Genomic DNA, 144,179 nt, shown 5'->3' with positions numbered 1-144,179 from the left:
AAGTTAATATTCAGATTTTGGGGGGTCGTCTTATAATCAGGGTCGTCTTATAATCGAGCAAATACGGTATTCAGGAGAATACAAATATTCTCATGGGGCATTGTAGTTTTTAAAAAATATTTAACCAACTTCATGCATTTTAGAAGTTTCATAAAATATTTTATTTTTTTTTGAGGGGGGGGGCTGTACATCATATTTGTTCCATTACGTAAAATTCACCTAAAGTCAGCTACCAAATGAAAAGCCAAAAAAACCCACAAAAACTATTATATGTATATTCCCTGCAATGGGAATGGCGGGTAGCGGTGTGCACCACTACTTTATTCATGACATTCCATGCTGACATGATAGGGTTTTGAGCCACTTTTTTCAGGATGGCATAAACCGCCATGAAGGTCTTATTGCTCCATAACATGCAGGGAAAAAAAAAGCAAAAAAACAAAAACATTGGGTATTTCTAAACTCAGGACACATAGCAGAATCTATTTAGCAGTTTTTTTCATTAGTTTTTGCAGATAAGTAAAAGATTTTTCAAAGAAAAGTGAGAAAAAGTCATTTAACAATCTTTTTTTTTTTATATTAAATTAGATGATATGATAAAAATAATGGAATCTAAAGAAAGCCCTGTTTGTCCTGAAAAAAAACAAATATATAATGTGTGTGGTTGCACGAAATGAGAAAGAAGAAAATTACAGCTTAACAGGAACACTGAAAAAAGTTAAGAGCCATTGTCCCAAAATGTACTACAAGAAAGAAACGGTCTTGTCATTAAGGGGTTAATTGCAGGTCTCAGGAGAGTCTGGATAGACCCTCTTGGAACCTTTCGATTTTCAATGATTCCGGCAGTGTCAGGACTGGCACCACCAGCAGAAGGTGCCCGAACCCCTGTTTGGGCATTCTCCATCACGCTGGATCTAATGCTAGCTCCTGCTGACAGAGCAGACCATAGGCTGCCGAATTCTACCTGTGTACCAGCAGGAAAACAATTGCCAGTGCAAAAACCATAGGACATACTACATCTTCCATCACCTAGGACCCGAGGTCACTAAGCAATTAAGCATGCTTCGAGTGTGGCAGATAGTGGCCCATGAATTATTGTGCAGGTAAAAGGAAAATTGATTTTACCAAGTACAGAAAATCCCAAAAGCTAACAACCCAGAGAAAAAAAAAGTTTAGCTATTACAGCAATACCATGATCCAAACCATTTCCAAATCAATATGAACTACTGCACTCAGTCACCAAGCGAATATTTTTGAAAATATGTGGGTAAATCTCAAACATGTAGTGTCTGCCAGGCAACCTTTGTTTAGGAATTAGAAGCTTTCTGCAAGCAAGGGTGGCAAGAACAGAAAAGTTAACTTGCTAAATTCAGCTATTTAATATAAATGAAAATAAAACTTGAAGAAATATATGTCAAGATTAACAGAGTCTGCAGCAGACATTAAAACATATTTTCACATTTTACAACTAAAATCAGGAAACTATACATGTAGCAAATAAATGCCAAAAAAAGGTAAAGCAGTCATTGTTTTGAAACAGAAAATATTTGAGAATACCGTTTTTAAAGAGATACTAGTTCAGTTTTAGTTGTGCCGCATGTATACACATATATGAGCTTCTCCAATCGTCTGTGGATTCTGCTGTTCCTGGCTGGTGGAGTTCCTAAGTGTCATCCTGGGCTAAGGAAGCAGTTTTTTTATTAAAAATTGGTGTATTTGCCAAACATAACTTTACATAAAATATTGTTCCAGCACTCTATTTCCACTAGCTGATTCTAGCAAGTTCTAGATAAGCAATCGCATTCGTAGAGAACAGTGGTTTCGGTTTCTCTACTCTTCCAGGAATCCCATATTCATCGAGTGTCTTTCTAATATCGAGTCATAAACACTGACCTTAGCTAAGGTAAGAGTGGTGTGCTGATCTATGGATGTCATTATAGGATTCTTTGTGACTTAATGACAATGGTTTTCTCTGAGGGGTTTTGACAAAATTAGCAACCCCTATAAAGATACTAATATCCCAAACCGTATCCATTTTTTCGATATTGCTCTGGCAGTGGTTTGCCGGATCCGTAGAGAGCCTTAGAACTGGTTATGTAGCACTATCCAGATTCATATGTTTCAACAACCATTTTTTATATCTTTTGAATGTGGTGTAATAGCTTTGGAACCTTTGGAATGTTGACAGTTTCTGATGACAATATTTTTGGCCATGTCATTTCACTGACAGGCACATATGCTACTTGAAATGTAGAAACAGAATTCCCAGCATTTAGACACATACTGACAAAGATGTAGCAGTTAATTTAGTAAAAATATTCTAATATTCATACATAATATGTATATGTAAAAAAAAAAAAAAAAAAGGACAAATCTATCAAATACAGACTGTCACAGCCTCTTGTTATGTGATCTGTTCTGAGCATAAGGTTGTCAGCCCCACTTGACAGGCTATATTATAATGGAATCCTTTAGCTCCTTTGAGCAGGGACCTCCTTACCCCTTGTTTCTGTAGGTTGAATTGTTGTGCTATATACTACTTGTTATGCCCCGTTTACAAATTGTACAGCAAATGCTTTGTTATTGAGGAAATTAAACATTTGCCATATACTGTAAAAATACACAAAAATAATAAAAAATATAGTTTATTATGAGCAAGTGCTAAGATTAGCACTGTATCTTCCCAAAAATCCTGACACCAAGGGGTGTCTACGTAAAAAAAATGAATGGTTTGATGGGGTAAATTGGAGTGGGCGGGTTCAAAGATAGGGCATAGACACAGACTGACTAAAATGGGAAAAAAGCACACTTCCCAAATGTGGCCTTTTAGCCCCCAAACAACCAGACAAACTCATGCATGGGTGGTATCACTGTAATCAAAAGATGTTGCTGAATGCATGGTTTGATCGGGTAAACTGAATTAGTTGGCTTCAAAGATGGCCCACTTAGGACATAGGTCAGTAGGACCAGATGTAGAAAAACACGCACTTCACCACCTAAGCAACCCAACCCACACATATATGGGGGCTATAACTGTACTCGGGAGATGCTGCTGAACACATATTGGGGTGTTTAACAGAGACATATACCAGTAGCTGTAAATCCATGCTTGAAGTGCAAATTTTTCACAAAATAAATTACTACCACAAAGATTGACAAAGGGTGGCAGTAGAATTAGCGCATGGAAAGTATTAAAAAAACAGCATTTGAAATAACTTGGGGCGTCTAGTTTTCAGAAATATATGGTTTGATGGGGTAAGTTGCATTGGCCAGCTTTAAAGATACCCGAAATAGCACATGGGGCCGAATGACCAGATTTGAAAAAAAAATTGGTTTTGAAATTGCAAGACGCTACTTGTACTTATTGCCCAATAACTTGTAGAAAAAAAAAAGGAAAAATAAAAACATCGGGTATTTCTAAACTCATGACAAATAGTATTTAGCAGGTCTTTTAAATAAAAGTGAGAAAAGGTGGGGGGTTTTTTCAATTTATTTACTTTTAAAAGGAAAGTAGACGATTCGATTTAAAAAAATAAATAAATAAAAAGCACTGCCAAAGTGTTAACTGCCTTGGTCACAAAGGGTAAAAAAACCCAAAAAACAGCCTGGTCCTTAAGGGGTTAAAAATACATTTATAACATACATCTTCCAATGAAAACACACCAGAATGACTTTTGTAAAAACATTTACAAGGCCAATCAAGTTGCCAACTTGGACACCCCTTCTTTATATAGATGTACACTATGTACAGTAAAGTGAAAGATCAGCCACCATGTGATAAGAAATGTCTCTGTGATATGAGCATAATTGAATTAACGTTTTCAGAATTATCCTTAGTATCTGTACTATTGTTTTATATCTTCCAACAGCTGAGTCAACGCAGGGATGGACCCCAATGATGATTTGCATTCAATGGTCACTTTGGATATTTCCTATATTAATATAGAATATTGCATCATATTTTCAATGGTGTTGACTTTTTTATCTAATATACTTTACACTCTTTATTAACCCTTTCATCTCCATGGGCAGTATATAATAATTTCCCTCTTATTGCCAAGTTTACTTTTTGACTCGCTTCTTTATTTGTGCCCTGTATTAATGGGTATAGAGAAACCCATTTCTCAGCTTGTGAATAATCAGGTTTTCAGAGCGGCAATCTTACATTTGCACTTATGTCAAACACAGACTGACTGCTCATCTAAAAAAAAGGCTGCCGTTTAAATTCTCACGTAAAAACCTAAAACTCGGATTTTAGTATGTGTTGCACCCATGATGAATATTAGTATCTATATTATTATGAGGTTATAAAGCAAATTGTGCAGCCCACATACAGAATCCATACAGACACACATTGAAATGTGAACTAATTAACACAGAGAACGCTGTGTGAAGTTATAAGCAGATCAATAGAACAGAGGCTTGCATTATATGAATATATAATAAATGATTCAGAGATCCAGCTGGTGTCAGACACAACAAGCCAAAGTACACTGCTGGAATCGTTCAATCTCATACGAAGCCTCCTTTCCAAAGGATATGTTTACTTCTGTTACAAGCTACTGCATCAAGCACTCATGGGCTTGCTTTTGTTTAAACAGGAGGAACAAAGCAACTTTAACCCCTTCGTGACAAAGGCTGATTTTACTTTTTGTACCCTTCGTGACAATGGCCGTTTTAACATTTCTGCGCTGCTCGTGTTTAGCTGTAATTTTCTTCTTTCCCGTTTACTGAACCCACACACATTAGATATTGTTTTTTTCAGGACAAGAAGGGCTTTCTTTAGATGACATTGTTTTGATTGTATCGTATTATTTACTATTAAAAAAAGTATAAAATATGGTGAAAAATTTAGAAAAAAATGACTGTTTCTAACTTTTAGTTGAAAAATCTTTTACTCATCTATAAAAGGTAATAAAAAAACCTGCTAAATAGATTCTACTATTTGTCCTGAGTTTAGAAATACCCAATGTTTTTATGTTTTTTTGCTTTTTTCTGCACGTTATGGAGCAATAAGTACAGGTACCGTTTTGCTATTTCAAAGCCATTTTTTCCAAATCTGGTAATTCTTCCCCCCATGTGCCATTTCGGGTATCTTTGAAGCCGGCCAATGCAATTTACCCCATCAAGTCATATATTTTTGAAAACTAGACAGCCCAGGGTATTCCAAATGCTATTTTAACCCTTTCCAAGCACTTATTCTACCATCAGCCTTTGTCAAACTTTATGGTAGTAATTTTTTTGCATTTGTTTTTTCACACACATTTTACTTTAGGTATAAATAAACAGGTTCTGGTATATGTCACTATCAAAAAACACCCCAATATGTGTTTAGCAACATCTCCTGAGTACAGCGATACCTCACATGAATGATTTTGCCTGGCTGTTTGGGGGCAAAAGGGCCACATTTGGGGCATGCACATTTTTCAATGTTGCACTTTGGCATTTGGGGATCCACTGCCCATGCCCTATTTGGTACATCTTTGAGCCGGGCCATTTCAGTGTGCCCAATAAAGCTATATATTTTTGAAAACTAGACACCCCAGGGTATTTCAAATGCTAGTATTTTAACTCTTTCCATGCACCATATCTACCACCAGTCTGTCAAACTTTGTGATAGTCATTTTTTTCCATTTGTTTTGTCACACACATTTTACTTCAGGTATTAATTAAAAAGTTCTCGTATATGTCACTATCACAAAACACCCCAATATGTGTTCAGCAACATCTCCTGAGCGCAGTGATACCCCACATGAATGATTTTGCCTGGCTGTTCGGGGGCAAAAGAGCCACATTTGGGGCATGCACATTTTTCAATGTTGAACTTTGGCATTTGGGGATCCACTGCCCGTGCCCTATTTGGTACATCTTTGAGCCGGGCCATTTCAGTATGCCCAACAAAACCATATATTTTTGAAAACTAGACACCCCAGGGTATTTTAAATGCTGGTATTTTAACTCTTTGCATGCACACATTTTACCACCAGCATTTTTTTAAAGTTTGCAGTAGTATTTTTGTGTGTGTATTTTTCCCACACACACCTACTTTATGTATGAATTTACAGCTCCTGGTATATGCCGCTGTCACACGACACCCCAATATGTGTTCAGCAACATCTCCTGAGTACAGTGATACCCCACATGCATGGGTTTGTCATTTTTGGGGGGAACTAAAAGGCCACATTTGGTACGTGTGCATTTTTCTAATTGGAAATTAGATGTGTGGCCATCCTTCCCCCCGTGTTAATTGGGACCTTGTTGAACCCGGCCAATTCAATTTACCCCATCAAATCATACATTTTTTAAAAGTAGACACCCCATGGGCATTTAATATGCCAGTATTTTAACTCTTTCCATGCGAGAATTGTTTTAAGCTAATATGCTAATTTTAGGACTTGCTCACAAAAATATATTTTTTATATATATATTTTTTTTTTTGCCTTTTTTTTTATTTTTTTAACATTTTTTTTCAACTTGAAGGTTCCCCTGATAGTGACATCAGTGGGAAATTATTTTTACATTTTACTGTTTTTTTACTATTTTTTTTCTAATTATTATTAATTTTATTTTTAATTTATTTTTTCTAATCACACTGTGATTAGAAAGCTGAGCTCCATTGACTTGCATGGTTGAATGCAGTACCTATATTCAACCTGCAAGTGGAGCCAGAGTTCTCTAGAGGGTCTGGAGACCGTCTAGCGAACTCTTTAGACTTTGTTTCTTTATTGAATTTTCCCGGACCGCCGCCATCTTGCCGCCGCCATCCAAAGGTAAGTGTTTGGTGTCGCTGGATGCCTCCTGATCGAGGCATTCCAGCGACACCATTTAAGTTTAGGAGGCGATCGTTGATCGCCTCCTAAACGCTTTTAAAACGGGCGTCCGCCGCCATACAAAGTATGGCGGATGTTGACGCCCCGGGGAGGGGCCAGAGATGGCCCCTTTGTGCCGATAATGGCGTTGCTGAATGCCTCGAGGTCGAGGCATTACAGCAATGCCGTTTCGGTGCAGAAAGCGAAAATAGATCGCTTTCTGCACCCGTTTAATGACGTGCCGGTCCTGGCACGTCATTTGTCGTTATCGACATGAATTTCCGTGACGTGCCCGGACCGGCAATTGTCATCAAGGGGTTAAAAAGCCAGACTGTACATACAGGGTATGAAAATAAATATTACACAGTAGCTCACGGTACTAAGTTAAAAAGTTACGACACAAAACTGAACATGCCCCTCATTTCTTACTGCTATTGATTCGTCTGACAATTCTAGTTTTGTCATACCCTTTGAATGTACGTGCTGTAAGATGCAATTGTAAATTGTCGAAGCTATATTATTAAAACATTATATTCAACTCATTCCTGTATAAAAACATTGGCTATAAGCAGAAATTATGTGGAAATCAGCATGCAATTGATTTTAGTGTGTGTGTGGGGGGGGGGATACTAATCATCCAGCTACCCTGTACAAAATGCTTTCCATTTGTTTTGCATGCTCAGTCCAGAAAGCAAGGCTCAAAGACAAAAAATGCATTTTTCACTCACCATCCCCGACTGTCATTAGGAAACTGGAAATTCGTTGTGAATGGAATCTCTTCAATGTTAGCCACTGTTTGAGGGTACTGTGCTGTTGTGTACCTAGGGCAGCATAAAGACACTGCTGTGTGTGTGTGTGTATGTGTGTGTGTGTGTGTGTGTGTGTTTCAGTGTGACCCCTGTCAGATCTGCAGTTCTTGTGCTGCAGTCACCATAGCAAGCTTCTGAGTCTCTTCAAAATAAAAGTCTCAGATCTAGTACAAAAGGTTGTTTTCTTCAGCCAAAGCACAAACCACACCATGAATACATTCAGGTCCACCCTACAAAGACTGAAATCAGATTTAAATCTTCTAGGCTTATGACCGTTTGCTTGGACAATGGAAAATATATGGATATAAGATCAATACAAAAATGATTTAGCTGCACACAGTAATTAAAACAGATTTTTACCACCAAATAAAAATTTATTTTTAGGGGGAGGGGTTTGTTCAGAGGGAAAAAAAAAGTCCCCAAAAAACGAGAAGTAAACTGCCAATTAGCACATGCAGCTGCTTTAGGCATTACAGATGGACCACTAAGCCTTTCTTTACTATTCCTTTAAGGAGAAAACAATGTTTTGCTAGAAACACACAGGAGGAGGATGAAACCGTTTTACTTTAAAAATGAAATGACAATACTACTAAGATCCCTGGGCTCACATTAGCAGAGGACAGCCCAAAAAAATGTATTTCAGCAGAGCAACTAGACATTACATTGACTGCTGCTGTTTGTGACTGTAGTGTATTAGTCCAATGTCACTTACATAATAAAGTGAATTATGCCCATTTCATATAGGTAGCAATCTAGATGCATACAACCTTGAACAGTCTTTTCCTTTAAGAATCCAAAAAGAAATGTAAAATAACCTCATTGTCAGATCTCCAGCAGTATCCCATAACACAAACATTTATATCAGTAGTAATGTAATGGGATAAGAATTGTAATTTAGATTAGAATGTTTTACAGATTGCTTTGGGTTTACCTACCAAATGCAATTTAAGCCAATTAATTTTAGTAATGGTTATGTTTGCCAACTCAACACCTAAGAGCACTGAAGAACCTATAAACCACTGGGTGTCTTGGGCATAGGTTTAAAGCTCTTTTATCATGGAAATTCAACTTTATTTTATTTGATCGAAAATTATCTTTTCTTTATATAGCACCAACAGTTTACGCAGCGCTTAATACAATGCATATATACAAGGGGTATGACAAGACAAGAATGGACAGACTAAGACAAACAGATACATTAGGTGGAAAGGGCCCTGCTCAAATAAAAAAAAAAAAAAAAAAAGTATAATTGCCCCAAATGAATAGTTTTTAAGATATTAAAGGTTTTAAACATGACCCCTCTACCATATTTTTCCTCTAGCTTTAACTAGTATTCTGTAATTGGTCTACATGTAGAGAACCCCTCCCCTGGGCAGACAGTTCTGTGCTTCTATGGTTTCCTTTGTCTCCCTCACACCAAACCCTGTCTGCAAAGAATCAGCACAGGAGGACAACAGTACCACATTCCCTATATTAAAAGACACATACGGATGTTTACGTACAGTAATTCAGTTTATATACATAAATGCATACCTAGCGTTCTCCAGTTATATATCATGAGCTTCCCAGTGGGAGTGATCAAGGTGTGAAAGATACACAATCCTTATTATAGGATTTACACAAGCATTTCATTCACCTGTTATGGACAGAGGTGTTTTTATTTTTTGTACCTTTCGTTACAATGGCTATTTTAACATTTAGGCTGTGCTCATGTGTAGCTGTAATTTTTTTTTTAATCTACCCAAATTATATTGTTTCTTTCAGGACACAAATGACATTCCATTATTTTAATCATATCACCTCATTTACTATAAAAAAAAAAAATAAAAAAGAAGGTTGAATGAAAAAAAAAAAGACTACATTTGAAAAATCTTACTCGTCTACAAAAGCTAATGAAAAAACCTATTAAATAGATTCTGGCATTTGTCCTATGTTTAGAAGTACCCAGTTTTGGGTTTTTTTGCAACTTGTATAGCAATAAGTAGAAGTAGCATATTGCTACTTCAAACCATAGTGGGTTTTGTTTTTTCTCAAAACTTTCTGCCCCATGTCCAATTTGGGACACCTTTGAAGCCGCCCAATTCAATTTACCCACATCAAACTATACATGTTTGAAAACTAGACACCCCAGGGTATTTCAAATGCTAGTGCATAATTTGGGAGAAGGAAGTGATACCTAATCGCTTTCTAAACCGGTTTAACCCCTTGACAAATTTCGTTAATGGTATTTCCATGAGGTGCCTAGGAAGTCAATTGTCGTCAAGTGATTAAAAATTAATTTAACTTTAAATTATCTCAAACTAAGGTGGTAGATCCATTTAGTTCTGAACTGTGTACTCAAGGCCATTAGCCAGATGGTACAAGTGCTCCATTAAGGCAAAAGTTAAGTATTCATAGCATGTACAGAAGTTCAATGGCTGGCAAGAATATTTTTAATCATGCAGGAACTTTTACGGTTACACAAAAATTAAGCAAAATATAACCAATTTTGAACTAAACAGCAGGACACTTTTTAAAAAATAAAGTTTCTGCATGAAAATATAAGGGTCCACAGAATTCAATAAAATACATACCCAGGTTTAGAAACAAGTTAGAGGAGGAAACAACTCCCTCTTCTCCAGAACTTGGAGACATGAGAATGTGCAGTGTTTTTTTCCCATGCAGCTGAGGCTGAGCCCTGACATTTGGAAGCTCCGGAGACTGCTGTAAACAGCAGGAGGGGGGGGGGGCTACATAAAAAGAAAGCACTGTGAAAAAAAACCAACCAATACAGCTTGGCAGAAAAAGTCACAACCTGTTCCCTTGCACAGATGTTAGACAGAAGCCAAGTAAGTAATTGTGAGCAGTAGAGATGGCTCCATCAAAGGCTGCCACTGAATGCCTACAATCTGAACCCTTAAGAGGTGTGTGTGGATATCATTTATTCATTTTAATATGATTGCTAAAACCATGAGGACTACAAGAACAGCTGCATGGGGCTAATAAAGGGAGGATGTTGCGCTGAAAATGCCATCTGTGGGGGTGCTTTGAGGAAATAAACTGTAGTCTTCCAAAAAGATCCATACCGCCCGAGTAGTATGGACCGAGTATTGCAATAATATCTCCCCCCAAAAAAAGTTCACTTTTCGGAGCATTTGCCGTTTCTTATGCTAGAGGGCTAATAATGATAATGAAACATTGAATCTGAAGGCCATTTTTCCTGATGTAAAACCCAGTTCTTAACCAGCCCTTGTTCTTGCCTTAGATTCAGGATATCTTTATGCCCCTAGTTGGGAACCTTATGATTATATAGCTTGTAGAAAGCCTTATGATTCAATAGCTTATAGAATCACCTTTTCCCAGCAATAACAAAGTAATTGTTTGCTGCATGAGTTTATCAGTCTCTGACATAAGGAATTTTGACCCACTCTTCTTTACAACATTGCTTCAGTTAATTAAGGCTTGCAGGCATTTGTTTATGCACAGCTCTCTCGTCCAACCACAGCATTTCAATCGGATTTTTTTTCTTTTGTCAGACAGATGGCCTCACATCTAGAATACTTTGGTATACAGAGCTGTTCATGGTCAACTCAATGACTGCAAGGCTCCCAGGTCCTGTGGCTGTGAAACAAACAAATCATCACCCTTCCACCACCATGTTTGACAGTTGGTATGAGGTGTTTACGCCAATAGGTTTTTGCCAGACGTTGCACTGCGCATTATGGCCGAAGATCTCCACTGAATGCTCCAGACAGCAAAAACAGCTAACACTTTTTATAGAGGTGGTTACACTTGCTGATAATTAATCAAGGGCATTTGATTATCAGCACCTGCTTGCTACATGGCATCTTTATTCCTATGGAACCAGTAAGGGCGGTACCTAGTTTTTCACATACGCCTTTTCCATTGTTTTTTTTGTTTAATACATCATGACACGGTGTAATATGTCATGTGTTGTATTTACCCAATTTTTAGACGTAAAGAACAGATGATTGTTAAGTCCTGATATGTAAAATCATATAATTCAAAGAGGGCATACGTTCTTTTTTACATGACAATCACATCTATAGAAGCTACTTTATTTCCATGTTCTAGTTACTCTCTAGGCTCTCGTCCTTACCTTTTATCTAATTAGCTTTTATAGATTATAAACAGCAACCCCTCCTCATGTTCTAAATGATCTATTCTTTCTGTATAACTCATATCATGGAATAACATCCCAATCATTTTGTTAATTACACCATGTCTTATCAACTTCCACCAAATCCATATTCTTACTAGTTACCAATGCTGCAGGAATCTCAGGCATTCCATTAGCTGTGGGTATTTATGCACAGCAATCTAAACCTAGTGGGCTTTTTTTTCTCCAATCTGTGTGTCCCAAATATAACAACTATAATCGTGTTCCCCTGTAGCATTCCAGTGCCCCCTATCACACCAATTTGTGTAGTGCATTGTTACCTGGTAGAGATGGTATGTTAAATTTCAGCATGACAAGGGTTAATTTAATTGTATACGAATGTGATGCCAGAAGGTTTTACAATGTGAATTCCTCTTTTGAAGCCTGGACTCCAACCAGTGCCCTCTGCAAGGTGTGAAGTGTTACAGACTAGTTGCCTCTAGGTCTTGCTTCAATGCTCCAATACACTGTTTTTGCAGCATGCTTACACCCGTTTGGTAGGCCTCGTATTATACATTTGTATTATTTGAGCCTGTGACTAGCTTAGCGCACCGACATTTTTTTCTCCCTGTTTGCACATATTTGAGGTTGTTGGCTCCTCATTAGTCTGGTTGCAGCTTGCTGTCCAGGGGTTAATAGGGAGGAGGTTTAATTGCACCTCCCCCAACACATTAATAAGGTTTTGGTAGCAGTATAAACTGCTTTGTGTGCCCACTATGTAGGAGGTGAGCGTAGGTTCTCACCCTATTGAGAGTGTGCCTTGACGTGGCGGGTGAGCTTAATTATGCTTTGGCCAATTCATATAACCAAAACCTCTCATTTATATTATGTTTATATATTTGTTGCCAACTTTATTAGGGTAAGAAGCGCAGACAGTCTTTGTTTTTTGGATGACTAATCTCAAATCGTAGATAGTGGATTCTTTTGTTATGCTAAGTGACCATTTATTCTAGTATTATTTACAAAACATACATTCAAATAACCCACAGATTAATAATCATGTGTCCCTTTGCGAGTACAAATACAGCTAGCACAATTTTGGAAGGAATTATGAAGTCTGGGGTATTGGGTCATAAGTAGCAAGCGTGACATATCTATCCAAATTAACACATGCGAGAATTATCTCTAACAAGCAAGCGAGAAAATCAAATCTCAATTCTCTATTTGGACAAGAATTGTTCCACAACACAAGGGGGGGGTCACTTAAGGTTTCTATAGGTACACCTTCCCTCCGCTTATACCGCCTCTGGGTTCGCTTGGAAACTTGAGATGAACTGAAAATGTCTAGTGTGCTTACTAGTAAATTGCCATCTTTCCTTGCTTGAGCCTTTCAAATGAGTAGTAAGGTTTTTCTGTTAATTTCTCAATGTTATTTTTATTTGTTTGGTGTAAATCTGTTTATCATTGTTTTTGTACGCACCATGACTTGTTCATAATAAATAATCCTTTTTATAAAAAGTTCTGTCTTTGTCACGTTACCTGATTAGACCGTTTTATTGGTAATTTAAAATCGCACAGATATCGTGTCAGAATAATGTAATTTGCTTAGGGGACCAAGGCACCCCATTTACAAATTGTCTTGGTGACGGCAGCATTATTTTTTTTAACTTTTTGCCACCAGAACGGTCATGCTTCTAGAAGGGTGTGCCTGTGAGCCCCCTCTACTAGTTTAAATGCCTGTTTATAGCACCACGCACTAAGTTAACTTTACAGTTCTATTTCTCCAAATAGGACTACTGTGGGAAATAAAGCCAAATCCCTGTTTATAACACCACTTTCCTAGCCATGGATTAAAATCCATAATACTAACTCTTCTGATCCGGTCTCCAAATACACAGGTAAAACCTCAGAAGAAATACGGAATTTAAGGAATTTTTCATTGAGAAAGAATACACCACATCCAGTCCGGTTAATAATGGGAGAAAAAAAGAACAAAGACTTTACACCTGCAACAGGACGTAATATGAAATTGGACAACTACATTGAAAGCTTCCGCACAAGAGTAGCATCCCTCGCTACCACACAACAGAAAAAATTGCTACACAACCTCCTACCTCCAGAAAGAAATGCCTTGAATAATTTAATGAATAATAAAAAAACAATCATCAAGCCAGCTGACAAGGGCGGATCAGTAGTCATCATGAACACCCAGGACTACATGGCAGAAGGAAATAGACAATTGGCAGATGAATTCTACTACAAAAAAATTGAACCAGGATCCCACCAGGGAATATACAGAAGATCTTATCAAACTTATCAGATCCTTCTCAAAACACATGCAACAAGAATTGGAAAATCTTGTGCCTTCAAATCCTCAAATAGGGACTTTCTACATGCTGCCCAAAATCCACAAGCCAGGCAACCCAGGACGGCCCATTATTACAGGTATGGGAACTCTCACTGAATCTATATCTGGCCTTATAGAAAACATTCTTAAGCCCCTAGTTATCAGCACTGAGAGCTTTATACAGGACACCACTGATTTTCTCAATAAACTGAGCCAAGTTAGTAACCTTCCTGCCAATACTATACTTGCAACCATGGATGTGGAGTCTTTATATAGCAACATCCCCCATAAAGATGGTATTGAGGCCTGCATTAAATTCCTCTCCTCCAGCAATGCCACACAAAAATATGATAGTGAAACCATCGCCAAGCTCACAGAATTCATACTGACACACAACTATTTAAATTTCTATGACACTACCTACAAATGACCGGGACAGCCATGGGCACCAAAATGTCACCGCAATATGCCAATCTTTTTATGGCTGATTGGAACAGAGATTACTAGCCACTCACCCCCACAAACCGCATAATTACCGTTACATCGACGACATCTTCATAATATGGACAGAAGGAGAAGAAAACCTTTTAAAATTCCATGAATCTTTCAATTCATTCCACCCATCTATAAAACTCAAAATGAATTTCTCAAAAAACAGTGTGAGCTTCCTGGACTGCGCCATAACTGTCACCTCCGGCTTTCTTCACTCTTCCGTGTATAGAAAACCCACAGACAGGTACAGCTACCTTCACAATTCAAGCTTTCATCCCAAACACACTAAACAAGGTGTCATTTACAGCCAAGCCATCAGATACCACCGTATTTGCTCTGACACTCAGGACCGAGACAAACACCTGGGCGCGCTGGCAGAGTCATTTCAGAAGAAGGGCTACAAGGAAAAAACTATATAAAAAAAAATTAAATCTGCTGTAAGAACACCACGGGAAAGGCTTCTAGAATACAAAAAAAAGGATAACACAAGCAGGATCCCTCTGGTAGTTACCTACAACCCAACTCTTGAAGAAATCCGCAAAATTATTAAAGACCTACAGCCGATACTCTCAGAAGACCCCATACTGAAAAAAATATTCCCTCAGCCCCCAATACTGGCATTCAAACAACCACCAAACCTGAGGAAAAGATTAGTGCGCAGCAAACCGGCCCCAGAACAGGAGCATACACACAGAATGGCACTGTACCATGCAACAAATCCCGCTGCAAACTTTGCCAACATTAGGGCTGCAACTAACGATTATTTTAATAATCGATTAGTTGGCCGATTATTTTTGCGATTAATCGGATAAAAAAATGCAATTTTTTTTCAATTTAAAATAATGTAATAAAAAACATACAATTTACACTTACATCTCTTTATTGCAATGGCCGCTCTCTATTCACCTTCTTATTTTACTGACATAATAAAAGCTACAAGAACCCAAACACTGTTTCTCAAACTAGGTTTGAATGCAAAGTTATTAGTAAATATTAATTCATATGTTAACTATTTTTCATATTTAATAAAAACTATGAGAAGCCTTGTTTAAATTTTTTTTTTATTTAACAAACTGCCCCCGGTTATGCACATCTGACCCCCAGCTTGCCACTCTGCCCCCATATATGCCTTATACCTCTTATATGCCAGATTCCACTGTGCCCCCTGATATCCCACTGTGCCCGATATGCCTTATACTCCTTATATGCCAGTGATATGCAACTGAGCCCCCTGATATACCTTTTACCCCCAGAAAAGTTTTATGCCCCCCCTGATAAGCCTAATATCGATATTCCTTATACCCCCTATATGCCACTGAGCCCCCCGATATACCTTTTACCCCAGATATGCCTAATATCGATATGCCTTATACCCCCTATATGCCCTGAAATTCATAATACCCCCCCATACACCACTATAACTCACCCATACACCACTCTGGCTCCTCCCCCTCCCATACACCACTCTGGCTCCTCCCCCCTCCCCCCTCCCATACATCACTTTGCCTCCTCCCCCCTCCCATACTCCACTCTGGCTCCTCCCCCTCCCATAAACCACTCTGGCTCCTCCCCCTCCCATACACCACTCTGGCTCCTCCCATACACCACTTTGCCTCCTCCCCCTCCCATACACTACTTTGCCTCCTCCCCCTCCCATACTCCACTCTGGCTCCTCCCCCTCCCATACTCCACTCTTCCTCCTTTCAGCAACGGAGGTTCACAAGATACCAGGGAGCCGGGTAGAGAGGCAGAGTGATGTATGGGAGGGGGAGGAGCCAGAGTGGTGTGTGGGAGGGTGGCTCCCATACACCCCTCTGACTCCTCCTCCCTCCCATACACCGCTCTGCCTCTCTACCCGGCTCCATTACTGACAGGCACTTTCACTGCAGCTTCATAGAAGCCTCAGCGTAAGTGAAGGTGAGTAACGGAGGCTGTCTGTGCGATGCAGACCCCCACCGGCTGACAGAGAGGATGATTCTCTGTCAGCCGGTGGGGGTCTGCACGATGCGCACAGCCAGCCTCCGTTACTGCCCTTCACTTACGCTGAAGCTGCAGTGAAAGTGCCTGTCAGTAACGAGTCGGGAGAGAGGCAGAGTGATGTATGGGAGGGGGGAGAGAGACGGAAGTGAGAGACCGGCCGTCAGTGAGGGGAATCCAGGTCCCCTGCAGCGTTGCGGGGGATCTGGATTCTAGTGTCATCCGGATTATATAAGGAGGAGTTTTTCAGAGCATTTGCTCTGAAAAAAACCTTTATAAATCGATAAAAATCGATTCGATAAATCGATAATGAAAATCGTTGACAACGATTTTCATTATCAATTATATCGATTAGTTGTTTCAATCCTAGCCAACATTATATGTGACAGCAACACAGCCAGTCACAACAACAAAACATACATCAAAGATTCTTACTCATGTACATCGGCAAACGTGGTGTACATGATACAATGCTCTGCATGTGACAAAGGGTGCTACATTGGAGAAACGGGACTTAAACTGCACCTTAGAATGAACCTCCACCGAAGCTCCATCAAAAACCATGAGGAAGAAAAATATTGCACCCCGGTAGGACATCATTTCACACAGAACAACCACTTCATCCAAAACCTAAAAATTAAAGTACTCGAAGGAAATTTCAGAGACTCTCAGGAAAGAAAAACATTTGAGATGAAAATGATTACACATTTTAACACCATAAAAGAGGGACTTAATGTGGATTCTGGCTTCCTTACACACTACCAGAACTTCATATGAACTTCATCTAAACATCCAATGTGTGTCTAATTGCTGTTATTATCTTTGATGTTTTACTGTGGTTATTGGTTTCCCTAAGTTTATTTGTTCTGTCCCTGGGTTATCTCTCTACCTCTCTGCATTTCTCACATCCAGACCTATTATTTACGACACCCCACTCAACCCCCCCACCCCCACCCTTCTCTTATACCATCACTTGTTTTAAAGTTGTAACCTCTATCATGTTGATTAGTATTGCTTCAGACCTGATGAAGGGAGGATAACTCTCGAAAGCTTCTCTTTTTAATATTATGTTAGTCCAATAAAAAAGGTATCACCGCATACTCTATTTTTTGACATCGTGTGTGTATATATATATAAATATTGTTATTCCTTTTTTCCCTATTTTGGTGTGTTACTTTTAATAAAAGTGTGGTTTTTTATTTATTTTTTTAAAGGAGGGTGGTCATTTTCGGTTTCCGTTTCGGCCAAGTGAATCCTGAATTTTCGGTTTCGGTGTATCCCTAGCACACACAACACAAAATATAGTATTTTAGGTCAGAATTAACATGGACCTAATTTTATCTAATTTTGCTTGTACAAGCATATAATAGTTTTGGTGATATGTATGGATTATACTATGAAATAGGAAATGTGTAATGGATCAATTTTTTTTAATTTGTTGAAATTATCTGTGGGTGCCCATCTCTATATAATTCTATAGGTCGTACTTTGAGTGTTGGGGGACACCAATCTTATGAGCCAATTGCGTTATTTTAATATTTAACAATAGTGGTTGACAACGTAATTTTATATGTCCTCTAGCCATTTATATTCCCTGCTTAACCCCTGTGGGACAATGGCTCTTAACATTTTTCAATGTTGCTGTTTAGCTGTGATTTTCTTCTCTCATTTCGTGCTCCCACACATTATATATTGTTTTTTTTTCAGGACAAACAGGGCTTTCTTTAGATACCATTAATTTTATCATATCATCTAATTTCCTATTAAAAAAAATGATAAAATATGGGGATTTTTTGTTAAAAATGGAAATGTTCTACTCACCGTAAATTCTTTTCCTTAACACCTTAAAGACAATGGGCGGTCCCAAAACCCATTGAAAACAATGCATTTTGAGCCTGTATATGTACAGGCTTTGTCATTAAGGGGTTAATACAGTGGCAGTACGAGAGGGTACTGTTCCTTCTTTGTGGACAAGAAGACTAAGGGATTTAAAGGGTTAAATAGGAGCGAACTCCTCCTCCTTACCCATAAAAACCCGCTTACCCTGAAACGCTCCAGTAAACAACAAGAACACAAAACTGCTTGCAAAAAATAATGTATTCAGTACCCAAGGCAGGGAATTCCGTACTGCCACTGTATTAAGGAAAAAAAATTACGGTGAGTAAAAAATTTCCATTTTTCCTGCCATACAGTGGCAGTACGAGAGGGATGTAACAAGATCCCTGAAGAATGGGTGGGCAACAAAAATACTCAGGATACAACTAGCTTGCAGCACCTTACGCCCGAAATCCCCTGCAGAGGATGAGAAGATGTCTAGCCATTAGTGTCGAACAAAGGTATTGAAGGATGACCACGTAGCCGCCTTGCAAATATCCTCCGGGGAAGCGGAAGCCTTCTCAGCCCACGAGGCAGACACAGCCCTGGTGGAATGGGCCGTGACAGGAGAAAATAGAGGTAGATCAGATAATTGGTAGCCCATATGAATAGTTTCCATGATCCATCGTGACAGGGTAGCCTTGGAGGCAGCCTTACCCGCTGAACGACCAGACCAAGAAATAAACAGCTGGTCAGTGGAACGGATGGAGGAAGTCCTAGAAATATATAACTCCAGGGCCCTCTTCACATCCAACATGTGCCATTTAGCTTCCTCCGTAGAGGAGGGAGATGGAAAAAATGATGGCAGAACCAAGGGCTAGTTAACAGTGGACTTGGCTAACACTTTCGGAAGAAAGGAAGGCTGCAGGTGGAGAACAACTTTATCCCGATGGAAGATGGTAAACTTCTTCGAGGCTTGTATTTCTCCCACACGTCTGGCGGACGTAATGGCCACTAAAAACAGTCTTAAACGACAGGGGCTTTAATGAAATCTCTTCCAAAGGTTCAAATGGAACAGGGAGAGTGAAGAACCACAGTAAGATCCCAAGCCGGAAAATAAGGTCTCCTCGGAGGATGCTGAATGGTAATGGCCTTAAAGAATCATCTAACCAGTAAATGAGAGGCCAGGCCTTTCAGAAAAAAAAAAAAGAGCCGAGATCTGACCTTTTAGGGTCGAGACACTGAGGCCCGTAGCAAACCCATCCTTCAAAAACAGCAAAATAGAGTTGATGGTAGGAGGAAGAAAAACAAAAAATCCTTTAAGGCATACCAGAGAAGGAATTTCTTCCAAACCCGAAAATAAATCCTTGAAGTGGAACCTCGAACAGATTTCAACAGTAAGTCAGAAAGATCATCCTCAACACCTTGATCACGAAGAATCATCCTTGCAGTAGCCAGGCCGTCAACTCGAACATCTGGAGATGCTCCAGATGAAGAGCCCCATCGTCCAACAAGTGATCTGACGGAGGTAGTTCCCAACTCGTTAGGCTTAGATGTTGTAGGAGGGAGAACCAACTGCGGTTTGGCCAGTACGGTATGATGGCTAAGACCCGGGCTCTGTCTGAACGGATCTTCTGGAGGACACAGGGAATCAACGCAACTGGAGAAAACACGTATCCCAGACCGTCCAGGAAGTCTGGTGCATCCTGCCTGTTGAGTGAGGTGAAAATTGGAACCTTCCTGTTGCGCCTGGATGCCATCAAATCTATGTCTGGAAGGCCAAATCTTGACACTAGGGAGGTGAAGGTTCTTTCGGTTAAGGACCACTCTGCTTGTGACCATCTGAGCCTGCTGAGATCGTCCGCAATGGTATTGTCGCAACGAGTAGCCGATATGACTTCCAGATGAAGCTGGGCCCAACTCATCAACACAGTACAAAGAACCTGCAGGCTCCTTAGCCATGTACCCCCTTGCTTACGTACGCGACTGTTGTGGCGTTGTCCGACTGTATCCTCACGGCACGACTTCCAATTGGATTCTGAAGGCAAAAAGGGCTAGAAAAACTGCCTTTAGTTCTCAATAATTGGATGAACGAAGCAAATCTTCCGGAGACCATCTGCCTTGCCTGAAGTGACAACTGAAATGGGCGCCCCATCCGATACCGGAAGCATCTGTGGTAAGGGTTACCCAGTTTGGGGGACGATAAGAAAGGCCTCTGGAAAGATGAGCCGACATCCTCCACCAGGTAAGTTGGGCTAAGAACTGACTCGAGATTGTTACGTCTAGGTTCTCCTCTCGTCTTGACCAACTTCGTAGAATATCCCACTGAAGGGGACGCAGTTGAGCTCGTGCCCACTTGACCGCTGGGATGGAGGCTGTAAGAAGACCTAGGATGCTCATGGCTTTCCTGATAGAGCAAGTTGGATGTAATTGAAGGGACCTGACCTCTCTTTTGATCTTCCTGATTTTTACGGATGGTAGAAAAAAACGTTGAGAAATCGAATCCACCACTAGGCCGAGAAATTGGATCCTTTTGGAAGGTACAAGGTTGGATTTCCTTCGGTTGATAATCCAGCCGTGATCTTCCAGAAACTGCATCGTGGTGGCTAGATCCGCCCGGAGCTTCCTTGAAGATTCGGCCTTGATGAGCCAGTCATCGATGGCAATCCCCTTTTCTCGCAGAGATGCCGTCAATGGACACAGAATCTTTGTGAAGATCCTCGGGGCTGACGACAGACCGAACGGATGCGCCGTGAACTGGACATGATGAAAAACTCCGCCTATTCGGATTGCAAACCTGAGAAACTTTCTGGAACCCTCTGCAATTGGAACGTGTAGGTAAGCGTCCTTCAGCTCCAAGGTTGCCATGACGTCTTCCTTCTGATGCAAACGGGCGACTGAAGAAACGTTCACCATCCGAAAGTGGCGATACGGGATGCAGCTGTTCACCTTTTTTTAGATCCAAAACGGGGAGAAAGGATGCGTCCGGCTTTGGGTCTAGAAAGTCTGGAACACACTCCTTGGAAGCGTTGTGAAGCTCGGAGTCTCTCTATTACCCCTTTTGAAAGTAGAGATAGGCAGGCCAAATGTAGAGCCAAATTTTTCAGAGGATGGATACGAGGATACCAGGAACTGACTTTTGGGAGGAGAAATAAAAACGATCCTGTACCCCTCTGAAACGATTTTCCGAATCCACCCGTTTGTCGGGTGTTCCCAAACATGAGTGAACTGCTGCAGCCTTCCTCACACTTTGTCAGAATTTTCCCTTGTCTTGTTTTTTTGGGACGGTCCTGGAATTTTCTATCTCCATAGAAACTTCGAAAATTCTGCGACCTGGAAGACGTCTGGAAAGGTCTGGCGGTCTTGTACGGATATCTCCTATTCCATCTGGAATGTCTATCCTGAGGAAGAGCCCTCTTGGTTTCCGACATTTGTTTGATCAAATCTTCCAATGGGGCTCCGAACAATTTACTCCCTTCAAAAGGCAAATCACACAGGGATGCCTTGGAGGCTGTATCCGCCGTTCAGGATCAAGGCTCTACGAGCCACAGAGGATAAACCCATATTTTTAGCTGAAATCTTTACCATCTCTTGAGAGGAATCCGTAAAAAGACTATTTGATAATTTCAAATTTTTTAACAGTCGTGAAATTTCAGACTCTTGATCGTCCGGCAAGCATTCTTTCAAGGCCTGTATCCAATAACTGAGCTCTAGAGACTGCTGCACTAGCCACAGCAGCTCTGCATTGCGCACCTGACGCCTGAAATATACGCCTGCAAGAAGTCTCTACCCTTCTATCCATTGAGTCCTTAAGGCCGGAGACTCCTCCAATGGGAATGGTAGTCTTTTTAGACAGCTGAGCTATGTGGACATCAACCTTGGGGGCTCATCCCAACACTCTTCACTTTGGAGCCGGAACAAATGTTTGAAATGTCTGGAGAGAAAAGCCAGCTTCCCCGGGTACTTCCATTTTCTTTCCAGCTTGGGAAGAACAGGAAACCCGTTGACCTTATCAACCCCTTCATCCGATAAAATTTGAGTCACCTCCTTAATGTTTTTGCGAAGCTCCTGAGGAGGAAAAAACGCTTCATCCTCAGAACTGAACAAGGTAGTAAAGCCTGAAGATTGCGAGATTTCCCCTGATGACAGATCTGATCTGGAGGATGACCAGGATCTCTTGCGTTTGCGGGAAGATTTTTCCGAGACCCTGGATTGAGCTTGAGCCGCAGAGGCCTGAAATGCCTCAAAGGTCTGAGCTAGATTTTCCTGGAACCATCCCAGGAACGATTGTAAGTCTGTTTATCTTTAGAGAGTTGTTCTGCCGAGCAAGCATTACACATCTTTTTCCTGCATCCATCAGGAAGAGGGGTAGCACACTCAGAGCAAGCCGCATGCTTTGATTTAAAAGTGGCCTTTCTAGGAATGGGAGCAGGTTTCTTGCCTTTAACCCCCGGAGAAACCAGACTAGACATCTGGTAAAGAAACAAATTTTTTTTTTATATTCTTCTGGAGGAACAGAAAAATTAAGGATAAAATAAAATAACCTTACCTCCAAATCCTCTGAACCACGTGGGGGGGCTGGTGACATGGTGTCCTGTGCTGAAAAATGCCCATGCAGACAGGACTCAGCAAGAGCTTTTAAAGATTTGAATTTGGCGCCCTCCAGAAGATCCGATTCGCGTTTCAGGGTAAGCAGGTTTTTATGGGTAAAGGGGAGGAGTTCGCTCCTATTTAACCCTTTAAATCCCTTAGAGTCTTCTTGTCCACAAAGAAGGAACACTACCCTCTCGTACTGCCACTGTATGGCAGGAAAAAATAACTTTTCCTCACTTTTTAAAACAAAAAACTTTTACTCATCTGCAAAAACTAATGAAAAAACCTGCTAAATAGATTCTACTATTTGTCCCGAGTTTAGAAATACCCAATGTTATGCTTTTTCTGCACGTTATGGGGCAATAAGTACCAGTAGCGTTTTGCTATTTCAAAACTATTTTTTCCCCAAAGCTGGTCATTCTGCCCCATATCCTATTTCAGGTATCTTTGAAGCCGGCCAATGAAATTTACCCCATCAAACCAAATATTTTTGAAAACTAGACACCCCAAGGTATTTAAAATGCTGGTATTTTAACCCTTTCCATACACTAATTTTACCACCAGCCTTTGTCAAACTTTATGGTAGTAATTTTTTATTTCCCCCCCCACACACATACTTCAGGTATAAATTTATCGCTCCTAGTATAACAAACAACTCCCCAATATGTGTTCAGTAACATCTCCTGAGCGCAGCGATACCCCACACGGTTTGTAGGGTTATGTGGGAGGTAAAAGGCCGCCTTTGTGAGGTGTGTATTTTTTTGCCATTTAGACATCTGACACTACTGCCCCATGTCCCATATTTGGGACATCTTTGAAGCCGGCCAATTCAATTTACCCCATCAACTCATGCATTTTTTTTTATTTTTTTTTTTAATACTAGACACCCTATGGGCATTTGTAATGCCAATATTTTAACTCTTTCCGTGTGGGAATTTTTGTGACGATAAAGAATTGTAGGACTTGCTCTTTACTTTTTTTTTTTTATATAATCACTCTGATTAGTGAGCTGGGCTCCATTGACCTTGCATGGTTGGATGCAGTACCTGCATCGACAGTTCTCAAGAGGGTCTGGATAGACCCTCTGTAAACTCAGATCTATTGTTAATGCCATTGTGTGAATGACGGCAACGTCATTTACAGGATGGCACTTGTGGTTGCTCTTCGGAGCAATCACAAGGCTATCTGGGAAGCGGGTAGTGTTACTGACGTGCCTCGATATTGAGGCATGTCCGCAACACAGTTTATGCTTAGGAAGCGATTCCGTTCGCTTCCTAAGCTATTTTAGCCGGGCGCCGCTGCGGCCATTTTTCTTCCGGGGAGGGCTTTCCTCCCCGGACCCACGGTCGGCCTCACTTGTGAGGCTTCCGTGGATGCTGCAAAGCCGCCGTTCGCAGCGAAAACTATGTACGGGCTTTGTCATTATCACGTTGCACGGCAACCCCGTACATGTACGGGCTTTGTCGTTAAGGGGTTAACACTGCATTGTCCACCTTAGTGATTAATAATCAGCCATTCTATTGTTTACCACAGGTAGTATCAAAAGGAGTCAGTGTGTTTAGATTAGGCTAAAATAACCAAGATAGAACACATACAAATGGCTAACATGCAGCCGTCTGAACACCTACAAACACACCTGTTCAAGGAGATTCTAAACTTACCATTAGAGTAATTTAGAATCATACTTCCAGATTTTCTTACTTCATCAAACTTTGAAAATATTGCTTGTAACCTGCAAAATAAAAATATATATATATTTGTAAACTAAAGACCAAAGTTGTTAATGTTGCATTTTTCACAGTACAATCAAAATGTAGCCATAGAAAGTAAGCTTGTAACATTTGGAAAGGTGTGTACACTGCATAAGTTTCCTGGTATATACCATGACTTATTGCATAGAATCCATAATTTAGAGACGGTCAACACATGCTTCTGGGACATAAAAAAATCTGTTCATTTTTCATTAAACTACCTTATGTTAGAAATTACGGGCATTTTATTTATGTTTATAAATTAGGGAGGAGGTATTTTTCTCTGTCATAACACTCAAAGGGGGAACAAAAACCATAAGGGGAGGAATGTTATACAGTAACAAAAAACATTTCTACTATACAACTGGGTTCCCATGAACTACAGTGAATCAGCTTAGCCAAGGTGTTTAACCCCTTGATGACAATTGCCGGTCCGGGCACGTCACGGAAATTCATGTCGATAACGACAAATGACGTGCCAGGACCGGCACGTCATTAAACGGGTGCAGAAAGCGATCTATTTTCGCTTTCTGCACCGAAACGGCGTTGCTGTAATGCCTCGACCTCGAGGCATTCAGCAACGCCATTATCGGCACAAAGGGGCCATCTCTGGCCCCTCCCCGGGGCGTCAACATCCGCCATACTTTGTATGGCGGCGGACGCCCGTTTTAAAAGCGTTTAGGAGGCGATCAACGATCACCTCCTAAACTTAAATGGTGTCGCTGGAATGCCTCGATCAGGAGGCATCCAGCGACACCAAACACTTACCTGGGGATGGACTGTGACCGCTCCGGAGAGCGGTCACAGCCGCAGCTGCACGCAGTCTTCACCATCCGCAAGATGGCGGCGGCCCGGGAAAATTCAATACAGAAAAACAATAAAGTCTAAAAAGTTCGCTAGACGGTCTCCAGACCCTCTAGAGAACTCTGGCTCTACTTGCAGGTTGAATATAGGTACTGCATTCAACCATGCAAGTCAATGGAGCTCAGCTTTCTAATCACAGTGTGATTAGAAAAAATTAAAAATAAAATAAAATTAATAATAATTAGAAAAAAAATAGTAAAAAAACAGTAAAATGTAAAAATAATTTCCCACTGATGTTCAAGTTGAAAAAAAATGTTAAAAAAATTTAAAAAAAAAAGGCAAAAAAAAAATATATATATATAAAAAATATATTTTTGTGAGCAAGTCCTAAAATTAGCATATTAGCTTAAAACAATTCTCGCATGGAAAGAGTTAAAATACTGGCATATTAAATGCCCATGGGGTGTCTACTTTTAAAAAATGTATGATTTGATGGGGTAAATTGAATTGGCCGGGTTCAACAAGGTCCCAATTAACACGGGGGGAAGGATGGCCACACATCTAATTTCCAATTAGAAAAATGCACACGTACCAAATGTGGCCTTTTAGTTCCCCCCAAAAATGACAAACCCATGCATGTGGGGTATCACTGTACTCAGGAGATGTTGCTGAACACATATTGGGGTGTCGTGTGACAGCGGAATATACCAGGAGCTGTAAGTTCATACATAAAGTAGGTGTGTGTGGGAAAAATACACACACAAAAATACTACTGCAAACTTTGAAAAAATGCTGGTGGTAAAATGTGTGCATGCAAAGAGTTAAAATACTAGCATTTGAAATACCCTGGGGTGTCTAGTTTTCAAAAATATATAGCTTTATTGGGCACACTGAAATGGCCCGGCTCAAAGATGTACCAAATAGGGCAGTGGATCCCCAAATGCCAAAGTTCAACACTGAAAAATGTGCATGCCCCAAATGTGGCCCTTTTGCCCCCAAACAGCCAGGCAAAATCATTCATGTGAGGTATCGCTGTACTCAGGAGATGTTGCTGAACACATATTGGGGTGTTTTGTGATAGTGACATATACCAGAACCTATTTATTCATACCTGAAGTAAAATGTGTGTGAAAAAACAAATGCAAAAAAATTACTACCATAAAGTTTGACAAAGGCTGATGGTAGAATAAGTGCTTGGAAAGGGTTAAAATACCAGCATTTGGAATACCCTGGGCTGTCTAGTTTTCAAAAATATATGACTTGATGGGGTAAATTGCATTGGCCGGCTTCAAAGATACCCGAAATAGGATAAATGGAAAAAATGGCTTTGAAATAGCAAAACGCCACCTGTACTTATTGCTCCATAACGTGCAGAAAAAAGCAAAAAAACATAAAAACATTGGGTATTTCTAAACTCAGGACAAATAGTAGAATCTATTTAGCAGGTTTTTTTATTACCTTTTATAGATGAGTAAAAGATTTTTCAACTAAAAGTTAGAAACAGTCATTTTTTTCTAAATTTTTCACCATATTTTATACTTTTTTTAATAGTAAATAATATGATACAATCAAAACAATTTCATCTAAAGAAAGCCCTTCTTGTCCTGAAAAAAAACAATATCTAATGTGTGTGGGTTCAGTAAACGGGAAAGAAGAAAATTACAGCTAAACACGAGCAGCGCAGAAATGTTAAAACGGCCATTGTCACGAAGGGTACAAAAAGTAAAATCAGCCTTTGTCACGAAGGGGTTAAAGAAAAAAAGCTAAACACTGCAGCACTCAAAAGATTTAATTCTGCAGTAACACAAAATGGTGGTTTCTAGTAGGCTGCATGTGATGCATAGTTGTAAACTATTATACACTGCTTTATTAAAACAGTTATTTGAGGTAATAATACAGGTAGCAACAACACAAAAACATTAGAAAATGGGTTTCACAGCACTTAGAGACAGGAACACTATTATCAAAATGGTATAATGGACAATGAGCAATTAGAAGAGTAATGAAGGAGTTGTATTAGGAGAGTAAGGAGAGGTGTTTTAATCCCATGACCAGCGATGCACTAGGTGCATTATAAAACAATGGTTCTACAGGACCTGTGCCATCCCAGATATGCCATCTTTTGAAATTGTTTCTGCTTCAGTGTGCATTGCAAAGCATACAAAAAGAAGATTGATGCTGCTGTTTTTTTAAAGAGCTTTATTTGAAAGAAACACACGAGTGCAACATTTTAAGTACAAGATCACCGTCTATTGAGCTACCCTATTTTATAATATATATTATATACACATATACATACATATATATATATATTTGTCCTATCGCTTTGTTGCAAATGGAACTGTATATGTTAACAGGTAACAACCCCCCCCCTTCCTTGAAATGCAACAATATTATTGGGGAAAAAAAACAAAAGATCTCCTCTAATCCTCCTTCATGAATTGTAAGGGGAGAGCGATCACAGTCGCCCTATTATATCTGCACCTTAGCACCAATTGCAAATGGGAAAGTTAAGTAACTGGCATTATGTGTGCCAGTCAGATGTGGATACACTGCATCTTTCAAAAAGGTCTTCATGTAAAATAGCTTGAAAACCATGTCAAACATTTATCACTGTAAAAGATGATGTTTTCCCAATTTTTCTCCCCATACCTTCCCATCTCTGTGTATAACCACTATTTTTGTTCTACTATACAAATTTGATTAAAAATATAAAAAATAAAAAAAGACTGAAAACCAAAGTGATGCTTACCTTGTTAGATTTGCCCCATATGACCAAAATATGGTCCTATTCACATGGGGTGGTTAATGGATGTATTTTGTCCCGCCCCCCCCCCCATTTGCACTAACTGTGTACAATTTATATAATTGTAAAACAGATTTTTACATGTTTAAAAATGTCATATAGGAACATCACAGTTGAAAAAGACAAAAAGGAACATTATTCCGTTCCTGATGGGGTTTCTCTAAACAAGAAAAGCAAATGTGGGTTTATTAGGGATTAAATACTAAAACACACTAACGTTTTAGAATGAGGGCAGATGTAGTTACATTGGATTAAAACAAAAAAAACAATGCAACACGTACTGGCTTCGCAGAGACAATTACAAAGCATCCACTTTTACCACATCCATGTATTAAATGAAGGCCAATGACATCTGTTGTGTTTTCTTACCAAGAGATTAAGAAAGTATGTGTTTCCAAATAGAGAGCCAAAGTTGGCATATGGACTGTATGGGGGTTTTGCAACATTCACACTGACTATATGAGACTGCATTCTGGGTAAGCAGTGCTTAAGATGTTCCATCACATATCGATAAGGATCTGTATGATCGGCACAGATATTGTGCCAACACTAAGTGTGTATATATATTATATATATATATATATATATTATATTATATATATACTTAGTGTTGGCACAATATCTGTGCCGATCATACAGATCCTTATCGATTTGTGATGGAACATCTTAAGCACTGCTTACCCAGAATGCAGTCTCATACAGTCAGTGTGAATGTTGCAAAACCAAACGTTTAGGGTGCGATTATATATATATATATATATATATACATATACACACACACACACACACACATATATACACACACACACACACCGCACCCTAAAAGTTTGGTGCTTTTTTAAAGAAAGTTATTTTCTTTAAAAAAGCACCAAAAAAACATGCTGCCACTGCCGCCCCCCCCCCCCCGATATATGCTACCACTGTCCTCCTCCCCCCCCCCGAGATATGCTGCCACTGTCCTCCCCCCCCCCCCCCCCGAGATATGCTGCCACTCTGCCCCCCCCCCGACTTACCAGAGCAGACTCCCGGGTGTCTTGCGGGGCCGGCGGGGACATCTACGCAATACAACTTCCGGGGCCGGCACTCAGGGAGTCTGCTCTGGTAAGTCTTGGGCGCAGAGGTAAAACGCATCGTGCGGACGGTCACCGGCTGCGGCCATGCGCGTCCGCACGATGCGCTTAGACAACCTCCCGTGCCGGCACAAGCCCCCCCCCACCCCCCCCCCCCGTGGAAAGTGCTGGCAGGGGAGGCTGTCTGAGCGTATCGGAGAGTAGGATGCAGGTCCCCTGCACCGCTGCGGGCGCTAGTCCCCGAATATAGGCCGCACCCCCACTTTAAAGACTTAAGGTGGGGGGAAAAAAGTGCGGCCTATATTCGAGCCAATACGGTATATTATATATATATATATATATATATAAATAAATCTATGGATCTGACTGTAAAATAGGACTACAATGTTGCTTTTAAATCATCTTTTTATTTCTATAGTTATACTACTGAGGATATACAACAGGATGATCACACAAGATATCCTCAAGATAAAATATTTTACAGATGTCAGCTATAACAAACCGTTAAGTATCCTTTTATGGCCCATTAAAGCTTTTCTTTAATAGGGTATGGGAATTACAGACCTACAAAACTACTTTAACACTTACAGCTTAAGAGTTTTCTTTGTCAATCACCAATACATTTTCAATTAAAAGTCAGAGGCACAGATCTGAAGCATCTGGCACAGCTAGCCTGTCAAAGCAATACCCTGTCTCCATGTTCTCTCCTTTCACCGCATTACAAGGACTGGCTGAACCAACAAACAGCAACTTAACAGCACACTACAGGAAAAAAGGGAACTTAAGAATGGTTTTGGCCTAAAATGATTTGTTTTTTGTCTAACATGACACATTACAGAATGATCACTGAACATAATTTGTTGTAGGCTAAAATCCAAAATGTAACTAGGATCATTAGAAGGTGGTCAGATATTTGTTTTGTTGTTTTTATAGGTGTAGAGATAGGTTTGTCTTATACATATTACTATATGTTCTACACTCACTGGGCACTTTATTAGGTACACATGTTCAATAGCTAATCAGCCAATCACACGGCAGCAACTCAATGCATTTAGAGATGTAGATGTGGTCAACACAACGTGCTGAAGGTCAAACCAAGCAGAATGGGGAAGAAAGTGCCTTTGAATGTGGCATGGTTGTGGGTGCCAGACAAGCTGGTCCGAGTATTTGAGAAACTGCTGATCTACTGGGATTTTCACGCACAACCATCTCTATTGTTTACAGAGAATGGTCAGAAAAAGAAAATATCCAGTGAGCGGCAGTGGTGTGAACGAAAATGCCTTCTTGATGTCAGAGGTCACGAGGAGAATGGGCAGACTGGTTAGAGATGGCAGAAAGGCAACAGTAACTCAAATAACCACTCCTTACAGCAAAGGTATGCAGAATACCATCTCTGAATGCACAATACGTCGAACCTTGAAGCAGATGGGCTACAGTAGCAGCAGACCACACCAGGTGCCACTCCTGTCAGCTAAGAGCTAGAAACTAAGGCTACAAATCACACAGGCTCACCAAAATTCGACAATGGAAGACTGACAGAACGTTACCTGGTCTGACGAGTCTCAGTTTCAGCTGTGACATTCAAATGGCAGGGTCAGACTTTGGTGTAAAAACCATGAAAGCATGGATCCACCCATAAACAACGGTTCAGGCTGGTGGTGTAATGGTGTGGGAGACATTTCCATGGCACACTTTGGGCCCCTTAGTACCAATTGAGCATCGTTTAAAAGCAACAGCCTACCCAAGTATTGTTGCTCACCACGTCCTTCCCTTTATGACCACAGTGTACCGTTCTTCTGATGGCTACTTCCAGCAGGATGATGCACCACGTCACAAAGCTCACATCACCTCATAGTTTCTTGAACATGACAATGAGTTCACTGTACTCCAATGGCCTCCCACTGCCACCATATCTTAATCCAACAGAGCACCTTTGGGATGTGGTGGAACAGGAGATTCGCATCATGGATGCGAAGCCGACAAACCTGCAGCAACTGCGTAATGTCATCATGTCCATATGGGCCAAAAACTCTGAAGGCAATTCTGAAGGGGGTCCAACCCGATACTAGAAAGGTGTACCTAATAAAGTGGCCAGTGAATGTATATTGTTTATAAGGCAAGACCAGTAACTTCATACTGACAACAGCAGCAAAGAGAATACACTGAAGCTTAAAAGTTCTCAATATTTGGTATGACCAGGATGTGCCTCCAAATGTGACCATCTCCTCATGAACTCTGATTACCACTAAAAATTCCAGATTTTCATTTGTCACTTTTTTTTTTTTTCTTTTAGTCTTCCACTCATGTATGGCTTGTCCAATGCCCAACAGTTGAACCACTTTTTCTCAGAAAAAAATGTCTAGAGACTGCAGCTGCACTTTTGCTTACAGGTAGGACGTTACTGGTTTGGCTAGGTATGAATTGTGGGTGTATGTGCATTTCTATTCTTTTGAGGGTGTGGGCATTTTAGGTATGCTCGTTCTTGCTTTTTCTGAAGCCAAATGATTTTTATCCAGTGGGCATTGAATTGCCTCCTTAGAACTTGTTAAGCTTCAATTTGGCACTTGGAAAGCCATTCAGCACAAAACTGCAAAAGTTACTCCAGCTTATGTCCCTGTTTAGGCATTTCAAGAGCACTGTTAGAAACACTAACAGGGCCATATTAAAAGAATATCAGGTGATAATTGACAAATACAGTAAGGTTCACAAAGACATCTGCCGCAGACATGTTTTGAATTTTGATAGCTGCTTTATCTATCTATCCATATATTTCAAGGCCAATTATAATATTTATTTAACTGATATATCCAACATACTTATACACACACACGTATATGGATATACACACAAACATACATACACATTAAACACTACTGTTCAAAAGTTGAGTCATGAAAAACAAGGAAATTTATAGGTGTCTTAACAATTGCAAAACCATTTTCTAATGATGAATTAACCTTTTAAACTTGGATCACAGGAGTGATGGTTGCTGATAAAGGGCTTCTCTTCGCCTATGAAGATAAACAAAACAGCAGTTTCCAGCTACAATAGTAATTTACAGCATGAATGTCTACTTTATTTCTGATCCATTTGATATAATTAATGAACTAAAATGGTTTGTCTTTCAAAAACTAGGACCCACATACATACACACACACTTGCATACTTTACAACCATGGTTAAAAAGAAAATAGTTAAAAGGTTGCAAATTCTCCAAAATAATTACTTGGTTGACCATTTGTATGGTAATATGCTTGAATTGAATCAGCCCAGTATCATAAGATGTACACAAACCACCTATAAGGTATATCATGCAAAAAAAACAAAAAAAACCTCCACATCAGAAAAAGATTTTCAAAAGCAATCTTTAAACCATCGTCTTATTTACCAAGAAGCCAGAGTATGCCAAATACATGTGGAAAGCCAGATGTGATAAATAATTCCTAAACATAAAACGTTAAAATTACCATATTCTTTTTAGGTTAACAATAGATAAATAAAAAAGAATAAAACCAAGTCAGTTACAATAAAACTAAGTCAGTGTTGGTAGCCATATTTCATTTCTACAATTCTTAATACAGCATTTCCTTATCGTCTAAATTAAATCAAATCAGTTCAAAGCTGCTTTAAAAACCAAGTTCAATTTTTCTGCCTATACATGCATTGGTGTCAGGCACCACTGCAGTGGGTCTGAACAGAGAAATAGGATTAGTCTTTTGTGCCATCAAGGCTAACAATGAACTACAATGCAGAGAAGGCCTCCTAGGCCTCAAAAAGAAAATCCTTTTTTAATGCACTTTTTTCAATGCTATTTTCAATATTAACATACCAAAAAAATAACATATTGAAATAAAAAAACAATAATCGCTCTCATCTTGCTTGCCTTATACGATGACTTTAAGACAATGTCTTCAGTGTCCTGATGACAAATTCACCTAATCCAGGCTGGCCGCTTAACCATCCTAACGTGCAGAAGTTCACAAATAAAATACAGCTAGATTCGGCCGATTTAGCTTCCTGGCTGTTTGAATAATAAATTCAGCTTTCCTGTCGTAGTCTTTTTTTCCCTCCCCCTGAGTGACGCAAGCTCTTCTTGTTGCTAGTCTGGCACCTTTAGCACTTAACAAGGCAGTGCATTAATTCCGCATTGGATTAAAGTACAATGATCGCCACCTAGTGTCCACATAGTGATACATTTATATTAATAAGAAAAAGGAACTATTACCTATTTAGATTTTTTGCTTGTCGATCAGTAATTGTTTCAGTGAAGGAGCATGTACCATTACCCACTTAACCACTAATCTGTTTTTTTTTGTACCCAATTTGTGCAGTGCTAGTATTTAGCGGTATTTTTTGTTTCTCAGTCTAATCTACTATAAAAAGAGTGATAAATGAAAAAAGCTTATTTGAGCTTATTTAATGCCATGCCAGGAACGTCATTGGTTATTGTGGCGACATAAGTCTTCCTGTATGGTTACTCCCCTTCACTTCCGTTGGGGCTTCTATGAATGAATTCCTGTATGGATGGAGCCATGTATCATCAAATCTTGGGTGAGAACCTCCTTCCCTCAGCCAGGGCATGGAAAATGGGTCGTGGATGGGTATTCCAGCATGACAATGACCCAAAACACACGGCCAAAGGCAACAAAGGAGTGGCTCAAGAAGAAGCACATTAAGGTTCTGGAGTGGCCTAGCCAGTCTCCAGACCTTAATCTCATAGTAAATCTGTGGAGGGAGCTAAAGGTTCGAGTTGCCAAACGTCAGCCTTGAAACCTTAATGACTTGGAGAGGATCTGCAAAGAGGAGTGGGACAAAATCCCTCCTGAGATGTGTGCAAACCTGGTGGCCACCTACAAGTAAAGTCATGTTTTGCAAAGGGGTCAAATATTTATTTCACTGAGTGAAATGCAAATCAATGTATAACTTATTTGACATGTGTCATTGTAGATTTTTTTCTTGATATTCTGTCTCACTGTTCAAATAAACCTACCATTAACCCCTTAAGGAGAATACCGTTTCTTATTCATAGTATATTGTGGGACAATTGCTCTTAACATTTTTCAGTGTTGCTGTGATTTTCTTCTCTCGTTTCATGCGCCCACACATTATATATTGGGGTTTTTTCAGGACAAACATGGCTTTCTTTAGATACCATTATTTTTATCATATCATCTAATTTACTATAAAAAAAAAAAAAGATAAAATATGGTGATTTTTTTGTTTAAAAAGTGAGAAAGTAATTTAACAAAAAACTTTTACTCATCTGAAAAAACTAATGAAAAAAACTGCTAAATAGATTCTACTATTTGTCCTGAGTTTAGAAATACCCAATGTTTTTTTTGCTTTTTTCTGCACGTTATCAGGCAATAAATAAAAGCGTTTTGCCATTTCAAAACCATTTTTTCTTCAGGTATAAATTTACCGCTCCTGGTATATGTCCGTGTCAAACAACACCTCAATATGTGTTCAGTAACATCTCCTGAGCGCAGTGATAGCCCACATGGATGGGTTTGTTGGGTTATTTGGGAGGTAAAAGGCCACCTTTGTGAGGTGTGTATTTTTTTTTTTTGCCATCTTATCCTACTGCCCCCATGTCCCATATTTGAGACATCTTTGAACCCGGCCAATTCAGTTTACCCCATCAACTCATACATTTTTTTAAAACTAGACACCCTCAAGAGTTCTCAAGAGGGTCTGGATAGACCCTTTGTGAACTCATTCAGGTTTCTATTGTTGATGCCATCTTGTGGATGACGGCAACGTCATTTACAGGATGGCACTTGTGGTTGCTCTTCAGAGCAATCACAAGGCTATCGGGGTAGGGGGGTTTGTGTTGCTACACGCCTCGATATCGAGGCATGTCAGCAACACAGTTTATGCTTAGGAAGCGATTCCGATTGCATCCTAAGCTGTTTTAGCCGGGCGTCGTGATCTTTGATGATCGGTGCGGCGACGCCCATTTTTCTTCTTCAGGGGAGGGCTTTCGCGGCGATGCAGCTATTTAACGGCAGCCCGTACATGTACGGGCTTTGTCGTTAAGGGGTTAAAATTATAGACTGATCATGTCTTTGTCAGTGGGCAAATGTACAAAATCAGCAGGGGATTAAATATTTTTCATTCACTGTAGTTGTGTTACCTTGTGTAAAATAATCCCAACTCTACTGCATGTTCTGTTGACCCTTTGTACAATGGTGCATAGTAAAACAGCACTACATAAGTAAATCACAATTGTACTGGAGGTATTAAAATAAGATTGTTATATATATTTATATTTTTGGATCAGGGTCTGTGTGTAATGTTATATTATTGAGATACAGTGAAAATTTTCCCTCAACTGTTGGCTTTGGAAATGGATCCAGATGTGTAACACATAAATCAATTAAGAAAAAAAAAAAATCTTGCCCACTCACTTTGCTGCTGGTATTCCTCTATTGCAAAGATCGGCTCTCACTTTTTCACCAATGTGTCTATAAACGTCCACAATTGCTAGAATTGCTGTTTCCCGTACCTATGGAATGTGAAATTTAAAAAAAAAAGGAGATAAGAACTGTGGAGAACAAAATGTTGGAGCAATCTTTATTGTATTAATTACTAGTTAGGAATATCATCAAGAAATGTATGATCTTCCTTTGTTACAAACATGAGCCTGACTCTAAACCTTTCAAGTCTCAAAAACGTCCAGACAGTACTGCCATTAGGTGATTAAACAAAATTAATTCAGAAATATATAATTTACATACACACAAACACAGAGGTGGGAGAGCAGGCTGGTGGCATGCACAAGGCAAGCACAATCAAGGTAAAAGCCTGATTGGCCAGTTTATATATGAGCAACAGCAAATTATCCTACTTCCTTTAAACGTTAATGTTTCATACTATTGTAATATGCACTAATCCTGTGTTTGTCTTTTGTTTGCATTTTTTCTCCCTCAACCTTCTAAAGGGCTTATTCTTCTTCTGTATCAGTATGTTGTAATATGTATTAAATGGATCAATAATGTGTGTACTGTCAATTTAAATGGCGTTATTAATTTTCTTACTCTGTTGTAATGGTACTACAGAATCTGTTGGTGCTCTATAAACATGCAATGCAACAAAGACCTGGGTCAGTGTAAGGACACCAAATGCCTCTTGTAACACTCTACCATTGCAGGGCTAGAAGTGCATTACAACAGCTGTATGCACATCAGCGATTTGAGTGGGGGAAAGCAACATTAACATTACTACTGATTATTATTAGGATGGCATCTTACCACTTTGTGATAAAGAATCTTTATAAATACACAGATTAGTAAAATTAAAATGGTTTACTTAAGTTAAAATGAGAACAAAAAAATGCTTACTTGGGCATTGGAATCTCCAACCAATAAGCACAACTGAGGAACAAGCTTGCTCACTCCCAACTGCTGAGCACCAAACCTTTGAAATATACATTTAAAAAAACTATTACCAGAAGCATAGTATTAACATTCAGGCCAATATACATTTTAGCATCTTTCTAGCTTAAACTGCAAGAGTAACTGCACTGACCCAAAAAATAACTAGAACTAAATTTAAGTTACACTAACACAATTGCATCATCTTAGTTACCTTTATAGTAATCAAACATAAAAAAAACAAAAAACAAATTGTCAACGCAAGCTTACATTCCAATTTATATAGTTATATAAGAAATTATCTTCTAGATTCAGTGCTCAAGTTTTGGTAGTACAATGGTCACTATAGAGGAATGTTGTAACTAGAAAACCATGCAAAAATGTTTAAACATACTATTCAAAATGAGACCATATCCTTTTTTACAGGCACTTATAGCATTAACTGCCTCGTCCAGATGGAAGTTAAGGAGTAACAAATAGTCTTTTTTTCATATATCGTATTTGCTCAATTATAAGATGACCCCCCCAAAACCTGAATATTAATTTAGGAAAAAAGAAAAAGCCTGAATATAAGACGACCCTATAGGAAAAAAGTTTTACTAGTAAATGTTAATTCATGTAAACTATGTAAACTATTTTACCCTCTAAATGCCACTGTGCCCCATGATATGCCTTTTAACCCCCTAAGATATCCCTTTTGACCCCCTATGTGCCACTCTGCCTACAACAAAAGGCCTTATGCCCCCCATTTAACACCCCCCCAACTTACCAGTGCTTCCGACTCCCTAGTGTGTAGTCGGGGTAGCGGGTAGACATTTACGCAATTCGCGTAGGCAACTTCCGCTGCAGCCGGAAGGAGGTGCGGTTAGCAGCGGAGTTTGTCTGCGTCCATGAAGTCAGATGCACCGGTAAGTTGGGGGTAGTGTTAAATGGGGGGCATAAGACAGGAGGATCCAGGTCCCCTGCAGCACTGCTTAGTCTCATAGTCGGACCTCTATTTGAAGTCGGATAAGACGACCCCGAGGGGTATTTTTTCTGAAAAAACCATGTCTTATAAATGAGCAAATACGGTAATTATATATTGATCTTTTTTAGTAGAGTAGAGGTAGTAGCCTTATTAGTCCAGTGGTGTCAATATCAAATATATATATATATATATATATATATATACATATACACACATACAGAGATATATGATATATACATATATAGATATCTATCTCTCTCTGTATATCTATCTATCTCTATATATCTTAATATCTTTTTCTTTTACAATTTGGGGGTATTCTTAGCAAAGAGGTCTGCCCGCAGAAACATATTTTACTTATTTGAAGGGTTTTTTTTGTCTTTCGTTTGTTTCCACACCCATGCCTTATGGAATTTTTTACACCAATATGTATAGCTGACATCTTTCAATGAGTGCAGTTTAAAGGTTGTGACCAAATGAACCATAAAACAAGTGGCTAGATTAAATATATTTTTTGCTGAAAGACAACTGGGTGAGAAATAAAACCAAATTTACAAAGCACAGGAGAAGCATTATGATAGATTAAGTTGCTTACATATTTAAGGTTGAGATGAGACAATGGCAGACTCCCTCTCTGGATCTAAAATTTTTGTGCTTAAAGCCAGCAGCTAATCTCTCCCAGACATACTGTTGAGAAAAAGTGGGAAAAAAGTTTGCATTTTTTTGCTATTAACAGTACTGGGTAACTTATGTTCAACACATCAACCAGAATAAAAACACTGCAGTTACTTCCTTGTGATATATGATGGAGAAACCAAAAGTGGTCTGTTATGCTATGCCTATGATCAATCAGTGCCACATCACGTAGTTGTGGTGTGTGTGCGCGTGTTATGAGTAGCCTTTTAGAAAGACTGCACTGGAAAAAATGAGAACATTAAAGCAAATCAAAACAAACAATGAATAAAGCTTTAATATACAGAAACCTACAATAAATTAAATTACAACAGGTCGCAATATATTTTGGAGATGCACTTGTGTCAGACACAAGTGAGTAAAATCAAAATGGATTGATCCATATTAATTAAAATAATTATCCAATACAGATTCAGAAAATTTACTGGAAGTACCCTAAAATTACCTACTGCACATGTGATTATTAACTTTTATTTATATAGCATCAACAATTTACACAGCACTTAATACAAGGATTATGTCATTTGAGAGGATCACTATAGCAAAACCTGGAAATATGTTTTTTCACTAGAAAAAAAAAAAAGGCCTAAAGCGACGCATTTATTAGGGAGGTGAACAGCAATTATTCTACTTTGAAAAAACTAACAAAAGCTGCAGGTTGGCCTTGTTTTAAGCACAATTGTTTCTTGGTAAAAGATTTCATTTTTGTGGGAGGGGCACCAGGGGAAGATGGGTGAAACATTTTCTCTAAACATGGAGCTATACTGAAAAGCAGGTGTGGATTTTATGTCTTTAACAAGAATGGTAGACGATCGACCACGGAGCCCAGGATCTAAATTGATTCTGGGCCCAAGATTTTTTGATGAAAGTTGGTCAATGATGACTGGGCTGGAGTGTGAGGAAAGCTGTACGAGTAAACCCTGCCAGATGCCAATAATGCTGGGTTGTGATGGTATGGTGTTGACCACCAAACACACAAAAAAAAAAAAAAAAAACTCATTATTTGTAGTATCTGGTTAACAAAGAACTCTTGAAGTCCTCTAAATTTTTCGCAATAAAAAAACTTTTTAAAGATAAAGGAGGGATTCTTACCGCTGGCAATGCAGTCCTATACATCAACTTCAAGATAAGGTTTTGGCTTTGGTCTCTAATTTGGTCTTTAGCATCTCCAAGTCTATCAATTAAAACTGGTAGAACTAGAGTGGTAAAAAGAACATTAAATTAAAAGAGCAAAGTAATTTAATGCATGCATGCTTTAATATGTTCAACTGAAATCCTTTTTACTTCACATTAATCTAAATATTGTTGGTCATTTAATGTCCATAAGCATTCAGCTTTTAAATTAAAAACAGTTCTCAGTAAGTTTTGCAGATGCATTTGAGTCAGACACAAACTAAAGCACAAGAAAATTCTTAATACAGAACAAAAATAAATAAATAAACTTTATTAAGGTTATCATCCTTCTTCCCTTTAGGTTCTTTCTGCATTTAGCACCAGAATAATATCATTGTTAGGGTGGACAGCATATATATCGGGCTACATTACAATCTTGGCAGATACTAATCATAAGAGTTAACACGTGCTTTGTTTAATACCATGGTTTGTAAATGTGTATGCTACTTTAATTTTGTTGCAAGCTAAATAGTTGGGATTAAAAGTGGTTTTATGGTTTAGTGGAAATGTTACTGTTGTGTCACCAATCAGACTGCACATGTATTTTAATGACAGGGATACACACTTGTTTAACCATTTAAAACTAGGTTATAAACTGAAGATTCAAGTTTTTAAATTACGTTAGAATTATTTGCTACTCAATAGAGATCACACATTTGAATATTATAGTACAGAAAAATCCATTTATATTTTGCTTCTTTTGGTCTTGTGGCATATTAAAATTTGTCAGTGGGGTACCCAGGATGGCTTTCTTGAATTAGAAGGAACTAATTTCGTTACAATCATAGGGCTTCTGAGGTTCTAGATTTGTACATCTTCCTACTCACCATAAATGTTTTTAACGGAAGTCAGTTAAGAGACAATACGAACAGTGACACTGATATTTTGCAGTTATGTGCGATACGTGTGTCATATTTTATCAGAAAAACATTTAACAGCAGTGAAATGCAAATGATTTCAAGAATAGCAGACCTGGTGATTGATAAACTGAAGTTTTGTACTTCATACATAAATCGGACAGTTAAGTGTCTCATGCAGCCATCAGGAAAGAATACATATTATTATTAGCCATTCAAGAATGGAGGACATCTCAGCAAAACAGTAATATAAAGTTGTGGAGATCCTTCAATATTTGTGGGACTGCTGTGTTTGACACAGGTTGTCAATAAAATGGAAGAAATAAAAAGTGATAAAACATCTCTAGTAAAACAGTGTTTGACAAATACTAAAGCTGTAGATGAGCCATAATTTAAGACTAAGCTAAAGTGTATAGCTTCTTGGCTGTAATTTTAAAATATTAGTTTTCTAATATTTTCTGTGCCATGCAGTATTTTAACTTTCTAATGTAAGATGTAGTTTTTAATGCAAATACAAAAGGGGTAATGGGTTTATTAAGTACAGTATGAGAAAGAGAAGATCCATTCCTAACATGACAAACATCTATACAAGTAGTTACTAACCTATCTACAAGTGTAGCGCAAAAAATATATTCATGTAATCAACCCACCTGTTGCCAGATGGCCCCGAAAACGCTCTAGCAACCTATCAGCTAAGGTACTCAGGAGGTCTAATCCCAGCAAAGCCACCTGAAAAGGAATAAAATTGCAGCGATAGCATGAAACAAGTAACAAAAATAATAAAGCATGTATTGATGAGTATTAGCTTTAAGGAATTCTTACAACTAATGCTGTTCATCCCCAAGTGATGCCACTGGGTAGTTCATTCAACCATTTTTATGTTGTAGAACAATTAGACAAAAAGGTAAACATATAATAAAACAAATTACAAATGACTTAAGGCAGGGCTCGACAAATCCCAGGCGCCAGGTCGACTCAGAATTTTGTCCAGGAGTCTGGGCAGACCAGCACAGCCACTCAGAGCCCGCCCCCGAGCCTGAGATCACTCCCACGGAGTGATTCTGTAGGCTGAAACGGCGATTGCAGGAAAACCTGCAATCGTGTTTTCAGCTGCCACAGGCAGCTTCAGGAAAGGGGGTTGAGTGGGTCCCCACACAAGTGTGGGGACCTGACACAACATCCCCCTGCTGCCTGATCGCTCCATGAGAGTGAAAGCGCAGCGTTAAGCCCTTCAATGCAGCGATCGCGGCATTTTAGGGGTTAATTCCCATTTTGTAAGGGGCTCTGCTACTGGGCTCTGCTCCAGGCAGACCAGCAACAGCAAAAACGAGCCCCCCCAAGCCTTTTGATGACTCCTGTAGGCATGGAAGCCCCCTGCAATGGCTGGTCTATAGACCAGCAATTGCGTCCAGAGGCAGCTTCAGGGACAGGGGTAGAGGGTTCTTTGGTCTCCACATGAGTGTGGAGACCAGACCCAACCCTCCCCTGCTGCCTGATCGTTCCATGAGAGCGACAGTGCAGCGTTAACCCCTTCAATTCCACAATTGTGTATGACACATTCGTGGCATTGCAGGGGTTAACATTTGTCCCCACAAGCTTGTGGGGACTAAATATCAGTGAATGCTGTGCTCCAATGGAATATCAGCATTGAAAGCGTTAAAAAAAACAAAAAAAAAAATAAAAAAAAAACCCAGCACTGACCTGAAAGTCCAGGGTGCTTCCAGGTCAAATGCTGTGAGTTTAGTAAGTGGGCTGATGATAATCAGATCACTCCTGACCAACTGTTAGCTTAAAAAAACTTTTTTAGCTGGAGCCTAGATTCACAACAAATTTGTCAAGCCCTGACTTTTTACATATATGGAATATGGAACAGTCTTGCAAACTATAGACTTCAGATGTTTGAGAACTGCAATGCATGCACATTTTGTCACAAAAATTAAAGAGTAATTAACAGTTTCTCACTCTTCTCCCTGCAATCCCCCTGCACCGATCACACTGTGATCTCTATGCAAGTCCTCACAGACATTGACACTCACAAAACCTAAACAGTTTAATTATAATTAGCTGCCCAAAGCAGATGTCAGACACCTGGTACTTTAGTACCGCAGCACTAAGGTCCCCCCCCTTAACTGCTGCCCTCCCCCCACAACTGTGTGTTATGCGCATTATGCCACAATCACAATCTGTGTGCCAGGGAGATGAAGTGTGATCAAGTTGGGGAAGGTGCGGCCATGCTACAGGAGTTCCGACTAGCAACCACGCTAACATGAACTGCCAGAAGGGAATGATGAAATCAAATACCCAAATGAATAGTTAAAAGGAAAAATATTTTGCTCGCCTTGTAGTGGCTGCAATTGAGCCAGTTGGTTAACTCATCAATAATTTTGTCCAATGTGCTGGAGTCCAGATCAAGATGAGCAGAACGATGGGTGTCTGTAAGATATTCCAAAAACTGCTGCCCAATTTGTAGTCGATTTGGCACATCTTTTTGTTGCATCTGCATGCTAACATATTCAATATCAGTGATTCCTCCATTATCTTCTTCCCAATCCATGGTATAAAAAAATAACACAAAGGCCTTTAAATGATATAACCCTCAATGGTGAGTTTTTGTAAGGCTAGGATGAAAGATCTTTAACAAAAAAAAAAGGACAAAGCAAAAAAAATCTTTAAAGGTACAGCACCTTAAGATTGTAATGCATTAAAACTATGTTTTGAGTAGCAATGACAGTGGCAAACCAAAAGCTGGAAAAAAAAATGGAAGATAAAGTTTAAAAAAAAAAAAAAAAAAAGTAAGTTGTTATCTTCAAGGCTTTAAAATTGAGAAAATGACCACTGCAGATTGAGATGGCTTTATGAATAATTTGATGGATATCCAGAAATGTTGGTATATTGCTGGTCATCTAATTTTTTCTTTGGCTCGATTGTTCCAAAATGTCAGCTTTTAGAATGCGGCATTTCTCCTCCCAGTACAAATGTAAATTCAAAAATCCAAGAGTTCATTATTTTCTTTACGTCTCCATCTAGGACTCCCGATACACATTCATCCTAAAAGAAAAGAAAAAAAAATTCCTCAATTACACACACAAACTACAAAAATATGCTTAAAATTAAATAAACTCAGAGAATTGTTCTTACTGACACACATTTTTTTTCTCATTGTGGATTCTTGTCAATTATACGATTCTATTCCTGAGATAAAAAAAGGTGCATTTAAAAAATACATAATACTGGAAAGAAGCTAGGGGCATGCTGGCTGGACCTTATAGTAGACACAGGGATTCTCTTTTTTTGTTTTTACAATAGGGGAACTATTTAATAAATGCTCATAATGACCACATAGACTCACTGAATCAAGCTCACACACACTGACAACGCCAAGCCATAGTGATGCATGTATACTTAAACATTCTGATCAGTCTGAAACAACTAATACATATAGCATTACAGCCGTTCTGGCAGACAGCACTTCCGAGGGGAAGAGAGAGAGGGGGGAAGAGATTCAACTCCCTGTGCAATGTATCCTGGGTGGCTGGTCCAGGATCACTGACTTCACCTTACATCATAGACCAACTTCAGTGAGCTTCAGCTCAAAGAATAGCATATGTGGCCCTGAGAACAGTAATTTTATGATTTACTTTTTAAAGGTTTTTCACTGATTGACCTAGGCATTGTGCCAGTCCAGCTCAGCTCTTTTTAAAGCCAAACACAGCCCTTTATAATGAATAGAGAAGGCAGTGAGTTCAAACCACAAGTGCCATGTCAATTCTCACTTTAGAAAAAGCTTTGGGGGTTATTCACTAATGTACTTATATGGGTTAAACATATGTCAAACTGTAAATCAAGCAACGAAAACATTTTTTTCAATACATAATGAAGTACTAAGTGAATATATCCCTGCTCCTAGAAGAGATTAATTCACATTTGGATTTTTTGGCTCCATTAATATTACAAACATAAAAATATCCAAAACAGTCAACTAACTAGAAACAAGAATTTACACTGATGCAGGGAAACAACATTTCCTAAGAACAAGTCACAAAATATGGATTAAAAAACATGTTATTTAGAAAAATTCAATGAGAACACTGAATTATATATATATATATATACACACGATGTCAAAAAATAGAGTATTGCAGAGTATGCGGTGATACCTTTTTTATTGGACTAACATAATATTAAAAAGACAAGCTTTCGAGAGTTATCCTCCCTTCATCAGGTCTGAAGCAATACTATCAGTATTGCTTCAGACCTGATGAAGGGAGGATAACTCTCGAAAGCTTGTCTTTTTAATATTATGTTAGTCCAATAAAAAAGGTATCACCGCATACTCTGCAATACTCTATTTTTTGACATCGTGTCTACTGGACTAATACGGCTTCACCCTTTTACACACATATATATATTTTTTTTTTTTTTTTTTTTTAAAGCAGGCACAGGCTCTTAAAAACGTTCTTTGAAGTTTGGTTTTTAGTTTGTTAGTAAATAATATGGATTATTATTTATAATATAAACATATATAAGCAGCACTGTCATTACAAGAGTGTTTGCTGGAGAGTTGGGCTTTTAACTTCCTGGCATCACTATATACACTACGAATAGGGAGCATCTATTGCAGAAGAGTTTAGCTGGCAATACATAAAGCAGTTAAATCAATAAGATTTATTCACACACTTAACTATGATTGATTTCTTCCTGCAGAAAATGGGAATATTGTTGGATGGCATTTATTAACCTTAAAAGTGATACTAAAAATAAAAAGTTGAATTAGTAATCTCGCACGAGCACCAAGCCATACCCCTTTCCACCCCTCTCCCTCGCGCCGTTCTGCTGGTATACATGTTTACGCCAACAAGGAAGTTGAATTCAGCAGACGGCTCGCGACGGTAACGAGCAAACGGTGCATTTACGAAAGATGGAATCAGGCTGAATTACTGCCCTACACTAAGCACGATATATAACTGTGTAATCAAAGAGATCGTTACCACCAAACCATACTACGAGCACAACAGTCCTGTCCTAACAGTGCAAAATGTGTCACTTGTTCACAGGCAGTTACAGACACTAGATTAAACGCACAATAAATAAATAACCACACACACATAGAGACATGAAGGCGTACACACATAACTATGCACGTTAAATCCCCAAAGTATGCATGCATAAGCACACACGTCCCAATCGTTCCTAAAAATCGTTAAAATTACACACATGCAGAGAATAATCGAGGCGATTCCAATGCCCGCCGCTGATCAGTTAATGCCGCTTCCTATTACTCTGTGCCTCGCGCCCATTATTAGAAAGAAAAGTTTTGTCTGCCAGTCCTTCAACAAACTCTCCGCCCACCTCTAATGTCATTTCTCGGGACACACGCGCATACGCCGACTGGGCGGGGATAGAGGCCCATGGCATGATGCGTAAATTTAGTATCGTTTCTTCCTTTTCCGGTTACCAAATTCTAGCGATTTTTTGCATTATCACGCGGTTTTAAACAAAAATTATTTAATAATATAAAGCATTTATCATTAAAAAAATATATTGGTGCTAATTCTATTTGGAACTGTGTCCTACTTGGAAGGCTCCAGTGTCTAGAACTCTAGATGCTCCACGCCTCCTTGTCCAGGGCGGACATGTTTTTATCTGGCAGTCTGTTGAAAAACGAATGGCATTAAATTAAGCTATGTTATCTTTAAAAAACAAAAAACTTCCCACGTTTTATTTTCAAGTGCGGTTGATCCGTTTTTGTCCTATTTGAGAGGGCTAATTATATAAATTATACTCCAGTGCAACGTTTGTAAGGGCGATAGTAGATGACGCAATAGTTGGCTTCTTGATCTTAATTTTTGGATATATATTTTAGTTATGCAAGTGGTCCCTAAATACTGAGTAAAAGTGATGTCACGGTGTTATCGGATTTTGAATCTGCAGAATCCTCCAGTCTCCACTATTCCTTATACCCACTAGTGATGGGAAGGTCGGATCAGTAAAGTGAATCAGTTCATTTCGAGTTGTTCATTGAAATGATCCGATTCATGATCCGATTCTTCAGATCACTCGGTGTGACCCGCAGGAGTTACTACTTCCCAGTCCCTCCCCACAGTCACACAGACGATTGACCCTGCTCCTTATAGCGTCCACACGGCTCAGCAACTCATCTAACAGTAAGTACTGGAGGCCCAGTATGGATCCGTCACGTTCACATGGGTGGCGTGTCAAATAAGGAGCTGGCCGGAGAATCAGAAAGGAGCTGCATCCAATAGAACCAGGTGCGCAGATGCTTAGCTACTGCATCCGAGGCGGAACACATCAGCTCGTCAAGGGTCCGTGTCCTCTCAACGCATTGAAACCACTCCCGTATCGTGGGGGGGCAGAATCTCCCCAGTGCAAGGGGATCAAGGCCTTCGCTGCAGTCACTAAGTGGCGGATCACAGAGGCTTTATACCAAGTAATCGGGTAAGGCGTGTGATGAAGGAGCAAAAACTCCGGGGTAAAGGGGATAGTGTTGTCTGAGAGGGTTTGCAAATACGAGTGCACAGTCGTCCAGAAAGGCCATATGTTAGGGCAGTCCCACCAAAGGTGGAGGATGGAACAAGGTGAAAAGCCGCACCTTCAGCACGTGTCCGACACAGCAGAATTGTAGCGTGCAGTAGAAGCAGGAGATCGGTACCACTGGGCGAGCAGCTTGTAGGACATTTCCTGGTCCCTATTGCTGATGGAGCAGCGGTGTGTAAGAACACACATCTCCCACTGATCAGGAGGAGGCCGTAGAGAAGGGAGACGCCATGAGCAGGGAGCCAGGTGGTAACGCAGAGGCGCTCAAACGTGGTAAGGTCCCTGAGGACATGGTGGCCCCCTCTCGTCTTGGGGAGGATTAACGTACTAAAGCTAATGCGGGGGGAACGGAGCCCCCATACGAATTGAAGAAAAGCAGAGCGGACTGCGGCAAAGAATGAGAGAGGTATATGGTTGGGGAGAGTTTGAAACAGGTACAATAGTAGGGGCATAGCAGTCATTTTTAAGGTATTAATACGTCTAAGCCAAGAGATCGCAAGCCCAGACCATCTTCGCAGATCAGATCGCAAAGATGTCAGCAGGGGAAGGAAATTGTGAGCATAAGATCAGCGGACAACCAGATTCCCAGGTATCGCAACTTCGAGCTGCACCACTTGAAAGGAAAAAAAGCACTTAGAGCACTGCAATCCTGTGGAGGCAATGTGACATTAAGGATCTCCGACTTGGACATGTTTATCTTAAAGTGGGAGAGTGCACCATACAACTGAATCTCCCGCAATATAAAAGGAAGAGAGATCCGAGGCTGAGAGATTGTAAAAAGAAGGTCGTCCACGTATCCCAGGGTTTTCTGTGAGGTGTGACCCACCTGCAGGCCCTTAATATCGGGGTTCAGCCTTATTGCTTGCAGTAAGGGATCCAGGGAGAGCACAAATAACATAGGCGATAGAGGGCAGCCCTGGCGGGTCCCATTGCGGATAGGAAAGGCGTCAGATAGAGAACCGTTGATGTGGAGACGCGGGGAGGGGAACGTGTAGAGGGAGCTGACCCAGGCGAGGAACCCCGGACCAAAACCCATACGGCGGAGAGTAGCCAGTAGAAATGACCAGTCAACTCTATCAAAAGCTTTCTCCGCATCAGTCGAGAGAAAGACGGTAGGCGTAGAGGTGACTTTCGCATAGTGCAATAAATTATGATCACGAATGGTGCTGCAAAAAAACGGTCTGGTCCGGATGGACCAGGGTGGGCAGCAACGGTTTCAGGTGCGTAGCGAGGATCTTCGCAAAGAGCTACAGATCAGAGTTGAGGAGCGAAATGGGGCGGTAGCTGCCACACTGCTCCGGATCTTTATCCTCTTTAGGTATAAGGGAGATGGAAGCCGTCAAAGTATGCGCGTGAATCTGGCCCCCCTCCAGGATTGAGTTGAAGGCAGAGACAAAGAAAGGGCCAAGGGTGTCACAGAAGCGAGAGTAATACCGAAAAGGCAAACAATCGGGCTCCGGGCATTTCCCGGTTTTAGAGGATTTCACTGCTTGAACGAACTCAGGCAGTGAGATGGGAGCATCCAGTGCCTCCGCACCGGCCGCGGGGATGCCCGTACGGACTGTACGGTCCAAATAGTCAGTCAACCCCGAACGTCCAGCGGACGGGGAGGGGTCACTATCCAAGGACGGGAGGTTGTAAAGGCCCGTATAGTAATCGAGGAAACTCCGCAAGATATCAGAGTGGAGGAGGTGTAGACGGCCATCAGCCGATCGAACTCTAGGGATATAGGTGAGGCGGCGGGAGCCACGGAGGGCACGAGCCAAATACTTGCCAGGCTTGTCGCCGCGTTCGCGGAACAGCGCTTTGTTGCGTAAGTAAGGGCAGTGGTGTTTATCGTTAAGGATCGTGGCCAGCCTCCCACGGAGAAGCGTAAGTTGCTGCAAGACTCTGGACAGAGAAGTCTTATGGGCCTGTTCTAGCACCGCGATGCGTGCACACAAGGAGCTGATCTCCCTCCCCGCTGCCTTCTTTCGCTGGGAGCAGAGCCGTATGTAGTGACCCCTGATCACACTTTTATGGGCTTCCCAGACAGTAAGTGCTGGGACATCGGGGGACGAATTTTCACTGAAGTAAAGGGATAAAGCTTGAGAGGTCTCATCGTTCACCGCCTCATCGGAAAGGATAGCGTCGTTCAGACGCCAGGAGCGCTCCATGGGGTGAGTCAGAGGCGAGGTCAGGGATAGTATCACAGGGGCGTGATCGGACCATGTCGTCAGACCAATAGCAGCCCGGCAATACGTGAATAGGAGTTATGAGGGGTGGAGAAGAAAGTATAGTCCCTATCGGAGGGGTGAAGAGCCCTCCAACAGTCAACAAGGCGGTACGTGGAGAGCAGAGAAAGAAGAGAGCGTAGAACGCGGCGAGGGACGTGGGAGTGGCCAGAGGAGGTGTCCATAGAGGGATGTAGAGCCACGTTAAAGTCATCCCCCAATACCAGAATCCCCTCAGCAAAGTCCTGCAGTCTAGCGAGGATCTGTTTCAGAGAAATATGTTGGCCCCGGTTAGAGAGGTAAAGGTTAGCAAAAGTATATGTCTGGGTCGCGACAGTCCCCTTGAGAAACAAATAACGCCCGTCTGGGTCAGCACAAACACCCAGTTCCCGAAATGGCAGAGATTTAGAGAGAAGGATGGCAACTCCTTTCGACTTCACGGCAGGGATAGAGCTAAAGAAACCAGTAGGGTAGAACTGGTCAGAAAGCCTAGGGGCTCGACCTTTGCAGAAATGCGTTTCCTGGATAAAGGCTATATCAACCTTTTCCCTGCGCAAATCGTTTAGTAGATGTGAACGTTTCTCCGGGATATTAAGACCCCGAGCATTAATAGAGAGAAGTGTGAGGGCCTTTGTCGTGGCAATGGGCAACATTGTACAGGGAAGGGGAAAAAGAAGGCAGAAAAAAAAGGGGGGCTTAGTAGAGAGGGAGGAGGGAGAGGGAAGGAAGGGAGGATAAAAGGGGAGAGGGAAGGATCAGGAGCCCCGAGTAGGGGACTGAAACACACCTGACGCCTGCCGAGATGGCAAAAAAGGAACCACCCCCCAGTAAAAGGAAGGTGGGGCCGAATCGACAAAAAAGAGGCGATACGTGCGGGGAGGTGAGCAACCAAACAAGGAAGATAAACCCCTCCCGCCGCTACACGCGAACATACGTGTGCTGAGAGGAAACCTGAGTGGAACATAGCACAAAATAACCTGGGAATACAGAACAACATAGGTACAAGTGAAAACAGCCATGGGTACGGTCACAATGTATATAAAACAGGTCACTGAGGTGAGAATGGAGCAGCCAGAGTGACAGTGTACAGAAGGCCCCCAGGTGCGATGGGAGACGTGTGAGTGTATCATGTAGAACAGCGTGAGAGTGGATAGCAATTATGTACTGCAAGGCACGAGGGCCATAATGTGAGGCAGAGAAAAAAAATAATAATAATTAAAAAAAAAACGGGAAAGAAATAAAGACGTGTGTCACAACCACCTAACGCATTCCCAACAATGGGCCAGAGGTGGCCAGTCACCCATTGTGCATAAAGAGACTTGTGTATTGGAGCAGGCACGATATATAGAGTATACAATAGAAAAAGAAAATATATAGATAGAGAAACGTGTGTACAGACACATGTGTGTGCGTGGGAGCAGGCGGCCAGCCCCGAGAAAGGGAATGCTTCACCCCCGGGTGAAACTAGGGAGATGCCAGGGACCAGGACATAGAAATAGTGCAGCCTGCGGGTCACAGCGTAAGTGAATTAAAGCCCACACAACCACCCAACGCAAACCCGACGACAGACTGGAGGAGAGTGCGTAGAGAGGCTTGCGTAGAGATATATATGTATAGGTGTAAGTGTGCGGACGACGCAGGTGTGAGTATGTAGCCAGCCCTGAGAAGGGGAACGTATCACCCCCGGGTGGAACCAGAGAGAGTGTGTATAAAAAAAAAACAAAAAAAAAAACCCCGAAACAGACACATATTAGACCCACATAAATCTAGGCACATACGGGGATATACGTGTAGATACACACGTAAGCCGGGAGCACAAGTATATAAAACGCCGTATGGCCAGGAGAACGCGAACGAGTAGTAAAGGCAACAGCAGGAGCGTGAAAACACTAGTAGGACCTGAGTACCAGAAGCCCGAATCAACACCCAGGCGGACATTACAGTGAGTAAAGGAGAAAGAAGAGAAAAACAAAAAAACATTGTCCAATACCCGTCAAGGGAGCAGCAAATGAGGTAGGAAATGAACACGGTCATTCCTCAGCAGCCCGTGCCCGCAGGGAAGGTAAGGCTCCCGGGATCGCGTCAGAGTCCAGCAGAGCTCCCCTAGGTTAAGGGCGCGGGGCTCCTCGTGGGCGGGAGGATAGTGGAGGCCGCAACGGCCCACCTTCAGGCTCGAGGCCTAGGAAAGTCCAGTCGGGGACATGCAGAGAAGGCAGTCCAAGCGCGTGTAGAACATCAGGGAGCTCATGATAATACCATAGTGCAAGGGAGGTGTTGGCATGGCGGATCACCAGGCCAAAGGGATGCCCCCACCGGTACGGGATGCGCAGATGCTGTAGCTCAGAAGTCAATGGCCGTAGGGCCCGCCGCACTTGGAGGGTGAGGTCGGAGACATCGTGGTAAAAGGTGATCTGATGCCCCTGCCAAGGCCACGAGCCCATCTCCCTAGCACGCGCCATGACAGATTCCTCCTAGTCCGAGAAGTGGCAGACTATGTCTTTCAGGAGGGCCGGACAAATTACCTCTGGGCCGCAGGGCCCGATGAACACGATCCAGAGCCCCAGCGGCAACAAACTGGCATCCCAGGAGATCAGGGATGACAGCAGCTCTGTTATCCAGGCCCTCAAGCCGACGACGAAGATTTCCCAGGTACCGGAGAAACTGGTGAGTATCTTGTTGAGTCTGTCGGGCAGCGTCATGTTGAGTCGATGAGATGTCTTCCAGAGCAACCACCCTGCGCTCCTGGGAGGTTAAGTCTGTCCGCAGCGCGGAAACCTCGTCCCTCACCACCTGCTTAAGTTCGAGGATCAGCGTCGAGAAATCCGTACGCCATGGAGCGGAGGAGAACAGTTGCCGGACCTCAGGTGTAAGAGGTGGAGGTGGTGCCGCGGCGCCATCCTCAAAGGAGGACGAGGAAGACTGGGCCTCATGGTCCTCAGAGGTCTGCGTGGCCAGATCAGCAGGAGTGCGGAAAAACTCCCGCAGGGAAGCAGAAGTCGAGCGTGAGCGGGCACCCGGTGTAGAAGGGTCCGCGGGCTGCTTCTTATTGCGTCCCATGGCAAAAAAAAAGGTGAGTAAAGACAGGTTTCAGGCTGAAAAAGGGCGAGTAGCGGCGGAGCTGGGAGATTATGCGGCCATCTTCCTCGGCGGCTGGACACGCCCCCCCCTATTAAATTATTTTAAATAAATGAAAAATTTACATTTTTTTTTATTCGATTAATCGAAAAAATTATCGGCAAACTAATCAATTATGAAAATAATCGTTAGTTGCAGCCCTAGTTGATGCAGAGGGCAAGACTTCTCTCAAGAGATCAAAGCACACAGATGATGTAAGTGAAACCCTCCAGGTGGAGTTGAATGTCAACATGGAAGAAAAATTAACCCTTATGTCAGATATCAAATGATACAAAGAATATATATACAAATATAAAAAAATCTGAAAATAATAAGACTGTATATGCACACAATAAACATGCAACTATCAAAATGAACACAAAATAATAATAGTATAAGAATAACAATAACGAAAGTGTAAGCACCACTTCAAATATCTGAAATTTAGACAAACCCTCATTTGACTATTAAGTGTCTGTACGTGAAACTTAGTGTGATATACACAATAAGAGCATGTTATGTCTGTGGATCACTTAACTTAGCTACCACATACAGAGCTAACAAAGCTGTGCAACTTGCTGTACAAAATATAATTAAACAAATCATCTGCATAAAAAATAAATTACACACTACTTTATTTGAGCCACAGCTCATATTATGTTCCAACCTACATTAAATCATTAATAGAAAAAATAAATAAAATATAAAAATTAAATCCTACTTACAGAAGGACCAGTAATCTCCATAGAAGATTGAATAGAGAAGAGAAGGGAGAAGATAAAAGATGAAGAAAATGCAGAAGAGGAAGAGGTCGGCAGAGAAGGTAGGGAAACAAAGAGCGTGAGAGAGAGAACGAATGAGAATGAATATGTGAGAGTGAGTGAATGTGGACACCAGGCTACGAATTTTGTTCCTGAATTAAAAATTCCTCTAAAGTTTTGGCTTAACCAAATGGTCGGGGAATGTAATCTGTTGCCCAAAAACATATAGGCCAAAAAAAAGAACATTTGTCAGAATAGTTTTTGGCCCATTTGCACATGTCTACTGATTAGAACCCTAATAGATAGTTCTTGCACACTTTGCCATTCCTCATATTTCTCATATCTCATCAAAGTTTGTCAATATAATGGTGATCTCCTCAACCAGGAATATTATTACTTATACAAACATCAACTTATTTTTCAATTGCTAACGTTACAGAAATTGCTACACTTTCTAAGTGTTTCAATTAAGTTGAAGAACTGAATTGTGCATTACCTCCTAAAATAAACCATGCATGTACTTATGAGATGTTACTAAACACAGATTGGGGTGACATATACCAGGAGCTGTAAATGTATGCCTAAATATCAATGTGTGAGGAAAAAAGCAAAATAATTACTACCACTATAAGTTTGACAAAGGCTGGTAGTAAAACGTGTGCATGGAAAGGGTTAAAACACCAGTATTTGAAATATGTTGGGGTGTCTAGATTTCAAAAATATATAGTTTGATGGGGTAAATGGACTGCTTCAAAGATGTCCCAAATAGCACATAGAGCAAAATGACCAGTATTGAAAAAATGTTTTTAAAGAGCAGTAATTACTGCCCTACAACTTGGAAAACAACATAAACATTGGGTATTTCTAAACTCAAGGTAAATAGTAGAACTTATTTAGCAATTTGTTTTTCATTAGCTTTTGAAGATGAGTAAAAAAGTAAGAAAAAGTGCCTTTTTTTCAATTTTTGTGTGAAACATTGTCATTTGTGAGCTGGACTCCATTGATCTTGTTGCCGTTTGAATTATTAGGATAGGATAACCGGGTATATAAGAAATTTATATATATATAAAGATGGAGGCAAAACACACAGGTACTCCTTGCCAGGGCCGGACTGGGACTGAAAAGCAGCCCTGGAAAAATTTGGAGACCAGCCCCATATAGTTTATCTCACGGTGAAGCTCTTATACCCACACGCACCCCTTATGCACACCCGAGTCACACTATGTGCCATTCTTTTTATCTCATTATTTGTATTAAAATGCCAGAAAGCAAAAGTGTTAAAAGGCCCTAATAAATGAAATACATTATACATAATGGGATCAAAACATTTACTACTGCGAACATTTTTAGATGAAAGAGTTCCATTTTATTCAGTGGAACAAAACACCGATCACATTATTCTTCACGATATTCTGGTAAGAAACTTTTATTTCTTTATTAATTCATGTAGACTATGTTTTTCCATATTTAATAAAAGCTATGATTGAGACATGTTTGGTTTTTATTTCCTTTCATTTGACAACCTACCCCCGAGTTATGCACCTCTGCCCCCAGGCTTGCCACTCTGCCCCCCTGATATGCCTTCTAACCCCCTATATGCCACTCTGCCTCCAGAAATGCCTTATACCCCCTATATGCCACTCTGTCCCATGATATGCCTTCTAACCCCCTATATGCCACTCTGCCATATAGGGGGTTAAAAGGCATATCATGGGACAGAGTGGCATATAGTGGGTATAAGGCATTCCTGGAGGCAGAGTGGCATGAAGGGGGTTAAAAGGCATATCATGGGGCACTCTGCCTCCAGAAAAGCCTTATGCCCCCCTATATGCCACTCTGCCTCCCTGATATGCTTTATACCCTCCTATATGCCACTCTGCCCCATAATATGCATTTTAATCCCCTATATGCCACTCTGCCTCCAGAAATGACTTTTACTCCCTATGTCACTCTGCCTCCAGAAATGCCTTATACCCCCCATATGCCACTCTGCCTCCCTGATATGCCTCAACCTTCCTATATGCCCCTCTGCCCCGTGATATGCCTTTTAACCCCCTTTTTGCCACTCCACCTCCAGATATGCCTTTTGACCCCCTATATGTCACTCTGCATCCAGAAATGCCTTATACCCCTATATGCCACTCTGTCCCATGATATGCCTTCTAACCCCCTATATGCCACTCTACCATATAGGGGGTTAAAAGGCATATCATGGGACAGAGTGGCATATAGGGGGGTATAAGGCATTTCTGGAGGCAGAGTGGCATAAAGGGGGTTAAAAGGCATATCATGGGGCACTCTGCCTACAGAAAAGCCTTATGCCCCCTATATGCCACTCTGCCTCCCCAATATGCTTTATACCCTCCTATATGCCCCTCTGCCCCATGACATCCCTTTTAACTCCCTTTATGCCACTCTGCCTCTAGATATGCCGTTGACCCCCTATATGTCACTCTGCATCCAGAAATGCCTTCTAACCCTATATGCCACTCTGGCATATAGGGGGTTAAAAGGCATATCATGGGACAGAGTGGCATATAGGGGGGTATAAGGCATTTCTGGAGGCAGAGTGGCATAAAGGGGGTTAAAAGGCATATCATGGGGCACTCTGCCTCCGGAAAAGCCTTATACCCCCTATATGCCACTCTGCCTCCCTGATATGCCTCAACCCTCCTATATGCCACTCTGTCCCATGATATGCCTTCTAACCCCCTATATGCCACTCTGCCATATAGGAGGTTAAAAGGCATATCATGGGACATTTTTGTTTACTTTATATGGCAAGCCGATCCAGCTTGCCATATTAAATAAAAAATAATATATGCCACTCTGTCCCATGATATGCCTTCTAACCCCCTATATGCCACTCTGCCATATAGGGGGTTAAAAGGCATATCATGGGACAGAGTGGCATATAGGGGGTATAAGGCATTTCTGGAGGCAGAGTGGCATGAAGGGGGTTAAAAGGCATATCATGGGGCACTCTGCCTCCAGAAAAGCCTTATGCCCCCTATATGCCACTCTGCCTCCCCGATATGCTTTATACCCTCCTATATGCTCCTCTGCCCCATGATATACTTTTTAACCCCCTTTATGCCACTCTGCCTCCAGATATGCCTTTTGACCCCCTATATGTCACTCTGCATCCAGAAATGCCTTATACCCCTATATGCAACTCTGGCATATAGGGGGTTAAAAGGCATATCATGGGACAGAGTGGCATATAGGGGGGTATAAGGCATTTCTGGAGGCAGAGTGGCATATAGGGGGACACACTTACATACACACATGCCGATTTTTTTTGTTTTTAACAAATACAAAAAAATATTATACAGTACAAAAAATACATTGGTTTACTGACCTTCTACTTCTCTTGACTTCCGTCCTCTGGTAGCTGCACACTGTTCTCCTCTATGCTGACAGGATGCCACTGACCTGACATCCGGTGCTGCAGCAGTCTGAGTGCGAGGGGGCGGAGCTTCCACCTCACGCTGCTCCCATCACTATGCAGCCATCAGACTGCTGGGAATGTAATCTAAACGACCGATGCGTGCTGATGCCGCCGGCCGGAGCTACCTTAACACTTTTTATTTATTTATATGGTAAGCTGGATCGGCTTGCCATATAAAGTAAAAAAAAAGTATTGAAGCAGAGGCGGCCGGCGGCATCAGCACGCATCGGCCGTTCAGATTACATTCCCAGCAATCTGATGGCCGCATAGTGATGGGAGCAGCGTGAGGGGTGAAAGGTCAGTGTGAGGGGGCGGAGCTTTCACCCCTCACACTGCTCCCATCACTAGACGGCCATCGCACACGGCTGCTGGGTGCTGATGCCGGCCGGCCGCATCAGCACCCAGCGGCCGCTTTGATTAGATTTCGGGCAGCCTGGGGGGCAGTTGCCCCCCCTGCCCAGCCCGCCCCTGGCACCGAGGGAGGCGTTCAATGCCATTTGCAGCCGCTCAGCGGCTGTCTTCATGGTTAGTCTGCCGGCCGCCCAGCCCACGGACCTTCCGGCCCACCGGGAAACCAGTCCGGCCCTGCTCCTTGCTTCTGTGTCTTTATTGAAACATATTAACTGCTTCTTTTCCTGTTCAGGAGGAAGGAGGAGATAACAACATAAACTTTATTTATACTTATCTTAACCATACAATTGTATCACATATGCTATAGGTGAGAGCACTTCCAGATAATATCTCAACACCCCCACTTGCTCTCAAGTGTTTAATCCCTTTTTTTTTTTTAATACACATGACTTACATTCCAAACATATAACTCAAAAACTTTTCTAACTTGAGTTTTGTTGCAGGTTTAGTCATAACATCTGCTACCATCTTGTCTGTTGGACAATACTCAAGAACTGTCTTACCCTCACTGATTACTGATCGAATTAAGTGGTACTTGATATCAATGTGTTTGCATCTCTGTCCGCAAACAGGATTCTTTGAAAGAGCTATTGAACCTTGATTGTCACCAAAAATTGTTACTGGTTCATTGTGATAACCATTGTCCATACATGTAGGTAAAGCTACTGTGGACTGTTTCTCTGACTTCCATGCAATCAGTGGACCTTTCTTTGTTAGACTAAAGCAATATCCAGTCGTACTTCTTCTATCGTTCACATCAGAGGCCCAATCAGCATCGCTATACGCTTCAAGTTTCAAGTTTTCACTACACCTTCTGTAGCAAAGCTCATAGTCAATAGTACGTTTTAAATACCTCATCACATGCTTAGCTGCGACTAAATGTTGTTCTGTTGGTTCTGATAGGTATTGTGACAGTTTACTGATTACCCAGCTTAAATCCGGTCTTGTACAGGTCATTGCATATAACAAGCTTCCTACTATCTCTCGATATCTTTTTGTATCTACCAGATCATTGTGATCATTATGGTCCAACTTCTGTTCACATGGTGTTGATCTGGGTTTGCAATCTGTCATTCTGAACTTTTCCAGAATCTTTGATATGTATCTCTTTTGGTTCATCTTTACCAAACCATCACTTTGTTCAAAATACCTAGGAAATGTTTGATCCTCCCAAGATCTTTCATCTTAAATTTTGCTGTGAGCATTTTCTTTACGTGAGTGAGTACTGTTTCTTCACTGGAGCCAATAATGAGATCATCAACCCATATTGGCAATATTACTCTCTCATGTCCAGAATGTTTGACATATACACAGTGGTCTGCTGGGTTTTGTTCAAACCCATTCTCAGTTAAATGATCATGCAGCATCTTGTTCCAATTTCTACCTGATTATTTTAGACCATACAATGACTTCAATTTTAGAACTAGTCTCTCGTTGTTTGGACTCTATCTCAAATCCTTCTGGTTGTTCCACGTAAACCTCACAATCAACTGGAGCATGTAGGTAGGCTGTTTTCACATCCATCTGGTGAAGAAGTAAACCATACTGTGCTGCCAGTTGCATAAAAATACGTACGGATATAATGTTGACAATAACCTTTAGCAACATACCTGGCTTTGTACGTTTCTAATCCGTCAACATTATTTTTCACTGCATACACCCATCATCCCCCCACTGAACATTTACCTACTGGTAAAGTTGTCAAGGTGAAGGTGTCATTTTCTTTCAATGAATCAATTTCCTCTGTCATAGCATTAAGCCAATTCTGTGACTGAGGTGAGCTTATAGCTTCTTTAAAGTTTTGTGGTACATCAAACACCTTGTAGCAATAATCAATGTTTGTTAGTATTTGATCATCACATTCCACTTCTGAAACATAGTCCTGGTGGCCCTACCTGAACCCTTTGATATTTTATTAAAAAATTCACAAAAATACTCTGCTCTTGTGGATATCTAACAATTGCAAACACAACATACAAAAATTTAAGAAAAGATGTTTATATGTGTGTCACAATTATTGGTTCCCTTTTTGTCAATACTTTGTGCTACCTCCCTTTATCCTATTATGCCTGTTGAGGTCAGAGAATACATGTCAAGGGATCTGTGTCCATTCATCCATAAAGAATTTCTCTGGATCATTCAAATTTCGAGGTCGACACTGGTGGACTCACCTATTCAGTTTACCCCACAGGTTTTCTATGGGTTTAAGTCAGGGAACTGGGATGGCCATGGTAGGACCAAGATTTTGTGGTCAGTAAACTTTTTTTGTGTAGATTTTGATATATGTCTTGTATCATTGTCTTGCTGCAAGATCCAACCACAACCCATTTTAAGCTTTCTGACTGAAGCAGTCAGCATACCTGGGAACTTCTGAGCGCTGGCTACCTTTCCTGGAGCTTTTTCTCACGAGAAACGGCCAGGATTCTGATATCAGCGGGGGGTCCCGTGACATCGGTGGGTGGTCCTGCTGACACCAGTGGGCGTTCCTGAAGACATCTTGGGCGTTCTCGATGACGTTGGGGCATTCCCGCTGATGTGAATGAGCATTCCCGCTAACATCGTAGGGAAACACTCCCATTTAAAGTGGAAATTGGGAGGGAGCCAGACGTGTCAAAATGTCGCTCCCGCGACCCGGACGCTACTTCACCTGGTGTTCTCCGGGTCAAACCTGGAGAGTTCCCAGGTATGGCAGTCAGGTGTTCATTTAACCTCTTCAGTACCAAGAGGGTTTTTTTGCACTAAATGACCATAGCAGTATTTGTGCTTTTGCTATATCTTTATTCAAATGTATTTGCCCACTAACTAATTTTTTTTCGCACCCACACACATATTTTTTTTCAGCACAAGTAGGCCTTTCTTTTAAAATAATATATACCGTATTTGCTGGATTATAAAACGACCCTGATTATAAGACCACCCCCCAAAATCTGAATATTAATTTAGGGAAAAAAGAAAAAGTCTGAATATAAGATGACCTTATAGGAAAAAAGTTTTACTAGTAAATGTTAATTCATGTAAACTATGTAAACTGTTTTTTTAATAAAAGATTAAAAAACTATGATTGAGAAAAATTTATATTTTTGTTTTTATTTCTTTTTATTTTCCAACCTGCCCCCCCGTTATGTACATCTGCCCCCAGGCTTGCCACTCTGCCCCAGAAATGCCTTATACCCCTATATGCCACTGTGCCCCATGTTATGCCTTTTAACCCTCTTAATGCCACTGTGCCTCATGATATGCCTTTTAACCCTCTATATGCCACTCTGCCTCCAGAAATGCCTTATACCCCTATATGCCACTCTGGCATTTAGGGGGTTAAAAGGCATATTATGGGGCAGCGTGGCATATAGGGAGGTATAAGGCATTTCAGGAGACAGAGTGGCGTATAGAGGGTTAAAAGGTATTTCTGGAGGCAGAGTCATATTTCGGATTCCAGCAGTAAAGCACTGTGCACCGTGGCAGAGCAGCAAGACAGAGGCCTTGCGCTCCCACCGCAGGACTTCTACAAGGTAAGTGAACTACAAAGGGGAGAGAGGGTAGAGAATAAGAAGTGGGAGAGGGTAGATAGTGAGAAGGGGGAGAGGGGGGTAGAGAGAAATGAGAATGAGTGGGAGAACGAAGGAATTAATGTGTGGATGCATTATGTGAATGTGTGAGAGTATGAATGAATTAATGTGTAGATGAATTGTGTGAATGAGTGAGAGTATGAAATAATTAATGTGTGGATGAATTGTGTGGATGAGTGAGATAATGAATGAATGTGTGGATGAATTGTGTGAAGAGAATTAATTGATTTGTGAGAATGCATTGATGAATGATGATGTTTATCAATGGTGCCAATATTAGTGGAAGATACTGTATGTTTTTTTAGTATAGAGAGTGTTATCCTAGCTGAAGAAGTAAGAGCTATGAGTAAAGAATTCTTATCATCACAAAGTTAACTGGGAAAGAATCAAATTGAGATCCCAGGATGCGGCCATGTGTCTTCTTGTAGGTCATATTCAACAAAGTTCCCTTAGTAAGCCCTTAGTACAGTATGCATGCCTTCAGGGTAGTATGGTAAAGATCTTGTCCAAATCCATTTTTAAGGAAATCTGATATTTGACTGACATAAACGCCAGTGATAATTAGATGTCTGTCAGTAAACTAGGACCTGAAGATCTAGACTAGAGGGCACTTCTGTAAAATAGAACCAAGCTCCCAATCTCCAGTAAGAAGGATATGGATGCAGAATAGGTCCATGATGCAATAGGTTCAGTCTGGTTTCTCCCCCCCCCCCCTTATTATATTTTCTTCAAATCTCCGTTTATTGAATATGCATAACATCCACATACAGCAGATATAAGACATAGAAGCACAGTATGCATAATGTGAGACAAATCAAGAGAAAATCAAGTATATTTGATCCAGGAAATCACAATAACAATTGAAACAGTGACAACAGAATAGCCAGATCACCAAAATACGACATACCAGGGCCCGTAAAAACCATACGAGAAGTAGTGTCAATACACGACCTTAAGCCGAATACGGGTCAGGCGATACATATAGCAACGGAGAGGTACCAAAAGTAGTAAAAACAAAGAAAACAAGGAAAACAGAGCGCACACTGTGTCGAGAGAACTCAAATAAAGGCACTCGTGGAAGTAGACACAAAACTGACATCGTACACACATCCATTTGTAGAAAAACAACAAAGGAGGAGGGGGGCCAGAGGGCATGGAACGGCATGGCGGAGGTACAGGTATAGTGGGAGGCCACCAAGCATCCCGGAGACCAATGAAAAGGAGTTCAGACAAGGAAGATCAAAAGCAGATATCAAGGAGGCGGGAGGAGGACAAGAAGGCCACCCAGGGGAGCCAGGTCACATCATGTGTATATTCCTTGCCCCGGGAAATAGCAACCAAACCCTCCATTTGATAAATAAAGTTAACCCTGGCCAACCAAGCGTCGATGGGAGGGGTACCCTGAGTCTTCCAATAACGGGGAATGACCGCCTTAGCAGCCTGTATTAGGTGAATGAGCAAAGACCCTCTATAAGTGTTAACTGGGGAGTCCGTGTGGTGCAGGAGGAGGGCGGCTGGAGAGGCCACAAAGTCAGGATCAGCTACTTCCTTTATCACCCTTACCACCGCAGACCAAAAGGGGCAGATATCTCTGCAGTCCCACCACAGATGGAGGTAAGAGCCACTAGAGACACCACACCTCCAACACAGGGGGGAAACCAGGGGGAGAAAGTGGTGCAACTCCGAGGGGACCTTATACCAACGCGACAAAAACTTGTAGGAACATTCCTGCACCCTACTAGAGATACTGCCCCTATGGGTGAGCAGTATCATCTTATCCCAGTCCTCCTCGGTAAAAGGGATCGCTAGATCCCTTTCCCAAAGACACAAAAAGAACGGCTTAGTGGTACAATGCACTTCTAATAGCTGAGAATAGAGGTGGGAGAGCAAGTGAGCTGGTTCCTTATCTAGAATACAAAGCTTTTCCAAGTTGCTTAATTCCCTTGTAACCTGGGGGTCAGGGAGTAGAGTAGATACATAGTGCTTAATTTGGTGGTGTACAAAGAGCTGCCTAAAGGACGGGGGAGCCTGTCTCGTGAGGTCGCGAATCGGACGAAAGGCAACGCCCTTCAGGAGCTGGTGGACCCTAACAGGTCCAGAAGGCGACGGAGGGAACAGGTCACGTAAACCACCTCGGGTAGTGGAATCTAGCGCAGGATTGTGCGTAAGGGGCAATAAAGGGCCCGGGACAGAGGTCAAGAGTCGACGAGAGGCTACACGTTTCAGAACGCCTAAAGTGGCAGGGATCGTAGGGTGATTAGGAGCCACGCGCTTCGCAGAGCGATCCGGCAGCCACGGGGCCACCACAATAGGGTGAGGGAAGAAAGAGTCCTCTAGGGGGATCCAAAGTTTGGGCCCAGCAATGGACCACTCCACCAGGCGTTGGAGATGAGAAGCCATCCAATACCATTCGATACTGGGGACCCCCATGCCACCCCTGTGTTTGGGCCTGGGCAGGTGGGAAAGGGAAAGCCTGGGAGTCCGATCAGCCCAGATATAATTTCGGAAAATCTTATGACACTTCCGAAAATACGCCTTAGGGATCAAAATAGGTAAGCACTGTATGACGTACAGGAATCTAGGGAGAATGTTCATCTTCAGGACCCCTATGCGGCCAAACCAAGAAATGTGGGGGACGGACCATTTGCGAAGATCCGCAAGTGCAGAAGAAAGTAAGGAGTCAAAATTTAGGGACTGGAGCAGGGAAAGATCTGAGGGGATCCACAGCCCCAGGTATTTAATTGCGGAATCCGCCCATTTAAAGGGGAAAGAGTGGATAATATTTGTTTTAGTCAGAGCAGGAACATTGAGTCCCAGAATTTCTGACTTTTGCAAATTGATTTTGTAATTGGAAAGGTCCGCGAAAACGTCCAGTTCCCTAACTATGTGTGAGAGGGAAATGTCCGGTTGGGTGACCATGCATAACATGTCATCTGGAAATATGGGGAGTTTGTGAGTATGGTTAGCAACCACGAGTCCAGAAATGTTAGCATTCGTCCGTATGGCCTGCCTAGGATGAACAGTAGCGGAGAAAGGGGGCAGCCCTGCCTCGTGCCGTTCCTAATGTCAAAAGCGTCCGAGAGGATACCATTCACTTTAACTCGTGCCGAGGGGTTGGCATATAGGGCTCTGACCATATTGAGGAAGTGGCTCGGCAGGCCGATCGATTCCAGGACTCGGAACAAAAATGGCCAAGAGACCCTATCAAACGCCTTTTCGACGTCCATAGAAACCAGCGCATACGGTGTCCCGAGCTCACGAGCCATGGTCAACAGGTTTAACACCCTAATAGTATTATCCCTGGCCTCCCTCCCAGGCACAAAGCCCACCTGGTCCCTGTGGATCAACGATGGGATGAAGGATCGAAGGCGTAAGGCCATAACTTTCGCCATGAGCTTGAGATCGGCGTTAATGAGGGAAATGGGGCGATAATTAGCACATGAGTTCGGCGTCCCAACCCGGTTTAGGAATCACGACAATGTGCGCCAGGTTAGTATGGGGGTCTGGGATAGCACCGTCAGCTAAAGAATTGAAAAGGGTGGCTAGGTGAGTGCGCAGGACCGGAAAGAAACGATCGTAATAGCGGCTAGTGAGGCCGTCCGGGCCAGGGCTCTTACCCTTAGGGGTCAATTTGACTGCAGCCTTCACCTCGTCACACGATATGGGAACATCTAAAGCTGCTTTAGCGCCTTCAGTCAAGCATCGGGGCAGGTATTTCGCTAAATATGTGGTAATGGAGGCACCGTGATGCAAGTGTCGGTCAGTCAAGGGGGGTCAATTATAGAGGGAATGGTAGTACTCCCGAAAATACTGGGCAATAGCCGAGGATTCCGATAACAGTGTACCTGATTGTCGCCTTATTTTCGGTATGAACGGCTCGTTTGGACCACAAAGCTCTAGCTAGAAGCTTACCCGGCCTATCTCCCAGTTCGTAAAAAGCTTTTCGCGCCAAGAGGAAGGAGCGCTTCACCCTAGCATCTAAAAGGGAGGATAATTGCTGCCTAAGAGACTGGAGGCGGGGTAGAATGGTCGGATCTAAGGAGGCTTTATGAGATTGTTCCAGAAGGGAAATCTGGCTATGTAGTGAAAGCACAGCGGCCAGTTTAGCTTTCTTCTGCTGGGAGCCTAATTTAATAAGATGACCCCGAATCACGGCCTTATGGGCCTCCCACACTATGGGGAAAGGGACCTCACCCGTGTTATTATCTAAGAAATATTTGAAGGTGCAGGGAGAGATCAGAAAGAGAGGCGGGATTATCAAGGAGATTCTCGTTCAGTCTCCAACTCCAGGTCTTGCCCCTGAACGATGATAAGCAAAACGAGAGGTGGACTGGAGCATGATCGCTGAACGAACGAATACCTATGTCCGAGGAATGAAACTGGAGCAAGTGGTGGTGTGATAAGAATAACATATCAATCCGGGAATACTGGTTGTGGGGGGGAGAAAAAAAAGTGTAATCGTTCGTGTCTGGATGCTGGGATCTCCACACATCAACCAACTGGTTAAGGTGCAGGGCCCTGCGTACCTTTCTAATGTGACGGTATGGAATATGGGAAAATTGGGAAGAGGAATCCCTCAGAGGATCTAAAGGCATATTCAGGTCCCCTCCAAAGATAGCCAAACCCTCCTGAAATTCCGCAAAACGGGATAAGATACGAAACAAAAACAATGATTGACCCCGATTGGGTGCGTATACATTTCCCAGAGAAACCATTTGATTGCCAATGTAACCTTTAAAGAAGATAGCTCTACCCTCCGTGTCCCTCCAGATATCCAGCAGACGAAACGGGAGCAGTTTGTGCAAGAGGATCGCCACGCCCTTTGTTTTAGAGTCTGAGGAACTAGAGAAAAAGCTATGTGAGTAATGATGATTAGTTAATTTGAATTCCTTCGAGGGCTTATAGTGCGTCTCTTGGACAAACACTATATGTGTGTGAAATGTGTGGAGAATGTGCAACAGCTTGGACCGCTGCTGCGGCTTGTTCAAACCCCTTACATTAAAAGAGGTGAGTTTAATGCGATCAGGTGTCATCTGTGAGGCAGCTGGAGGGACCTAACGGAGTAGTCAGCAAGACAGCGGCGCAAAAACAAAGAAAAACTAAAACAAACAGAATCCGAGAAAACAAAAACGACAAAAAAACTAAAACAAAAACCGTGGGCCAGTATGTGCGTGCAAGACGCAGCAAGAGGCCCTGGATGCCGAGGCATCAAATAATGAGCCATGCGACCTATCGGTAGGTCATGAACCAAGGCCTCGACTCTGAAAAGAGCTGAAGCGGGCCGGCTCAGGGGGGGTATATGTGCGTTAAGGGAAAGGTGTACGGAGCAATGTGGGACATCTGGTCTGCTTAAGGTCCCAAGTAAAGAGGTAACAACATATAACAATGTAATGGGCCAGGAAGTAAACCTACATATGAAGCGAGAGCAGCCGCAAGGAAAGTAGGTTGACGGAAAAAGTATACCAGGTAAAGGCGCTACCCCGTGCAATAAGGAAGGGGAGGGACAGAGGAAAACGTACAGCCACCCAGCCAAAATGTATGCGCGTGGGAGACCTCTGTGAGAGGACATAACCGCAGTAGAGGAAAAGGAGTGTATGTATATGTGTAGTCGCGGCGATGCGCACAGAGGAGCACAAGCCCAATGACGGGCAGGAGATAGTAGCTCAGCAGCCTCACACACCACGGGTGATGGGCTGCACCAACAAGGCCAAAACCAAACATACCCCGACACACATACTCAAACAGAAATTAAAAACATATAGGAGGAACAATCGTCCCCCAAACAAGAAGCAAAGCCCGTAGGCAAAACCGTGTCCCGTACGACTAGGTAGTCCACGTCAGAAAGGCGCAGTCTGATAGGAACATGGTTAGAGTCCGCAGCGATCCGAGGTAGCGTAGTCCAGAAAGCCAGGGATGCCGCAGAGAACAACACCCAAGAAGCAACTGGGTGGTAGCGTCATGCGCGTACGCGAAAAGCGGTGGTGGGTAGTGTAGAGGAGGTGGAAGTAAATGGTGGTCGAAAGATCATCACGAACGCTGGTCGTCCTGTCGCCTCATACGTTTAAGGCGCTGCGGTCTAGGAGACCAGTTCTTGGCGGGATCAGAGAGGTAGGCCGGCTCTTGAAACGAGTACTCCCAATCAGTAACCTCACAATGAGGAAGGTTTAGGGCTTCAAGAAATCCGCGAACATTGCCATGTTGACGGATGACATGAGTTTCGTTGTTGCGGCGCACGTAATCGTGGAGGAATTCCAGGTAAACGTGGGGCGATTGCGAAAGGCACGAACGATGAGTTCCTTGAGGGAAAAATCCTGTAGACAGCAGATCACGTCTCTGGGAGGCATAGTGCCAGAGGGCTTTTGGCGGAGTGCCCTATGAGCCCTGTCAAAGCGAATCGCAGTGTCTTCAGGTCTCTGCAGGACCAGATTGAACATAGTCTGGAGTGTAGACGGTAAATCCAGGTGCTCTATAGACTCTGGTAGGCCCCGCACACGGAGGTTGTTCCTCCGACCTCTGTTGTCGAGATCTTCCATTTTCCTGGATAACTGTTGAATTATAGTCGATTGGTGCCGCATGTGTGAAGTCAGGGAGTCAACCGTATGAAAAATACGCGGCTCATCGTCTTCCAGCGCCGCCACGCGGCCTCCAATATGGCGTATGTCAGCCTGTATCTCTGTGAGACTGGATCGTATGCCTTGGGTAGCTCTTTTAATACCGATGTCTCCCTTCGTGGGTAAAGAATCTAGCTTCTCTCTCCAGGTGCGGGGTGGCTGAGCAAGTGAGGACGATTCCCCGTCCATGGCAACATCATCAGGGGCTTCACTGACCACGCTGGCAGCAGGAGACGGAGGCCTAGTGCAGGTATCACAGGAGTCCTGATCGGACGTTGCGTGGAAGAAGGAGGTAAGCAACCTTTTTTCCTTAGATCCCGAAGGTTTCGGGGTGCTGCTGGGTTTATTACGTTTGCCCATTGCGGTGGCAGGAGCTAAACTGAAGCGAAATTAGGACCAGATGTCAAGGAGCTCCGGATTCAAGCGGCCATCATGGTCGCGAGCAGGCCACGCCCCCAGGTTCAGTCTGGTTTCTAGCCTTATTGGGCCTGCCATAGATAACAGATCAGCTCTGGACACCAAATCTGTATGGGCCAAACTGGAGAAGTCAGGATCACCACCAAATTCCTCTCAATCTAGATTTTAAGATTCCTGATGTGCACAAATGCCATCAGATCTTTGCAAACAAAAGTGAGGCAGATAAAAACTCTCTTACTAGCATAAACTGGCTGATAACTGGGGTATTTCTTTGTGGTATGTTTCAAGTTACTCTACCTACTTAACGTTTTTGGCGGTGAGTGTGTAAGGGTATAGTGAGATAAGTTAAGCAGTTAAAAACGTTGCTTTGTATTATTGGGTATTTTGTAGAATACCTTGTATATTACTCTGTCCAAAACATCAGACCTTTCCCCCTAGTCTGCTGATTCATCCACCTAAGTAGTTAGCTTGTTTGCCAACAGATCTATATCCAGCATGTACCAAACTTTACTATTTGGAATTAAGTGGCCATATTCAGATACCACTGAAAATCTGACTCTCTGCTAAGAAAATCTTCCTTGAAATCGCCTGAGCCCTTGATATGTATGGTCTTCAAACATGACACTTAATTCTCAACCCAGATGCCAGTCCTCCGGATTGGTCTCCTAGGTAGACCAGGTCTGTTGGGCTAGCTTCAATATGGGTGAATTGGAGTTTCTGAGACTGACAAAAGCTCCAAGAGATTGATAGACAGGATCATTTCTGACCATTCACCTGAGGAAGAAAAAAAATACTTTTATAGTTACAGTTATATAGGCAGAAAAAAAGACATGCTCCCTGTGACAGAACCCTCCATCACTGGGGTCCCTGGAGAGGCCTGAGAGCCAGCCTCCTCCCTATCGACTATGGGCCCAGGCCTTGTAGAGACTTCTGTGTGTGGATACAGGGGTTCAGTTTCTGCTGATGTACACCATGTTTTAGCACTCAGAACTGTAACGTCAGCTGGACATCCTGTGGTAGGAAGAAGACTGATTGTCTGTGCATTGTTAATTGTATAGGTGTGATTGTGTGAGTTAGCCCTTGTCTTAAGACCCCCTGTAGGTATGACTATGTGTCAATGCTGCATACCTAATTATCAATTACATAACAGGTAGCTGTTAATCCTGTGAGCTCCTGTTATCCCTGTGTCCTGGCCATTGTCTGTCTTAAGCCAATTATATGTCTAACGTCATTCCACGTCTACGTCCCCAATTAATGTAATTCTTTATGTCTCATGTCATTCTGTCCTTCCCCCGGATATTGTGTTGCAGGATTTGATCTAATTACTTCCTTCCTGCCATGGTAATTAGATCATGTGATATTTGTCTTGCCCCTTTTCTTACTCGTGTATATATAGCTCTGTATTTGGTTTTAATAAATGAGTCCTGTTTTCACCTCAACATGAGTGTTGCCTGATGTTTGGGGTGGGCTGTAGCCTCGCTGTGTAGCTAAGCTTCGGATAGCCACAGTGCCAATGCAGCTACGGTGCAGCGACGTCCCCCCTTCTATCTACAACGTTGGTTCTGCCCGGCGCTGAAGGGGTTACTTGTTGGTGTCCCGTCAGGAGGAAGCAACGTTTGGCGGGAGTACCCAGTCGGAGTACAGGTCGGTCCCGTCACATTGGTGGCAAGCGGCGGGATGTTTCCTTCCAAACGGGACATCCAAACCACCACCAGGATTGGTCACCCTTCGGGCAGAGAAGGAGCAACGCCAGGATCCTCAGCTATGGAAGTGGAGTTCAGACGGCGTATGCAGGAGGCATGGGCCCAACGCGATGGACCTGTATCGGCTGAGGACGAGCTGCGGTGGAGGGATCATATCCGTCAGCAACTCTGGTGGGAGACTCTGCGATGGGAACAGGAATACTTGGGTAAGTGCCTCCCAACCAGCGAGGACATTTACTGGTTCCAGCTGGAGGCACAAATGCCGTTGCTGGGAAAGCAGCCCAGGGAGGAATGGGTGTCCAAGTTAGACGGGCTGGTCCAAACCGAGATGATGTGGGATGACGGATACAGGGCGTTACGATGGTATGCAGCCGAGGCAGGTTGGGGCCTGGAAGGTACAGAGCCCACGGAGGGCTATGACTTTGGCGGCCTGGGATTGTTATGGGATAGTCTTCAGGAGGACCTGGACTTCGGCAGTACAGCGGAGTGGCGGATTATGGACATCCGAGATTTAAGGGAATTGGACCTCCCAGGTGCACTGAGAGGTGATTTTGACTTTTTAATTACACAGGAGTGGGAACTGTTGAAAGCATATAAAAATCTGTTTGACCGTGTTCAGCAGTATGCCCCAGTGTCCATGGATTTTGTTGATTGTTCATCCGAGGATGTTAACCCAGGATGGGTGGATGAGGCTGCGGTCTTCCCACCAGGGTCCTCCGAATGCTGGGTAGTTCGCTCAGATCCACAACCCCCAGCTGAAGCGCTGACAACAGGGTGGAGAGCCCCTGGCCTCTGCCCCGTATCTGCAACAACAGGAATCCAGGGAGATGCGGTAGCCAGCCCATCTCCCCCGCGGCAGCAGGACCACATGGGAGTGGAGGGTACCATCCCTCCTCCCCAGCGGATGTTGGATGACCCGGGAGACAGCGCAGTCGGCTCATCTCCCCAGCGGCAGATGGAGAACCAGGGAGGGGATGCAGGCGGCATCGCTCCCCAGCAGGTGGGTGAGTGACCAGGAGATGGCGGAGCTGGCCAGTCTCCCCAGCGGCAGCTCACAACTCTGGGAGCGGAGGAACCTGTTCTCCCTCCCCAGCGGCAGATCCCAGTTGAGGGAGCTGAGAGTGTCGTCCCTCCTCCCCAGCGGCTGACGGATGACCTGGAAGACGGCGCAGCCGGCTCATCTCCCCACCGCCAGATCCCAATTGAGGGAGCCGAGGGTGTCGTCCCTCCTCCCCAGCGGCTGACGGATGAGCCGGGAGACGGCACAGCCGGCCCACGTTTCCAGCAGCAGAAGGAGCATCAAGGAGGGGGTGCAGGTGGCATCACTCCCCGGCGGCTAAGTGAGTGCACAGGAGATGGCGCAGACGGCCAGTCTCCCCAGCAGCAGCTCACAGATTCGGAAGTGGAGGAACCTGTCCTCCCTTCCCAGCCGCAGATCCCAGTTCAGGGAGCCAAGGGTGTCTTCCCTCCTCCCCAGTGGCGGACAGATGACCTGGGAGATGGCGCTGCCAACCCATCACCACAGCGACAACAGGAGCCCCAGGGAGAAGATGCAGGCATCATCACTCCCCAGCGACTGGGAAGATTCCAGAGAGAAGGTGCTGTAGGCACTTCTCTCCAGCGGCAGTTGTATTTTTCTGGAGAGTCAGAGGTGGGGCGGGGGAGTACTGCTCTTGGAGGGGCAGATTATTTGGGGCACCAGTTTGGGGAGGGCATTGATGGGCTAAGTGAACTAACTGACTACAGAGTCAACCCGTTTGGGGTTTCCTCCTGTGTCAGTCCTATTCAGAAGGGGGAGAAGTGTGACAGAACCCTCCATCACTTGGGTCCCTGGAGAGGCCTGAGAGCCAGCCTCCTCCCTATCGACTATGGGCCCAGGCCTTGTAGAGACTTGTGTGTGTGGATACAGGGGTTCAGTTTCTGCTGATGTACCCCATGCTTTAGCACTCAGAACTGTAACGTCAGTTGGACATCCTGTGGTAGGAAGAAGGCTGATTGTCTGTGCATTGTTAATTGTATAGGTATGAAGTGTTTTCCCTGTTATTGTGTGAGTTAGCCCTTGTCTTAAGACCCCCTGTAGGTATGACTATGTGTCAATGCTGCATACCTAATTATCAATTACATAACAGGTAGCTGTTAATCCTGTGAGCTCCTATTATCCCTGTGTCCTGGCTATTGTCTGTCTTAAGCCAATTATATGTCTAACGTCATTCCACGTCTACGTCCCCAATTAATGTAATTATTTATGTCTCATGTCATTCTGTCCTTCCCCCGGATATTGTGTTGCAGGATTTGATCTAATTACTTCCTTCCTGCCATGGTAATTAGATCATGTGATATTTGTCTTGCCCCTTTTATTACTTGTGTATATATAGCTCTGTATTTGGTTTTAGTAAATGAGTCCTGTTTTCACCTCAACATGAGTGTTGCCTGATGTTTGGGGTGGGCTGTAGCCTCGCTGTGTAGCTAAGCTTTGGATAGCCACAGTGCCAATGCAGCTACGTCCCCCCCTTCTATCTACAACGTTGGTTCTGCCCGGCGCTGAAGGGGTTACTTGTGTGTGTCCCGTCAGGAGGAAGCAACGTTTGGCGGCAGTACCCAGTCGGAGTACAGGTCGGTCCCGTCACAGTCCCATCAAGTTCAGCTTTTCCTTTATCTGTTAATTTGTTGATGTTGATCCAAAAGAAGGCAAAAAACCCCAGTTTGACTCTTTCCAATTTTGCACTAACCAGGGAACCTTCTTGACCCCAAAATGGCAGTCAGATTTCTCCTTGGATCCAAGGATTTTCTCCTTGGATCAATAAGCTGTTTCCCCATAATTAAAGATTATATCCCCGAATATTATGTTTGGTTTTGTTATTTAAACATCTGTACAGACCCCGATAAAGCTACCTCTGCAGGCAGAGAATTCCACATCCTTATTGTCCTTACTGTAAAATCTCCTTTCTTCCAGTCTAAATGCATGACCATGTGTCCTATGCATAGTCCTGTTTATGAACAGATTTCCACACAATGGTTTGTATTGGCCCCGAATATATTTATATAATGCTATCATATCCCCTCTGAGGTGCCGTTTTTCTAAACTAAACAGATTTAAATTTGTTAACCTTTCTTCATAACTACAGTGCTCCATTCCTTTTATTAATTCTGTAGCCCGCCTCTGCACCCTTTCTAGTGCTATGATATCCTTCTTTAGAATAGGTGCCCAAAATTGCACAGCATATTTAAGGTGCAGCCTTACTATTGATTTATACAGAGGCAAAATTATATTTTTATCCCGCGAATTGATGCCCCTTTTTATACATGACAATACCTTACTGGCCTTAGCAACTGCTGACTGACATTGCACATTGTTGCCTAGTTTGTTGTCTATAACAATTCCCAAATCCTTTTCATTTGTTGTTACCCCTAATTCACTACCGTTTAGGGTGTAGGATGCTTGTGCATTCCCTACCCCGAAGTGCATAACATTTATGCATTATATTTAATTTCATCTGCCATTTGTGTGCCCAGTCCCCCAGTCTATCTAGATCCCTCTGAAGCACTGTAATATCCTGCTCGCACTGTATTACTTTACCTAGTTTAGTGTCATCTGCAAACACAGAAACATGACTTTCAACGCCTATTGCCAGGTCATTTATAAATATGTTGAATAAAATTGGTCCCAGAACAGAACCCTGAGGGACACCACTTAACACTTTTGACCAGCTTGAAAATGTACCATTTATAACAACTCTCTGTACTCTCTAAGCCAGTGTTCTACCCAAGAACAAGAATTTGCATCTAGACCAATTTCATTCAGTTTGAATACTAACCTATCATGTGGAACCGTGTCAAACACCTTGGCAAAATCCAAGTAGATTACATCCACTGCAACACCCTGATCTACACTTCTACTTACTTCTTCATAGAATGCAATTCATTTAGTTTGACAAGACCTATGTTTCATAAAACCATGCTGATTTTTGCTAATACTGTTCTTCCCAATGAATTCCTGAATATTATCCCTAAACAGCCCTTCAAATACTTTCCCAACCACAGAAGTTAAGCTCACTGGTCTATAATTTCCGGGCACAGAGTTTGAACCCTTTTTGAATATAGGAACACCCTTTTTGAATATAGGAACCACATCTGCCTTCCTCCAATCCTCTGGTACAATTCCTGAAAGAAAAGAATCCCGAAAGATTAGAAACAGAGGTTCACTTATTTCCTGACTCAGTTCATTAAGTACTCGAGGGTGAATACCGTCAGGCCCCGGAGCTTTGTTAACATTAACTTTCGTTAGTGGCTGCAGCACCTTGTCCTGAGCCATCCAATCACAGTTTGACTCTGTTTTTTTTCAATAGTCCTATTTGTCATAGGTTCCTCCTTAATATATACTGAGGAAAAATAGTTATTTAAAGTTTCTACTTTTTCCTGGTCCTCCTTAGCCAACACTCCCATCTCTGTTTTTAATGAACCTACGTTTTCATTTTTTGTTTTTTTAAGAATTTATGTACTTAAAGAATTATTTGGGCTTAGTTTTGCTTTCTATAGGATGGCTCTGATTCATCTGATTTAAATGCTCTAAAAGCCATTTTCTTATTTTTAATTTTCTGCTTAATATCCCCCCTAAGCCACATTGGTTTCAATTTGTTTCTTTTATATTTATTTCCTAGTGGTACATACTGAGACGTGTACCCTGCTAATATTTGTTTGAAAATACTAAATTTTTCCTCAGTGTTTTTATCCCTAAAGAGTTTATGCCAGTCAATAAATTATAAATAAATTATATGTTTTAGTATTCCCCCATGGGCAATTTCTTTTTTTGAGTTTATTTCAAGAGACCATATTGTGATCACTATTACCCAAGTGCTTCCCCACCTGAATGTTAGACAAAAGATATGACAGCTTCCCAAACTCTAGGCTGCCTTTTGTCATGATGATTCCACACAGGATCTTCCCAGCCACCTCAAAAGGAATATGAAATTCTCTGTCTAAACAGAAAACGGACTGATCCCAACCTTTCAGCCTCAACGTTTGGAGCTGCCTTATATCAAAACAAATCCAGGGCACTGTGTATCTTGCAGATGCAATTAATCTAAGAAAATTAATTCTCAGTCTGAAACTATATCTTCATTGTTGCATAGCGGTAATAATCATGTTTATAAGGTTCTAGGCCTTACTTTTTTGGAGTAATACCTTTTGTAGAGACTAATGTATTCTCAGACCCAGGAAACTACAAGTCTGGGGGGTTGAAGACAGGTCTTCTTCGGCTTTAATATCCATCCCAAGCAGGTGAGGGCTGGCAGCCTACAGCCTGGAGAGCAAGTCTAGTCAAGTGGCCAATTGCGCCACCCAATCAGCACACCATCCATTACATACATGCGATACCTGAAGCCACAATTTAGTGTCACCAATCCTTCTTAATAAGATATGCAGATTGAAATATAGTCAAGAACACAAAACCTTTACTTGTCTGCTCACTGATTTCTGGGCCTAGAAGGTTTTGTCCTCTGAAGTGACTATAAATTAAGGAGGGTGTTTTATCTCTGGATAAGTAAAAATTAAATAGTTCTATTTATTCATACAGTAAGTAAAGTGCCAGGAAACAGATTACCAAACACACATCAGGACAGGCTCTGCCACACCGGCACCCAAACACACACACACCAAGACTCTGACACCCTAAGCTACAAGAATAAAAGTATTTTCTACACTGCTTTGTCGTTGACCCCCTTTTGTGTTTTTGCCCCCTTGTGTATCGCGCTCAGCCAGCACCATGTGTATTTATACCCCCAGCCTGCCACTTGCTTTAGTATTTGATTTATGTTATGGCCCCAGCTGCCCCCCCCTTGTGTATTGATGCCACCAGCATAGATAAAATGGTGCCCTGCAGTATGGAGGATGTACATCTGACTAGTTTGTTCCTTCCATGAGTCTACACACCCCCATACTGCAGGGCAGCACTTTATCTGGGCAGAATGCAAAAGTTGTGTGTCCTGGAAAACATGGCTGATGTGGTCACCCTAATGCCCCCACACCCTTGTGTATTGCCTCCAGCTAGCCCCACATTGTATATTTATCCCACCACCCAGTCTCCCCTTTAGTATTGATTTATGTGATGCCCACCCAGCACCCCCTTGTGCATTAATGCCCCCCCCTTAGTATCATGTCAGCCCTGGCACCCTGATTGTATTCAAAGGATCTGCCCAGCGCCCAGATTGAAAGCATAGGACTTGCCACCTTTGCCCCCAAACAACCTGCCTGGGGCATCCTAGCCTCAAACAGCCTCCCTGTGCAATGCTTTCCCCCCACTTACACATCCATGCAATCACACACATTCATTTATTAATTTACTCATTCACAAACATTCATTCACTCAAATATTAATTCCCTCATTCAGATACTCAAACAATCCCTCATTCACAGATACTAATTCATTTCCTCAATCATGCATTCTCGTTCATACAGTCTCCCCCATCCCCTTACCTGAACTGCAGATCTCTGTGCCGCTCGCATTATTCAGCATGGGGCACTGCTTCCCTCTGCCTTGCTCACACTCTGTGCGGTTAAAATCCCAGCATATAAAGTACCTTGGGGGTTTGATGGTTTGATGTGGGTAAACTGCATTGGCTGGCTTCAAAGATGTCCCACACGTGGGGGCAAAATGACAAGATTTGGCAAAAAAATGGTTTTGAAATAGCAAAACACTGCTTGTACTATAACTTGGATAAAAAAAAACCTCGGGACAAATAGTAGAATCTATTTAGCAGGTTTATTATTTTTTTTTAAATGGATTTTGCAGATGAGTAAACGATTTTTCAAACAAGAGTTATTTCACCATATTTTTAAAAAAGGAAATTAGAGCAAAACTGTTAAAGCAGCCTTGGTCACGAAGGGTACCCCCCCCCCAAACAGCCTGGTTCTTAAGGGGTTAAACGGCTCCTGAAACTAGAGATGCTGAATTGCCTTTGACCATGGCACTGCAATCTACAAAAACCTTTCCTGATACATACATGAAGGTATGCATGATGAATATCTAGTGTTGGTAGGAGGTCTCATGGAACAGAATCTATATGGCGGATATTATGGTCTCCATCTCAAACTTGAGGTTGCCAAATTGTAAATCCACAACCTCTCCAAAAACCCTTAAAGCCTAGGGATTGTAAAGACTAAATAAATTCCTTTCTATTTATGACAAAACAGAGCCCGAATCAAGAAAACCTCCTTTTGTATATAAGGTTCATCTTTGAATCTGCCAGAGGTTCCAAATGAATTTTAGCTTTTTGGAGTTTTGAATGGATAAAATGAGAGGCAATAGTTCAGCTGCCCCTCAACTCAGCAATAATGCGAATATCCATTTGTCTGGCTCTTTCAGCCACATCATCCTCCAGTTGCTGTAGCCAAATCCTGATTTGGCTGCAGATAGCGCAGCAATGCCTGGTCCGAACATGGCTGCTGCAGCTCAAAGGTTTTCCAAGCAGCCCCTACTGCTTTACAGTCCATGGGATCTGAACACTGACTACATAAAGAATCTTCCAGAGGAATGGCTGAGCTCTTGGTTGCTCTTGTCACAGGGCATCAATTTTAGAGGCAGCACACAACTCCAGGAGTTTTCATGCAAAAAGGAACAGCCAGGATACCCCCTGGATTACACTACTGTCCCACTAAAAAAGGAACAAATTGCATCATACACTGGAAAAAATACTCCCTGAAGAACCTGTCTGGTTGGCATTGTAATTAGAAGAGAAAAAGAAATGCAAAATCAAAGGCTGCAAACTTTACTTTGTCTATAGAAAACATATCGAGCTTGGCTACAGACTAACCAGATTCCTCAAAAGGTGTCATGGGTGCAGTTGAGTGGATGAAGCCCTCAGTTATTCAAAGGTGGCCTCCAATATAGCTGTCATAAAAGTTTCCTGCTGGGGTCAAACCATGTCGTTTTAAAATTCCAACAAGCTGGATGCTTAGATTATTAGCTTTTATTTATATGGCTTCAACAATTTAAGCAGTGTTTTTAACAATATGTATATTCAAAAGTAATGATGGGAATAGAATAGAGAGATACGTTACCTAAAGAGGGCCTTGCTCACAAGCTTTCAATCTACACAGAAAAAAAGGTTGGAATACAGCACTCAGTAGTGAGTACCACCAAGCCCTTCAATAAATCCAAAATAAAGAAGCAGAGGCTCAGCACTCAAATGGTAAGGTGAGTTTATTTCACGCAGGCGTGAAATAAACTCACTTTACCATTTGAGTGCTGAGCCTCTGCTTTATTTTAAGCTTTCAATCTAGACATTTTTAGACAGAGCAGGGGAATAGGGACAATATTACTGACAGGCAGGCCGATAGTAAACAGACAGACCCAAACGGGAGGTCGTATATATGAATATGGTTTAAGAAAATAGCCTACTTGTCCTTAAAAAGCAATATATGATTTGCGTGGTACTTATGGTTAAACAAGGATATAGCAAAAATGCTGTCATTCACAAGCATAAAATGCATTTGTTACACTGACAAAAAAAAAACAAACAAATTTGTATTTTTATTTTTTAAATTATGATTTACTATGCTTTGATTAATAGACAAATATTGCACACAAGTACAGAACAGTAAAGGAATTAAAGTAAAAATAAAGAACTTACAACCCAAGTCCCCTGTACCCTTTTATATTCATATGCAAAAGAAGGCAGAGTAATCTGAAGATATTTCTTCACTATACATCAATTTCTAATCCCCATAGCATCTGTTGTTCTCAAACACAATCCGAACTTCATTCTGGTAAATTATGCAACAAAGGGTAGTCCAAACCGACCATGTCATGCCTTGCTTTGATAGGAGGCAGCTTGAAAGCACTTTTTAAAATAAAAAAACAGAAATAGAAAACTGAATACTACAGTGCAATAACTGCTGCTAAACATTAGGTTGCAAGTTTCTTTTCAAATTTCCATAACATTTTTGCTGCTTTATTTTTTTTTTTTATTGTGGTGGGAAATAAGGCTGCTGTGGGTATGGATAGCCAGGCTGCTGGGCTGGGTAGGGTGCCTGTCCAGATGGTGGTTGGTACATATATGGAGGCATAGTTTGCTGGCTATACATATAAGGGTTGTAACCAACAGGCATTGGCATTCCATAATACCTATTAAAGAAACAATGGAAATGGTAAGCATTACATTGTAATTATTTATACAAAGTATTTTTATTGCATTGTTTAACAAATTATTATATTAAAACGGTTAAGTAGACTATACACTAACCTAACACATTGATCTTGCACACGTATGAAAATATAATTATTCATGATTACTATTTTGTCTTAAAATCTTAAATTAATTTACGGTAGCTGGGGAAAATGGCTTTTAGTCTATAGTTTAAAAAAAATCATCTTTTCGTTGAACATGGAATAACTTTCATCATTCTATATGTTTAACTAGTTACCTCATTGTCTAAGGCATTCCTTTTTAGTAAACCCAACTTTTAACCCAAAACCTTCTTCAGCTTCCAACAAACGCTTTCTGCCAAGGACATGTTTGTTTCTTAATAGTCAAAAAACTCAGGGTCTTCTCTATGGCAGGAGGGGGTTTTGGAAATCAAGCATTCTGTTCATATATTTTCGGGTGCTGATTCAGCAAAGTCAGTGTTGCCATCAGCAACTCAGTCATAATGCATTTTTAAGGAACCAAGATCTCATTTGGTCATGACACATATGCATTCACTACCATAAATGTTTACCAAATGATATATATGCTACCACTGCAAACTGACTTGGGGAGAAAGTGACCTTTCCCATGGTATACCTGTAAAGTGAGTTTGTAATAAACACACAATGCTTATTTTAGTCTATAATTACAGTTGTGGGCTTATTAAGTGTGCAGAAATGCAAAAACTTGGTTTTGAGCATCCACTTTAAGATCTACAAGCGCCATACTTGGGAAGACCTATTTGGTACCAGCATGCAACTCGGCTAGGGAGAGCTGTACATTAAACACAATATATTTGTTATCTGCCCACAACACACTATTTTGTGCCACATATGTTACTAGTCAAGTTTGTCATAAAATTTGTCTATCTCAATACATGATTATTATATGGTTATGTTATATCCAACATGGTATATATCCGATGTGGCCATATAAATTGTTTCTTCTTGTAATTTACCGTAAGAGATGCATGGAGATCCATAACTAGGACAGATTACTGCTTGTTTGAACACAAATTATTTTATTAAATTCAACCACAGTTTATTATTGTGTCAATTCTTAGTTGCCTGTTTGAAAAGTATTTCAGACGAAAACTCTGAATGAATCCTACTTACCCTGTATATCCAGGATAGGTTGGATAAGGTGGCCCTTGTGCCTGTGTAGGAATAATGTTGGTAGGATTTTGCGAAGGTGTTGAAGTTGAAACAGTAGAGGAAGGTGATGGAGTACTCATCTGTGAAGCGCTAACTGGAGCTGGAGCAGTTGCAGGAATTGATGGTGGAGGAGGGCGGGGTGGAGGTTGTTTGCCAGCCTATGGGATGTTTAATAAAAATACATTAACAAAAATTATTGTGGAATATAAAATACTCATTTTTAAAATCAGATAATGTAACATCAATTGGCAACAACCACACGCTTCATACAGGGGTATAATTTTATGTTTTAAAAGAAGAAATAGATAATAAGTGCTCCAGAAAATCCATAATCACAGCTAAAAATGTACAAGATTTCTTTCAGAACATGCACATTCAGAACCTCACTTCTATTTGAAACATCTTTTACTCACCTACAAAAACAAATGAAAAAAAGTTAGATTCTACTATTTGTTCTGAGTTTAGAAAGACTCAATGTTTATATGTTTTTTGGCAAGTTATAGGGCTAAAAGTACAAGCAGCGTTTTGCTATTTCAACACCATTTTCTTCCCATTTCCAGTTTGGGTCTTTGAAGGCAGCCAATTCAATTTACCCCATGTCATGTGTTGTTTACTTGATGTTGTATTTACTAATTTTTAGACCTGCTAAGGAACAGATGATTGCTATTAGGTCCCGATTTGTAAAAAATACAATTCAAAGAGGTGTGCTCTTTTTCACACAGCTGTATATTTGAGAACTAGACACCCCCAGGGTATTTCAAATAGTGGTATTTTACCACTTTCCATGGTTATGAATTTACAGCTCTTGTTATGGGTCACTGCCAAACACCAGCATAATAGTTGTTCAGTAACATCCCTTGGGTACAGTGATGGCACCCATGCATAGGTTTGTTGGGTTGCGGGGGGGGGGGCTAAAGGGCCAGATTTGGAAGAAGCAGTTTTTTTCTTTTTGACATCTGGTCAGTCTGCGCCCATGTCCAATTTGTGACATCTTTGAACCCAGCCAATTAAATGTTACCTCATCAAACCATACATTTTTTCTTTTTTAAAAAAAACCTCCCATGGATATTTCAAATGCAAAAATTTTAGCATGTGCTCAATTATTTTTTAATTTTAAAATGATATCCCAGAATATGATGTTTTTGCAAGTATTCATCCAGTTGCTGTTTAAATGTCTGTACAGACTCTGATAAAACTACCTCTGCAGAGGTAAAAAAAAAAACAAAAAAAAAACCCCCTTACCTTTGCCTTAGACTAAATCTCCTTTCTTCCAGTATAAATGTGTGACCACGTGTCCTGTGCATAGTCCTGTTTACAAATAGGTTTCCAGACAATGGTTCGTATTGGCCCCGAATATATTTATATAATGCTATCATATCCCCTCTGAGGCCCCGTTTTTCTAAACAGATTTGAATTAGTTAACCTTTCTTCATAACTAAAGTGTTCCATTCCTTTTATTAATTTTGTAGCCTGCCTCGGCACCTTTTCCAGTGCTATAATATCCTTCTTTAGAATAGGTGCCCAAAAATGCAGAGCATAATCAAGGTGTGGTCTTACCATTGATTTATAAAGATGCAAAATTATATTTTTAATCACACAAATTGATGCCCCTTTTTATACATGACAATACCTTACAGGCCTCAGCAACTGCTGACTGACATTGCACATTCCCAAATCCTTCTCATTTGTTGTTATCTGTAATTCACAACTATTTATGGTGCAAATGGCTTGTGCATTCCTTACCCCGAAGTGCAGAACTTTGCATTTATCTACATTAAATTTAATCTGCCATTTGTCTGCCCAGTCCCCCAGTCTAGCTCAATCCCACTGAAGCAAAGTAATATCCTGCTTATCCTGCCATCTGCAAACACAGAAACATGACTTCCAATGCCTATTGCAAGATCATTTATAAATAAACCCTGAGGGACAGCACTTACCACTTTTGTCCAGCTTGAAAAATTACCGTTTGACAACTAGGATCTCTAGTAATAAGTAAGGGTTTAAGCAAAAAGCCCTACTTGCCTTGAAGAAAAGAAAAAGTGTGGGTACACTGGAGCTGAATGAAGCCATAGGAAAACAGAAGTATTGTTCAGATGTAAAACAGCCAAGGTCCCTAAGGGGTTAAACACATCGCTACACAAAGCATTTTGGTCTCTCTTTCACAGTTTTTATGCTCATGAACTAAGTGGCACTTCCATCTAAAGTTTAATAAATCTAAAAACAAAATATATTACACAAGCATACAAATGTGTTGAAGCATATAACCTTACAGAATATTTAACTGATGTCTAATTCCACCTAGAGTTTGTAGAGCGTATGGGAAACATGCCCAAACTGACAAACGTATTTTATTTTGCCCACTATTATAAAAGCCAAGATTGGGCTGTACTGTGTCTGTATTGTCATAAAAAGAAAACCATTTACTTTCAAAACTTGATAGTAGAACTTTTGTGCTGTACATGAAGGTGGCACATGTCTTCTGTAAAAACATGGGTGAATTATGAAAATTCAGGTAATTAAACTTACAAAGACAGTCCGAGGTGCTGGCGTTGGAGTAGATGATGCCGTAGTAGAGGAGGGTGTAGTCTGATAACTTGGTGCTGTAGGAAATGATGGTGCACTTGGTTCTCTTGCAATGCTTTGTTGTAATTCTCTGCAAAATAATATTAAAAATATATTAAAATATTAGAACTACTTAAATATTATGCTTTATCTAAACGCATGGTTTTACAAAAGATTTGTATGATGGAAAGTAAAAAGTGATCACTCAATATTCACAACCACCACTTAACCACACACAAAAATATTTTTAAAATGACAGATTATATTTGCATTCCCCCGCCAGCAAAGCTAGAATTCACTGGATAGCCTAATGATTAATTATTTAGTTTAGATGGAGTCAGGCTTTGATTACCAGGCTACCGTTATATATACTATATTTATATCAAAATATCAATTGCTCTTAAAACAAAAATAAATGCATTTCTGGTAACCCTCTATACAACGCATAGAATACTGCTTGAAGAACTTTTCAAACAAATGCTGCTTTATGTTTCTTCAGCTGTTCAGTCCATGAGATAGCCATAGCTAAGCATCATATTCCATATAGGCTATAGTTAGGGCTTTACATAATAATTTGGCAGTTGTATAATCCTAGAATCCATACTACCTCACCCTTGTCTGTAGAGTGGCATGAACATGTCCAGTGTTCTAAATAACGACAGTTTTATCAAAGTAAAGATTTAAGTAACATGTCCACTGGGACTATACTGTCTGAATAGGTTGACTAACTTCCCAACAAGAGACAGCTAATGATTCTATGAGGCATAAACCCCCCCCCCCCCAAAAAACAAACAAACACACATCCTCTCAAATTCTGTCCATTTGCTGGGAACACATTTGAGTTGAACGAAAAATATCCTTTCCATCAAGAGTGTTTACAGTTCACCTTGGACTTTTGAAGGGCCCTCCTGTAGAGTTTTTCTACTTGTAATCACAATGTTAAATATACCAGAACCTTAATGTCCATGTCCCACACTGACCATACCCAAGCTTGCAGCAGCCTTCATGTGACTCCACTCCCAATTCAACAGACCAAGAACAAGAAGCTATTAGAGGACAAACTAAGCTCTTGAGATTGTGGGTCATATACCAAGTCTTTTTTTTGCCCTACAGAAGTAAAATTTTTACTGAATATAGAGCAAAACCCACTAAACAAATATTCTCAGTGGCCGTAAGCTGAGCTCCCCCACTCATGATCCTGTAGTAACCTGGGACAGATATTTCTCAAGTTGGTCAGATGATGTAGTTTTTCAGGCAATAATCGTGATATGTTATTAATAAAATGGTCTATTCTCAGAGAGATTATGGTGACTTTTGCAGTACTGAGACATCTTCTAGATAAGCTCATAAAGCTCTGCCTTTCTTCAGATGGAAGGGTACTTTTGCTGTTCTTGGAAACCACATTTAAATTTCATGCTTTCAGCCAATGGGCTCTCCTTGCCTTATATACTACATCATTAAAAACTCACTTGCCAGCCCTATTTTATATCAGTGCCAATACTATCTGGGTATGTGTTTTTCAACTTCTCTACTTGTGAGATTCAAATCACGTGGGGTCTACCTCCCACCATTACACAGAACACCAGCGGACTACACAAAATTAGAGCCACATAGTATGTTAAATCAAAAGCGGATACAGGAAAACCCAAATTTTGGGGGAAGGGGACAGCAATTTAACAATTTCCCATTTCCTTTCTAAGGGAAGAATCAAATGAAAATCCCTGGACAGATCTTTTGGGAATATCAACCCTTGCTCCATTATACATTGGGATACTGGGAAACACTTCTTTCTTGACCCTCTTCCATCTTAGACATCTGTCTGACTTTTTTAATCAATTTAGGGAAATTGTCAGTGGAAGTCATCTCAACAAGGATATGTTTAGGCCACTGGAGTTATGGACATTGCAATAGGCCCAGTTATGCTAGAACAGAAAATGTCCTTCTTCCAACTGGTGCCACAAAAGTTGGAAAAATACAATTGTCTAAAATGAATTTGTATGCTGTAGCATTAACATTACCCCCCTTCACTGGAACTTAGGCCTAGCCTAGCCCAAACCCTGAAAAACAGCCCCAGACCATTATCCCTACTCCATAGTAGGCACTATGCATTCTGGTAGGTAGTGTCTTTCAGACTTCCAGAAGTGTAATACACCACTCCAGAGAACACTGCTCCAGAGTCCAGTATCTGTATATTTACACCTGTCCAGCCAACACCTAGCACTGCGAATTATGATCTTCGGCTTGCCTGCAGCTGCTCAACCGTGGAATCCCATTTCATGAAGCTCCAGATGCACATTGATTGTGCCGATGTTGCTTACAGAAGCCGTTTGGAACGTTGAGTGTACATGATCTACTACTTCATGGTTGAGCGGTTGTTACTACTAGACGTTTTCACTTCATAAAAACAGCAGTTAAGTTGACTGTGAACATCTAGCAGGGTAGAAATTCTGAACTCCCTTAGGGCGGACCTTAAGTCCTGGTCCAAAAAAAAAGTTTGGGAGAGTTGCCATTCTTAACCCCTTGGCTGCTAAGCCATTTCCCACCATGGTGCTAAGCTGGTTTTCGGCATTTTGGTGCATCTCACCTTTAAACGCGTTTAGAAGTAAATTTCTTGTGAATGAACTATACAAACCATATATTGTTTTTTTCAGCACACCCAGCATATTCCAAATATACCATTTTTATATGTGTATGTCTCATTAGGTTTGCAAAATAAAGCCAAAAATGGGAAAAAAGTAATTTTTCACTTCCGACTCAATAAAAACTAGTTCGTAATGTTATTTTTCTAAACTCTAATATCAAAAGCTGTGTTGCTAAATATTTGTAGTAGGTAACCGGTCTAAAATAAACAGAAATTGAGAACAGTAGACTGTGTTTTTCTAATATTTTATTTCTAAAAGTTAAATTTATTAGACATCTTTAAATTTAATGCATGGCTGCCGTCAATTAAACAGCTCTAGCTGCCCGGGATGTTAAAATATGCCAACAAAACTATATAGTTTTAGAAACTACACCCCCAGCTGCAGCAAATGAGGTCTTAGTTGTATTTGTATCACAAATCTGACGTGCACAACAAATAAGTGAATATCACACTTCTAAAAAAAAAAAAAAATAATTTAAAAGCGACAAGTTCATTTATGTCTTGCGCACTCCAGTCTTGTGCTACGAATACATTCAGCCCCTCATTTGATGCGCCAAGGGGTATAGTGTCTGAAAATATATACTTTATGTACCATAATTTAACTTTCCAGCTGTCTAAATGTAGGCATCACCCCTAAATGTTTTAAGACAATTTTTTTAACAAGATTCTCCAATCTGCCATATCTGAAGTTAAAGTGGGCTAGACATCCGGTAAGTTAAATTAGGGTACATAAAGTACACATTTCAAGAAACTACACCCCTTGGAGCTTCAAATGAGGGGCTACATGTATTTCTAGGACAAAAGTTGAGTGCACAAATAATGATGGAACATGTCGCTTTGGCTAGAAAATATGTTTTTTCTAACCATAGCGACATGTTCATTTGTGTCTTGCACACTCTAGGTTTGTACTAGAAACACATGCAGACCCTCATTAGATGCGTCAAGGGGTGTAGTTTTTGCAAATATGTACTTTTTGTGCCATAATTTAACTTCTTACGTGAGCAGTAATGCCACGTCAAGGCATCAACCCTAATTACCGACCATTCACACGCCTTTCATATCTCCATTCACTCACAGAAGCACACACCATACTTTCCATACATTCACTCACAGAAGCACACACCATTCTTTCCCCTTACAATCCCAAAGAAATGATGGTAAAGGGAGAAGAAAAAAAAAAAAAATAAAAAAATCACTTTTACAGTAAAAATAATGGCTGATTTTAATAATATTTGCAGTTCATAAGGATTTCAAAAATTGCCTTCCTCTACCATTGGCTAAATTTAACCCCATGATCAAAGGGATCATGGGGTTAACATTTAGTATCGGCCATTTTTAAAAAGGGAAGGTGACTTTTTCATGGCTATATGATCACTGTGGTAACATTGGCTACCACAGCGATCATTTAGCTAGAATACTTAAACTTTATTATTTTTTTTTTTTTTTTAAAGTTAAACTAAATAAATAATTTAAATTAACCCCAAATCATTTTTTTTTTTTAATTTTTATTTTTTTAACTTAAAATTTTTTATTCTTTTTTCACAAGCCGATTACCTTTCCAACGGTATATGTTGGGGGTCTGTAGCTGCTTAGATGCCTGAGATACAGGCATCTAAGCAGCATGCCCCCATACCTCTAACTGACAATTGTCAGTTTTCAATAAAGTTGCACGGTGACGTCATCGCGTCATTACGCACGACGTCACCGGCCGGATCAGGTGGTCCCAGTGATGCCCTTCAATATGAGGGGCAGATCACCGGGGTAGGTGGTGATGGGGGTCCACAGACCTCCATCAAGGTAGGGTAGTGCTAGCGACGGCATGGTGCCGTCGTTAGCACCTGACTGGGACTGCTAGCGACAGCACCATGCCGTCGTTAGCAGTCAAGGGGTTAAAATGAATGTGCTCCCAATTGACATACCTAGGGGTTCGGTGGCTTACTTTCTTGGGATATGGGGATTAGTTTAGGGACAAAATCTTTATAATTACACAGAAATGCTGTATTTCAGTGGCTAGTCAGAAGATGGCATAGAAACTCCTCACTAGGTGGTACCAGGTTCCCTTGGATTTACATAAGATATTCCCTGAAAGATCAGATAGGTGTTGGTAGTGTCTGGAGGATCGGTGATTGTACCTACACATCTGGTGGGGTGGCTCGAAACTTGGATCCTTTTGGGAAGTTGTAATTAAAGCCCTGAAAAGTGTTCGAGGTAAATCCAGCTTTGGTATTGTTGCACCATACACCCAGATCTTTGGGATACTATAGAAGATCGCTGACAGTCCAACTGCTCAATGCGGCGGAAGCGGTCATACCTGGGCATTGGAAGCAGACAGACATCGGCCCCACTATGGGAGAGTGGGTGGAAGAGGCGGATAGGATACGGGTGATGGAAAATATGGCCCAGACATTAAGAGGCACAGGGGCAGATAGTGAAGAAATGGCTTGTGTGGTGTCAATTCCTGGGATCGGGACAACTAGGGGTTATCTAAATGACACACGCGAGAGACTGGTGGAGTCCTGGAGCTGGATGTTGAGAATGTCTGTTTGCCCATCCAGTATATGATGTTCTGACTTTCAAAGGTTTTCTGTATTATGTTTTGGCTTTGTTTTATGTTTGTTTAGTTTGCATTAGTACCATTTAACTGGCAAGCTCATAAAAATAATATTTCACTCTATGTATTGTATCCTGGCAATATAATGTGATGTATTATTTGTGATGCTCATCATTTATGGAGCCTTGTTTTATAATGGTATAAATATGAATTGAACAACATAAAGAGGTATTATAATAAAGTCACTGAGCTCTTCAGTATAACCCATTCTACTACCAATGTTTGTCTATGGAAACGACATGCGCTTGATTTTATCCACCTTTTAATGTGTGCGACTAAAACACCTAAACTCAATTAGGTGTCTCAATTTACTATGTACAGGTGAATCTAGATGTAATGTATGTATGTATGTATGTATGTATGTATGTATGTGCCAAACAAATTATTACTAATAACTGGGGGGGGGGGGGGGGTTGACACAGATCTTGAAAATGGAGATGGCGCAGAAAGGAGAGGGGCTTCAGATCAGAACAAGGGGGGTGGAGATGGGGGGAGGGGCAGTGGCGGATCTACCGGGGTCGCGACTGCGACCGGGCCCCGGCGGCAGGGGGGCCCAAGCCAAGGGGCCGCCCGAAATCTTTTTCAAGTTTTTTTTTTTTTTTTTTTAAATAAGGCAGGGGCGTCCAACATGCGGCCCGCGGGCCAAATGCGGCCCGCGAGACCTCGAGGTGCGGCCCGCGTAAGATCGGCAGCCAGGGCAACCGATCTTACACGAGCCGCACCTCAAGCCCTGCTACTTACTTGTGGGAGGGTCTTCTGGACAGTACAGAGGAAGCGGAGTTCACGTGACATCCTACTTCCTCTGTGCTTTAGCAGAGAAGGCAGAGGGAGGCCGCGCCCCCTGCTGAAGTCTGTGAGCGGCATCGAAGGGAGATGCAGTGCAGGTAAGGGGGTGGGGAGGGTGTTTGAATGAGTGTGTGTGATTGAGGGAATGAATCTGTGAATTAATGATTATATGAATAAATGAGTGTGTGTGTGTGATAGCATGGATGTGTAAGTGCTGGAACCTAGGCATGATGGGACTGTGATTGCTGTTAGCAATCACACTCCTATCATGCCAAGTCAGCCAGTACATGCTGAAACCTGGCTAGCTGCCCCCCTTGTGTATTGATGCTGCCAGCAGTATGGGGTCTGCACATCACTTACAGCCATCCTGTACCAGCGTGTATTGGCTGACTTGGCATGATAGGAGTGCGATTGCTAATAGCAATCAGAGTCCCATCATGCCTAGGTTCCAGCATTTACTGGATGGATGTGTAAGTGCTGGAACCTAGGCATGATGGGACTGTGACTACTGTTAGCAATCACACTCCTATCATGCCAAGTCAGCCAGTACATGCTGAAACCTAGCTAGCTGCCCCCCTTGTGTAGTGATACTGCCAGCAGTATGGGGTCTGCACATCACTTACAGCCACCCTGTACCAGCATGTACTGGCTGACTTGGCATGATAGGAGTGTGATTGCTAACAGCAATCACAGCGAGCACAGTCCCATCATGCCTAGGTACCAGCATTTACTGGTTGCCTGGGTATGATAGGAGTGTGATTGCTGTTAGCAATCACACTCCTATCATGCCAAGTCATATTGCTAATTTTGTCCAATTGTGTGTTACCTACTTTTATTAAACATGTGAGTTTTTATTATTATTTTTAAAGGTGGGGGTCATTTTCAGTTTTGGCTAAGTGAACCCTGAATGTTTTGGTCCAGAATTTTCATTTTAGTTCATCCCTAGAATAAATCTAGGGAATCCTGAATTTGTAGTCGCAAAACTTTCAAGGCCCAGAAATCAGTGAGAGGAAGAGTAAAGGTTTTGTGTCATTTTACTTTATTTTAATCTGCATATTTTATTAAAGGCCATATTTTTTGTCACAGTGAAAAATTAGTGCGGCCCGCGCACGTATACAATTCTGATGAAGTGGCCCACTGCAGAAAAAACTTGGACACCCCTGGATTATGCCCTTTGTACATGCGCCCCTTTTTCTTTGATTTTTTTACAGATATGATTCAATATGAAAATTTAATTTGTTGAATTAGTTGAAAAAAAATTGTTGGGTAAAAATCATGTTTTTTTGGGGGGGGGGGTGAGGGGGTCCTTAACAGATTCTCGCACCCGGGCCCTGAGGCGTCTAGTTACGCCCCTGGGGAGGGGCAAGATCAGAACAGAGGAGGTATGTATTAATAAAAACTCACAAAATTCAAGAGACTCAGGGTAATATTAAATGTATGCTTGCTAATGCAAGGAGCCTAAATAACAAAATGGGAGAACTAGAGGCAATAGCATACACTAAGCAATATGATATAATAGGCATAACAGAAACATGGTGGGATGAGACCCATTACTGGGCAGTTAAATTAAAAGGTTATATGTTATATAGGAAGGACAGAAAAAGCAGGAAGGGAGGAGAAGTATGCTTGTATGTTAACAACGAGCTAAAGTCAAATATTAAGCATCTTGAAGACAAGGGAAATGTGGAAGCTTTATGGGTAGATATCAACTTGGGGCAAAAAAAAAAAAAAAGGAAAAGAACTACTGGTTGGGATATGTTATAAACCACCTAATGTTAATAATGATGAGGAAGAGCAGCTGTTAGAGCAAATTGAGAAAGCTGCACATCTGGGTAACACGTTAATTATTGGAGATTTTAATTACCCAGACATAAATTGCAAGGGGATTCAGGTTTTTGAACCTGTTAAATCACCTTCATGTCACAACTGGTACAAGCACCAACTAGAAAGGATTCTTGTCTGGATCTGGTGATAACAAACAATGTTGATCTTGTGTCTAACATTCAAGAAGTTCCCCATGGGGAATACTAAAACATATAATTTATTTATAATTTATTGACTGGCAAACTCTTTAGGGATAAAAAGAGGAAAAATTTAGTATTTTCAAACAAATATTAGCAGGGTACACTTCTCAGTATGTACCACTAGGAAACAAATATAAAAGAAACAAATTGAAACCAATGTGGCTTAGTAGGGATGTTAAGCAGAAAATTAAAAATAAGAAAATGGCTTTTACAGCATTTAAATCAGACGAATCAGAGGCATCCTATATAAGATATAAGGAAGCCAATAAAGCATGCAAAAAGGTTATTAGATGGGCTAAACTAGAAAATGAGAGGGTGATTGCCAAAGAGAGCAAAACTATCCCCAAAAAATTCTTTAAGTACATAAATTCTAAAAAAAACAAAAAAAGGAAAACGTAGGTTCATGGGAGCGTTGGCTAAGGAGGACCAGGAAAAAGTAGAAACTTTAAATAACTATTTTTCCTCAGTATATATTAAGGAGGAACCTATGACATATAGGACTATTGAAAAAAACTTGCAGTCAAACTGATTGGATGGCTCAGGACAAGGTGCTGCAGCGACTAACGAAAGTTAATGTTAACAAAGCTCCGGGGCCTGACGGTATTCACCCGAGTACTTAATGAACTGAGTCAGGAAATAAGTGAACCTGAATTAACAGAAATAGGCTTAGGGGCAAATGTCTGTATGTGGATTAGAAATTGGCTAAAAGATAGAATGCAGAGGGTTGTTGTGAATGGATGTTTCTCAGCCTGTACGCAGGTATTAAGTGGAGTGCCTCAGGGGTCTGTCCTCGGTCCTCTTCTTTTTAATTTATTTATAAATGATCTCCCAAGCTGCATTAAGAGCCATGTCACAGTTTTTGCTGATGACACAAAATTAGGCCAGGTAAATCATACTAATCTTGATGTTTTTTCATTGCAGGAAGATCTAGACAGAGTTGGGGACTGGGCGTGCAAGTGGCAGATAAGGTTCAATATAGAGAAATGCAAAGTTATGCATTATGGTAAAAATATTAAAAATGCAACCTATTCTTTAAATGGAATATCCTTGGGGGAAACTACCAATGAGAAGGATTTAGGAATAACGGTTGACAACAGACTTGACAACAGTGAGCAATGCCAGCAAGCAGCTGCGAGGGCCAATAAGGTTTTGGCATGCATAAAAAGAGGTATTGATTCAAGGGAGGAGGATATCACCTTGCCTCTGTACAGGTCGTTGGTAAGACCTCACCTTGAATATGCGGTACAATTCTGGGCACCCGTCCTTAAAAAGGACATTATGGAATTAGAAAAAGTGCAAAGGAGGGCTACGAAATTAATAAGGGGATTGGGAGATACTAGTTATGAAGAGAGACTAAAAAAGTTAAAATTATATACACTGGAAAAACGGCGTCTCAGAGGGGATATGATAACGTTATATAAATATATGCAGGGCCAATATAAAAAGCTCTTCAGTGACCTGTTCATTAACAGAAATATACAAAGAACAAGAGGTCACCCTCAGACTGGAAGAGCGCAGGTTTCATAGACGACAAAGGAAGGGATTCTTCACAGTGAGGACAATTAAGGTATGGAATTCACTTCCAAGGGAGGTAGTGTTATCCAATACATTAGATACCTTCAAAAGGGGCCTCGATATTTTCTTAGAAAGGCACGATATACAGGGATATAAATAGAATAATATTAATATTTTAGAGCTTCTTGATCCAAGGAGAAATCCGATTGTCTCTTGGAGTCAAGAAGGAATTTTTTCCCCTGATGGCAGAATTCGAAGTAGCTTAATTAGGGGTTTTTTTGCCTTCTTTTGGATCAAGAATAGAAAGGTTAGGTAGAAGGGTTGAACTTGATTGACATAGGTCTTTTTTCAACCTTATGAACTATGTAACCTCTGTTTCTAATCTTTCGGGATTCTTTTCTTTCAGGAATTGTACCAGAGGATTGGAGGAAGGCAGATGTGGTTCCTATATTCAAAAAGGGTTCAAACTCTGTGCCCGGAAATTAGACCAGTGAGCTTAACTTCTGTGGTTGGGAAAGTATTTGAAGGTCTGTTTAGGGATAATATTCAGGAATTCATTGGGAAGAACAGTATTAGCAAAAATCAGCATGGTTTTATGAAAACATAGGTCCTGTCAAACTAATTTAATTGCATTCTATGAAGAAGTAAGTAGAAGTGTAGATCAGGGTGTTGCAGTGGATGTAATTTACATGGATTTTGCAAAGGTGTTTGACGCGGTTCCACACAATAGGTTAGTATTCAAACTGAAGGAAATTGGTCTAGATGCAAATTCTTGTTCTTGGATAGAACATTGGCATAGAGATAGAGAATAGAGAGTTGTTATAAATGGTACATTTTCAAGCTGGTCAAAAGTGGTAAGTGGTGTCCCTCAGGGTTCTGTTCTGGGACCAATTTTATTCAACATATTTATAAATGACCTGGCAGTAGGCGTTGAAAGTCATGTTTCTGTGTTTGCAGATGACACTAAACTAGGTAAAGTTATACAGGACGAGCAGGATATTACAGTGCTGAAGAGGGACCTAGATAGACTGGGGGACTGGGCACACAAATGGCAGATGAAATTCAATGTAGATAAATGCAAAGTCATGCACTTCAGGGTACGGAACGCACAAGCAACCTACACCCTAAACGGTAGTGAATTAGGGGTAACGACAAATGAGAAGGATTTGGGAATTGTTATAGACAACAAACTAGGCAACAATGTGCAATGTCAGTCAGCAGTTGCTAAGGCCAGTAAGGTATTGTCGTGTATAAAAAGGGGCATCAAGACGCGGGATAAAAATATAATTTTGCCTCTGTATAAATCAACGGTAAGGCCGCACCTTGAATATGCTGTGCAATTTTGGACACCTATTCTAAAGAAAGATATCATAGCACTAGAAAGGGTGCAGAGGCGGGCTACAAAGTTAATAAAAGGAAGGGAGCACTGTAGTTATGAAGAAAGGTTAACAAATTTAAATCTGTTTAGTTTAGAAAAACGGCGCCTCAGAGGGGATATGAAAGCATTAGATAAATATATTCGGTGCCAATACAAACCATTGTGTGGAAATCTGTTCATAAACAGGACTATGCATAGGACACGCAGTCACGCGTTTAGACTGGAAGAAAGGAGATTTAGTCTAAGGCAGAGGAAATGGTTTTTTACAGTAAGGACAATAAGGATGTGGAATTCTCTGCCTGCAGAGGTAGTTTTATCGGAGTCTGTACAGATGGATGGATACTTGGAAAAACAATATTCGGGGATATAATCTTTAATTATGGGCTAACAGTTTATTGATCCAAGGAGAAATCTGACTGCCATTTTGGGGTCAAGAAGACCCCTCCGGGTAGTGCAAAATTGGAAAGAGCGAAACTGGGGTTTTTTGTCTTCTTTTGGATCAACGAACAAATTAACAGATATAGGAAAGGCTGAACTTGATGGACTCATGTCTTTTTTCAGCCTATATAACTATGTAACTGGTCCTAGAATAAGAACGTCCATAGAGGACTTGATAGTTTCCATCATGAACTTTATCTGATGCACAAAATCATACAGATAGCAAAGGTTCACAATCAACCTTGGTTTTCTGGAAGCTTTTCAATAAAAATCTAGGAGCAGTCTCCCTCCCGATATTCTTCCCCAGGAACTGACACCAGGATTATCCTGGAACATTTAGACCACAGCCTGTCTTCTTGACGTTAAGGTTTAGAATAATAAGAAAAAAGCTACCCTGTAGCACTGGGCAATGATGTTTAGAATACAGGAGCCTGAAGGCTAAGGCCAGGCTAATAGAAAATGCAGATGAGCACCAACTGGAAAAAGCCTTGCATCAGAATTTGTGGGAAGATGGCTTGCTGCCCAACTCCAACTCATCCCAAGCAGCCCCTGGAGCTATAGGGCTTTTATCTGGTTAACGCGGGACCACAAATATATTCTTCTACATGGAAATCCCAAAAGGAGATGTTTAAAAGTTTTATAAATTTTAAATTTATGGAAAAGGGGGTAGATAAGTGGAACAAACTTCCACCAGTGGTAGAGGCCAATACAGTTCGGCACATCCAGAGATTAAGTTATCCTCAACTCATAGCTGTAGAAACCTCAAAAGGATATATGTCAAGCCCCTTCTGCCTTACAATCAATAAGATCTATGAAATGGATGACAGACGGTTCTCTTGGTAGTCTTAGCAATCGCAGTATTGACTTTAGGTAAAACCCAGGACTCCATATATGCCTCCTTTAAAAGGAAAAGCTTCCTGGCTCTTTTGGATAAAATTTAATTTCCTCTGTGCATGCTTTCATTCTTCCTTGATATTTGAGAGACCACATTTACGGCAAATGTCTTTGCCCTCCTAAAATACCACGAAAAGGATCGTCTGAATTTATCTTCAGTGTTGCACATGTAGGAGAAGTTAAGTTTGCCAACCTCATCAATAGGGAAGAAATAGGACTTCTCCACAAGACAACTCTTTGTATGCCAAGACATCTAAATAGGAGAGGCACGAGAGGAACGTGGATTGTAGTTTGGATTTCATCCATCGTCTAAAAACTTTTCAAGTATGGTTTTTATACACAAAATAGCTAATTTCACCAAAGATGTATGTTGTCATAGAATAAGCAGGCCTACCAGCAGTACAGTTGTGGCCAAAAGTTTTGAGAATGACACGACTATTGGTCTTCACAAAGTCTGCTGCTTCAGTGTTTTTAGATATTTTTGTCAGATGTTACTATACTGAAGTAAAATTACAAGCATTTCAAAGTATCAAGGGCTTTTATTGACAACATTGTTTATTCAAATGTCAATATTTGCAATGTTGACCCATCTTTTTCAAGATCTCTGCAATCTACCCTGGCATACTGTCAATTAACTTCTGGGCCACATCCTGACTGATGGCAGCCCTTTCTTGCATTAGCAATGCTTGGAGTTTGTCAGAATTTGTGGGTTTTTGTTTGTCCACAAATTCTCAATGGGATTAAGGTCTGGGGAGTTTCCTGCCCATGGACCCAACAATTAGATGTTTTTTCCCAAGCCACTTGGTTATCACTTTTTGCCTTAGGGAAAGGTGCTCAGTCATACTGGAAAAGGCATTGTTCGTCCCCAAACTGTTCTTGGGTGGTTGGGAAAAGTTGCTCTTGAAGGATGTGTTGGTACCATTCTTTATTCATGGCTGTGTTCTGAGGCAAAATTGTAAGTGAGCCCACTCCCTTGACTGAGAAGCAACCCCACACATGAATGGTCTCAGGATGCTTTGCTGTTGGCATGACACAGGACTTATACAGGACTCTCACCTTGTCTTCTTTCGATACACTTTTTTCCAGATGCCCCAAACAATCTGAAAGGGGATTCAGAAAATTACTTTACCCCAGTCCTCAGCAGTCTAATCCCTGTACCTTTTGCAGAATTTCAGTCTGTCCCTGATGTTTTTCTTGAGAAGTGGCTTCTTTGCTGTCCTTCTTGACACCAAGCCATCCTCCAAAAGTCTTTACCTCACTGTGCATGCAGATGCACTCACACCTGCCTGCTGCCATTCCTAAGCAAACTCAGCACTGGTGGCGCCCCAATCCTGCAGCTGAATCAACTTTAGGAGACGGTCCTGGCGCTTGCTGGAGTTTCTTGGGCACCCTGACGCATTCTTCACAATAATTGAACCTATCGCCTTTAAGTTATTGGTGATCCGATAAATGGTTGATGTAGGTGCAATCTTACTAGCAGCAATATCCTTGCCTGTGAAGCTCCTTTTTGTGCAAAACAATGCTGACAGCATGTGTTTCCTTGCAGGTAACCATGGTTAACAAAGGAAGAACAATGATTTAGAGCACCACTCTTCTTTTAAAGCTTCCAGTCTGTTATTCTAACTCAATCAGCATAACAGAATGATCTCCAGCATTGTCCACAACAACACTTTCACTTGTGTTAACAAGAGAATCACTGATAATAAACAAACAACAACATGATGTCAGCTGGTCCTTTTGGGGCAGGGATGAAATGCAGTGGAAATGTTTTTTTGGTGAATTAAGTTCATTTTCATGGCAAAGAGGGACTTTGCAATTGATTTGATCACTTTTCATAACATCCTGGAGTATATGCAAATTGCCATCATCTAAACGGAGGCAGCAGACTGAGAAAATTAATATTTGTGTAATTCCCAGAACTTTTGGCCATGACTGTATATGCCTCTTGTATGCCTAGTGAGAGAGCGGTAGACTGTACAGTCGACTGTACAGTCTTAAACGGAGATAAAAATCAGCTGCTTTAAAAACAAGGTTAAGATCAGTGGTTGGCACGTTACAAAGGCTGAGGACGTAGTTTCAATATCGCGAGCATAAAGCTTCAGACCCAAGGATATGAGGCCACACCAAAGCCTCAGAAACTACCCAGTACTACTACATGAGCTTGCAGCACAGAGTTGCTTCTGCCCTGTCAATTCAAGTCGGCTATCACAGTTCTGTTGTCGGACTGTACTGGAACTTTTCTTGTGTAGTTTATGATTCTAGACATGATGAGCTTTCCATTCGGTCAAAAAATGTATATGCTAACTTGCTTCCGTCAGAGACCAGGCTGTGCTCTCTAGCCTAGCGAGTTGGTGTCTGTAGTCAATGGGCATGCCAGGAGAGACTTTTGTGAGGGGGTAGGGTCTTTACCACTCACAAATGGAAAGCCTCATCCAGGACAGACAGGCAGAAGAGCCATCCCAGACCTTGAGATAGTGGAGACATGAGTCACAGACATGCCATCAGCTGTCTGACATGATCCTTCCTGTGCAGGGAGGAAGAACTTTTGTCTGGACAGTGTTAATGATGGTTCCCAAAAGGTCAATCTGTGGCAGGATTCTGGCTGAGATTTGTTCATGTTGATTATCTAATCAAGCAGAGGACGCATCTGCAAATTCCTATAGATTTGGGCCTGCAGGGTCCATCAGTCAAAGACTCAATCAGTCAGTCTTTAAGGTACAGAATTGCAAACATATTGCATAAAACTTGCACACTTGCACATTTATGCATCTACTGGTTGTTCACCTAACATTCTGAAATCTTTTTAACAATGTAATTCTTGTTGATTACATGTTTTGGCAGCAGGTGATTTTAAGTACTTACTTTAATAATTCATCTCTTTCTGTCTTGCGTGCAAATACAATGTCACTGCATTTGCCTTGAAACTTCAGAAGAATTTCTGTCAGATCATTGTAAAACTAAACGAAAAACAAAAACAATTGTTACGCATTCATTTGCATGTTACATTCTATATATTTGCATTTATTTTGCAGTTTTTATAGAACAGATCAGTTTGAACTGACGGTAACTGCAACGACATCCAGATTATTGCTATTGAATTATTTTTTAACAAAACTTAATTCCTTCAATCTTGGTGCTCCACAGGTCAAGCCTGTGAAGATCAAAGACACTTGTGTGTTATAGAAGCTGCATGACACAGTTTTGCTGAAATTGTGTTATTGAAGTGATTACCATGGAGCGATTGTGCAAAAGGGGGAGGTTAGGGCTGGTCCCTTAATGTGGGGGAGAATTGAAGAAACCCTTGCCACTGAAGCTGCTTGAGGTTAAGTCTCCATGATCACTTTCATAGGAGCGACTGCGCAGCTTCGCTGAAAAAAAAGATCTATCCTGCAGTGTAAGGAAAGGTAGCTGGCAGTTTAAGGTTTAACCATGTATGGGATATGCAGATTTGATTTGAGCCTTTACATCAGGAAAAAACTATATGGTCTGAATGGTTTTTATTCGGTGTAAAATTCTCTTTTTCCCCATTTCTATTACATACTATTACATAAAGTGCATTAAGCTCATTTTAAAAACAAAATATCTAGCATTTTGCATGAATTGCAAGAACAAAACCCAAACCAACCTTTGTGCCCTCTCTCAAATTGGCAAGAAGTTCAATGTAGTTGTCATATCCAACAGCTAGTTTTTTTAAGACGTCTTCTCTTAAATTAGCTTCACTGTTTGACTGCTTCATTTTTGAAAATTCTTGGTAAGAGGCCTGTATTAAAATACATACATTTAGGTCTAGAACATATGTCAACAATAATAATAATGCATTTTATGATCAAATTCTAATGTGTGAAACTGTTTACTGAAATTTAAGCACTGTTGTACCACTATTTCAGTTTCTCTCTCTTATATCGTAAGAAACGTAAAAATGCCAATTACTGGATAAAACCAAAATAAATTACTAAAATGAAAAGGTTTAGAAACGCTACAATGTTTAGGCAATTGTTCAGAGAACTCTAAAGTTAATCACATTCAGTATACAACTCATGTTTTACTACATACCTGGATATTAGTAATAAGATCTTCCTGCTTTTTCAAATTTTCCTGCATTTTTTGAGTATAGTTTCCATAGATTCGATCCAATTCAGTCACTGATATAACCTCTTCATTGACAGCACCATCTTGTGCCAGAGCAGTAAGAAATTTAGTAGTCATGTCAAAATTAACAGATTTAATGTCATTTTCAAGTTGCTCCCTCTCCTTTTTCACTTCGTCCAACTTTGTTAGAATTGATTTCAATGTGTTCACAACCTAAACATAATAACATATGTAAATAACATAAGATATGTTACTTTGTACCTACAAACCAACAGAATATACATAAATTCAAATATGTCAGCAGTATAATACTAAAAACTATTTGTAAAGTTAAATGTTGCAGGCTGTCCCAAAACTTTTATAATCTGTTTATCTAACATTCTTCTCCAACAGACATTAGTCAGATTATAAATACCTATAGCATCTGCTTATTGTCAGATCAGTGTAATTGATAAGAGATAAGAAAGAAATAGAAGAGATTAAAAAAGGACATAATGAGAAGGGGGATTAGAGAGGAGTAGCTGTAAAGAAAAAGGTGAGAAAAGAAAGGATGAGAGAAAAAATGATGGGAAGATAATGAGAACAAATAGTAAAGGAAAGGAGGGGTAAGGAGAAAAGCAAGGGGAGGAGAGAAAAAGGTGAGAATGAAAGGTGGGAAGATGGAGAACAAATAAAAAAGGGATGAGAAAGAGCAAGGGAAGGAGAGATAATGACAAGGGGAAAATAAAGAGAAGAGGAAGAACAAAAGGAGAGCGGGGATAAAGATAATTCGTAGAGATGAGAAAGTGGGGATCAAAGAAGGGGAGAGATTAAAAGAAAGGGTTGATAAAGGGGGTTATGAGAAAGGGGAGAGTTAATGAGAGAGATGAGAAATTATGAGAAAAAGGAGAGAAAGGGTGTTTGTGTTTTGAAAGTGTTTGCATGTTAGAGAAAGTGTGTGGATGCCAGTGTGAATGTGTGTATGTATGTATGTGTTTATGGACAGATATTTGTAAGATTAGAGTATGTGTGTGTATTCTGAAAGTCTGTCCATTACTGTTTTTGGCCTAAAGGGTATAGAATGAACAAAGGTGTCCGAGCCAGACTAAGAGGAGACCAGAGACTCAGAGTAGACCAGTGTTGGTGCAATATGGGTGCAGACTAAATCCTGTGGATGCAATCTGAGCAAGTCCCATGGGTGAAATCAGGGTGCTGGGGCAAGATCTTACATAGTTAAAACGGAATATCTAAAGCATATAGACTTGGTTTCACAGAGGTTGCTGGACAAAGAAATCAGAATTTGTTAATTCTTCAAATGTGGGTATATATATATATATATATATATACACATATATATATATACACATACACATATATATATATATACATACACATACACACACTCACTGGCCACTTTATTAGGTACACCCTGCTAGTACCCTTTTGCCTTCATTCTTTGTGGCATACTTTCTACAAGGTGCTGGAAACATTCGAGACTCATCAGACCAGGGAACATTCTTCCACTGCCCAATTTTGGTGAACCTATGCAAATTGTAGCCTCAGTTTCAGGTTCAGCTGACAGGAGAGGCACCCAGTGTGTTGTGCGTTCAGAGATGGTATTCTGCATACCTTCGTTGTAACGAGTGGTTATTTGAGTTATTGTTGCTTTTCTGTCATCTCGAACCAGTTTGCCCTTTCTCCTCTGACTTCAACAAGGCATTTTCATCCACACAACCGACGCTCATTGGATATTTTCTCTTTTTTCGGACCATTCTCTGTAAACCCTAGAGATGGTTGTGCGTGAAAATCCCAGTAGATCAGCAGTTTCTGAAATACTTAGACCAACAACCATCCCACGTTCAAAGTCGCTTAAATCCCCTTTCTTCTCCATTGTGATGCGCTGTTTTAAATTCAGCAAGTTGTCTTGACCCCACGTCTACATGCCTAAATGCATTGAGTTGCTGCTAATAACATGGCGTGTGTGTGTATGTAATATATATATATATATATATATATATATATATATATATATATAAATAAATATAATATACACACACACACAGTGACCACTCCCAAAACAGACTCCACTGCTATTAAATCTGCTATGGAGTCTAGCCTCAGATCATTTGGAAACCTAGCAACGCCCCTGTTTTTAACACTACTTGGTCTGCTAATCTCTTGAGGACATTTGGTTACAAGGGTTATGCCTGACAGGTTCCATCTTCAGACTACATTCCCACCCAGTTTCTCCCTTCACAGATAGTAAGCATAAGTATATGGCAGACTGGGAACAGAGCCTACAACAGAAACTCACAGGGGAGCACTGGCAGCCCAAACGACTTAAATCTATGCGCTTTATTAAGAGAACAGCTTTTGGTGTCCTGCTGATGTGATATCTTGCTCCATTACACCTAAGTAAGATTTATTTATTACCATCCAATACCCGTTTTCATAGCTGTACATGCTGGGTGCTTTTTTCTGTGTGGTGGGACTACTCATCTGAGTACCCATGTCCTGGAACATTAGATGTCCAATCATCCCTGGGACTAGGCCTCCGTAAAAGCTACTAGATTATGTGTTGCAAATCAGTGGAAGACAGAACAGTACCAGATATAACCACAATTTGCACAGAAAAATTAAGATTTACCAGATAGAAGAGTTTGTGGCTCAAGTTTCCTTAAGTGTGTTTGTGGGGTGGAGGTTTGGGTCTGGGAATAGAGAATGGATCAGATCAAAGTAGACTCTTCCTTCTCTCTCAGGGTGTGTGTTTTCTTTACCCCCCCAATGAGTGGATGCTGGATTTGTGAAGCACCCGCCAAGAACATGGTGGAGAGCCATTAAGTTATACTAATCTGTTTCCCCATACTTGCAGGTGACTGCAAAAAAGGAAGTTAGGTGTCATTATGGGCAAGAAGTGTACAAACGGATGTGTCCTGCATCAGTTAGAGGTAGCTGGGATAGGAGTTTCATAAGTCTCATTTCCCAACACCAATAACAAAAGAAGGCATAAACCAATTTCCCTGCAGTATAAGGCTATCACCTGAGCATGGGGGATCATTAATCTACCACCAAGTGGACAGGTGCCTAAACAGCGTGAGAAATCCATCCTAGGATTTACACAGGTGATGCTAACTGCCATTTTCCTTGCCAAATTAGGCTGGTGTAATTTAGTCTCTCTCTCTCTTAGTCAAGAGAGCTGGGTGATCTCAAACTCTTTGATTGAGAGCAAAGCTAATATTTACTTAGTGCTCAGAAGAACATGGATTTACTATAGTTTTTTTTGGTTGCTTCCGTTTTGAAGAAAATACACACTTTAGCTTGATGTGCTTTTTTTTTTTTTTTTTTTTTTTTTTTCACTAGAGGACAGTGGTTCTAAGGCTCACTGATAATCACAGTACGTGTTAAACATTTGGTTACAGTACTCATACATTACTTTAATATGCATTCATTAATTTAATATGAGGAGGTCAGAGACATTAAAAATTGTCCCTTTAAGCTTCTGATTGTTGTTAGACGGTTCAAGCAGCCATTGGAAAGGTGGGGCGAGGAAAGGACGGATAAATTGATTAGATGATAGCGGCTCAGATTGTCTCTTTTTTCATCTATATTTGAGCTGGACATTTAAACAAAATATCTCCAAAACAAATCCCCCCGACAGGCAACCAAAAAAAGCTAAAGTTACCTCAGAGCATCTCTTGCCACTAGATCCACTGTTTCGTAGAAAGGGTTAACAGTCGCATTTGAGTAAAATAGTAATACAACAAGGAAAGAGTTTCTTCTCACAATGGCGCTAGTTATTCACAGGGACAAGCTTTTTTGTGGGTGGATTTACTACATCAATATTAGAAACAGCTTTCAATACACCTTTGATAAAGCTCCACTGTCATGCATATCTAACAAAAATATCAGTGTATAAAAAGCTATGTATCAAAGCTAAATTGCATCATACATTTTGCATTTTAAGTGATAATGGGCTTAAAAACTTAATTTTCCAGTCTATGGGAGCCCCATACAAAACATGTGTATTTTACAATTATATAATTACATTATATTATATAAAAATGTGTGGTTGTATGACATTCTGCAATTAAATATTTGTAAGAAATAGTTATTATTGCTTACCTCGCTTCCCTGCATGGTTTTTGCAGGGTTGGCAGAAGGAATAGATGCATTGAGCTGTGCTTCTGGCTTACACAAAATTGAAATTGCTTCACGTTGAGACATGTAGCGCTCTTTTACAACAGCATCTGCTGATATGGCCTTGTCCAAAACATTACGGAAGTTGGTGCCCTCTAATGAAGGGAGAAGTGGAGACCGGTTTCATATTAATATCTATGTATTTAAAATGCAATGTCATAAAAGTCCCTGTTGGTATAATGGTCAGGTGTCCCAATACTTTTGTATGTATAGCATTTGTGTGCATATATATATATATATATATATATATATATATATATATATATATATATATATATATAATCTCACACCGATCAGCCATAACATCATGATGACCTGTGTAATATTGTATAGGTTCACCGCATAAAAGAGCCCTGACCTGTCGAGGCATAGACTCCACTAAACTTCTGAAGGTGTGATGTGGTACCTGGCACCAAGACGTTAGCAGCAGATCCTTTAAGTCCTGTAAGTTGTGAGGTGGGGCCTCCATGGATGCATCTTGGTGCTCTCTAGGCAAGCAATGCTCACACACCGAGCCATCCATGTGGTGTTAAAAAAACAAATCCGGAAAAAAAAACCAGACCAGGCCATCTTCTTCCAAACTGTGGTCCAGTTCTTATGTTCAAGTGCCCATTGTAGGCACTTCCGGCACTGGAAAGGGGTCAGCATGGGCACCATGACTGGTGTGCAGCTACGCAGCACCATACGCAACAAACTGGAATGCACTGACACGTTTCTATCAGAACCAGCATTACATTTTGTTGGCCCATCAATAAGCCTTGACCGCCCATGACCCTTTTGCTGGTTCACCGCTTTTCCTTACTTGGACCAGTTTTAATAAATACTGACCACTGCAGACTGGGAACACTCCGAAAAAGTTGTGATTTTGGAGATGCCATAAAAAACAAGATTATCAGTATTATTCACTTTAATGGTCATAAATGTTATGGCTGATGTGTGTGTGATACATTACCTTTCGGTGCTCCACCATAGAAGCCCCAGCGGGAGCACCGGCAAGCAGCAGCGGAGGTTGTCTGAGTGCATCGCGCAGACCTTCACCAGCTGCCAGAGATGAGGATCCCCCGCAGCGCTGCAGGGGACCTGTATCCTCCTCTCTGGCAGCTGGTGGACTTCCACCGGGGCTTCTATGACAGAAGAAGCCCGGGCAGAAGTAGCGAGCAGCAGCAGGGGTTGTCTACAAAATATGACTGATCATGCAAAAAAACAAACAAACCCCAAAACGCTCTTATTTAAGGCTATCATATGAAGTGATTTATTATCACATAGTTGTTTGGTACCATTATTATCATAATTGTAGCAGATGCCACCCAAATGGCCTTGATGAAAAGTTAACATATCCTTTAATGTTTGGCCTTGTTACAGATACACAAGGCGACACACACAGGATAAAATGGCTTTTTAAATTGCAATTAGCGTGTGTATAACTAGGCAATACTATAGTTTGTTAGCTCTCACATAGATGCACAGAGTAGGCTAGATAGCCATAGGGAGCAGAAAAGAACTGTCAAAAGACCTGCGTAACAACATAATGGAACTTTATAAAGGTGGAAAAGGATATAAAAATATATTATTAAAGATCTGTGGACATGTACATTTGTTTACAAAAGTACAGGCAAGTCATAAACCTATTTTATATTCATAGTGCTTTACAGAAACACTCACCAACTCTCAAAGGTTTATAAAGTTCAATAGAAGGTGTCCTTTGCCATCGCTCCTTGAATTTTGACTTTAAGTCATTATCAGTAGCTTCTTCTTCATCCAAAAACTTCAGAGACTTATGAGAAATTAATAAAAAGTAGTTAAGAATATTTCATTAATATTTGTTAATTTTAATGTATGGAAGGGATGTTTAGAGTAGCAACAATCCTCACTGCAGCATGGCAACATATTTGTAACCCCTTAACGACCAATGACCCATTTCTAAGCTTGTTTAATGCCATGATGTGCAAGGGACGTCATTGGTTCTCAATCATTTTTGACGTCATTGGTGACCATTTTTGCATGACATGTCTGGCACGTCATGGCATTAAATATACACTCTATACACTAACATTGCGTGGGAAAATGTCAAATCCCAATGTCATCTCACCTCATCAAGGATTTCCTTGTTTCTTTGTAGCAGTTCAGGAAGGTCTCTGATTAGCTGGTCAATTGTCTGCACACCACCTTGCTCGATAATAGCTTTGGACTTCTGCAGAATTGATTGAGGTACGGTGTCCCCAGACACATCCTCAATAGCAGCAGGAAGGTTTAAAGATGCAAGTACCCTAAAGACAAAGGCTTACATTAGGGCTGCAATTAATTATTTTAATAATCGATTAGGTGGCCGATTATTTTTTCGATTAATCGGATAAAAAAAAAATGCAAATTTTTCATTTAAAATAAAAACTTTAAATTGACATTAAGATGTCTCATTAACACTTATCTCTCACAATGGCATTTATCTATTCACCCTCTTTTTTAGACACATCTGACCCCCAGCTTGCCTCTCTGCCCCCAGATATGCCTCATACCTCCTATACGCCACTGTGCCCACTGATATGTTACTGTCCCCCAAAATGCCTTTTACCCCCGATATGCCACCGTGCCCACCCATGCCACCGTTATGCCTTATATGCCCCTATATGCCAATCCTCCCCCAGATATGCCTTATACCTCCGTATTTGCCACTCTGCCCCCTGATATGCATTATACCCCCGATATGCTTTATATAACCCTATATGCAACTGACCCCCCTAATATGCCTTATACCCCCATATATGTCTTATGCCCCCCTGATATAAGGAAAACTGACACCACTAAAATAGGTATAAAAATATATGGTTTAAGAGATAGACAAAAATGAATATTACACAATACAATCTAAAAATATAAATTAATGGACAATACAAACAATAAATAAAATATTACAGCAATCAAAAAACACAAATTAAAGAATGCACATAATAGATTACGAAAAAATTCTACCTGCCCCACCAGGGGTTAATAAATCAACAAGAGAAAAACGGGGCAAATAAGCAAAACAATAAAGATAGTACTCCAGCCTTAGCTTACCCAGTGGTGCCTATTTGCCCAGTTTTTCTCCTGTTTATATATTAACCCCTGGTGGGGCAGGTAGAATTTTTCCGGGATTTATTAACTATGTGCATTCTTTCATTTGTGTTTTTTATTTGTTGATTGCTGTAATACTTGATTTATTGTCCATATATTTATAAATTTTTAGATTGTATTATCTATTCATTTTTGTATTTATTAAAGCAATTACCGGTATATTGAGCTTCGCCCACGCAGCATCATGGAAGCCCCAGCGGAAGTGAAGGGAAGTGGTAGAGGATGTCTGCGCACATCGCACACTAAACTCCAAATCCCCCGAAGCGCTGCAGGGGACCCGGATCCTCTCTGGCAGCGGGTGGGACAGCCTCCGCTTCTCCCCTTCACTTCCGCTGGGGCTTCAATGATGGCGCACCGGAAGTGGAGGGTAGAAGCGGAGGCTGTCAGAGAGGATCCATGTCACCTGCAGCGCTGCGGGGGATGTGGATTCTAGTGTTATAATCCGAACTTTCTTTGAGATGGGATTATAGAAGGAGGGGTATTTTTCTGGGGGGGGGGGGGTGGAAACATTTTATTATCCATAAAAATCGATTCAACTAATCGATTATGAAAATCGTCAACGATTTTCATAATTGATTATTATCGATTCATTGTTGCAGCCCTAGCTTACATAAATATATACATCACTACTGTTCCAGTACAACAAAACGGTCCCCAAGCAACCTGTTCAGGATCCATGGCCCATGTTACAAACCGCTACATAGTTTGCCGTTTAAGGAACCCTTTTATTGTTTCGCTAGTTATGTAGCATCAATACCTGAAATTTGCTCAGAAATAGATAACTACTCCTTACCCATTAGAAAGAGTTGTTGCGTCTCTCATTTGAGCAATTGTCGAATTAATCAGGTCAGCCTTTCTCTGATTGTAGGCAGTGAGAGCTACCTGCACGGCCAAAGGCACCATCTTCTCAAACAAATCTGTAACATGTAAAACACGACAAACTTTACAATGAGCATACTTTTTAGAGAATAAAAATTATTCAAATTTATCTCAAACTTTTCAGAGGCATAACATATTCAACAAGATGATACGATAAATAACTTACATTATTTTAGTTATGCTATGCACATTTAAGGACTGTTAAAACAGACTATAGGCATCCAAGGAAGGGGAGCAAGAGGGGGTACTTGCCCTCCCAGAAATTCCCTGAAGAGCCCCACACCCTCGATATCCATCTGTGGTCATTTCTGTTCTATTGCTGTCTCTGAGTGAGGTCAGAGAGAGAAAGGCTCTTTGTCAAAAGTGGCATTAAGTAAAGAGATATGGGTGGGTATTGATTGATTAAATACTATTTGGCTAATTGGGTTATGCTTATACAATACATTGGATGCCTTCTGACAGTACCTATAAAAATGAGAAAAAAAAAGACTTATTGTAATAATTGTTATGAAATTTTCTATGAAGTCTTTTCTGTCCCACAAAGTAAGTTAACTGTAACCGTGTAAAAAAAAAAATATATATATTACACAGACTGGAAAGAGTTTACACAGCTATAAAACTTCAATGTAAAAAGTTAAATCTAAAAATAAAATCCATTATTATGCGAGAGTAAATGATGTAATATATAATATATTTTTCTTACATAATTTACTCATTTGATACTTACTTGACTTTTTTGTCATGTATTTAACCATTATTTTTTTAATTCACTATTACATTGATAATAGTTTAATTTTTGTGTTATGTGTGTTTAGTGGATCAGACAATTATGATTAAGCACCATGTGTGAAACACGTAAAGCTTGTCTGCGTCTGGTCATTTTAAGTATTTGATATGTAATAAAGAGATTAATACTACGTCAACGGTGTCTGTGTAATATGTTTTACGAAATTTGAGTGCTGCCTACCCTTTGTGGATTGTCTTTAGTGAGGATGTCTAGCATAGTAAACTGCCCCTTTAAATTTTGAATGTTCCAGATTGCTGGTTGAGACATTGTATTAAAATAAAAAGTATGGGAAGCTTGGAAACATTTAAAAAGTGGACTGGCTCTAGTGGCATATTTAGCAGTAATTTAGCATGCTGGAAGCACACGGTATCAGCAATAAGGGAGATCTTGATATCTGAGTGTATTAAGTGTGTGTTTATATTAAGTATTAAAAGCCTGGGCAATGTTATGAAAGAAAAATCTGGGTGCCAGTGAATAAACCTAGTCAGACTGTGCAAAAAGCCACATGCACAAGGATTGTGCATGGAAGTGTTCTGTGTGTACTTACTGCTGTAATGCATATCAGGTCTTATACGGAATGAAATAAGAGGACAACAATCTCACCACTATATTTTTGGCTGAGAGGGACGACAATAGGTGTTGGCTTCACAAGAGAGGCCTTTCCAATTGGATCAAGATCTTTCAAATCAGGAACCCTGTCATGGTAAATAAAATCATTGTCCTTCTTGGCAGCTGTAAGACTTCGATGGATTTTGTCTGCCAGGTCTTTCACGTTAATATATTCATCATAGCGGGAAGCCACTGTTTTGACCAAATCTGATGCATGCTTTAAAAAAGAAAAAAGATCAATATATTTACAAATGGCTTCAGTTAATACTCTCAGGCAAAATAATTTACACAGTACGCAGAAATGTACTCTCCTCAGTTTTGTTAGGTTGTGATCCCCGTACTAGAAATACAGGGTTTCAAGATCAGCCTATTGCTGCTTCTCTCCAGGATGTTGATGGAAGTTCGGCGCAAGAAAATCAGCCTTCGTGTAAAAATATGCCTTAGAATTTGAACCGTGACTAACACCGTTTTCCAAAATGAGGGTATGATACAGCCACTTTAAAACAGGAGGAAAAAAATAAATAAAACTACAACCATACCTGTAATCTCCCAATTTCTTCGCCAAATTTCTTTTGCTGCTTAGCAAGGGCTGACTGGTGATATTCTGCATGGGCTTGCATGATGCAATGCTTCGCAGCCAGCACTGGTATCACCTCCTGGAAATAGAAATACTGACCAGGGGAGAGTCCAACCACACAAAATCATCCACAGACACAAGGGATGCACGGAAGATAAAGAGGAAAGAAAGGAAGTTAGAATTTGCCACCAACTGCTTAAAAGAAGTAAATAATTAGAAACAGAGTTGAAGTAGGAATAGTTGAATTAAATGTCTATGAACAAAGTTTACAAAAACATTTCCACTACTATGGTAATGCACTCAACTAAGAATAAGTCTATATAAGTAACATGGGTGGTATGTGTGTCTGTTCCACAGCCACTAAATTCAACCCAAAATCATAAGTGTGAAAATGAGAGCAGCCACGAAGAAGAACAGGGATTATCAAGAAAAGGTACAGAATGCTAAAACAGTATACAAATATACCAACTTGCAATGACAAGACCTTGAAAAACAATTAAAAACAACTACATTTTTAATAATTGTAATTCACATTCAAAATGAGAGCTCAATACCGTGTGAACAATGAAAATGGGAGGTGTTTTCTAACTACACCTTTTATCTTTTCATACATGGTCCCTCATAAACAGTGACTACTGTTCAAAGTACAACCAGCAATGGTTTTGACTAGGGCTGCAACTAATGATTATTTTAATAATTGATTAGTTGGCCGATTAATCGGATAAAAAAATTCAAATTTTTTTCCAATTTAAAATAATGTACTAAAAAACGTACAATTTACACTTTCATCTCTTTATTGCAATGGCCTCTCTCTATTCACCTTCTTATTTTACTGACATAATAAAAGCTACAAGAACCCAAACACAGTGTTTCTCAAACTAGGTTTTAATACAAAGTTATTAGTAAATATTAATTCATATGTTAACTATTTTTCATATTTAATAAAAACTATGAGAAAAAAGCCTTTTTTTTTTATTTACCAAACTGCCCCCGGTTATGCACATCTGACCCCCAGCTTGCCACTCTGCCCCCATATATGCCTTATACCTCTTATATGCCAGTGATATGCAACTGAGCCCCCTGATATACCTTTTACCCCCAGATATGTTTTATGCCCCCCTGATATGCCTAATATCGATATGCCTTATACCCCCTATATGCCCTGAAATTCATAATACCCCCCCATACACCACTATAACTCACCCATACACCACTCTGGCTCCTCCCCCTCCCATACATCACTTTGCCTCCTCCCCCCTCCCATACTCCACTCTGGCTCCTCCCCCTCCCATACACCACTCTGGCTCCTCCCCCTCCCATACACCACTCTGGCTCCTCCCATACACCACTCTGGCTCCTCCCATACACCACTCTGGCTCCTCCCCCTCCCATACATCACTTTGCCTCCTCCCCCTCCCATACTCCACTCTGGCTCTTCCCCCTCCCATACATCACTTTGGCCCTCCCCCTCTCATACATCACTTTGCCTCCTCCCCCTCCCATACCCCACTCTGCCTTCTCCCCCCTCCCATACTCCGCTCTTCCTCCTGTCATCAACGGAGGGTCACAAGACACCAGGGAGCCGGGTAGAGAAGCAGAGTGCCGTATGGTAGGGGGAGGAGCCAGAGTGGTGTATGGGAGGGTGGCTCCCATACACCCCTCTGACTCCTCCCCCCTCCCATACACCGCTCTGCCTCTCTACCCGGCTCCGTTACTGACAGGAACTTTCACTGCAGCTTCATAGAAGCCTCAGCGTAAGTGAAGGTGAGTAACGGAGGCTGTCTGTGCGATGCAGACCCCCACCGGCTGAGAGAGAGGATGATTCTCTGTCAGCCGGTGGGGGTCTGCACGATGCGCACAGCCAGCCTCCGTTACTGCCCTTCACTTACGCTGAGGCTGCAGTGAAAGTTCCTGTCAGTAACGGAGCCGGGTAGAGAGGCAGAGTGTTGTATGGGAGGGGGAGTGCTGGAAGTGAGAGACCGGCCGACAGTGAGGGGAATCCAGGTCCCCTGCAGCGTTGCAGGGGATCTGGATTCTAGTGTTATAATCCGATCTCTGTTTGAGGTCGGATTATAATCGATAAAAATCGATTCGATTAATCGATAATGAAAATCGTTGACAACGATTTTCATTATCGATTAGTTGTTTCAGCTCTAGTTTTGACATTTGCCCGCCTTTGTGTACTCATTGTGTATTCCCACTCCCTCAATGCATCCGCCCCTATCACTGGTTTCAGTGACCCCAGTTGGAATGGAAGTGGTTATGTGCCCTGCAGAGTGTTTATAAAAAATGAGACAACACAGTAGCTATACATTTTCTGTATTGCAACGATTTTTTTACTCAAAATGTTAACAGCAGCAACCTCTACTAAGACGAGGAAATATTAAGATATGGATTTTTTTTTAAAGTACATGCTCCAAAAAAATATAAATGCATAGGGTGCAAATATCAAAAGAAATTGAGCCACATTGGAAGACCATGTGTCAGTTTACTTCATCTCCCAAAAGGATGTTTGTCTCTAGTGGTCCATGTCAGTTCAGGGGTTCAAAGTGCCAACTATTCCTTCCCTTTCGAAGACAATACACCAGGCAGGTGGGTCAGAGAACAATACCTTAAAGGGTAGGTGGCAACTAGGAGGCATCATCCACCTTTCCTATTACAAAGCAGGGTTTTGGGGGAATCTGGATCTTCTATGGTATTGTCAGAGCACTCGTATACCAATCATCCATGCAGCCATTGGAAATAAACTTATATTCAATCAAAATTGAAAAAGTTAAAGTGAAACATGTAAGTAGATACATGATCAAACAAAAAATAAAAGTGCTACATGGACAAGGATGGTGGCTCAAGGTGCATGTTCTATGCCTAACTCTAGTTATGAACTAGAGTCACAATGGATGACCAGGTCTCAAAGCGTCTCCCACACACCAATAGGCAGCCATCAATTCATGGGATCTATAAATGATCAAACACCCAGCCAAAAAGGGGAGCTCTTCAGAAAAAAAAAACTGATTACCACAAGTGCATATATTGTGAGGGGAAAAATGATATGTAAACAAGTAAAATTTTCTAGCCCAAGCACTAACATTATAAAGTTGCCCTCCAACTGAGAAGGTCAGGGCTTATGAGCACTGTGATCTTATCAAGGCCGTTAGGGTATGGGCTCAGCTGTACCTGCCACCAAGAGGAAACACATAGAACATGTTCAGATGGAACCTCACCAAGTGTTCAATAGAACCTGAGGTTTCAAGCCGTCACAGCCTTTATACTAGGGAAACAATTATTTCCCCCTCTTACAGACAATGTACTTGATCAAAGAAGGAGAACAAAAAAGTACATTAAGGTAAAAATGTTTTTGTAATTTATGTCATAACTGCCATTTCAGATTTTAATTTGCTGCCTCACCTTTACATGTATTTGTGGTAAAAGCTTTATCGAAGTATCATACTGACCTTAGGTAATGTGTCTTTGTTTTGACATTGCTTAAACGCATCTCCAAAATAATCAGCTGCTTGGTTAGCCAATTTTGCTATTAGTGTATCTTTCATTTTATCTGAAATAAAAAGGAACATACTTATTGTAAGCTTGCGAGCAGGGCTCTCTCCACCAAATGTATCGGTTTGTCTTAGTCTGTCAATTCTTGTCTTGTCATATCCCTTGAATTTATGTATTGTATTAAGCGCTGCGTAAACTGTTGGCGCTATATAAATAAAGGATAATAATAATAATAATAATAATAAATTGCATTATTAAACTCAAAGTAAAAAAAAACTATTAAAGTTATGTGTGCATACCGCTGGGCTTATATTTATCTCTCCACCGTACGGGACTCGTTTAAGCTTTAGGCAGTTTGCCTTTAAATAGCTAGATGAAAACAGACCGTGAAAGCTGATGTGGTACGTATTTCCTAAAAACAGAGCCTATACAGACCAATAAAGGCTTTAAATGAAAACACTAAACATAAAACCCGGCCTTAAACGGTACGCATTTGATGCAACCAAACCTTATCCAATGTTGCCTATCAAACTAACCTTTGTAACATTTTCAAACAAGGCATCATACAACTAAAATGTTGCAAAATTATAACATGTCATTTTGCAAGGTCAATAACTATTCTGAACAAATCAAGGACAAATGTGTGACATGATCATGAAATTGTTTGATGGGGTAAATTGGAGTGGCCGGGTTAAATGATAGGTCATAGGCACAGACTGACCAAAATGTGGCCTTTTAGCCCCCAACCAACCAGACAAACCCACGCATGGGTGGTATCACTGTAATCAAAAGAACACATATCAGGGTGACATATACAAGACACCTGAAGTACAATTTGTTTGATAAAATTACAAAAAAATTACTACCACAAACTTTGGCAAAGGCTGGTAGTAGAATCTCAGGCACGGAAAGGTTAAGATAGCATTTATTTGAAATACTCTGGGGTGTCTAGTTCTCAAAAATATAGGGTTTGATGGGGCAAATTGCATTGGCTGGCTTTAAAGATAAAGAATCCCCAATACTTATGCTTCCCATATGCGTTTTGAAATAGCGTTTGCTGAATGTGCACATATTCCTTGCTTTTTGTATCGAAATACATTTTGATGATGAGATGTGTATGTTTATATATTTACATATATTCAGGGGTTAGCCCTCTTTTTAATGTGCTTCCACATTTGCTACTGGAAGGTTTTCTTTGTTTCTTAGTACTATACTAAGTTTATGTAGAAATGCCTAGCACAAGATAAATATAAGGATGTGATATCTAATACAATATTACAATTTCACTAAAACATACTTTGAAAGACTATTTACCTCTGGTAGCTTTTAAGAAAAACACCTCTTGGGCTTGTGCAAGCATTATTAGACCGAGTGTGCCAACTGTGTCTGGAGAGATATCAACAGTAGGATCTCGGTTTAATGAAGACAGAACCGTATCTTTAATGTGTGAAAATGCTCCACTAGCAAGCTGTAAAGACAAACAAAACATTATGAAGACAGACAGGTAAAACATAAGCAAGGACTTCTAGAAGTAAAGTGAGCCATCACTAAACAGGTAGAACTTGTATTTTAATTTGCTATCCTCTTAACTGCCAACGGGGGCAGTACCACATCACACGCATCAGCAAGGCTAAATGCAGCCTGGTGTTCTCTATGCTAGGAGGGCTGAAAGTTATGGTCCCAAGCTGAGCTATTGAATGTGACAGTCACAGTGAATTCCCCTTCTGGGGATATCAATGAGGTCTTGATGTTTATGTGTGTGAAGAGCCAAGCTAGCAGATAGATACACACACTGTACTATAGGGGATGTTGCTCAACACAAATCTGTTTCTGCAGTTGCACATTGCTTCAGCAAATTCAAAGTAGCATGCAAAATGTGTTTGAAAACAGGTTTGTTTTTTTTTTACTGCCAGCTTGAGTTTGGTGGGGAAAACAGATGCACGAAATGTGTCAAAAGGAACTTCATGCAATACCGGTGTAGTGCAGTGTAAATGCACAGAATATATATGTGCGTTTGCTAGGGCTGCAACAAATAATCAATTCAAATTGTTAATGATTTTCATTATTGATTAGTTTAATGATCTATTTACAGTTTTATACAAATGTATGGCATTAGTTTTATGATGCAAAACCAACTTTAAGACCAGTACTAGTATAATATAATACTAGTAACTGTATTATCTAGCAAATACTGCATGATTATGGCTGTCTGCCAAGGCATTCATGTGACCTGACAGAAAGTTTTGGTTAGGAAAGTATGAAAGCAAAGATTTCTTTACCTGGTAATATCTTGAAGCTGCTTTCAGCGCCTCGTCATTATCAAGGTTTTGTTCTGATGCAATCTGACTAGCTAGTGCACCTATGTTGAACAACACGCACGTCTTCTCATAACCCAAACTAGGAAGAGCTTGAAAAACAAAAATAAAGAATGAATATTAATGCATAATAATTATAGCCAATTGTATCTATAACAATGTGAATACAATTTAAATATTTTTTTATATGACAATTAAGGTCACAAGAATTATAACATTACGGTTTATTGGATTTGTGGAACCACATGGCAGGTATTTCATTACTAGGTACTGTACTTTGCATAAAGTTAACATTGCATCTAATCTTATACCATCTGAATGAGTTAGTTAGTATAGTTAAATTGAAACACACCGTAACTCAAAATTTAGTGACTGAAGCCCTTGCACAACAAAAAATATTTATGCCCACACTTGACATAACATGTGTTGCTTTAGCCACCAATAACGTGTTCAACATCTATGACATGAAATGACATGACATATTTTAGTTTTTTTGTGAGTTTTACAATATTCTTTTTAAAAGAACCCAAACTTACCAAGCTTTACAGAGCCTCCAAAGATAGATCCTTTATCAAAGGCATCTTTCCATGTGAACGTTAAACAGAGCTATAAAATTAACAGGAAAAACATTGTTAACCAATTCAATGAACATAATATTAATGATGGACAATAAGATGGCAAACATGGGTTTACAGGTAATGCATATATTTATATGAAAATATTTTAAATGTGTCAGATTTTTAAACCCACATGGTCTCTTAAAATCTTGAGGATGCATAACATACTGCTACACTCTGCACTTAAATGTCTTGGATCTTGTTATTGTCTTGGTCACCAATATTTAGCCATTATTATTATTTGGGGTTATTTATTTGCTTTTTAACGCGTCTGATAGGTTATTGTACAGATTTCAGGCAATTTATGAAATCTACAGTGCACACTACATGAAGTTCATACAAATGTAATTTTAGATTTAAATACGTTTAGTAACTTAACTCCTTAATGACAAGACTATCTTCCTTGTAGTACACTTTGTGACTTTTGTTTTGTTTTTTTTTACATTCTTCCCACTGTCGCTGTTTAGCTGTAATTTTCTGTGCACCCACACACATTCTATAGTTTTTTCCAGGACAAACAGAGCTTTCTTTAGATTTAAACAAATGTTAAAATCTGGTGGTTTTTTGTTAAAAAGTGGACTCACTTTTATTTGAGAAAAAAAAACAACTGCTAAATAGATTGTATTTGTCCTGAGTTTAGAAATACCCAATGCTTTTATTTTCTTTGCAAGTTATTGGGCACTAATTAGAAAGTAGCGTTTTGCTATTTCAAAACCATTTATTTCGTATCTTTTCCCACACACATTGCACTTCAGGTATGAATTCACCACTCCTAGTATATGTCGCTGTCACAAAACACCCCAATGTGTGTTCAGCAACATCTCCTGAGCACAGTGATACCCCACATGCATGTGTTTGTTGGGTTGTTCAGGGACTAAAAGGGCACGTTCGGGATGTGAAAAAGTCTGCATATCCATATAGCTATTCCGTTTTCCATTTTACAGTGAAGAACTTTTACTCAATCCCTAAATGGGATTAACCGCGATTTCTCGTAATTTGTAGTTTGTGTGCCATCGGGGCCTGTACAATAAACATTCTTTTTTATTAAGACTAAATAAATGTAGATGTAATAAAGCCATACTAACATCAGTTCCAAAACTACGTGTATAGTAGCACTTGATATCGTTAAAGATCTCTGCACATAAACTTTTATGTAAGTGACAACTCCCAAAAAAACAATTTCTTACCGTAAATTTTCTTTTTCCTAGTATAGTGGCAGTACGTATGGGTTGTTCTTTCCCCTTAGGACAAGCTTCTGAAAGACCAATCAAAAAGTAAACTCCTCCCCTCTTACCCATAAAAGCCGGCAAACTGGAAGAGTCCTCAGTAATAACAAGAAATACTACTCACTTCAACGTATAAGGGAGGGAACTACGTACTGCCACTATACTAGGAAAAAAAATTTACGGTAAGAAATTGTTTTTTCCTGCGTATAGTGGCAGTACGTATGGGATATAAAAAGATCCCTTACATGGGTGGGATAGATGCATTGACCGCTTGAAGAACATGAAGGCCAAAGGCAGCTTCCAAAGCTGCAGAAATGTTAGCCATTATAGGCTAAGTATTCCATGAAGACCAGGTTGCCGCTTTGCAAATTTCTTCTGGGGAAGCTAAGGCGTTAGCTGCCCAGGAATCGGACATAGCTCTAGTAGAGCGCGCATTAATATGAGTCGATACATACACTTTACAGGATACAGATTGTGTTATACGCTGTAAAAAAAAAAATACACAAATCATATAGCTTACTACACAATGATCATTTGGGTGTCGCTGAGCATTGGGATACGTGATTTACTACGATACACAATAAATTGATGCTGTTGGAAAAGCTTGTGTTGCTCATGTCTGACACACATTGCAAAATGTTTTGACCCTTCACAGGCTCAGTGTCCTTAAAGCGACAAACAATGCTATCCACTTTACAGGATACATAGGCTCAACGAATAGTATGATCAAGCCATCTAGCCAGAGTAGATTTGGACACCTCCTGGCCCGCAGATTTCCCATGAAACCGAAGAAACAGGCGGTCTGACCCACGAACTGTTGCAGTACGTTGAAAATAGACATGAAGAGCTCTTTCGACATTAAAAGAATGCCACAAGATCTCTTCTGGAGAAGAAGGATTAGGAAAAAAGGTGGGTAACACTAAAGACTGGTTAATGTTAGTCCGCGACAAGACTTTAGGGAGGAAAATGGTCGGAGATGCAGAACTACTTCATCCTGATGAAAGACAATGAACTCACTGGATGACGAGAGAGCCAGAATAATAGCCTTGCAAAAAAATAAAAAAAAATTAAAAAAAAGCCTAATAAAAGGGATCCGAGGCCAAGACCAAAGCAAGAAGTGACCGAGGACGGACACTTGTCCCTTCAGGGTAGCCACCTGGAGACCTGCATTGAACCCCCTCTCAAGAAACTGGAAGATGACTGGAATAGAAGGAGGATAGCTATGGAAGTCTTGATCCTGGCACCATTCTTTTCGAATTTAACCACTGACCGGCTATAGCACCGTGAATACCTTCTCCTGTAGAATTAGCCTTGCAGCATCCATGCTGTTAAGCAAAACATCTGGAGGGTGTGTATATGGACATTGCGGTTTCCCAGTAGATACTGGAAGTTCCCAAGAACAAATCGTCATCTGGAGCAGGTCCGAGAACCCACCCCAGATTGGCCATAAAGGAAGGATTGCAAGCACCCTGGCTTTGTCCTTCTTGAACTTCTGGATACGCGGGATCAGAGCTACTGCGGAAACACATAGGCTAGGTTGATTTGCCATATCGCTATTAGTCTGTCTAGAAAATGAGAATAGTCTATTTGTAGAGAAACGCAAAAAGAGGGGTTTTCTGTTTTGTCTTGTAGCCATAAGATCTACTTCTGTACGCCCAAACTTGACGACCAACCCGTCGAAAAATAACTGGGCTCAGAGACCACTCTGTCTGAGAATATCTTCCCCTGCTCAGGTCGTCTGCCAGTGTATTGAAGGCCCCCTGATATGACATGCCGATAGATCTCAGAAGATTATGGGCCCATATCAAAAAAAAATAAAAAAATAATAATCTCCGAACAAAGACATTGAAGCTTTCAAGCCCTTGTGCCTCCTTGTCTGTTGAGGTAAGCTACTACAGTCTCATTGTCTGACTGAAGCTTACGTGGGGGAACATAATCCACGATTTGAACACCTTTAGGGCTAGAAAAACTGCACTCAGTTCCCTTTAGTTGTATGACTGGCTTGCCTCTTCTGGAGACAATCTTCTTTGGGCTCTGTGGAACCAAAGGTGAGCACCCCAACATGTCTCGGGCGCATCTGTTGCGACAATGGACCAGTCTGCTGGTTGAAACAAAGCCATCAATTGAGCTGTAGGAGAACCACTCTTGACACCTGGATCTTAGAATCTAACTCCTCTTGAGACCTGGACCAGCTGGAAAGGATCTGCCACTGAAGTGGCCTCATTCTTGACCGGGCCCATCTTACTGCTGGGATGTTAGAGGTTAAAAACCCAGGAGACTCATTGCTTTCCTGATTATACAAATCGGATATCGTTGCAGATGGTTTGATCCGCGTGATCTTCTGAGAAGAAAGGTGCAAAAAGAGGGATACAGAGTCCACAATGCAACCTAGGAAATTGATTCTCCTGGATGGAGTAAGATTAGATTTTACTATGTTTATGATCCATCCCTGTTCTAAAAAGGCTATTGAAGTCTTCAGTTGGTGATTTAGTTGACTTGGACAGGATGCCTTGAGAAGCCAGTCGTTGACATATGGGATGACGGCTAAACCGTCTCAACTGCGCCACCAGGGGACAGAGAAGCTTTGTGAAGACTAGAGGAGCGGTAGCCAAACCCGAAAAGAATAGATTTGAGATGAAAATGCTTCAGGCCATTCTTTGTTCTTACAGCAAATCTCAGGAACTTCCTGGAACTAACTGCCATAGGGACGTGTAGATACGCATCTTTTAGGTGTATAGTGACCATGAAATCTCCTTCTCAGATGATGTTGGAAACGGATATAATGGCTTCCATTCTGAAATGTTGATAAGCGATACAACGATGACAGATGGTCTTTAAATCGAAAAAAAAAAAATTAGAGAATACACTCCTCTCCAGTGATGTTCCGAGGGCACTTGTTCCTTCACTAACAACTTCAACACTGCTGCCGACAAAACTTTGTTCTTACTTTTTGTAAGATAAGAGGAACACAGGAAGTGGTCCCGAGGAAGAGTGAAAAACCCTGATCTTGTAGACTACAAAAACTATTTGTCTATACCACTCCAATATTCATGTGATTTCTGTAGACTAAAACCATGCTTTCTGAAAGTGTAGCAGGCGACCCCTGCGCTCTTGCCTTCCAAAGGCCTTCCTTGTTCAAACAGCAGGTCGCATAAGTCTGCTTTAGAGGCTGTATCCGCCTTCCATATATCAACAGGGCTTGGTAACAGCTGCTCCCGCTGAAGCTGCTTTACTTCTGAAATGCAGCTGCTTGAAACAATCTCCTAACGGCTGTTTCGGCTCTCTCATCCATAGCGTCTCTGAGTCCCGCTATCTCACCTATAGAAAGCGCGGTTTACTTAGATAACTGTGCACCTTGCACCTCTACAACAACAACTTGCACCTCTACCTTTGGAAACTCTTGCCATTAGATATCTTCTTAAAACTTGAATTGCTTAAAAATAAAAGCTTGATTGCCGGGGTGATTCCACTCCCTCTGCATCAATTCCACTAATTTGGGAGGAATAGGGGAGACCCTTCTTAGTTGCTCTCAGTTGAAACTGAAGAACGCAGTTAACTTCTTTAATAAACATGTCAATTTCTCGAGGTGGAAATCCAAATCCATTCTCCGAATCATAAAATGAGCGAGAGCATTCCCCCGAAGAACGGTCAGACAATGCTGCCTTTAATGCCTTTTGCAGGTGACTCAGGTGCAGGAGATTTAGCCGCATCTTTAAATGCTGAAAGGTCTGGGATAAATTATCTTGGAACAGCATAAGAATGAGTGCATGTCTTTTGCTTTTCTTTTGCCAAGATGTCCGCAGCACACTATTGTGAAGTCATTTTTCTGTAGCCGTCCAGGAGCGGCATATTACACTCTGCACAGGCTAGATATCTAGCTTTAGAACCAGCTATTTTAGCAGGAGGAGCAGGTTTGTCTGGGAACCTGACGCACACTCTTGTGGTCAGTCAGGTTTGCACAGCTTTAAATAGGCTGCCAAATAATCAGAATTGGCGCCATAAAAACGATCCGACCCGCGCATGCTCAGATCGCGCTACAGGATCACCGTGGAACGAATAACCACCCGGGCGTTTGTTCCACACGCTCCTTCTCCGGAGCCAAAAAGGATAGAGTGAACGCTGCCTCTGTAAGCCAGTTACAAAGCGCGCAGCACGGAACTTCCACCCGGGAAGTTTAAACCGCAGCCAAACATTCACCCCCCCGGCAACAACCCGTGTGCCGCACCATCAGAAGAATCCATGAAGCTGTTCACTATACGAGGGACAAGAAAGAACTGAGGACTCTTCCAGTTTGCCGGCTTTTATGGGTAAGAGGGGAGGAGTTTACTTTTTGATTGGTCTTTCAGAAGCTTGTCCTAAGGGGAAAGAATAACCCATACGTACTGCCACTATACGCAGGAAAAATATGGATCATATTACCTCGTCTACCACACCTCCAACAGTTATTTATTTGGCTTAGGAACATTTTAGACAGACGACTTGGGACTAAATACCATCTATTGCATCTTTCTTCAATTCAGTTGACATGTTTATATGTATTCATTAAAAATTATTCCATTCTTGTTTTGGATTTTTTATCTCATTTGATATGGGCAGAAGGGAGTAGAGCTTCTTTATATTAAATGATTTTTAATACATTTAGCCAAAAAGTGGTCTAAAGAGGGTGAGCTGAGCAGATTGTTTAACCCCTTCAATCCCCTATGGACGTACCGGGACGTCCAAAAAACGCCTAGTAAAAAACCCCTATGGACGTACTGGTACGTCCAGCCCTTCGTGCAGCGTCAGGGACACATCCCTGCCGCTGCACGGGAGACCAGGCTTGTTTGACAGCAGGGGATATCCTGTCCTCCAATGAGGCACAGATGCTGCGATCTCTATGCACGTCTGTGAGGACCTGCATAGAGATCACAGCTGTTACGTTTCAAACTGCCCGATCGCGCATTCCCTTCCGGGTTGCGTCACTGCTGACGTAACCCGGAAGTTCATCGGAGGACAGGATATCCCCTGCAGGGGATATCCTATCCTCCGATGAGGCACAGACGCTGCGATCTCTATGCACGTCTGTGAGGACCTGCATAGAGATCACAGTGTTATCGGTGCAGGGGGATCGCGGGGAGGGGAGTAAGAAACCATGTCTCTCACCCGCCCTCCCGCCCTGAAACAGAAAAGCTGGGGGAAAAAAATGGTTAGTCATTTAAAAAATATTAAAAAAAATAAAATGATATAAATAATAAAAAAATAATAATGTGAGCTGTGATGTCATTGTGACATTACTGGCATGTTCAGGAGGTCCCTAAGAAGACCTCTAACCATTTGTGTGTAAAAAGAAATATATAAAAAATGCAAAAAAATTTTTATATATAAAAAAAATACAAAAAAATAAATAAAAAAATTTAAAACCTAACATCCCATTGTCCTAGCATAAGATCTAGCTAGTATAACCCTCCTGCCCCCGTTCACAACTCCCAAACCCGTTAAGCCATAGGCATAAAAATTATACAAAAAATGTACACCTTATAGTATGCTCCCTGGTGCTGGAAAAGTATGGAAAATCTATATAAATCAGGTATTTCTGAAATCAGGACACCTGAATTGATAAACTTGGAGGGGATTTTCCATCACTTTACCTAAATTTGTGAGGATTCAGAAGGAAAATTAAAAAACTGTTTTTTCTAATTTTCGCTAGTTTTTAAAAAAATTTCTCATTCTAAATTTTCAGCTAATTATCCAACTATGGTATCAAAAGAAAGCTATCTCTCCTTGAAAAAACAATATATAGTTTACATGGGTACACTATTCACAGGAAAAGAGAATCATCTCTGAACCGAAAAATGGCAAAATTGCTCCGGGCTTTGAGGTACCAAAAACCCCTGGGATTGAAGGGGTTTAATGATCAAGTTGCTGCGTCATTGTGAAACAAATGTTTTTGTAAATAATGTCTTACCCTTAATTATTAAAATGTAAGTCAGGTACATTATTTATTTGAAGTGGCAAATACCTCAAGATATGGTTGTGAATGTCAAATGTTTTCCTGAATCTTTTACAGTACAAGTGGACGACTGAAGGACGTTTTCCCTGCCGCCATGTAGTTTGATACGATACCGACCATGTGGCGCCATGGTATGCACTTAGTAAAGGTCTTTAGCACACCATCACAGCAGTTCTTGCTGTTCCTGGGTGCTTCAATGCCAATATGTGTACTTTTGACCTTGGTCATCACAGGTCTTGCATTACAGAAAGAATACTTAGAATGTCAGCTCTGCCGCTCTCTCACAGTTCTTTTGCGAGACTAGAGAGGCAGAAAAACATTGTTACATATGTATGTCCTACTCTACAGTCCTTTTAATTTAATTTTACAGTGCTCTGTACATAAATAGTATAGTGTACGGAAGGGATTCATTTTCTTTAGTGTTGGCGGCAATTGCAGGTTTACGTTTTAGGTGGAAAGGGGGAATCTTAATTAAACCCACGTGGTAAAAATGGTAAAAGTGACTGAAGGGGTTAAACTATAAACAGTTTATAGTAGCCATCAGCTTGCAGTGTAACAAATTGTAACACTTACCTGGCTCTCTGTAAATGGGAACTTAGGCTCTATTGAACACAGTTGATCGTAATACCTATAAAAACACAAACAAAAGGATTGTAAGTAGGGCTGCAACTAACGATTATTTTCATAATCGATTAGTTGGCCGATTATTTTTTCGATTAATCGGATAAAAAAAATGAATAAATTTTTCATTTATTTAAAATAATTTAATAAACAAATGATGTTAAATACAAACAGCAGAATAAAAAAAAACTTTGATAAAATACATTTCTTGTCTTTATTTCCCAACCAGCCGCCCCCAATTTATGCACATTTGAGCCCAGGCTTGCCACACTGCCTCCCACACATACCACTCCACGCTGCCTCCCACATATGCCACTCCACGCTGCCTCCCACATATACCGCTCCACGCTGCCTCCCACATATACCGCTCCACGCTGCCTCCCACATATGCCGCTCCACGCTGCCTCCCACATATGCCGCTCCACGCTGCCTCCCACATATGCCGCTCCACGCTGCCTCCCACATATGCCGCTCCACGCTGCCTCCCACATATGCCGCTCCACGCTGCCTCCCACATATGCCGCTCCCCGCTGCCTCCCACATATGCCCCTCCACGCTGCCTCCCACATCTGCCACTCCACGCTGCCTCCCACATCTGCCACTCCACGCTGCCTCCCACATATACCACTCCACGCTGCCTCCCACATCTGCCACTCCACGCTGCCTCCCACATCTGCCACTCCACGCTGCCTCCCACATATGCCACTCCACCCCCACATATGCCACTGTGCCTGATACGCCTTATACCCCCTGATACACCACTCCATCCTCCCCAGACATGCCACACTACCTCCCAGACATGCCACGCTGCCCTCCCCACATATGCCACTCCAGTCTACCCCCAGATATGCCACTGTGGCCCCAGATATGCCTTATACACCACTCCGTCCTCCCCAGACATGCCACACTGCCCTTCCCACATATGCCTTATTTAATGTATATGCCTTATACCCCCAGATATGTCACTCCGTCCTCCCCTGATATGCCTTATACCCCCCAGATATCTCATAGTCCCCTCATAGAGTCACAGACCCGTTCACAGCACACTGGCACCATACTTTTTTAAATAAGTACTGGGTTAATCTTCACTGCCCCCAGGATTTAGATTCCCCTTAGTTTGGCCCCCCTTTATCTCTAACTGCACCTTAAGTTAACTTTATTAAATTAATCAAATTAACCCTCAGTCCTCATCATTAAATTAACCCTAAACACCCCATTAACCATAACTACCCCTAAATTAACTCTAAATACCCCATCAAAACAACTACCCTAAATTAACCCTAAACACCCCATTAACCATAACTGCCCCTAAATTAACCCTAAACGCCCCATTAACCATAACTGCCCCTAAACACCCCATTAACCACAGCATCCCCTAAATTAACCCTAAAGACCCTGTCAACCACAACAGCCCCTAAATTAACCCTAAACATACCATTAACCACAACTGCCTCAAATTAACCCCAAACACCCCATTAACCACAGCTGCTCCTAAATTAACCCTAAACACCCCATTAACCATAGCTGCCCCTAAACACCTCATTAACCATAACTGCCCCTAAATTAACCCTAAACACCCCATTAACCATAACTGCCCCTAAATTAACCCCCACCTAATTTTATACTTACAGTTAGATGAGTGTCACAGCCATGTGGTTCTGGCCTTCTGGGAGAAGGAAGGGGCGGGGCCAGTTGTCACAGTGATTACAGGGTGGGGCTGGTAAGTAGGAGCTGCTGCTGTGAGTCAGACTAAACGGATTATATAATGAGGGGTATTTTTCAGAGCGTTTGCTCTGAAAAAACCCTCATTTTATAATCGATAATAAATCGATTCAACTAATCGATAATGAAATTCGTTGGCAACGAATTTCATTATCGATTATTATCGATTAGTTGTTGCAGCCCTAATTGTAAGGCTAAAAGGTAGAATACAGTGAAGGAAAACATTTATTTGATCTATAATTTCAACGGTAGGTTTATTTGAACAGTGAGAGAGAACAAAAAATCCAGAACCACATTTCAAATAAATTATAAAATTGATTTGCATTTTATTCAGCGAAATAAGCATTTGATCCCCTATCATTTAGCAAGATGTTTGGCTCCCAGGTGTCTTTTATACAGGTAACAAACTGAGATTAGGAGCACTCCCTTAAAGGGAGTGCTCCTAATCTCAGTTTGTTACCTGTATAGAAAAAGACACCTGTCCACAGAAGCAATCAGATTCCAAACTCTCCACCATGGATAAGACCAAGAGCTGTCCAAGGATGTCAGGGACAAGATTGTAGACCTACACAAGGCTGGAATGGGCTACAAGACCATCGCCAAGCAGCTTGGTCACAACAGTTGCGATTATTCGTAAATGGAAGAAACACAAAATAATCATCACTTTCCCTCGGTCTGGGGCTCCATGCAAGAGCTCACCTTGTGGGGTTTCAACGATTGTGAGAAATCAGCCCAGAACTACACGGGATGATCTTGTCAACGATCAAGGCAGCTGGGACCATAGTCACCAAGAAAACAATTGTTAACACTACGCCGAGAAGGACTGAAATCCTGCAGCGCCTGCAAGGTCCCCCTGCTCAAGAAAGCACATTTACAGGCCGTCTGAAGTTTGCCGATGAACATCTGAATGATTCAGAGGAGAATTGGGTGAAAGTGCTGTGGTCACGAGACCAAAATAGAGCTATTTGGCATTAACTCAACTCGCCGTGTTTGGAGGAGGAATGCTGCCTATGACCCCAAGAACACAATCCCCACCGTCAAACATGCAGGTGAAAACATTATGCTTTAGGGTTGGTTTTCTGCTAAGAGGACAGGACTTCACCGCATCAAATCATCAAATGGACAATGGATCGGGCCATGTACTGTCAAATCTTGGGTGAGAACCTCCTTCCCTCAGCCAGGGCATTGAAAATGGGTCATGGATGGGTATTCCAGCATGACAATGACCCCAAAACACACCGCCAAGGCAACAAAGGAGTGGCTCAAGAAGAAGCACATTTAGGTTCTGGAGTGGCTTAGCTAGTCTCCAGACCTTAGTCCCATACAAAATATGTGGAGGGAGCTGAAGGTTCGATTTGCCAAATGACAGCCTCAAAACCTTAATGACTTGGAGAGGATCTGCAAAGAGGAGTGGGACAAAACCCCTCCTGAGATGTGTGCAAACCTGGTGGCCAACTACAAGAAACGTCCGATTGCCAACAAGGGTTTTGCCACAAAGTACTAAGTCATGTTTTGCAAAGGGGTCAAATGCAAGTCAATTTATAAAAGCTTATTTGAAATGTGTTTTTTGTTTTTGCTGTTATTCTGTCTCTCACTGTTCAAATAAACCTACCATTAAAATTATAGACTGATCATGTCTGTCAGTGGGCAAATGTACAAAATCAGCAGGGGATCAAATTATTTTTTCCTACACTGTATGTGTTTGCTAAATGTTATACCAATGTCAATTTACACAATATCAACCAGGACAATCTGCAATGTGACAAATGTTTAAAACATTTTTTAAAAGCAACATTGTGAAATACTAGAAAATATTTTCAGGGTTTCTTTTGTTAAATTCATTAAAGGGGAACCCCCACCTATCTTTTTATCTCCAAAGATTGTGCTGGACTTCATTGCACTACCATAAGGAATCAACGCGATAATTTTGTAGAGAAACTCGCCAACATATGAGATTGCCAAAAACAGCAGCCTCCAGGTCTACAGATTAAGCAAATTTATTAGAACAAAAGGAGATAAAACCAGGCTGTGGTCAAAGCCAATCTAAGTTTTTCGCTAAAAGAAAACGTCACTGGATATCATTGCCCATAAAACTTCACTACAAGCGACACACACACACGAGCTCCAAATGCACTGTCCAGTAGCTGATGGGTTCAGGAGAAAACCCCCAAAACATTCATTTGAGCCATTAAAAAGGAAGAAATTAAGAGCTGCAGTGGAACGGCTCCCCATTTGTCTAATGTTTCCCTCCGACTGGCTGCTTGAACCCAGAACATTTGCAGAGCCAGCACTGGAACTCATTGACCAACAACTTTTATGTTAATGTTAGTTAATTTAGGTTGCTAAAAGATGGCAGGTCCATATCATTTATTTCTTCAAAAAAATCTAACATAAGAGGCAGGAGGTTTGCCAATATACATGATATGACCAAAAGTATGTGGACAACCCTCCTAATTTTTGAGTTTAGGTGTTTCAGTGACACCTATTGCTAAGGTGTATGCCATCAAGAGCATAGGCATGGGGCCAAACTGAATTGCGGAGTACCTTTAAAAGTGGTAACTGTCTGAAGCGTGATACAAGATCCTGGGTTTGGCAGATACCAGGACAAGCCTGCCCAACAGAACGCATAGTGTCTACACCAGGGCTCGACAAATCCCAGGAGTTTGTCAGCCTCTTACATAAAATAAAAAAAAAATGCCCCCGCGTCACCACGGGGGGCGCTGCTGCTGCTGTCTGCCCAGGAGTCTGGGCAGACAGCACAGCCACTCAGAGCCCGCCCCCGAGCCTGAGATCACTCCCACGGAGTGATCCTGTAGGCTGAAACCGCGATTGCAGGAAAACCTGCAATAGCGTTTTCAGCTGTCACAGGCAGCTTCAGGAAAGGGGGTTCAGTGTTGATTGGGTCCCCACACAAGTGTGGGGACCTGACACAACATCCCCCTGCTGCCTGATCACTCCATGAGAGCGACAGGGCAGCGTTAACCCCTTCAATGCGATCGCGGCATTTAGGGGTTAATTCCCGTTTTGTAAGGGGCTCTGCTGCTGGTGGTCTGCCTGGAAGCCCAGGCAGACCAGCAACAGCAAAAACCAGCCCCCACAAGCCCTTTGACTCCTGTAGGCATGGAAGCCTACAGCAGTCATCAGAGACTCCCCCCTGCAATGGCTGGTCTATAGACCAGCAGTTGCGTCCCAGCTGCCAGTGGCAGCTTCAGGGACAGGGGGAGAGGGTTCTTTGGTCTCCACATGAGTGTGGAGACCAGCCCCAACACCCCCCTGCTGCCTGATCGCTCCATGAGAGCGACAGTGCAGGGTTAACCCCTTCAATTCCACAATTGTCTATAACACATTTGTGGCATTGCAGGGGTTAACATTTGTCCCCACAAGCTTGTGGGGACTAAATATCAGTCAATGCTGTGCTCCAATGGAACATCAGCATTGAAAGCGTTAATATATATATATATATATATATATATATAAAAACCAAAAAAAAACCAGCACTGACCTAAAAGTCCAGGGTGCTTCCAGGTCAAATGCTGTGAGTTTAGTAAGTGGGCTGATGATGATCAGATCACTCCTAACCAACAATTAGTGTAAAAAAAATTCCTGGCTCCTAACTTTTTTAGCTGGCGCCTAGATTTACAACAAATTTGTCAAGCCCTGGTCTACACTAATATTTGGAGGAGGAGGAATTATATTCTGGGGCTGTAAAAAGGAAGGCATGATTGACAACCAACTGTATGCCAATGAAGTGAAATGGTGCTCCGATGCAGAGATCCAATAGGCAAAGCCCCTCTATACAAGACCTTAAAATGGTCTCAAACATTAATGGAGATTTTCTCTGCAGAAATGCCTTATACCCCCTATATGCCACTGTGCCCCATGATATGCCTTTTAACCCTCTATACACCACTGTGCCCTATGATATGCCTTTTGACCCCCTATGTGCCACTCTGCCTCCAGAAATGCCTTATACCCCTATATGCCACTCTGGCATTTAGGGGGTTAAAAGGCATATTATGGGGCAGAGTGGCATATAGGGAGGTATAAAGGCATTTCAGGAGGCAGAGTGGTATTAAGGGAGTTAAAAGGCAAAACTGCCTTATGCCCCCCATTTAACACCCCCCCTCCCTCCTCCAAACTTACTGGTGCTTCTGAGTTCCTGGTGCGCAGCCGGGGCAGCGTGTAGAGGTCTATGCGATTCGCGTAGACAAATTCCGCTGCAGACACACCGATGGACACAGACAACCCCAGCTGCTAACCGCACCTCCTTCCGGCTGCAGCGGAAGTTGTCTAAGCGAATCGCGTAGACGTCTACCCGCTGCACGGACAACACACCGGGGAGTCACAAGCAGCGGTAAGTGGGGGGGGGGGGCAAGGGCATAAGACAGGAGAATCCAGGTCCCCTGCAGCGCTGCTGGGGATCTGGATCTTAGTCTCAGTCAGACCTAGTTGATGTCTGATTAGAAGGCGACCCCGATTATAAGACGAGGGGTATTTTTCAGAGCATTTGCTCTGGAAAAAACCTTGTCTTATAATCGATCAAATACAGTAATTGAGAAAACAAACAGGTATTAAACTCTTCAGCTGCAGAACGCAAAACCAGGAAAATTTCACTGAAGCAGCATATCGTGCATTAGCATAAACTAAAAAAGTAAGTTGATTGAAGGAAGAGATCTGCGTATAAAGGAGAGCAACCAAGTTTGTATATAAAACGTGTTAGTCTAAAAAGTTTTATAATACATTTATGAAAAGATGGTGAATGTTCTGAAAGTGACAAAAAGAATGCCACAGCTTCTATCAGGTCCATATCTCTTCTCGATGCAGGCGTTCCTCTGCATCTACTCTGGTATGTGGCAACTCCCCTGGCTCATGTTCCCATCTTCGTGGACACAGAGCGTGTCCTCCTTCCATGCTAGCATCCTGTGGACGGTTTCAAGTGGCACATCGCCACTTGGTGGCCATGCACGCAATACATGCTCCCTGTGTTTTAGATTCAGCTGTCGGTCACTATGGCAACATAGGTGCGGCTGAGATGATTTGAAGCTCGGGAGACTGTCCTTTGCATTTATATAAACCTGCCATATTAACAACGACAGAGCTCAGTTATACTGCGCCTTTAGAGAGGCAAGTCGTTCTCTGGCATTTCCGGCATTCTGTTTGGTGGCCTCTTATCCTGAATATTGGCTTATTTATCGATTATCCTGGCCTCTGGCACCCTGAACTTCGTCTTGGCTACAGTTTATCATGAACTCTGGTATCCAGATATCTGACCTCCCATACAAAATACATATTTGGTACATATACAGAAAAAACATGGGGAAAAACACAAAATATGAATTAGTAAATTTGCTTGGAGATCTGACAAAATCCAAATGAGGTTGAATACCTTTTTGATTCTTGCATTTCTTTAGATGGTGGTTTGCCGAGCACTTAGAATGTTTCAGGAAAGCTATAACAGGGAAAATAACCTTCTCAAAAGGCTATAAAAGCACCCACCCCAAAAATCAATTTTACGTTACAGTTCAATGATGAATATGGGCTATTCCTTATTTCCTTATCAATTAAGCAGGTAAAAGGTCTGGAGTTGATTCATGGTTTGGAAGCCGTTGCTGTGCACCCACAACATGCGGTCAAAGGAGCTCTCAACGCAAAGTGAAGCAGGCCATCCTTAGAATGCAAAAAAATAATCAGAGACAGGAACATTAGGAGTCACCTTGGTACATTGTGAGAGAGTAAAAAAAAAAAAAAAACGCAGTGGGGAGCTCTGCAACACAAAAAGGCCTGGATGTCCACGGAAGACAACAGGGGTGGATGATTGTAGGATCCTTTCCATGGTAAAGGAAAAAGCCTTGACAGCAAAGCCAAGTGAAGGACACTCTCCAGATGGTAGTCATATCATTATATAAATCTACTATAAACAGAAGACTTTAAGTGTATAGGCATACATTGCCTGCTCAGATTGTTCCCCTTTCTGACCTTTCCATCACTGTCGATGGTACCACTATCTCTCCTTCACAACACGTCCGCTGCCTCAGAGTGACCCTAGACTAAAACCTCTTCATCTTTTATCCCTCACATAAAATCTCTCTAAATCCTGCCGCAACATTTCTAAAATTCGTCCATTCCTGACTGCCAGCACCGCAAAACAACTAATCCACTCCCTTGTAATCTCCTGTCTAGACTACTGCAACAACCTACTTACTGGCCTGCCTCTCTCCCAACTATCCCCAATGCCTCTGCCAGACTAATCTCTCACCTGACACTCTGCATCTACCGCACCTCTCTGCAAGTCCCTCCACTGGCTCCCCATCCATAGCAGAATTGAATTCAAAATACTTACTCTATCCTACAAAGCTCTCACTAACGCCACTCCCCTCTACCTATCGTCCCTCATCAGCAAATATACTCCAGCCCGCCCTCCAAGATCCAACAGCGACCTGCTCCTTGCATCTTCACTTACCACCTCCTCCCATGCCCACCTACAGGACTTCTCTTGCGCAGCACCAACCTTCTGGAACTCTCTTCCCCGTGCTGTCCAACTCTACTCTCTTTCAAATGCTCCCTTAAAACTTTTCTCTTCAGAGAAGCCTACCACTAACAAAAACATCAAAACTTCTCTCTCACCCAGTTACAACCCTTATCCCGCCCTACATTATCATTCAATACCACGCAGTCCTCACCCCTTTTCCACCTAGATTGTAAGTTCCCGCAGGAGCAGGGCCCTTCATTCCTCTTGTACCTGTATTTCAATTGCTGCATTGTACTTGCCGTTATCTGTAACATTTTCATCTTTGTACAGCGCTGCGGAATCTGTCGGTGCATTATAAATAAAGTATATTACACCTGTAAGTTTAATTTTTAATGTTACCTATGTTATTACCTTCATGTCATATTCATATAAGATATGAAAAAGACACCTAAATATACATACATACATAAGAAATCATGTTTTTGCAGGCTTCTTAGGCAGCACTCACAAGTGATATACCAAAGATAAAGGGGTTGGTTATATAAGAGCTTGTAAGTAGGGCTGCAACTAACGATTATTTTAATACTCGATTAGTTGGCCGATTAATCAGATAAAAAAAAAAAAGTTTTTTTATTTAAAATAATGTAATAAAAAAAACAACTTACAATTTACACGTTCATCTCTTTATCACAATGCCATTTCTCTACTCATCTTCTTATTTTACTGACATAATAAAAGCTACAAGAACCCAGTGTTTCTCAAACTAGGTTTTAATACAAAGTCATTAGTAAATATTAATTCATATGTTAACTATTTTTCATATTTAATTAAAAAAAAAAAAAGAGGAAAAAAGCCTTGTTTATATTTTCTATTATTTACCAAACTGCCCCCAGTTATGCACATTTGACCCCCAGCTTGCCACTCTGCCCCCAGATATGCCTTATACCTCCTATATGCCAGAGATTCCACTGTGTCCCTTGATATGCCACTGTGCCCCCGATATGCCTTATACTCCTTATATGCCAGTGATATGCAGCTGAGCCCCGATATACCTTTTACCCCCAGATATGTCTTATGCCCCCCTGATATGCCACTGTGCCCCCGATATGCCTTCTACCTTCCAATATGCCACTCGCCCCCATTTATGCCTTATACCTCCCTATATGCCACTGAGCACCCTGATATGCCACTGTGTCCCCTGATATGCCAGTGATATGCAACTGAGCCCCCTGATATACCTTTTACTCCCAGATATGTCTTATGCTCCCCTGATATGCCTAATATTGTATGCCTTATACCCCCTATATGCCACTGCGCCCCCTGATATGCCTTATAACTTCCAATATGCCACTCGCCCCCATTTATGCCTTATACCTCCCTATATGCCATTGTGCACCCTGATATGCCACACCGCCGCCCATAAATGCCCTGTACCATCCTGAAATTCATTATATTCCCTGATTCACCACTCTGCCTGCCCCAGATATGCCACTCTGCCTCCCTGAAATTCATCACACCCATACACCACTCTGCTACCATGAAATTCATTATACCCCCCATACACCACTCTACCTCTCTCCCCCCCTCCCATACACCACTCTGCCTCCTGTCAGCAACGGAGGTTCACAAGACACCAGGGAGTCGGGTAGAGATGCAGAGTGGTGTATGGGAGGGGGAGGAGGCAGAGTGGTGTTTGGGAGCCACCCTAGCATACACCACTCTGCCTCTCTACCCAACTCCCTGGTGTCTTGTGAAGCTCCGTTGCTGACAGGCACTTTCACTGGAGCTTCATAGAAGCCCCAGCAGAAGTGAAGGTGAGTAACGGAGGCTGTCTGTGCGCATCGCGCAGACCCTCACCAGCTGACAGAGAGGATGATGCTCTGCAGGAGACCTCAAATCTCTGTCAGCCGGTGGGGGTCTGCACGATGCGCACAGACAGCCTCCGTTACTCCCCTTCACTTCCGCTGGGGGTTCTAAATCATGTGATGCTGGCGCTGCATCATAGGAGCCCACATCGCATGGACACCCACCGGCTGATCTTGAGGGGAGTCCAGGTCTCCTGCAGCCTTGCGGGGGATCTGGATTCTAGTGTTATAATCCGATCTCTGTTTGAGGTCGGATTATATAAGGAGAGGAGTTTGCTCTGAAAAAAAACTTTTATAAATCGATAAAAATCGATTCGACTAATCGATAAGGAAAATCGTTATCACAATTTTCATTATCGATTTTATCGATTAGTTGTTGCAGCCCTACTTGTAAGACTCTTCCACCAAAGGAAGCATTTCCAGCAGAAGATAAGATCTAGAGATTTTTTGCCCTCTTCTGGAACCCACAAAAGGAAATAAGAAGATTCCTGTCAGAAGTAGCTGGGTCTATCTCATCTCTTATGGAAGTCTGAAGTTAATTTAGGAATAAATTCTGGAGATAGAGATAGCACCACCTTATCAGAGTAGAATTGCAGAAAGTCAAGTAAAGAGAATGCTTGTAATTCTCCAACTCTTCTTGCTGAGGTAATAGCTAACAAGAAAAATGTCTTGAGTGAGGAAGTATAAGGACACTTCCTGGAAAGAAGTACTAGGTTCAAGTCCCAGAGAGGCACTCTGTGTAATATTGGGTTGTAAATGGGAGAGTGCCACCACAAACCTCTTGAGACCAAAGATGCCCAGCAAGCCTGTAGTCAAGGAAAGAACTTAGCGTTAAGATCTGGACTTTAAGTGTAGCAGGATGTAATCACTGGTAAAAAAAATAATAAAAAAAAAAATAAAAAAAATGCTGAAGGACGTCAAGAACCTCAGGTGGAGAAGGGAGAAATTTGTCTCAAGCAGCACCAAAAAGAAAAGGTTATCGAGATAACATATTTCAAAACAAGTGAAAATCTCCAAGACATCCTCTTTAGCACTCTGGATTTGGAGAACGTATAGTGTGTTGAATTATTAGCTCCTGTCATATCAGGAATGGAAAGCAGGGCAATACAGATTCATCACCGGATCTGAAAACCAGGTCCGTGGTCTGACTGGTGCATCTTCCAGTGTGTACTTCTGGATAACTCTGGGCAGAAGTGGAAGGGGGGGGCAGGCGTACCTAGCCGGGGTACAGGTAGGTCCCGTCACAGGTATCTTCTTTCTTCCTCTGCATCTTCGCAGACATAACCCAGAAACTTCCGCCACAATGGCGGCGCTGCAATGATGTCCTCTGTGATCCTCTAATCCGGGGAGATGATCTCGCTGCAAGTGCACCAATATTGCCCTCAGTTCATGTGACGGCAAAACGATGGTGCTTGCGGTGACGTCCTCTCCTCCGATGTGGATGAGGACATGATTAGTTATAAGCTTGTTGATCCAGCGAGGAATGAGATTTCCATGTCAAGAAGGATTTTTTTCCCCCCTTTCTTGGTACACAATTAGAAATCACCTTTAATGTGTGTTTTTTCATTATTTCGGGAGGAACATTGTGGATAAACATGTTGGACTTGTGTCTTTTGCAACAAACTACCGTATTTTCTGGCGTATAAGGCGACCCCCAACTTTTGCAGTTAAAACAGAGTTTGGGCTATACTCGCAGTATAAGACTACCCCTCTACCCAGTATACAATAACCAGCCAATCACGGCAAGCACTGTACCGTACCGGTGATTGGCTGGTTGTTGTATACAAAGCCTGCTTGGATTGGGTGGGTCAGCTCTCCCTAACATACGTACACACCAGCTTACAAACACACATACACTGCCCGTAACATACGCCTGTCCATACATACACATTTATACACTGCCCTCACCACACACCCCTGCCTTTACACACACTGCCACTCTGTGTGTGTGCCCCCCCCCGAGATATGCTGCCACTCTGTGTGTGTGCCCCCCCCGAGATATGCTGCCACTGTGTGTGTTTGTCCCCCGAGATGTGCCCCCCTCCACTAAACTTACCAGTGCAGACTCCCAGAGTCCCGGGTGTCTTGCGGGGCCGGCAGGGGACATCTATTCTACGCAGAACGGTATACAACGGAAGTTGTATACCGTTATGCACTGGTAAGGAGGATTGTTAAAGCTTACCGTGCAGACGTTCACCGGCGAGTGTAAACAACCTCCGCTGCCGGCACGTCTGCGCGATATGCTTTAACAATCTCTCTTGCCGGGACTCCACCCGTGGGAATTCGCGGCAAGGGAGATTGTTAAAGCACACCGAGCAGACGTGCCGCCAGCGGGGGTTTACGCACATTGCCGCTGCACGTCTGCGCGATGTGCTTAGACAACCTACCGTGCCGGCACTCCCCCCCCGTGGAAAGTGCCGGCAGGGGAGGCCGTCTGAGCGTATCGGAGAGTAGGATGCATGCCCCCTGCACCGCTGCGGGGGATCTGTATCCTAACCCTGCCAGACCTCGAGCTCCCTGTTGGGCTAGTTAGAGGGAGGTCGTGATCAGTTGGGCGCCCGCTGATCAGGGCTAGTTGGGGAGATCACGATCTTGCACCTACCTCGGCGCGGCCCTGAAGACCGGCCCAGGGGAGGCGGCTTCTCCACTCGCCCCTCCCCTAGAGATTCGTGATTCTCCAGTCCGGCTCGGTAAGTAAGTATACCCAGCGTATAAGACGACCCTCGACTTTTGAGAAGATTTTCTCGGGATCAAAAGTTGTCTTATACGCCGGAAAATATGGTACTACGTGTACTGTGTTATCAAAGATGTTTTTCATCTCAAAGCAGTAGTTACAATCTGTTAATTAAATACAAATATGACAAGACCTGCAACCTTCTATTGTGTATATGTTTCTTGTACTGGATTTGTCCAGTTGATCACACTAAGTGGGGTTCCAGTATTTAAAAAAAAACAAAAAAAAAAACAACAAAACAAGAACAATCACCATATACCAAGGCCACCTTCCCACTGTGGAAAAAAATAAAATAAACTCAACTGTATACCCTTGAAATATAATATGATCATATGTAGGCTATGATATAAAAGCAGGTATCCAATGGAGATCCTTAGAGTTTCATGGTGACTGACATATATATTAGGAGAGCCCTTAAAACCATTTTCCCACATTTATTGCTGAACAAATTTAAGCTCAGCTAGTAACTATATATTTGGTAAATACTCTAAACCGCTTTAAGCTACTATACTTTATATAATCTGCATATATAACCCTACTCAAAACATTTTTGGATAATTTAATATTTAGCCTACTTTAGTAAACTACTACACTAGTAAGACAATGTATTGCAATGAAACGAATAATTAAGACATGAAACTACCCACTATTACTCATTACATCACGATGTAGGTAACATGGTGTATATACACACCTTTTATTTCCATCTACACAACCGCATTCCTTTTAAGATTGTGCAATGTTAGCAAAGTGATGTGACGTATAGTATTCTAGCCAAGGCTAACATTCAACTGTGACAGAAACAAGTTGGTCTTAAGAAACAGTAGCTCTACACATATCGGGCAGGTTCTAACACAGGCCGCGCCTCCACCTTTATCCAGTGTTAAATTAGAGAGCAATGGCGCGGCCCTAACTCGGTAAAAGCTTTACCTCATGACAGTTTCAAGCGAGTTTTCATGTTTGTCCAGCGGCTTTCCAACTGAAATCTTACGCAGCTTGTTGAACTCCTCGGCCGCGCGACAATAATCAGCCTGCTCGTCTCCGGCAGGATAAACGCTTTGAATGAACTTTGACAGCGGTTTTGCTATGTCCACTTCGGACGTCTTCTTGAGCGGTACCGAAATGAAGGTGGCCATATCCGAGCACCAGTATGTACCGCTGTAAGAATACACAAAAGTTTAAACCACGACCTTCTAAAGAAACGTCTGGTTGGGTTGACGATCCAGACAGCGAAAAAACTTCCGGGTGCTTCGTGATCACGGGACCCGTGACGATCAAAGTAGCCGCCCTCAAAGCAAACAGCGTATTGCAAGATATCTCTGTCAGGTGACGGTGACGTCAGGCATGTTGTCTGTAAAGAGATTAGTGAGGAGGAAGGGCATTTAGTTTAGGTGTGTGGGGTTTTCATTAAGGTTTCTGCAACTAATGTTTCATCTCACGAAAGATTACTGGGATGGTATTCTCTCCCAAGCTTTTCTTTTAGAAACTATATGAGAATCGAAATGGAGGAAATTGTAAAACAAGGGCAAAGGATGGGCCTGTGGGGATTTTGTTGGTTATTTTTTTAAAACCCACCAGTCTGAACCGAAACAGTCAATTTGGAAAAGTATTTGATATACAGTGCCGAAAATGGAAATAGTTGAGCTGTGTAGGAAATTCAGGAATGTCCCACATGGGAACAGATCAAGAGGGTTAATGGCCCCACTGTCGGTTAAGTGTATACGTTACAATTGTTCCTCCCCTTCTGGAATAAAATGTCTAAAGAAATGGGGGTGTCTCTGGTATAAATGATTGTGTGTAATAGGGAACAGTTGAGAGTCTGATAAAACAGTGGCATGGTATTTAAGTGTGGGTGGCCAATGTCAAGAGTGCCCCCCCCCCAAAAGTTGTAGATGGGCTGCGGAATGGATGTCCAAAGCTTGGATCCCCTGATGTCCATTCCACCGCTCTCTCCTGCAGGCTAGCATGGGGATATCCATCCTGTCCCTAAATTAACACTAAAGACCCCATCGACCATACCAATTTATTAGGTAATTTATCTGGAGTACATGCAATTAATTTAGGGGCTGTTATGGTTAATGGGGTCTTTAGGGTTAATTTAGGGGCCGTTATGGTTGATGGGGTGGTTAGGGTTAATTTAGGGGAAGTTATGGTTAATGGGGTCTTTAGGGTTAATTTAGGGACCGTTATGGTTGATGGGGTGTTAAGGGTTAATTTAGGGGCAGTCATGGTTGATGGGTTTAAGGGCTAATTTAGGGGCAGTTTTGGTTAATGGGGTTTTTAGGGTTAATATAATGCTGAGGACTGAGGGTTAATTTAATAAAGTTAACTTAAGGTGCAGTTAGAGGTAAAGGGGGGACAACTAAGGGGAATATAAATCCCTGTGGGCAGTTAAGATTTATCCTGTATTTATTTATAAAAGTATGGTGTCAGAGAGATTCTCTGAATCATTCACTGAAGGATTCGAATCTCTGAATGATTCTCTGAACGACTCACTGCCTGCAGTGACATCACCAGAGTAGGCAGGCAGGAGGATTCATAGACTCTAATGAAGGGGGCGGGGCCAATCATCAGTGTGACTGCAGGGAGGCACTGGGATCACTCTGAGTCACACTGAGTGATCTGAAGAATCAGATCATGAATCACATCATTTCAATGAACGACTCGAAATGATCCGATTCACTTTACTGATCCGAACTTCCCATCACTATCTGGGATCAGGTTACAGCTCAGTGATTCACAAAGAAACGATGACTCATAGATTCAGAGAGTCGTTTAAAGATTCGAATCCTTCAAAGATTCAAATCCTTCAGAGATTCGAATCCTTCAGAGAATCTCACTGACATAATAATGTTATAAATAAATACATTAATAATCTTCACTGCCCCCCAGGATTTAGATTCCCCTTAGTTTGCCCCCTTTACCTCTAACTGCACCTTAAGTTAACTTTATTAATTAAATTAAGCCTCAGGCCTTAGCATTAAATTAACCTTAAAGACCCCATTAACCATAACTGCCCCTAAATTAACCCTAAAGACCCCATTAACCCTAAAAACCCCATCAACCATAACTGCCGCTAAATTAACCCTAAAGATCCCATTAACCATGACGGCCCCTTTATTTATAAAATAATTGTGTCAGTGAGATTCTCTGAAGGATTCGAATCTTTGAATGATTCGAATCTCTAAACGACTCTATGAGTCATAGTTCCTCTGTGAATTAATGAACTTTAACCTGATCCCTGAGACTGTATCTGAGTGCTGTGCAGATGACTCACTCTAGGATCAGGTTACAACTGCATGATTCACAGACTGAACTGTTTTTGTCTACTGAACCGATTCATCCGGATCACTGAAAAGAATCGGATCAAAAGAGCGATTCGTTCATGATCTGGCCATCACTATATTGCTCACATACCCAGACTGCACATATCTGCACTAGCACTATGATGGCATCCCACTTATAGCTTGTTGCAGAAGTGCAGAAGGGATCACACAAGGCCATGGTTATAGTGTTTGTAATAAAAGTGTATTAAACTCAGTACAGCTTTTACCAATATATCTCTTTAGTTACAACTATCAGAACACTAAAACATACCTTTACCCAGTGGCATGGTTAATAATGTCTACTCCTTAGAACTTATCTGAATTTAACACTATTGCAAAGGCTGGAAATGTCCCCAAGACCATCCCTCCCCTCAGTTTCCCTTTTCCTGTTCTCACATCCTCCTCTTTCAGGCCACACTAGGGTTAGCTGAACCTAATAGCCATTAGAAACATTTCAATGTATAACTACTACAAGCTCATCCAAAAAAATATTTTCGGTAGAAGCAATCTGTTACTCATTAGAGCAGCAGTTGCGATTACCTTCAAGTTCAAGATTCAAGAAACGTAACACTAAAATAATAGCCGGTTAGCCTGGCCCTGTGACAGTCTGTCAATACTAGTCTTGTCATTCCCCTTGAATATGTTGACCAAGAACCCTGTTAAAAATCGATAATAAAACTAAATGTCAAATAACAAGACATACTTAGGTGACCAACCTGGATCACTCATATGACATTCTAATCCAAATCAGTCCACCTTATTTCAGGTTCAAAACCTGACTTTCTAAATAGATGAGTGTTTTCACCACCATCTGCGTGACTATTTTTTTTTACCCTTCATGACAATGGCTGTTTTAACATTTCTGCTGAATTTGTGTTTAGCTGTGATTTTCTTTGTTTACTTTTTCTGTCCCCACACAAATGATAAATTATTTTTTAGGACAAGAATGGCTTTCTTTAGACATTGTTATTTATATCATATCACTATAAAAAATATGGTGGAAAAATTAAATGAAAACACTTTCTGACTTTAATTTGAAAACTATTTTGCTCATCTACAAAAGCTAATGCAAAAATAATAATAATCCTTTTGATAGAAGCAATCTGTTACTCATCAGAGCAGCAGTAGCAATGACATTTTGAAGTTCAAAATGGTAAGCTTACGAGCCAAACCTCTCCACCTAATGTATCGGTTTGTCTTAGTCAATACTAGTCTTGTCATTCTCCTTAAATATATGTGTTGTAAAAAGCGCTGCATAAATTGTTGGATAACAATAATCCTGCATCCTAATAATAATACAAATCATCCCATTAACAAGCAAGACAGTATTTACTAAAAGTCATTGATTGCCTGCCAGAGGCTGATATGCCTTTTTGTGTTTTAATTAGTGGTCAATACGATATCCCAAACAAAAATAGGCATGGTAAGGAACCGGATAGATAAACTAAAAAGTTATTCTGATAAGTAAAAGCAAAATGTGAAAAAATCTGCTGGATTTGGAGCATTCAGCAGAAAAACTTCAAGGTCTAAGTTCTTTCCACTAGATATTTTTTTGGTGTTACTGAATGCCTCAATATCGATGTACCCCGTCCACATTACATTTTTTTTAAATGTTGTTTTTCCTTTTTTTAAAACAGTTCTAGTTTTGGAATTTAGATACAAAATATATTGAAACACATAATACTTATCAAATAATCTACATGTAAAAATACTGTATATTGATGTTTGAAAAATTAAAAACACATTTTATTAACTACTGAGCTGCTGAACTGTATTTAGCCAATTGTCTTTTTGTGGCTGCCTTACTACTGCATCCTACAGAACACTGTAATTTAGTCATGTCTAATGGCATCAGAAAGGACTGTGAGTGGCTGATCTGTTTAGCATTTCCATCCTTTAAGAAGCTTCCAAATTGGAAAATGTTAGTGGGACGTGAAAAAGGGATGTGTTCCAAGGAGGGAAGTTCCCTCTGATTATAGTTGCTTGTGTGATGATTCATGCATAAGGATGTCTCTAGCCTGGAGGGCTTTGATCTGGAGCTATTTTGGTTTAGCTGTGTGGCTTTCTTCCCCTTAGTGGGAATATTCGGATAGGTTTGTGCTCTCATCTATTATTTATTCTTGTCAGGATTAAAGAAAGATCATGGTTATGCCCCAATATTCATTTAGCAATAGTGATGATGCCTTTCATTTTCTTTCCTTATTTGTTCTCCAAACATCTATCTCATGTTGATTCTTTATTCCTTATGTTCCGTTCACAGAACACTTGTTAACTCAGCTGAAGTCCAAGTCAACTTGACTGCCAACATGCAACAAGTCACATTGCATTTATTTATAGTACAATAGTGGGGCAGTGAATATTAATAACATTAAAAATGACAATATACAAAACTGGCAATAAGTTGAACACACATTAAGATATACAGGTACAGTGCAAGAAATGGGCCCTGCTCTCACAAACTTAAAATCTGTTAGGAGGCTTTGGTGGAATTTGACACAAAGTGAGGGACTCCTTAAAGAAAGTTGATTTGATTGTTAGCACAGGTGACGAGGAGACGTTAGTGGCATGGAGATCTTGAAGATGGGTTGATGTACTGTATGCTTCCTTCAAGATGCAGGTTGAGGGTATTAGTAGGTGTCATAGCTAGAGGACCAGCGATGCAAGAACTTGGTACCAATGCTGTACTAAAGGCGTAGTCGTTACACGGAGCCGAGGTCAGGGATATGAGAGAACAGAAAAGTCGAATATGCAAGCCGAGTCAAACGCAGGAGACAGACAAGAACCTCAATACAAGCTAGGGTCAAAGCCAAATCACAGGAGATATATTTATTAAAGCGCAGCCAAAATGCACAAGGCACTATCACAGGCATTGATCTAGCATAATAGCCAGGTTTAAATAGTCATTCTAATTGAATCTCCCGCCCAGGATGAAAAGGAGGGTTGGACCGCATAAGTGGTCCCTTAAAGAGGCAGTACGGATCTTGGAGGATACGTGAGGATCTTGCCAGCGGCTGTTGGCGTGGAGGGACATCAGAGGAACGGCAGTTCGGGCGGACGGGAGGTAGTTACAGTAGGGTAGGTTGTATGCTTCTCTGAATAGGTGGATTTTTAGTGAGTATTTAAAGTTACATTCTAATTCTAGATGAGGTAGGGAAATCCAAAGAAAAGGAACAGCACAAATAAACTCCTGAAGCCCGTAATAGGAAGAAGTGATAAAGGTTGAAGAGAGATTCATCTTGTGGGAAGTGTGGAAAGGACAGAGTATTTGGAGGTAGGAGCAGAGATACAGGTGTTCAGTATTGTTAAGGGGTCTTTAATTAAAGCTTATAAGTTTAAAATTGTTATAGCGGGTACGGCGAGCCTGAGGAGGAAATAGCATAGAGTAGCAGCAGATGAGAAGCATAGCAACTTGACTAATCAAATTTTGAATTGAAATCATGCGCTATGTTGACAAAACGATCTCTACAGGAAAAGAAAAGTTGACCAAAAACCCTGTTAAAATCGATAATAGAACTAAATGTCAAATCTTTAAAAGCTAATGCAAAAACTTACTAAATAGACTTTTATATTTGTCTTAAGTTAATAAATACCCTATGTTTTTGTTTGGAAGTTATAGGGCAATAAGTACAATTAGCATATTTGTCAGGCTCCATTCAGGCTGCAGAGCTGCTTCTCTCTCGTTCCCCCGTCTCGCTAGAGTTTCCCCTTTGCTGTAATCTATTCCTGGATTTCCATGTGCTCTGTTCTGTGCTTCTGATTCCTTGATTCTGGTTTTGTTCTTTGCTTCAGCTCTGTTTCCTTTATAAGGTGTGCCCCACCTGTTAGTTATGTTTGTCTCAGTCTGCAGTCTAAAGGTATGTCCTTCTTGCTTCTGTGTTTAGGTTCAATGTTTAGTTTTAGCTTATTCGTAATTCAGTAGGCAGGTATGTAACTTTTGCCCTCTTTTCCCTGAATCATCCGAGGATCTCGGTTCCTCTCTCCTCTCCCCATGTCCCAGTTAAGATATCCTATCCTTGCTTAAAGGAGAAGCATCTGAGGACCTTGGCTCCTCACTCCATCCCCTGTGTTCCTTGCCTTGTTCCCTGTCCTTTGTTATGTCTAGTACATGTATGTCTTGTTTGGTTATGTTTGTTGCTTGGTCTCCCTGTCCCTTGCTCGCTCTGTCCCCCTTGCTTGCTATGTTTCAGCTGTTACTCTGCTTAGCTTCCATACTCCCAGCCTGCAGCATCCTGCACATTCGTCTGTAGAGCTATGTCTCATGTCTGCTCCAGGGTGCATGCAGGATATCACTTTGTTCTGGACAACATCCGCTGCTATGTCAAGGCGTTGGTATGTGGCTGCACAACCCTAGGTGCTCAACACCCTGGAGAGTGCAGTCGCCTTTCACCAGGGCCTGTCCAACTCTGCTTCTGCACAATAACTCCTGAACACCATCTTTGGGCGCTCTGGGTCATTACAGTCGTCTGTATGGAACCAGTCCATGACAATATTGCATTTTCAAAAACCATCAAGATTGATGCCAGGAATTGCAGTAAAAGGAGGGATAGGTGGCCTATAACGATAAGGCCCTATCCACTCCTCAGTATAACTGCCACGGATACTTGTGGCAAAGAGCCCAACAGCCACAGATATATCACAAGATGTATCTTTGAATTGACAGTCAAAATTTGATGCTGAGTCAGCGGCATAAGCCTCTTGAGAGCTAAAGCTGCTCTGCGTCATCCTAAAAAGTGAAGTAACCCAAAAAAAGACATCATTGGGGACTTGTTTTTACATTTTATTTTTAGATTTTTATTATTTTTTTACATTTTCTTGGAACAGGATGGCTCCCCGTATGATGTCATGGTGATATTACTGGAATCTTTATTATTTTAAATGCTGTTACATTTTTTTTTTTTTTTTTATTTCTATATTTTTGTTATATTTTATAACAAAATGCTCCACTTGCCTTGGATGTAATCTACTTGGATTTTGCCAAGGCGTTTGACACGGTTCCACACAATAGGTTAGTTTTCAAACTGAAGGAAATTGGTCTAGATGCAAATTCTTGTTCATGGGTAGAACATTGGCTTAGAGATAGAGAACAGAGAGTTGTTATAAATAGTAAATTTTCAAGCTGGTCAAAAGTGGTAAGTGGTGTCCCTCAG

At 41.3% G+C, this 144,179-nt stretch overlaps 1 protein-coding gene across 3 annotated transcripts; it reads right to left on the bottom strand.

The window, feature by feature from the left end:
* Positions 1-78,201: 78,201 nt before the first annotated feature.
* Positions 78,202-136,842, bottom strand: LOC149283188 (programmed cell death 6-interacting protein). Of its 3 annotated transcripts, XM_089497885.1 has the most exons (19): positions 136,637-136,842; positions 122,869-122,923; positions 115,000-115,069; positions 114,428-114,555; positions 113,463-113,616; positions 112,106-112,206; positions 108,616-108,732; positions 108,071-108,293; positions 106,595-106,718; positions 104,780-104,957; positions 104,353-104,464; positions 102,616-102,785; positions 98,479-98,727; positions 98,051-98,185; positions 97,288-97,382; positions 82,103-82,229; positions 80,219-80,221; positions 79,538-79,734; positions 78,202-78,361 (listed from the first exon to the last, which is right to left on the bottom strand). In XM_089497885.1, the coding sequence occupies exons 1-19, from the start codon at positions 136,840-136,842 to the stop codon at positions 78,202-78,204; spliced, it is 2,604 nt and encodes an 867-aa protein (XP_089354011.1). The 3 variants fall into 3 exon arrangements, with proteins under 3 accessions (XP_089354011.1, XP_089354010.1, XP_089354012.1); XM_089497884.1 differs by lacking the exon at positions 80,219-80,221 and having other exon boundaries at positions 108,616-108,747; XM_089497886.1 differs by lacking the exon at positions 80,219-80,221.
* Between the last annotated feature and the right edge of the window lie 7,337 nt (positions 136,843-144,179).

This window comes from Sceloporus occidentalis, unplaced genomic scaffold (assembly GCF_023333645.1).
Source record: "Sceloporus occidentalis isolate IW3139 unplaced genomic scaffold, rSceOcc1.0.p SCAF_110, whole genome shotgun sequence".
NCBI classification, from domain to species: Eukaryota; Metazoa; Chordata; class Lepidosauria; order Squamata; family Phrynosomatidae; genus Sceloporus; species Sceloporus occidentalis.
This window is presented reverse-complemented; position numbering and strand designations above follow the sequence as displayed.

Coding starts and splice junctions, on each gene's coding strand:
- LOC149283188 (XM_089497884.1), bottom strand. CDS start 136,842: ATGGCCACCTTCATTTCGGTACCGCTCAAGAAGACGTCCGAAGTGGAC. Junction 113,617..114,427: donor CAGCTTCAAGATATTACCAG/GTAAAGAAATCT, acceptor TTGTCTTTACAG/CTTGCTAGTGGAGCATTTTC. Junction 104,958..106,594: donor GCAACAACTCTTTCTAATGG/GTAAGGAGTAGT, acceptor CTTTGTCTTTAG/GGTACTTGCATCTTTAAACC.